General features: G+C 53.5%; 52 protein-coding genes across 52 annotated transcripts; 21 read left to right on the top strand and 31 right to left on the bottom strand.

Moving 5' to 3' along the window:
* Positions 1-3,037: 3,037 nt before the first annotated feature.
* On the bottom strand, positions 3,038-5,539 carry AB675_4824 (Quinate repressor protein; the record flags this gene model as incomplete). The annotated part of the gene is made up of 1 exon (XM_018144988.1): positions 3,038-5,539. The coding sequence occupies one exon, from the start codon at positions 5,537-5,539 to the stop codon at positions 3,038-3,040; it is 2,502 nt and encodes an 833-aa protein (XP_017995562.1).
* A 1,542-nt stretch (positions 5,540-7,081) lies between these two features.
* Positions 7,082-7,738, top strand: AB675_4823 (uncharacterized protein; the record flags this gene model as incomplete). The annotated part of the gene is made up of 1 exon (XM_018144987.1): positions 7,082-7,738. The coding sequence occupies one exon, from the start codon at positions 7,082-7,084 to the stop codon at positions 7,736-7,738; it is 657 nt and encodes a 218-aa protein (XP_017995540.1).
* Positions 7,739-8,744: 1,006 nt separating this feature from the next.
* Positions 8,745-9,998, bottom strand: AB675_4822 (putative oxido YgbJ; the record flags this gene model as incomplete). The annotated part of the gene is made up of 1 exon (XM_018144986.1): positions 8,745-9,998. The coding sequence occupies one exon, from the start codon at positions 9,996-9,998 to the stop codon at positions 8,745-8,747; it is 1,254 nt and encodes a 417-aa protein (XP_017995582.1).
* Positions 9,999-10,350: 352 nt separating this feature from the next.
* AB675_4821 (Retinal dehydrogenase 1) lies at positions 10,351-12,187 on the top strand (the record flags this gene model as incomplete). Its single annotated transcript, XM_018144985.1, has 10 exons — positions 10,351-10,425; positions 10,472-10,654; positions 10,707-10,913; positions 10,962-11,015; positions 11,068-11,091; positions 11,140-11,252; positions 11,302-11,474; positions 11,524-11,735; positions 11,831-11,906; positions 11,961-12,187. The coding sequence occupies 10 exons, from the start codon at positions 10,351-10,353 to the stop codon at positions 12,185-12,187; spliced, it is 1,344 nt and encodes a 447-aa protein (XP_017995585.1).
* Positions 12,188-13,799: 1,612 nt separating this feature from the next.
* On the bottom strand, positions 13,800-14,519 carry AB675_4819 (PEP2-like protein; the record flags this gene model as incomplete). Its single annotated transcript, XM_018144983.1, has 1 exon — positions 13,800-14,519. The coding sequence occupies one exon, from the start codon at positions 14,517-14,519 to the stop codon at positions 13,800-13,802; it is 720 nt and encodes a 239-aa protein (XP_017995563.1).
* Positions 14,520-14,893: 374 nt separating this feature from the next.
* AB675_4818 (3-dehydroshikimate dehydratase) lies at positions 14,894-15,913 on the bottom strand (the record flags this gene model as incomplete). The annotated part of the gene is made up of 1 exon (XM_018144982.1): positions 14,894-15,913. The coding sequence occupies one exon, from the start codon at positions 15,911-15,913 to the stop codon at positions 14,894-14,896; it is 1,020 nt and encodes a 339-aa protein (XP_017995587.1).
* A 370-nt stretch (positions 15,914-16,283) lies between these two features.
* Positions 16,284-17,141, top strand: AB675_4817 (2-dehydro-3-deoxy-D-gluconate 5-dehydrogenase; the record flags this gene model as incomplete). Its single annotated transcript, XM_018144981.1, has 2 exons — positions 16,284-16,661; positions 16,713-17,141. 2 exons carry the CDS (start codon positions 16,284-16,286, stop codon positions 17,139-17,141), a joined length of 807 nt encoding a protein of 268 aa, XP_017995588.1.
* Positions 17,142-20,425: 3,284 nt separating this feature from the next.
* Positions 20,426-22,517, top strand: AB675_4815 (Sugar transporter STL1; the record flags this gene model as incomplete). Its single annotated transcript, XM_018144980.1, has 9 exons — positions 20,426-20,492; positions 20,583-20,738; positions 20,782-20,986; positions 21,040-21,138; positions 21,243-21,360; positions 21,452-21,577; positions 21,604-21,708; positions 21,760-22,172; positions 22,229-22,517. The coding sequence occupies 9 exons, from the start codon at positions 20,426-20,428 to the stop codon at positions 22,515-22,517; spliced, it is 1,578 nt and encodes a 525-aa protein (XP_017995612.1).
* A 115-nt stretch (positions 22,518-22,632) lies between these two features.
* On the bottom strand, positions 22,633-23,613 carry AB675_4814 (3-dehydroshikimate dehydratase; the record flags this gene model as incomplete). Its single annotated transcript, XM_018144979.1, has 1 exon — positions 22,633-23,613. The coding sequence occupies one exon, from the start codon at positions 23,611-23,613 to the stop codon at positions 22,633-22,635; it is 981 nt and encodes a 326-aa protein (XP_017995601.1).
* A 507-nt stretch (positions 23,614-24,120) lies between these two features.
* On the top strand, positions 24,121-25,725 carry AB675_4813 (uncharacterized protein; the record flags this gene model as incomplete). The annotated part of the gene is made up of 1 exon (XM_018144978.1): positions 24,121-25,725. The coding sequence occupies one exon, from the start codon at positions 24,121-24,123 to the stop codon at positions 25,723-25,725; it is 1,605 nt and encodes a 534-aa protein (XP_017995545.1).
* An 8,048-nt stretch (positions 25,726-33,773) lies between these two features.
* On the top strand, positions 33,774-34,562 carry AB675_4812 (putative 6-phosphogluconolactonase; the record flags this gene model as incomplete). Its single annotated transcript, XM_018144977.1, has 1 exon — positions 33,774-34,562. One exon carries the CDS (start codon positions 33,774-33,776, stop codon positions 34,560-34,562), a length of 789 nt encoding a protein of 262 aa, XP_017995627.1.
* A 398-nt stretch (positions 34,563-34,960) lies between these two features.
* On the bottom strand, positions 34,961-36,582 carry AB675_4811 (Vacuolar protein sorting-associated protein atg6; the record flags this gene model as incomplete). Its single annotated transcript, XM_018144976.1, has 2 exons — positions 34,961-36,447; positions 36,498-36,582. The coding sequence occupies 2 exons, from the start codon at positions 36,580-36,582 to the stop codon at positions 34,961-34,963; spliced, it is 1,572 nt and encodes a 523-aa protein (XP_017995565.1).
* A 324-nt stretch (positions 36,583-36,906) lies between these two features.
* On the top strand, positions 36,907-40,623 carry AB675_4810 (uncharacterized protein; the record flags this gene model as incomplete). Its single annotated transcript, XM_018144975.1, has 1 exon — positions 36,907-40,623. The coding sequence occupies one exon, from the start codon at positions 36,907-36,909 to the stop codon at positions 40,621-40,623; it is 3,717 nt and encodes a 1,238-aa protein (XP_017995553.1).
* A 105-nt stretch (positions 40,624-40,728) lies between these two features.
* On the bottom strand, positions 40,729-42,294 carry AB675_4809 (Cysteine synthase 2; the record flags this gene model as incomplete). Its single annotated transcript, XM_018144973.1, has 3 exons — positions 40,729-40,928; positions 41,054-41,720; positions 41,869-42,294. 3 exons carry the CDS (start codon positions 42,292-42,294, stop codon positions 40,729-40,731), a joined length of 1,293 nt encoding a protein of 430 aa, XP_017995599.1.
* A 394-nt stretch (positions 42,295-42,688) lies between these two features.
* AB675_4808 (uncharacterized protein) lies at positions 42,689-43,363 on the bottom strand (the record flags this gene model as incomplete). The annotated part of the gene is made up of 1 exon (XM_018144972.1): positions 42,689-43,363. One exon carries the CDS (start codon positions 43,361-43,363, stop codon positions 42,689-42,691), a length of 675 nt encoding a protein of 224 aa, XP_017995533.1.
* Positions 43,364-43,846: 483 nt separating this feature from the next.
* Positions 43,847-45,700, top strand: AB675_4807 (uncharacterized protein; the record flags this gene model as incomplete). The annotated part of the gene is made up of 2 exons (XM_018144971.1): positions 43,847-44,526; positions 45,100-45,700. 2 exons carry the CDS (start codon positions 43,847-43,849, stop codon positions 45,698-45,700), a joined length of 1,281 nt encoding a protein of 426 aa, XP_017995572.1.
* Positions 45,701-47,316: 1,616 nt separating this feature from the next.
* On the bottom strand, positions 47,317-47,713 carry AB675_4806 (uncharacterized protein; the record flags this gene model as incomplete). The annotated part of the gene is made up of 2 exons (XM_018144970.1): positions 47,317-47,403; positions 47,573-47,713. 2 exons carry the CDS (start codon positions 47,711-47,713, stop codon positions 47,317-47,319), a joined length of 228 nt encoding a protein of 75 aa, XP_017995594.1.
* A 1,485-nt stretch (positions 47,714-49,198) lies between these two features.
* Positions 49,199-51,600, bottom strand: AB675_4805 (uncharacterized protein; the record flags this gene model as incomplete). Its single annotated transcript, XM_018144969.1, has 3 exons — positions 49,199-49,387; positions 49,447-50,102; positions 50,892-51,600. 3 exons carry the CDS (start codon positions 51,598-51,600, stop codon positions 49,199-49,201), a joined length of 1,554 nt encoding a protein of 517 aa, XP_017995623.1.
* Positions 51,601-52,183: 583 nt separating this feature from the next.
* AB675_4804 (uncharacterized protein) lies at positions 52,184-53,080 on the top strand (the record flags this gene model as incomplete). Its single annotated transcript, XM_018144968.1, has 1 exon — positions 52,184-53,080. One exon carries the CDS (start codon positions 52,184-52,186, stop codon positions 53,078-53,080), a length of 897 nt encoding a protein of 298 aa, XP_017995581.1.
* A 461-nt stretch (positions 53,081-53,541) lies between these two features.
* Positions 53,542-56,212, bottom strand: AB675_4803 (Phosphatidylinositol 4,5-bisphosphate-binding protein SLM1; the record flags this gene model as incomplete). Its single annotated transcript, XM_018144967.1, has 4 exons — positions 53,542-54,748; positions 54,794-55,131; positions 55,179-55,666; positions 55,720-56,212. 4 exons carry the CDS (start codon positions 56,210-56,212, stop codon positions 53,542-53,544), a joined length of 2,526 nt encoding a protein of 841 aa, XP_017995574.1.
* A 1,389-nt stretch (positions 56,213-57,601) lies between these two features.
* AB675_4802 (NADH-ubiquinone oxido 21.3 kDa subunit) lies at positions 57,602-58,402 on the bottom strand (the record flags this gene model as incomplete). Its single annotated transcript, XM_018144966.1, has 4 exons — positions 57,602-57,726; positions 57,781-57,972; positions 58,024-58,143; positions 58,198-58,402. 4 exons carry the CDS (start codon positions 58,400-58,402, stop codon positions 57,602-57,604), a joined length of 642 nt encoding a protein of 213 aa, XP_017995622.1.
* A 2,513-nt stretch (positions 58,403-60,915) lies between these two features.
* AB675_4800 (Ubiquitin carboxyl-terminal hydrolase 2) lies at positions 60,916-63,288 on the top strand (the record flags this gene model as incomplete). Its single annotated transcript, XM_018144965.1, has 1 exon — positions 60,916-63,288. The coding sequence occupies one exon, from the start codon at positions 60,916-60,918 to the stop codon at positions 63,286-63,288; it is 2,373 nt and encodes a 790-aa protein (XP_017995610.1).
* A 1,066-nt stretch (positions 63,289-64,354) lies between these two features.
* AB675_4799 (Ureidoglycolate lyase) lies at positions 64,355-65,101 on the top strand (the record flags this gene model as incomplete). Its single annotated transcript, XM_018144963.1, has 1 exon — positions 64,355-65,101. The coding sequence occupies one exon, from the start codon at positions 64,355-64,357 to the stop codon at positions 65,099-65,101; it is 747 nt and encodes a 248-aa protein (XP_017995547.1).
* Positions 65,102-65,418: 317 nt separating this feature from the next.
* AB675_4798 (uncharacterized protein) lies at positions 65,419-68,235 on the bottom strand (the record flags this gene model as incomplete). Its single annotated transcript, XM_018144962.1, has 6 exons — positions 65,419-65,473; positions 65,686-66,029; positions 66,079-66,260; positions 67,515-67,554; positions 67,607-67,934; positions 67,985-68,235. 6 exons carry the CDS (start codon positions 68,233-68,235, stop codon positions 65,419-65,421), a joined length of 1,200 nt encoding a protein of 399 aa, XP_017995603.1.
* Positions 68,236-68,916: 681 nt separating this feature from the next.
* On the bottom strand, positions 68,917-69,651 carry AB675_4797 (uncharacterized protein; the record flags this gene model as incomplete). Its single annotated transcript, XM_018144961.1, has 1 exon — positions 68,917-69,651. The coding sequence occupies one exon, from the start codon at positions 69,649-69,651 to the stop codon at positions 68,917-68,919; it is 735 nt and encodes a 244-aa protein (XP_017995604.1).
* A 792-nt stretch (positions 69,652-70,443) lies between these two features.
* Positions 70,444-71,310, bottom strand: AB675_4796 (uncharacterized protein; the record flags this gene model as incomplete). Its single annotated transcript, XM_018144960.1, has 2 exons — positions 70,444-70,584; positions 70,642-71,310. 2 exons carry the CDS (start codon positions 71,308-71,310, stop codon positions 70,444-70,446), a joined length of 810 nt encoding a protein of 269 aa, XP_017995616.1.
* A 215-nt stretch (positions 71,311-71,525) lies between these two features.
* AB675_4795 (uncharacterized protein) lies at positions 71,526-73,130 on the bottom strand (the record flags this gene model as incomplete). The annotated part of the gene is made up of 1 exon (XM_018144959.1): positions 71,526-73,130. One exon carries the CDS (start codon positions 73,128-73,130, stop codon positions 71,526-71,528), a length of 1,605 nt encoding a protein of 534 aa, XP_017995576.1.
* A 657-nt stretch (positions 73,131-73,787) lies between these two features.
* AB675_4794 (PX domain-containing protein) lies at positions 73,788-76,604 on the bottom strand (the record flags this gene model as incomplete). Its single annotated transcript, XM_018144958.1, has 3 exons — positions 73,788-74,015; positions 74,101-75,673; positions 75,736-76,604. The coding sequence occupies 3 exons, from the start codon at positions 76,602-76,604 to the stop codon at positions 73,788-73,790; spliced, it is 2,670 nt and encodes an 889-aa protein (XP_017995593.1).
* An 847-nt stretch (positions 76,605-77,451) lies between these two features.
* Positions 77,452-78,515, bottom strand: AB675_4793 (uncharacterized protein; the record flags this gene model as incomplete). The annotated part of the gene is made up of 4 exons (XM_018144957.1): positions 77,452-77,702; positions 77,753-77,876; positions 77,921-78,315; positions 78,365-78,515. 4 exons carry the CDS (start codon positions 78,513-78,515, stop codon positions 77,452-77,454), a joined length of 921 nt encoding a protein of 306 aa, XP_017995558.1.
* A 681-nt stretch (positions 78,516-79,196) lies between these two features.
* AB675_4792 (U3 small nucleolar ribonucleoprotein imp3) lies at positions 79,197-79,763 on the top strand (the record flags this gene model as incomplete). Its single annotated transcript, XM_018144956.1, has 1 exon — positions 79,197-79,763. The coding sequence occupies one exon, from the start codon at positions 79,197-79,199 to the stop codon at positions 79,761-79,763; it is 567 nt and encodes a 188-aa protein (XP_017995567.1).
* A 1,450-nt stretch (positions 79,764-81,213) lies between these two features.
* On the top strand, positions 81,214-82,954 carry AB675_4791 (putative MFS-type transporter; the record flags this gene model as incomplete). Its single annotated transcript, XM_018144955.1, has 2 exons — positions 81,214-81,237; positions 81,290-82,954. The coding sequence occupies 2 exons, from the start codon at positions 81,214-81,216 to the stop codon at positions 82,952-82,954; spliced, it is 1,689 nt and encodes a 562-aa protein (XP_017995535.1).
* Positions 82,955-84,059: 1,105 nt separating this feature from the next.
* On the top strand, positions 84,060-85,593 carry AB675_4790 (Metallocarboxypeptidase A-like protein; the record flags this gene model as incomplete). The annotated part of the gene is made up of 3 exons (XM_018144954.1): positions 84,060-84,408; positions 84,539-85,110; positions 85,132-85,593. 3 exons carry the CDS (start codon positions 84,060-84,062, stop codon positions 85,591-85,593), a joined length of 1,383 nt encoding a protein of 460 aa, XP_017995549.1.
* A 1,540-nt stretch (positions 85,594-87,133) lies between these two features.
* AB675_4789 (Bacilysin biosynthesis oxido BacC) lies at positions 87,134-88,012 on the bottom strand (the record flags this gene model as incomplete). Its single annotated transcript, XM_018144952.1, has 2 exons — positions 87,134-87,657; positions 87,709-88,012. 2 exons carry the CDS (start codon positions 88,010-88,012, stop codon positions 87,134-87,136), a joined length of 828 nt encoding a protein of 275 aa, XP_017995595.1.
* A 138-nt stretch (positions 88,013-88,150) lies between these two features.
* AB675_4788 (Phosphatase DCR2) lies at positions 88,151-89,822 on the top strand (the record flags this gene model as incomplete). The annotated part of the gene is made up of 2 exons (XM_018144951.1): positions 88,151-88,964; positions 89,101-89,822. 2 exons carry the CDS (start codon positions 88,151-88,153, stop codon positions 89,820-89,822), a joined length of 1,536 nt encoding a protein of 511 aa, XP_017995577.1.
* A 38-nt stretch (positions 89,823-89,860) lies between these two features.
* On the bottom strand, positions 89,861-91,176 carry AB675_4787 (uncharacterized protein; the record flags this gene model as incomplete). The annotated part of the gene is made up of 2 exons (XM_018144950.1): positions 89,861-90,168; positions 90,333-91,176. The coding sequence occupies 2 exons, from the start codon at positions 91,174-91,176 to the stop codon at positions 89,861-89,863; spliced, it is 1,152 nt and encodes a 383-aa protein (XP_017995606.1).
* Positions 91,177-92,773: 1,597 nt separating this feature from the next.
* Positions 92,774-94,342, bottom strand: AB675_4786 (uncharacterized protein; the record flags this gene model as incomplete). Its single annotated transcript, XM_018144949.1, has 1 exon — positions 92,774-94,342. One exon carries the CDS (start codon positions 94,340-94,342, stop codon positions 92,774-92,776), a length of 1,569 nt encoding a protein of 522 aa, XP_017995551.1.
* Positions 94,343-96,189: 1,847 nt separating this feature from the next.
* AB675_4785 (Phosphorus acquisition-controlling protein) lies at positions 96,190-98,073 on the top strand (the record flags this gene model as incomplete). Its single annotated transcript, XM_018144948.1, has 2 exons — positions 96,190-97,552; positions 97,598-98,073. 2 exons carry the CDS (start codon positions 96,190-96,192, stop codon positions 98,071-98,073), a joined length of 1,839 nt encoding a protein of 612 aa, XP_017995538.1.
* A 1,111-nt stretch (positions 98,074-99,184) lies between these two features.
* Positions 99,185-100,639, top strand: AB675_4784 (uncharacterized protein; the record flags this gene model as incomplete). Its single annotated transcript, XM_018144947.1, has 2 exons — positions 99,185-99,658; positions 99,719-100,639. 2 exons carry the CDS (start codon positions 99,185-99,187, stop codon positions 100,637-100,639), a joined length of 1,395 nt encoding a protein of 464 aa, XP_017995569.1.
* Positions 100,640-100,874: 235 nt separating this feature from the next.
* Positions 100,875-101,672, bottom strand: AB675_4783 (uncharacterized protein; the record flags this gene model as incomplete). Its single annotated transcript, XM_018144946.1, has 3 exons — positions 100,875-101,291; positions 101,351-101,545; positions 101,601-101,672. 3 exons carry the CDS (start codon positions 101,670-101,672, stop codon positions 100,875-100,877), a joined length of 684 nt encoding a protein of 227 aa, XP_017995561.1.
* A 431-nt stretch (positions 101,673-102,103) lies between these two features.
* On the bottom strand, positions 102,104-103,635 carry AB675_4782 (uncharacterized protein; the record flags this gene model as incomplete). Its single annotated transcript, XM_018144945.1, has 2 exons — positions 102,104-102,622; positions 102,646-103,635. 2 exons carry the CDS (start codon positions 103,633-103,635, stop codon positions 102,104-102,106), a joined length of 1,509 nt encoding a protein of 502 aa, XP_017995596.1.
* A 505-nt stretch (positions 103,636-104,140) lies between these two features.
* AB675_4781 (uncharacterized protein) lies at positions 104,141-105,085 on the bottom strand (the record flags this gene model as incomplete). The annotated part of the gene is made up of 1 exon (XM_018144944.1): positions 104,141-105,085. The coding sequence occupies one exon, from the start codon at positions 105,083-105,085 to the stop codon at positions 104,141-104,143; it is 945 nt and encodes a 314-aa protein (XP_017995579.1).
* Positions 105,086-105,481: 396 nt separating this feature from the next.
* Positions 105,482-106,035, bottom strand: AB675_4780 (uncharacterized protein; the record flags this gene model as incomplete). The annotated part of the gene is made up of 2 exons (XM_018144943.1): positions 105,482-105,793; positions 105,952-106,035. The coding sequence occupies 2 exons, from the start codon at positions 106,033-106,035 to the stop codon at positions 105,482-105,484; spliced, it is 396 nt and encodes a 131-aa protein (XP_017995618.1).
* Positions 106,036-106,732: 697 nt separating this feature from the next.
* On the bottom strand, positions 106,733-108,349 carry AB675_4779 (Pisatin demethylase; the record flags this gene model as incomplete). The annotated part of the gene is made up of 5 exons (XM_018144941.1): positions 106,733-106,840; positions 106,891-107,108; positions 107,156-108,005; positions 108,051-108,150; positions 108,189-108,349. 5 exons carry the CDS (start codon positions 108,347-108,349, stop codon positions 106,733-106,735), a joined length of 1,437 nt encoding a protein of 478 aa, XP_017995571.1.
* Positions 108,350-109,531: 1,182 nt separating this feature from the next.
* Positions 109,532-111,510, bottom strand: AB675_4778 (Peroxisomal targeting signal receptor; the record flags this gene model as incomplete). The annotated part of the gene is made up of 2 exons (XM_018144940.1): positions 109,532-111,292; positions 111,340-111,510. 2 exons carry the CDS (start codon positions 111,508-111,510, stop codon positions 109,532-109,534), a joined length of 1,932 nt encoding a protein of 643 aa, XP_017995586.1.
* A 419-nt stretch (positions 111,511-111,929) lies between these two features.
* On the top strand, positions 111,930-113,408 carry AB675_4777 (Sorting nexin-4; the record flags this gene model as incomplete). The annotated part of the gene is made up of 1 exon (XM_018144939.1): positions 111,930-113,408. The coding sequence occupies one exon, from the start codon at positions 111,930-111,932 to the stop codon at positions 113,406-113,408; it is 1,479 nt and encodes a 492-aa protein (XP_017995609.1).
* Positions 113,409-113,605: 197 nt separating this feature from the next.
* Positions 113,606-114,142, bottom strand: AB675_4776 (uncharacterized protein; the record flags this gene model as incomplete). Its single annotated transcript, XM_018144938.1, has 1 exon — positions 113,606-114,142. One exon carries the CDS (start codon positions 114,140-114,142, stop codon positions 113,606-113,608), a length of 537 nt encoding a protein of 178 aa, XP_017995570.1.
* A 307-nt stretch (positions 114,143-114,449) lies between these two features.
* Positions 114,450-118,919, top strand: AB675_4775 (uncharacterized protein; the record flags this gene model as incomplete). The annotated part of the gene is made up of 3 exons (XM_018144937.1): positions 114,450-114,884; positions 116,641-117,673; positions 117,766-118,919. The coding sequence occupies 3 exons, from the start codon at positions 114,450-114,452 to the stop codon at positions 118,917-118,919; spliced, it is 2,622 nt and encodes an 873-aa protein (XP_017995621.1).
* A 758-nt stretch (positions 118,920-119,677) lies between these two features.
* On the bottom strand, positions 119,678-121,591 carry AB675_4774 (Extended synaptotagmin-2; the record flags this gene model as incomplete). Its single annotated transcript, XM_018144936.1, has 5 exons — positions 119,678-120,367; positions 120,459-120,854; positions 120,904-121,112; positions 121,161-121,452; positions 121,535-121,591. 5 exons carry the CDS (start codon positions 121,589-121,591, stop codon positions 119,678-119,680), a joined length of 1,644 nt encoding a protein of 547 aa, XP_017995542.1.
* A 403-nt stretch (positions 121,592-121,994) lies between these two features.
* Positions 121,995-123,216, bottom strand: AB675_4773 (Uracil permease; the record flags this gene model as incomplete). Its single annotated transcript, XM_018144935.1, has 3 exons — positions 121,995-122,324; positions 122,425-122,542; positions 122,639-123,216. 3 exons carry the CDS (start codon positions 123,214-123,216, stop codon positions 121,995-121,997), a joined length of 1,026 nt encoding a protein of 341 aa, XP_017995614.1.
* A 343-nt stretch (positions 123,217-123,559) lies between these two features.
* On the bottom strand, positions 123,560-124,228 carry AB675_4772 (Allantoin permease; the record flags this gene model as incomplete). The annotated part of the gene is made up of 3 exons (XM_018144934.1): positions 123,560-123,741; positions 123,790-124,017; positions 124,087-124,228. 3 exons carry the CDS (start codon positions 124,226-124,228, stop codon positions 123,560-123,562), a joined length of 552 nt encoding a protein of 183 aa, XP_017995620.1.
* Positions 124,229-125,110: 882 nt separating this feature from the next.
* AB675_4771 (Hydantoin utilization protein A) lies at positions 125,111-126,070 on the top strand (the record flags this gene model as incomplete). The annotated part of the gene is made up of 1 exon (XM_018144933.1): positions 125,111-126,070. The coding sequence occupies one exon, from the start codon at positions 125,111-125,113 to the stop codon at positions 126,068-126,070; it is 960 nt and encodes a 319-aa protein (XP_017995584.1).
* Positions 126,071-126,093: 23 nt separating this feature from the next.
* AB675_4770 (uncharacterized protein) lies at positions 126,094-128,076 on the top strand (the record flags this gene model as incomplete). The annotated part of the gene is made up of 1 exon (XM_018144932.1): positions 126,094-128,076. The coding sequence occupies one exon, from the start codon at positions 126,094-126,096 to the stop codon at positions 128,074-128,076; it is 1,983 nt and encodes a 660-aa protein (XP_017995552.1).
* Between the last annotated feature and the right edge of the window lie 3,290 nt (positions 128,077-131,366).

Genomic DNA, 131,366 nt, shown 5'->3' with positions numbered 1-131,366 from the left:
GTGACCCGGGGGGATTCGGGAAGACTATGGGAAACACTCTTTGCTCGGAACATGGCATGAATCTTGTCGAACCTGGACCAAACGCCTGCTGCCATGTGGTGGGGTCTACATCTTCTGGGCACACCAGCAGCTCGGCCGCATTGATGATAAGACACCGTCTCCCAGTGTCAAGAACCAACAGTGTCAGGGACCAAGGATGGAGTCCGCTCAAAATTCTTGACTTACTCGGCGGAGTTGTTCCCATTGGCTCCGAATGGGGAAAAACTTGGCGATGCGGCTATGCTTGGTCTTGGCAAATCCCGATCTGATCTCAAGGAGATGGTCCATGAGCGTGGCTCAGCAAGGCGACGAGCCCGCTAGCCTCATCTTATGCTATCGTGCTAATGTGTACAATTGCTTGGACTGAGAGCGAGGACAACAACAGCTGCGCCTTCATAATAGGTTTCAGACGAGGTCTTGGGTTCAGATGCTCTGAGTACCAGAGTCCTGCCGAACATGACTGACAATGCATCTGCTGTACAAGTATAAACTTGGGGAGTAGCCTCTGCCTCGAAGTGATTGCTGAATCCTCATTATCGCCCTGAGAGCCATGGCAGCTCCATTCGACATGCCCTCTCCTCCGGGAGCCCTTCAACTCAAGAGCAGATCCTCCCTTGGCCGCACCCTGAATCGGTCTCTGAGCCTTATCGGGATAGCCAGCTTCTCAAACTACGAACTGCCGCGACCACAATTTTCACGCCTCAGCACAGATTTTCGCGATTCCAACTTCGACTACTTTGACTCAGCTTCGGACGAACCAGCAGTCTCTGATCTCGACAGTGATCAGGAGAACGAAAAGGAAGGGCTCGATCCGCTTGAACGCGACGTGGATGATGATTGGGTGCCGCCACGACCCATTAGACGCCAAAGCTCAAGACTTCGTTGGCAAGCGGTCCCACCACGGAAGCCCGTTCCAGTTGGTCGCGGTCTAGGCCATCTTCCCTCGCGCAAGAGTCTGAAGAGAGCACAGTCCTCCCTCGACCCCGATCTGGTGACTTGGGACGGCAAGGATGACCCGAGAAACCCCTTGAATTGGTCGAGGAAGAACAAATGGGTGGCCACTGTGTTGGTATCTTCTTTCACGTTCATCTCGCCAGTCGCATCGACAATGATCGCCCCTGCTCTGCCCGATATAGCCAAAGAATTCGAGATCACATCCAAGGTCGAAGACGTCCTCATCATGTCGATATTTTTGCTAGCGTACGCCGTTGGGCCATTTGTCTTAGGCCCCTTGTCGGAGATCTACGGACGCGTTGTGGTTTTACAAGCCGCCAACATGCTCTACCTCATCTTCAACACCGCGTGTGGCTTCGCACAAAACAAGGAGCAGATGCTGACCTTCCGGTTCCTGAGCGGCCTGGGTGGAAGCGCCCCACAAGCCATCGGAGGTGGTGTCTTGAGCGACTGCTGGGCTAAGGACGAACGTGGAAGTGCTATAGCTCTATACTCGCTCGCCCCTTTCCTTGGTCCTGCAATTGGACCTATAGCCGGCGGTTACATCACTTTACACACGACATGGCGGTGGATTTTCTGGTCCACATCTATTGCAGATACCCTCATTCAGATACTGGCCTTCCTATTCCTACGCGAAACCTACCATCCGGCCATCCTCGCCAAAGTCTGCGAAGGCTTATCAAGGGAGACTGGCAACACTAAGCTGCACACCAGATGGCAACAGCCAGACAAGACCTTCGGCCAGATCTTCCGGAAAGCCATGTGTCGGCCTTTTCTCATGCTCACGACCCAGCCAGCTCTGCAAGCCATGGCAGTCTACCGCGCCTATGGCTACGGTATCATGTACTTGATGTTCTCTACCCTGCCACAAGTCTTTCGCGACCAGTATGGTCAAGACATCGGCACCGCCAGCCTGCACTATATCAGTCTTGGGATCGGATTTGTTGTTGGTCTCCAAATCTCAGGACCAATGCAAGACAAGACGTATCGCTACCTCAAGCAGAGGGGCATTGATCCCTGTACGCCATTACGCCATGCCTTTTACGCGGCTCTTGCTCAGTACTCAACGGTCCCCAAAGCCATCGAAGATCCCGAGCAAGCCACCATCGACCGCGAGAACGCAGATGCCCCCAAGCAATTACCGAACGCAGCTTCCAATCCCGCATTTGCCGCTCCCAGACGCGTCTACACCGCCCAGTCCGACCCGACGACCGGCATCCCGGAGCACCGCCTCCCACTATGCCTTCCATTCGGCCTCCTGATCCCCATCGGCCTGCTGATTTACGGTCTCTCCGCCGCAGCACATACCCACTGGACCGTACCCGACATCGGCACCGCAATCTTCTGCGTTGGGCTCATAGTGACGTTCAACTGCGCGCAAGCGTATGTCGTTGATGCATATACGAACGAGAAGGAAGGGGTGAACTATGCTGCGAGTGCGACAGGAGCTGCAGCGTTTGTGAGGACCATGGCCGGCTTCAGTTTTCCGCTGTTTGGACCGGGATTGTTCAAGAAGCTGGGTGTCGGTGGAGGGAATGCGTTGTTGGCTGGCGTTGCGTTAGTCGTGGGATTGGTGGCCCCGTACGTGTTGTGGCGGTATGGTGTCGTGTTGAGGCGGTGGGGACAAGGTAGGTTATAGAGCCTTAAGTGTGTTTGTAAGAGCAGGAGCTCTGTGAACATGCTCGGCAGCAATGTCTTGGCGAGCTGGCCAACCGGTCCTCTCCGTGGCCGTGAACACGTCATCCGGCGTCATTTCTACCCTGGCGACGGTGACAGTCTGGATTGTTGACCGGTCTGTCTACTATCCATCCTGTAAACCGAAGGCTGAGTCTCTGGGCAACGCTCAAGGTAGGTGCTCCGCACTAGGGGCGCGCAGGGCGTCTCCAAGCATGACTGGCCTCCATCATAGGCATCCTACGCGGACAACATCGTCATACAGAGGAGCCGCACACCTGAAAGGTTTACCGGTCTGCCGAAGATAGACTCCTTCCCTAGTCGCCTGCCTATGACCATCCATTGCGCATGCCGGCCACCTTGCTAATGCTCATGTGTTTTCGTACGTGATCTTATATTGCTTAAGAAATGCCTCGAGCATTGCCCTCCTCGGTGCCTTGCACTTCGCGAAGAAAGGAAATTGCTGGGCTCCTTGCTCATACAAGACCTCGATGGGATCGATACACTTCCATCCGCGAGGTTTACCTGAGCTTAATTGTGCTCCGAGCTTCGTCTTGCGACGCTTCCAAGAGAGATCCGCGATCAAGCCTCCTGTGCGGTTCTCAAACCAATCATGTCGTATTTCTGGTGGGTATTCTGTGGAAGCCTCTGTGTCAAAGACAGGTATTGCACAAACGACAATACTGGGATGTGGCACATCGGTCAGCCACGGCGCATCCCATCCGTTGAGCACGTGAAATCGAGGAACGCTTGCTGACGCCTCAGAATCTGCACTCAGCTCTGAGAGGGTATCGTCTAGGTCGCTGCAGACAGTCTCGAAGTGTTCCTTGACCCTGATCGCATTGGCCATCGTTCTATTGAGTATACAGATGTGCCCAACGCCAAGTTTCATGAGCGCGTAGATTGTTGCTCGAGCAATGCCGCCAGCGCCGATGACGATTGCCGATGTATTCTCCGTGATGTGGTTGGCTGGTGTTGTGTGCTTTGCAATACATGTGTGAATACCCATCCAGTCGGTATTTTCCGCCACTAACTCAGGCGCAGCCTCACCAAATGATTCGCCTTCGCGCTGCTGAGGCTTGCCACGCTGCTCTGAGTAGGGTAGCAACGTGTTCGCAGCACCAATCAGTTCGACTGCAGGGCTGTGTCTTGATGCCAGTGGCAGTACGAGTGACTTGAACGGCAAGGAGATACTGGCGCCTCCAAACGACGGCTCATTGACAACTCGCTGCAGAACACTGAGGTCGCCGGTCTCACGCACTTCGTACGTGTAGGGCAGCCCACAAGCTGTGAAAGCGGCATTATGCATCGCAGGAGAAAGACTCTCCCTGACCTCTGCCCCAAACACGTAGAAACGCGATCTGATTTCTGGCACCAGCATCTTCCGAATGATCCTGAGTTGCTGGGCGGTCGTGAGGCCAGCAGAAGCACTATTTGTCAAGGCTAACATTCTCTCCTGAGGATGCGCAACGACTGGGGTCATGGTGCGATTCAATACCTGCGATAGGCGCCCATGACTGCCCTGATCGATCACGACTGCAGGTGTCGAAAGATCTATCTGAGCGATGCTCTTATAGACCTCCTGGCACTTGAAGCTGTCACAATCAGACCGCGAGGAGCCGCGCAGAACGACCAGCTCACAGCCCAGCTCACTGGCGCGACGATATGCCTTCACCAGGTCTTTGGCGCCTACTGTCTCTTCATCATCTTGCCAATGCTGGAGAGATCCAACGACTTTGGTGTAACCTCTGGACCGTACTATATCTCGTACGACATCGTCGCCGAGGCTTAGATCTAAGGCTAAAAATTCTGGAGCAGGTCGCAGAGCATGAAGTAGAAGTTGCCGATAATGACGGAGCTCCGATGCCGAAAGATTCTTTGAAGCAGATGGACAGCAGATACTTATCATCACCGGAACGTCGAACTTCCGTCGGAGAAGAGATACCGTCCAGGCCAAGGTATCGGTGGTCAAGAGTAGCTTCCAGTTCTCTGGGGTTGCTTCCACGTTCAATTGTACGGCATCAATATCGGTATCGACAAGGTCAAGGCTTCCAGGTTCGGCTCGGATGTTATTGAGGTCCAGCAGCAGTACAAATGATCCTTCCTTGAATTCTGGGCTGGTCTCGGATATATGAGAATCACCATGCTGCGTGATCTCGAACGCAGGTCCGTAGATATTGTGCAACAACTTTGCAATGTGGCGTCGTGTCTTGCGAAGGACCCGAGGCCTAGAAGCGCTGAAGTCGTCCAGTGATTTCTCATGAAGAAATCTGGAAAGCACGCTCTGCCATGCCGGCTCTTGCCTCTCGTCAATGTTGAAGAATTCGAAGTTGCTATGTTGCCGGAAGTAACGATGAATTTGCTCCAACGCACTTTCTAACGGGCTGTCCTCAGGTAGGCCAAGACATTGTCGAACGAGCGCTTGTTCTCTGACCACATAAACGACAGGGTGCTGACTAGCGTACGTAGCGAGGAAGTCTTTCTCTTCTCGAGGTGCGACTGTCCCACAGACAAATACACAACGCTCTGGATCCCGCCCGAGAAGGTGTTGGACAAGGTCTAGTTTCTTTGCTCTATACTGTTCTGTCCCGTGCTCGGCGCGATATTGCTGTTTTGTGGCTCCAGTCTGTGTGACGAATTCATGATCGCAGTCCACGACTTTCCACCCGAGGAGGGCTCCAGCGATCACTGCTATACTCGACTTGCCTGTCGCTCTAGGTCCAAAGAACAAGATCGAAGCATTCTGCTGGTACTGCCTCGTCCACGGCGTATGCCGCCCCTTGCGTACCTCACCAACATTTGCATCGGATGACCATCCACTACTTGGTTGATCGATATCAGGTTCGTCCTGGAATATGAGCTTGCGCTTCATCACAAAGAGGACGGCAATAACATCCAGAGTCACAGAATTGTCTCCAAAGGATGATAGGGGCCGCCCAGAGCATGTAGAAATTGACTTTGAGGCTCGGGAATGAGCTTTGCCGACTCTTACCCGCCGAAATTTCTCGCCTCAGGCTCTTCCTGCTCAAGTGGAGGGCAGCATACTTGAGGGGCGGCCCACGGAGGATCACAAAATGTCATGCAATCGGTCGCGACTCAAGGCAAAGCGAACGGCGACAGCGACGGGAAACCCGTGAAACGACAAAGGATCTCGAGGGCATGCGCCAATTGCCGATACGCGAAGCTGCGTTGCGATGGACAGCAGCCTGCGTGTGCTTCATGTCGGCAGCAAGGGAGGCGATGCTCTTATGAGGCGGGCTCCAAACGACGAGGGCTGCGCTCAGGGTATGTCCGTGCTCTCGAGCTGCTCCTAGGCCTCACATTCTGCGAGCTCGAGGGGTCAGAGCCCGCCTTGGATGAATTACTCGGACGGCTCTCAAGGCAGGACTTGATGACGAGTGCTGACAGGGCCGAGCCATCATCGAATGCTGCCATCGTTCTTGAGAAATGGAAGCAAAGTACAGTTTCTCGTCGGCTTGACGAGCTTTTGGACCATTGCGAAGAGCAAAGTCTCGGCAGTGAAGGCGATGAACTTCCACCCGATATCGAGAATCTTCAGTTGTCTGAGACACCATATTGGCGCGTCATCGACCGAAACGATCACGAGCAGGGGCTTCGGTCATTGGCCGTATCTAATGCGCACGCTCGACATAAGGCATCAGGGCCCGCCCTGGAGGATCCACAAGTACACTGCACAAACGATGCAGGCCGGCCACCTTACTATTCAAGCCAGCTTCTCAGCCTTTCATTTGATCACCTCCAACCATGGCTTCCACTCCTAGACCGACATCTACTTTTAAGAACAGCTTATCGGTATGTTGACGAATCTACCACAGCACGAAGTGGGAACAGGGCTGCTCTGTGGGCAGTGTATGCTCACGCCTCTGTGGCATACCAACACATGATCGATGACGGCAATGTACAGGAGCACGTCCGAAGCCGGCAGCAAGTGTTTTACGCACATGCACTTTCGATGCTTCCACTAGATTCAAACGAGGCTGTTGAACTCGGGCACGTCCGCTGCGCGCTTTTGCTGGCTCTTTTGCGGTTCCTGAAATGTGAATATACGGCTGCCGGACGCTTGATCAAAGCAGCAATTAGCTGGATGGATGAGGTGCTGCCAGAGGCAGATGACAACGATGGCTTCAGCCACGTTCGTCTTAGTTGCTTTGTACTTGATACCGTTGTTTCAGCCGCGAGGATGACCACGCCAATGATGACTCTCGATCATATTGAGGAGGACTGCAAGATGAGAGACGGCGCAGAAGAATGGCAGCCGTGGCGTCCGACCTCGTATGCAGTTCCCACGACAAGTCCAGATATTCCGACGCGTTCGCTCAGCTTGCTCAGGCTTCAGGTAGGTTTACTGCAGCATCTGCATCGGAAATTGCAATCTGTTGATGCAATATGGACGATGAACGCGGAGGAGTTGCATCGATGGAATCAGGAGGTCGAGCAACAAGCGTCTGAGGCGGGCCTTGGTCAAACACTTGCAGCAAACCATCTCATGCAACCTCCCGGATTCGTAAGCTTGAGGATCATCTACACCATGCTCTCTGCACCTGGAGGGCATGCGTCATTGAGCGAAGGAGATGCGCACTCCACTCGCCAGCACGGTGTCTACCAACCACGCTTGACCGCTCAAGATCGCAAACATTTGGACGAGGACCCTCACGCATCTCAGCGATATCCTGTGCTCCGGCTCCTTGACGCGTTCGTGTTACGACACATGGATCAAAGCGGCAGCGCTGACCTGCCGATCGAGCAGCCAGTCCAAATACACCACCAGAACACCACAGCGGCCTCCCTGTCATCGATTTGCGACTTTCAACAGCCTGTGCCATCACAAGGACTGCCCTCGAATCCAATTGGCAGCTTCCATTGCATTAGCGATATACAGCAGCATCCAAACGATCTGTTCACATCACTCAACCTGGAAAAAGTCCCCAGTCGCAGCAATAACGCCCCGGCAGGTGGATCTGACTCCATCCCATCCTTCGATGACTACGAACTGGCACTCGATGCACCTTTTCTGGATTACATGGACACCTTGGATGAACAAGCCACGTAAGCATAAGCCGAACTTCAAATGCACTACTGACATACGTGAAAACAGACTTGATACAGAGCTGTTCAACAAATCTCTTGGATATACGTTTTGACATCCTGCTGTGGTCATTTGTCGTGGATCAGCACGTCTCGGTACGATGCCGCTCTTGGCCGATGGCACACAGCATAATAAATGCCTATCTGTCCTTGAACCTCATGTCACAAGTCAGTAGGTCTTCGAAGAGCTTTGGTCGACATTCGCGGATGATCCTGGCTTGCGAGTCAGTCAACCGAGCAGTATGCGCTACGTCATGCCATTTATGTTATATCAAGGGTCACGAACTTCTCATGTGCTGGATGATGCGCATAAACCAAAGCATCCGCGGCTTGGTCAAGCACAGCGACCAAGGAGATGTCGTAGCCCTTCGTGCGATCGGCCGTCTCAGGTAATGGTCTGCTCACGTCGACATATCGGAGTCCTGAGAAGAGTCAGATATATCGTTCCCCAGGCTGCGTCGGCTGGGACTGCTTATCCCAATAGTAGTCGATAGACACAGATACGAACCTGGCACAACTCCGACAAGCTTTGATACCTCTGCTTCCCAGTACTCCAGAACCTTGGTGTCGTACGATTCTAGGAGCTTGAATAAGACTGTCGATGGCTGGTGAGATGTGCTTCTGTGTGTTTCGATGGATGACCTTGCCTATATGATAGACTCCCATTGCGTCGACCGACGCTAGCCTAAGTGTATGGGTGTCAAGATCCGACCAGTGTGATATAGTGTATACTCCGACTAGCACAGAACGAAAGAGAAGATCATGTTTAAGGAAGCATTCGTGTCAGCCTGTCCCTAAGATACACCTACCGGCTAAAGTCTCCCAGGAAACATTCCGGCAACGACCAACACTTACTCGGCCAATTACATGTGCGAACAGACATTTTGAAACACTCTCTGGCACGACCTGAGCTGCCTGGGATGAATGCTGAAACCCACCCCGGAGTACAATCGCATGGGCACTTCATCGATTCAGCAGTGAAGCCCGTCCCCAGCCAGCTGAACTACCTGGCATGCGACCGAGCAAAGTGGCTGCGGAAAGTTGTGCTCAGATACTCTCCCTAAGATGGTGACCATCTGAGCTTGGAGAGCTTGTAGCTGTTCTCCTGCGAAGCGTTGTTCTTTGGCCGCATTAAGCGGAAATCGACGGACAACCGCGTCGAATGCCTTGTTTGCACCGGCAGCTTCCTTGACGACGCTCAGAAGCAGTGCTTCGTCAATCTTGAAATGTTGAGCAAACCGCAACACCTCAATCGAGGCTGCTGTGTGGATGCCCAGGAGGAGGATGCCAATGTCCTCCGGTGAAAGCTGTGCCTTCTCGATCCGCCCATAGTCTGTCGCGGACCCGTACAGATTGATGACAGACGTATCATCGCCGAGGTCCCATGCTCTGAAGGCTGCAGTTTTCAGCAGCTGGTCCGCCATCATGGCGGTGGGCAAACCAATCCTGTGCTCACGACAATATGCCGAGATCATGCCCATGTCTTTGGTGATGATGCGCAAGGACGAAGCTGGCACTGACTTGGCGTCAAGCAGATGCGAAACCCTTTGGTCGAAAAGCCAGCTTGCTGCCTCTCCATGCATTACGGACGCATGTACCTGTCGAATGTTCATTCCAGCGCTTCGTGCTAAGGCACTCATTTCCACTGCTGCTACAATATTCACCCCAACAAATATCTGATGTACGAATTTGACCTGTGAAGCCGCGCCGAGGCCGCCGGGAATTTCATACAGGTTGGTTCCAATCGCCCGTAGAACGCTCTCGGACTTTGACAGAACTGCTTCGTTCTTGCCGCTATACATCAGAGACAAGGTACCAGAGTTCGCACGAGCCTCTCCTCCCGAGACTGGACAATCAATTATTGTTACATCGTCTCGCCCAAATCCCTCGATCTGCTCTTGCAGGCCGCTTACAAAATCGGGACGAGCCGTGATAGCCAGTATGATTGTGCTCCCATGAGGCAAGGTTGAAAGTGCCCCAGAGGTTTTGTCGAAGATTACTCTAAGTGCTTGTTCGGCAGTAGCGACAACACAAATGAAGGTTCCCGCCCCGTCTGCCAAGGCTCGAATGCTAGATGCTGTCCTCCTACCAGTAGCTTTGAACCGTTCCAGGACGGCTTCATTGATGTCGTAGCTAGTCACGTCGAATCCAGCCCTGATGAGACTAATCGCCATGCCATATCCGATGGCGCCAAGGCCTGCTACACTGACTTTCATAGGCGACATTTGTACAGACTATTCGTTTCCAAGGGAGTCCCGTCCTCAGCGCACTGTGATAGCCCATCATTTATAAGCAGTATCGTGCTGGTCGAGAATCCTGACAGTAAGACATGATAATGAGAGCGGACCGCTTGCTGGATCTACATTGACGTTCGCGGATCGCCGGTTATTCGTAAATGTATGCATCGAGAACTCGGGTAAGTTCAGTGCCGACCCTGGTCACCCAAAAGGTCCAGCATATACGTTCGATCATGCACGTCGACAGTGAAATCATGAATATCGCCGCGCTCGAATCGTGTATGGATCGTTGAAGCGTACCAGATCATTGGGTGCAACCGTTGTATCGAGACTTGCCAACATGTCCAAATACGAAACCAGACTTTGGATTGATGGGCAGTACCAGCCCGTGAATGGCAGCACGTATTCATTAAGCGTGAGATTGTTGACACCATTCTCGATCACGGACCTGACACGCACAGAATCCTGCTACCGGAAAGTGGCTGGCCGACATACCAAGCGCTAGTGCAGAAGACGTGGAGAAAGCTGTCAAAGCGGCCCAGAAAGCACAGCCAGCATGGGCAGCGACTCCGGCCTATATGCGAGCCAGGGTTCTGCGGAAGTTCTCTGATCTGATCCATGAGAATCGGCTTCGTCTGCAGGAAGTGTGTCGACCTTTGAATATGTCTCTGAAAACAGCTGACAAGTGCGCGGTAGCTCGATTCGATCTGCATGGGCAAGCCCATGGCACAAGCCGCTGATGACGTCGAAGAGGGACGCAATATTCTCAACTTCTTCTCTGGATTGGTCGAATTGACCCATGGCGAAACTTCTTTGAATACTGCGGATCATCTAAACATGATGGTACGACAACCGTTCGGAGTGGTGGCCGCGATAGTGCCATGGAACTTCCCAACGATGCTGGTAAGCAGACGCCGGTCGTCGATATTCAAAACCGCTGACCGATAGTAGGCATGCCACGAAATAGGTCCCTCGACCGGAGCTGGCAATGCAGTCATATTGAAGGTACGGTGTGACCCAAGTGCCAACGTGATTTCACTTACTGACCACCGTCCAGACCTCAGAGAAGTCGCCTTTGAGCGTAAGTCAAGACGGCCCAATCGCTGTCATGGGCTGATCCGGTATATAGGGTAGCTTTCTCGGGAAACTGTCTGCTGAAGCAGGATTCCCTCCTGGCATCGTGAATATCATCTCTGGAGCAGGAGACACCGGAGCGCTCCTGTCTTCGCATATGCAAATAAGGTACGGTATGGAGCGCTTGTGGACGACTGACTCACTGACTATGCCACAGAAAGATCAGTTTCACCGGATCCACGAATGCCGGACGAGCTGTGATGCAAGCAGCAGCGAAGTCCAATCTGAAGGACGTTGCACTTGAGCTCGGCGGCAAATCGCCCTTACTCGTATTCGCTGATGCGAATCTTGAACAGGCTGCTGCACGCGCTATCGCATCCATCACGACTAGTAAGAGACCGTCTGCGTCCTTACCAAGCTCTACTGACAAGTTCCATAGACGCTGGTCAAATCTGCACAGCTTCTTCGAGAGCGTATGTCGAGAAGTCGATTGCCGAGGACTTCAGAAAGCGACTGTCAGATGGCTTCAAGAGCATCGTTCAGGGCGACCCGAGCGCTGAAGGCACAGGTATTGGGCCCCAGGCCGACTCCAAACAGGCGCAGAACATCCTGCGATACTTTGAGATCGCCAAGCAGGACGGCAAGTTGTTAGTAGGAGCAAATCGGCCACCGAGCATGGGGAGAATTTTATCACACCCACGATCTTGACAGACCTGCCCGATCGAAGCCGAGCTAATGTTGAGGAGATATTTGGTCCAGTCCTGGTCGTCCACGAGTTTGAGACCGAAGAGGATGCCGTGAAAAGAGCCAACGAAACCGAGTGTGAGTATCTGCAACCTTTGTGCTTACCTATCTTTAGAAGCTGACTTGTACCAGACGGGTTATACGCTTCTGTGTTCACGAGGGATATCAACAAGGCGATGAGAGTCGCAAGAGCCCTGGAGGCTGGTAGCGTAGGTGTGAACACAGCGTCGCCGTACGGTGCTTACGAGCTACCTTTTGGCGGCTTCAAGGCATCTGGAATTGGTCGCCAGAAGGGCTCGGCGTCACTGCTTGCTTGGACACAGGAAAAGTCGATCTTCGTCAACCACGGCGACAGTTGAAAAGAAGGCATCATGTCATCGTCATATTTTCAAAGAAGCATCCTAGGTTCTCGTGAGCCACCGTAGTTTATGTGATCGTTCTTTCCCACTCGATTCCTTACAGCTACTGTGGAAGGTGCCCGTTCAGTCTCTCCAGGTGCGGATGTTAGCAGCGGCTGACACGCTTCTAATGCGACGTGATTACCGCCCGTTGGCCATTCCGAAAATGAGATGTTGGCCAAACTCACCCTGAACAATGATGACCGCTCGGCAAAGATCATTCCCAGGTCACTGCGGGTAGCGGGCAGCTGAGCAGCCCTTGCACCGTGGACGTGAGCCAATCGTGACCAGCCTCACATGTCTTGAGGCTCATATATGCTGCATCGTCCGGACCTGTTTGCAGGGGTACCGCACGGGCTTCTGCACAGGCGACGAGTGACTTTGTGCAGCTTCACGATCAGAAATGGCGACCTCCTCAGCTCGATCCGTGCGCTGGGGGCTTATGGCAACAGGCAGTATTGCGCAAACATTCACAAAAGATATTCTAATCGATCCCAAGAAGCGAGGCGTAGAAGACGTGGTCCATGTTGTCACTGCCGTTGCATCGTCTTCGTCTCTGGCTTCTGCTGAGCGCTTTCTACGTGAGACAATTGCCCCACGGCAATCCGACAGCATCAAATGCAAAGCCTACGGCTCTTACGAAGAACTAGTGAAGGATCCCGACGTGGACTTGATCTACATTTCAACACCCCACTCACACCACTATCAGAACTGTATGCTAGCGCTGGAGCACAGCAAAGCCATGGTATGCGAGAAGCCTGTGGCAATGAACGCCAGACAAGCTCGCAAACTCACCGAAACCGCGAGAGAGCGTGGTGTCTTCTTCATGGAGGCGGTGTGGACTCGTTTCTTTCCGTTAAGCATCACTGTACGGCGATTGATCCAAGAGAAGAGGATCGGTGATGTGGTGCGTGTGTACGTCAACAACTCCACGGGCACCGACGTTGAGTCACTGGATCCATCACATCGCTACTTGAACAAGAACCTGGCTGGTGGTGCTCTGCTGGACATTGGCGTCTATGCGCTCACATGGTTGTTCCAGACACTGCACGCAACGCAAGACAGGGCGGAGCGACGGAAGCCATACGATTTGTCGAGCCTCGTCGAGTTTCACGCAGAGTCGCAGACTGATCAGATGACTAGTCTGCTCATGCGGTTTGATATGCCATCGAACTCAAAGTCAAAGGTCGCTCACGGCATTGCAACATCATCCATGATTCTCACAGACGCAACGAATGATGGTGGCCCGACTGTCCACATCTATGGGCTGGAAGGCGAGATTCAAGTCTGGGGGCCCGCTCATCGGGCTCAAAGTATCAAAATCATCCCAAAGCGGGGCAAGGTCGAAGAGCACAACTTTGAGATACCTCTGGCAGGCCACGGAATGTTCTGGGAAGCAGATGAATCAGCTCGTTGCTGGCTTGCAGGCAAGCTCGAGTGTCCGACAATCACTTGGGAGGAGAGCATTCTATTGATGGAAGCGGTCGATGAGATCCGTCGACAGGCCAAAATCACGTTTCCCGATGAGATTGAGTCCACTGAATATCCTATCAAACTAGGCTCGCGAACTTGATCACATGTCGAAGTTCTCACCTTCCAACCACCTCTTACAAGCCCAGTATAATTCATCGTGCTTCTTCGCCGCAGCTTGGCTCCCACCAGGCACGCCAGACTCTCTGTTATGGCCTGGCATATCAAGCAGAACCTTCACACCCATGGTCTTTTCCTGACAGTAGGCCAAATACCGATATCCAGAGGGATACGTCGCTAGCTTCTCCTCGTCCAGCTCCGGCACTTTCGAGGGGTTCACTGGAATCAATTTGTCCTTTTCGTACCAATGCCTCACGAACATTGCTTTCCAATCATTGCCAACCTTGGTCCAGAAGAAGCAAAATCGGCAGTCACTCTCTGCATCGGCCTCAGCGCCGTCGAGGTCGAAACGTTGGGTTATCGTCGCCTTCATTTTCGTCACCGCTCGAGTTGCGGTCGTGTTGATGTCTGTGCTGCTACCGTGACACCGGTGCATGATGAATGCACCAGCATCCATGCCTTTCTTTGAGGCGTTGATGAAGTCGAGATGATGGGTTCGGCCAGTCCATGTAGTGTATATATGAGCATCGGGATGGAATATATTGGTCAGATTTTCCCATTCGCAAGCGTCTCGGTACATAGGCCAACCCTCTGCAAGTTCTCGCAACTTATAACGCTCGAGTACCAGCTCGTTTGGACCATTGTGGCGTACTGCCTCCGTTGGGCGAGACCCAGCGGGGAGTGAGTGCAGATCTGGTGCCATGCTTGATGTTTTGCTGTCCTCGAATAGATCTTCCACGTTGTGCACGGGTGAACCTACTACCGTAAACACGGTCGCCGAAAGCAGAGCATTGGTTTCTATAGTATATCGGTCTGGGCAGGGGATTCGCGAAGTGGCTCCTCTGCGGGAATTGTCTTATCCGGCGCCAGACTGCGCGTGGGCATCTGAAAGGCCTAAAACAGTTGTCTCGTCGCAGCAGCAACTTTTCTTTACTTCCGCTCAAGTGGGTCGCAGCAACCTCGCTGACTGTCTGTTGACAGTATGCAACCGCGGAAAGCGGCAACGTGGGCTCGGGTAGCTACGATCGTGACTCGCAAAGCGCTGAACGACAAATTCCCAATTCTGGTATGTCACAACTAGAAATCTACCCTGCCTTCGAAAGACTTCAGCATCACCGCGAAGGAGGCTTCTGCTCGAGCAGCATACTCCTCGGGTATATCAAATTTGGCATCAAGCAAATGCCGAGAAAACAATTCGGCACTTATGAGCCCACGATAGCCCATTTTCACAACGAGCGTGTCAATGATCTTTGGGATAGGTAGGCAACCACCACGATCCTCCTCATACGCAAACAGTCGTGCGTTTCGCGACCAGCTCATCCGAGCTTTCTGCTCCGGATTGTAGTAAGGATGACCTGGCATCAACGGAGCGCTCAGCTTCTCAGCATCTCCCGGCTGGACGTAGAAGATCTTGCTGACGTCTAGCTCTCGAACCATCCTCGCGAGGGATTCATCAAGCGCCTCGTGAGCATTGCGATTGCGTCCTGATACATGTGTCGGATCGCCGAAGACGCGTGCTGCCACGTGGTACGTGTCCAGACACATGCCGAAGTTCGTCCTGTCAACTCGCTGGATGAGTTCCCAGGCTTGTTCCCACGTATCAAACCATGTTCCCCAAGCAACGGCTTCAAGGGCAAAACGTATGATTGGGGACTGCTGCAAACCAATCTCTGCCATTTCCAGCAGATCTGCCGTCACCACATCAACATCGCCTGTGGTGCCCTCGGTCAGCCAGTTCGTGGGAATCTGGACAATCTCAGCTCCTAGAATAGCAGCCAACTTCATCCAGAGATGCAGCTTCGCGATCTTGGCTGCGTGCTCTCTACGGTCCAGCAAGCCTTCATAGAACCAGAAGGGCTGCAGCACCCGGACAGTGAGGCCGATCTTGTCGCATATTTTTCGTATGGAGTGTGCCGCTGTCATCTGGTCCTCATCGGTTTCACATCCACCTAGCACTTTGGATTGCTCGAGAATGTCGGCCTCGACTATTTCGATACCCTTGAAGCCATGACTGGCAGCTGCAACAAGCCTCTTCTCGATACAATGGACAGCCGGACTTCCTAGGGATACCGACGCTACTGTGGGTTCAAAAGTCATTGTCAACTATTGACTGTACAAAGGGCTTGTCATTGCCGAGGGACTTGTACGCAACTGAAATCTTCTGTGGCGCGATCAACACCCTTCATTGAGTCGCGTCGGCCTATATGCCTCTCACTGCAGCAGCTCGCACGTGAATCAGAGAAAGACGTCGGAACGAGTGGGGTTACACGGGTAAGGTCTTCGGTCGATATTCTTCCCGGTGTACAGCCGCGATTGAAGCAATACATCTTTTTGAATGAGGACGACGGTAGAAAAGTCCAGGCTATGGCTACTCTCAGTCGTCAACGCTCGAGCATCGGCATACGCTATCGGTGAGAACATTTAGACTTTTAATCTACTCCGTTGCCGTTTGGACGAGCCCGCAAAGATGACACACGACAAGCTTAACGGCAGCATCCATGTACCAACCCAACAGCTCTTCAACCTGCATGGCAAGATCGCTATCGTCACTGGAGCCACTGGCGGTATTGGACTTCCGGTGACAGTCGCACTTGCCGAAGCTGGGGCTTCGATTGTGTCGATTCAGGTTCCTAGGGACATCAATGCTGATGCACTTCGAATTGCCGTCGAGGCCACTGGACAAACATTCAGATACTTCGAATGCAATCTTATGGACGCATCGTCGATCAAGACGTGCTTCACGGAGATCTGGGATGCCGGAATTGTGCCGGACATCCTCTTCCACGCAGCAGGCATCACACACAAGTCCACTGTTGTTGAAACCAGCGTCGGAACTCTCGATAGGGTAGGTACTCACATCATTCGCTCGTCGGCATGAAACTGAACATCTGAGCAGGTCATCGATCTCAACATAAAAGCTGCATATCTGGTCTGTCAAGCCTTTGGAGAACGGTTGATCACGCTCGGTCGACCAGGAAAAGTGATTAACATTGCCAGCATGGCTGCAGATCTCGTGCAAGAGGGCGTCAACGTTTACTCTAGCAGCAAGGCCTTTGTCAGAAGCATGACCAGAGGTATGAGTAACGAATGGGCTCGGTACGGCATCCAGGTGAATTCAGTCAGCCCAGGTTGGATTGCGACAGGAATGTGTCGAGATATGTCGCAAGACGCCGACTTTCACCAATATGTCGTTGATCGGACATCTTCTGGGAGATGGGGTCAGCCGGAGGATCTTCGAGGGGTGGTCATTTTCCTTGCAAGTGCTGCGAGCGACTTTATCACCGGTGCAGATATCTTGGTGGACGGAGGCGTGCTGTTCAGATGATCCAATGAAGTAGAATACTCGGGAAAATAAGTACTTTTGATGTGGTCATGTCTTGGGCCCACTTCTCGATCACTAAACGGCCGGTGTCTGCCCATTGAACGCCCCTTTTCACATCCAGGGTCGCCTTCTCGTCTGCTGCAGTACTGTCGAAAGAAGATCTACCTAGATCTGGGCATTGTGAGCAAGTGGACAGTCGAAGACAAAGGCACTTACATATTTGCCACCGTCCACGCGGAGGATTATGCCCCTGATCGCTGTCAGCTGGGTCGCGCCACAATTGCTTTCGACACTTACGTTTGGAAGTCGTTGAAGTAGTCACTCGCAAAGTACAGACAGCCCTTGGCGATGTCAAGCGGCGTACAGAGTCTGCCCAGGGGTGGGTAGAGCGACGAGAAGAGTGTTTCGTCCGGTGAGTCGTTTGCGACGAAGTCGTTGAACAGGGCGGTGTTGCCAATTGATGGCGATACACTGTTGATCCGGACCCCCAAAGGAGAGAATTCAGCGGCCAAATGACGAGTGACCATGTCCACGGCTCCTTTGCTGGCACCGTACCAGGTGAGTCCGGTGGTTGGATCTTCGGTGATGCAGGAACTGATGTTGACGACATTACCGGACTTCTTTTGTAGGAAATGAGGCATGATCGCGTTCGTGGCGTGGTAGATACTTCTCACATTTATGTCGAATACCCCTATAGGCTGTTTTCAGAGTCATGTGCTGCGTCAGGGGTGCTCGACTTACTGTCGTACTCCTCGTCAGTGACAGTGAGAGTATTCTTCCTGCGATAAGTCCACCCAGCGTTGTTGACAAGGATGTCGAGTCCGCCATATTTTGAGATCGCGGCTTCCAGCGCCCTGTCCCAGTCCCCACGCTTTGTGACGTCCATGACTACTAGCTCTGCATAACGACCCTGATCCTTGATCTCATTTACTACGCTGTGAAATCGATGTTGAGCAGGAAATTTCTGGATGCTCACGCTGACAACGCTGAGACTCACCGTTGACCGGACACTCCGTTGATGTCTGCCACGAGCACTTTTGCACCCTCCTCAGCGAAGAGCTTCACGATGCCTTCCCCGTAGCCGCTTCCACCACCAGTGATCAGCGCGACCTTGTCCCGGAGGAGGCCTGCAGGGCCCATCGTGCCTGGACGTGAATGCATGACGCTGTTGCTGAACTCGGGAATCGTCAGAACAGGAGCCTTGTCTTTTACACGTCTAAGAAAGTGTCAAGCTCAAGTTCTGAGACTACAATCTATTCACGGACGGCGAGGACGCGTCTGATGTCCGTTGCTGCAGTCATTGCATTCATAGCTACCTACGCGTTCGATGGACAATCGCCGTTAGGTGCCTGTCTGATCCGTCAGGTCGCTGCAGGGTAAACTCAGGCCTAGTGGGGACCGGCTAAGGACTCGGGTAAAGTCTGATGGCGGCCTTCATCTGTTCACGACTGTTCCATCGCATCCTGAAGCGTCACGAGCCCACTGCATCAGTACGCTTGACAATGCACGGTCAGGTATTGGCAAAGTCGCGAAGTCGCGTAGTGCTGCGGTGGCAAGGGCTCGCTGCGTTGAGCGGATACAGGATCAAAGAGCCAGGTGCTGACATGTCAGGAGCACGTCGGACGCATTGGAACTGGAGCCTGAGAAGTTGCCTAAATGAGGCTGTCTCTCAGCCTCGATGTCGACGCGTGGGGATGCAACACATGATCGTAGAGCGTTTTGTTCTCATTGCCATCATATCTACATACCCGCAGTTCCCAGGGACCTGCTCATTGATGCCCTTCAGAGATACTCTGACTGTCTATACTGCGGCCACAAGCTTTGAAGCATCGCGCTCTTTGACTAGCCGATCGCACAGATTGAACACGCTTGTGTCATCGATCGCTCGGCCGGTCCAAAGGTCCCATTGCTCCGAAAACTGATGGCATACGACCAGAAAGCAGGAATTACTTTCCAGGATGCTGCCAGCGCTGCAGAAAGGTTACGTGTCACAGGCGGGTGGTAGCACATTTCCAAAAGTACACCTCCTTGGTCCCTTCCTCGTTCCAAGAAACGCTGAAGTATCTGCCGACACACAATCTCTTCTGGCGTCTTTTCTGCGAAATCTGGAACTGTCGAAATAATGTATGTCGGACACCGGAGAGCTTCGGCAGCCTCGACACTCTTCAAATGCACAATGTGCGGCTTTTGAGACGCAGACCCATACAGGCCCTCGACATCGGCCAGCAGCTCTTCCACCTCACCATCATCTCTGTTGACAATGTAGACGGTTCGACACCCAAGGCCACGTGACAAGGCATACAGGGCGCCTCTGCTCGCGCCTCCAGCCCCATAAATCATGGCTGCAAACTCATCTGGTGGTCTTTGAGTTGATTCGGCGATAATGGCATTCTTGATTCCTGACCAATCTGTATTCGTACCGTGTAGCTTGCCATCCGACTGACGTACGACGAAATTGCAAGCTCCGATCTCTTGCACATAGGTATCGACCGAGTCGAGGAGCGGGATGATGGTCCGTTTGTGTGGCATCGTTACTATGCCTCCCGCAAAGTCATCACGATGGAAGAGCTCGAGTACATCTTGAACGTCACTCAGTCGGAGGAACTCGCATGTCCAGGAAAGGCTCAAGGACTTCGCGATATGATTGTGTATTGCAGGGCCGATCGAGCTGCCGCCCGGCCCGCCAGCGATGTAAAGCTTGCTCCCCTTGAGAGACCGTGTCATGGTACTCCGAGCTTCTTGACCACAGTGGCAGAAGTCTCCAGGTCTGCTTGAGAGATGAGAAGTAGTTTCGTACCTTTGTGATGTACCTGTACCGGAGCAGGCAGGCTTACCATGCAGACACCTTCAATGAGCCAGCTCGAGGTCTGAAAGATGGCATGTCCATGACTTACCCGAAACTGAACTCGAGGTACCACCTTCGGTACATCGATTTCCCGATTTTCGGCAAAGCTCAACATCATGAGTTCTTCCAGGACTTTCCAAGAACTCGTTTCCGACCGGCTCAGAGTAGCGTATCGCGGATTGACCCCCAGACACTGGAGACGTGGAGAATGGATCTGGGCCGTCGTCGTCAGCAGCTGCGGTAGAGATGTCTGGAGAAATGCTGGAGAACAATGCCATCTATGGTCCGGGGAATCAGAGCTTCTACAGGATGAAGCACCCACGATACCAACTTAATTTTACACGTGTGTGTATATATCCTGGGCTACCCATCGTGATGATGTTCTGGTTTTACTCGACTCAACAGACAGCTAGCCACATCACCAAAATCTCGAACATTCGCCATGGCAAGACAACCCTTCCTCGGCCTGAGAGGCACGAAGCTCAACACAGTGGTCATGATCATCGCAGGTACGTCTTCTTAAGGGATTGTATCTGGCGAGAGGCCATCGTCCTGATTCCGGATTCCTCAATACACGCTGCCTCTGACAGCTGCACTAGGTGTCGAATTCCTGCTATTTGGGTATGATCAAGGTGTGATGGGCGGTCTCATCACTCTACCGTCCTTCACGCAGGTGTTCCCTGAGATCTGTACTACGGCGGAATGCACTGCGCACATGACACCTGGTGAGAAGAGTCATCGTTCGACCATTCAGGGTAAAGAGTCCCTTTCCCACTGATGACGCTGCTGACTCGACAGGTATAACAATCGCCTGCTATAATCTCGGATGCTTTACTGGCGCTCTGCTGGCCATGAGATTCGGCAACTATTTTGGACGCCGACTTGCGATCTTGATCGGCTGCACGATTGTTTCCATCGGTGCAGTGCTTCAATTCTCGGCCTTTGGCCTGACCCAGCTCATCGTCGGCCGTGTTATCTGTGGCATGGGCACAGGCATCAATACGTGCGCACTTCTCTCAGGCGCTGCCAGCGACAACTTACTAATGCCGAGCGTAGTTCGACAGTTCCTGCATGGCAAGCAGAAACCACCAAGCCTCATCAACGAGGACCAGTAATTGCCTTCGAAGCTTCGATGGTCATCGCTGGCGTCGCGTTGTAAGTTGCCTGCTTCCAACAGCCCAGATTCCCATTCGAATAGCGACGATTCACCTATCATTCTCGGGATGATGTGCGAGACAGATTCACTAATGGCCGAACAGGAGCTACTGGATCGATTTCGGCTTTTCCTACGTTGAGCCGAGCTCAGCTGCGTGGCGGGCTCCCGTTGCGCTTCAACTAATTTTTGCCTTCATCGTTCTGGCATTTATTCTCGTCATGGTACGTATAGCCTATGACCCTGGCCCGGGTGAGATGTCAATTCTCCGGTCTGGCCCCTCCTTCATCATATTCAGTCTAACAGGTGCGACAGCCGGAGAGCCCCAGGTGGCTTGTCTGTCAGGATCGCAGCGACGAGGCCGCACAAGTCATCAGTGCATTATACGACCTTCCGGAAGAGGATCCATTGGTCGCGGATCAGCTCAAGGCGATCAGCGCCGTTCGCTCCGTTGACAACGGAAGCAGCCTCAAGGAAATGTTCATCCAGGTCCTCTGAAGACTCGAACACGGACTTTGCTTGCAGTCGGTATCCAGGTCCTCAGCCAATTCACTGGCATCAACATCATCACAGTAAGCTTGACAAGGTCCGCCCGACATCTCAAACGAGGCTAATCATAGCAGTACTACGCAGCAGTCATCTACCAGAACGAGATCGGCCTGTCTCCATTTGTATCCAGACTCCTTGCTGCCGGCAACGGGACCGAGTACTTCATCGCCTCGTTATTCTCGATCCTCATGGTCAAACACTTCAATCGACGATCGGTATTCATGTTCGTTGCAGGCGGCCAAGCTGTGACGATGGCAATCCTCGCCATTCTGATGAGCGAGGGTGGCAAAGGTCGCGGGATTGCAGCAGCGGCCTTTCTCTTCGTCTTCAATACATTCTTTGGCCTCGGCTATGCCCAGCTCTCCTGGCTGGTGCCTGCGGAAATTACGCCGCTCGCCGTTCGTGCGCAGGCCAACGCTTTATCGACGGCATCGAACTGGATAGTCAACTTCTTGGTCGTCATGATCACGCCGATCTGCTTCAATAAGTAAGTGCCACTCTGCTCACGTAATACCCACTTGCCAGAGGACTAACATTCCTCAGCATTGGCTGGCGCACTTATCTCATGTTCGCCATATTCAATGCCGCTGGCGTGCCCTTCATGTACTTTCTTCTCCCCGAGTCGAAGGGTCGCTCGCTCGAAGAGATGGATCTCATCTTTCACGAGTCAAGGAATCTCCGCGACGCCATCAAACTGTCGTTCACGATGGAAAGGCATTTCGACAACAAAGGGAATCTTGTCAAGGAGCTGACGCATGACCTCGAAGTCAAGACTGAGCCGGGCATGTCAAGCGGAAAGACCGGAATCGAGCACTTTGATACGAAGGTGTGAAAGTGAGGCGCGGACACTGTGAAGTGCTTTTGCGACAAGAATGTAAATCAAAGGAGGTCCATGCAGATGGGAACTTTGGCCCGGCCAGTCCACTATCTGGTCAGCATACCACCTGTCACGCCTCAAGCATCTTCTGTACTCTGTCCCAAGACAATACAGCGCGAACAGTCCAGCTTGTGGGTCCAGCAGTTTCCTCTCGCATGCTGTGATGAAACACTTCCATGCTCACCCAGCCCGTCCAGCCGCTTTCGACAAGCCAAGTTCGCAAAATGTCTTCCATGGGTAGGTATGCACCGTATTCCCTTTCCAGGGGAAATATCCGGCCGTATAAACACCACGAAAACAGCAGTTCTGTGTCTCTGTCGTACGCCACATGGCCCGGGAGAATTGGTGGGTTCGCAAACTCGCCGTCGCTGAGCTGTATGTAGAAGATCCTTTCAGGCGGACAAAGGTCCCTGAATCTCTGCAGGGTATCTCTCATCGCTGCATCGCCGCCAGGTCGTTTTCCGGAGTGGGAGCTGGGATCAGCCCACAGACGTCCCAAGACATGGTAAGTGTCCAGACATAGGCCAAAGTTCTTCTGGTCCACGAGTTTGACAATCCTCAATGACTCCTCCCAGTCTGCGACATGGACGCCAAATGCGAGAGCTTCGTATGCAAAGCGTATCGGCGGTTCATGGCATTGTCCCAGCTCGGCGAGCGATCGTAGGTCGGACACGATGACAGCCTCGTCGCCATTTGCTTCAGGATCGGTGTTGCTCGAAACCTGAATCATGTCCATTCCTAGTCGAGCCGCAATGTCGCACCACTCTTGGGCTTTCTCGAGCCGCTCGTTCAGGGGCTTTAGCTGTCCCTCGAACTTTTCGAAGGATGCGTAGGCGACTACAGTCAGCTTGAGGTCTTTGCACAATTCTCCAATTAGCTCGGCCGCTTTCTTGCGATCGAGCCGATGGTGTGATGCATATCGAGTTAGATCGTAGTCGCAGAGCTCGATACCCTGGATGCCCGACTGCTTGATGGCCTCCAGCTTGCTTTCCAAGGTATGACACTCGTGCCATCCTAGTGAGATTGTCGCTACGGCTAATTGGTTATTCATCCTGGGGCCTTTGTTGACCATGGGCAACGGTCGTTTGTTGTCATGATGCGCGCCTCTTGATGCCTGCCTTCCTGGTTATATGGTCCCATGAAATTGTCCTGGCTGAACGCCCGGCAATGTCCATAGCCTGAAATTGCCCGAACCCAGTGGTAGGGCATCGAGCTCGCAAACTCCTGATCGGGCACGCTGACTGCGACCAGCCTCAGCTCTAAGGGTCACGGTCTCGCCCCGGGTAGGCTGCTGATGATAGAAAGGACGCCGACTCACCCAACAAGGTACATGACCAGTACTATCCAGTGGGTGGAGAATGCTCTGCTCACGTGACTAGACTGGGTGATTCCATTCAAGTCCTGCGAGCACTCCGCACCTGATCATTCGTCTTCACGCATCTAGAGCACGTGGATGGTGACGCAGACACTGATTTCGATTCGTGACGATATATGATGAAGGCTCAGTCTGGCAGTATCGACAGATGACGCTGCCGGGCCGGCGCCTGCGGTGCAACTAATGGCAAAAGCAAGCCTTGCACCCAGCATCTACACGCCACTGAAACCCTGGGAGACGCGACTCATCGAGTTGCTGCCTGGCGCATTTGGTGACGACATTGAATGCCACTTACAGGTTGCGGTGGTCACAGCTGCTGAAGGTCTCGGGCTTGTCAACGACAACAAGCAGCAAGTGTACGAGGCGATCAGCTATACATGGGGCTATCCGGAACTCACTGCTCCAGTTATCTGTAACGGTGTTACTACATACGTACCGCCGCCTTTGTCTACTGCGCTGAAGTACTTGAGACTCCAAAGTGAATCAAGGTACCTTTGGTGCGATGCGCTGTGCATTGACCAAGCAAATTTGGCCGAGAAATCCATCCAGGTACAAGCAATCTGGCGCATTTTTGACAAAGCGAAGAGAGTCGTAGGCTGGCTAGGTGAGTTTGACGAACAGACTGCGGCCAGGCTGGACGAGAACGAGATCCTCATCTTCGACCTACCCTATTTCAGCCGTTGTTGGGTACGAGCAGAGATCGTAAACATTGACAAAGTCGTCTTTCAGTACAACCACAAGACAGTAAACCCGCTCAGAGGCTCTCCAGGGTCAAACATTGTGCGTAAATTCTCCGCCTCGTCCCCCATTCCGCCTGGGTTGACGGCAGCGGTCTGGAAGCGCGTGGTCCTGCTGAGTACAGACCATGAGGAGTACTTCACTTCGTCCACACAAGTAGCTAGAGGGGTCCGGTTGACTACAGCAGCCTACGATAGGCTCCGCTTTACTGTCAGCTTTGTCGAGCTCATGCTCTCCAATCAGCTGTTCGAATGCACCGATCGCAGAGATATTGTCTACTCATTCGCGCCGCGGCTACAGAACCAGTGGACTCATGTGTTGGATATCGCCAACTTCATGAAGCTACGAACGGACTACGATATCAGCTTTGAGGAGCTACAGCAAGTTGTGATCAAGTTCGTCATGAATCTGCAAGGCGATTATAGGTTGCTTTATTGGTTCAGATCAGCAGATCAACATCGCACTTGCAGCTGGCAACCCTCTTGGAACGAGCTTGCTGATTCTCGCGGGCAGCCATCAGTGCTATACATCAACTTGCTCGAACCAGACCCCCTGCTTTACGCCGAGAACTTCACCTACCAAGATCTAAAACCCGACGGCCGTCTTCGCCTCTGCGCTCTACCGATTGGTTTCTGTAGCAGTCCGCAAGCATTGAAGATCGAACCGCCGCCATCGCAATGGCTCACCTCAAGTCAGGAGTACCAAGTGAAGTATGGAAGCGATCTTAGGTTCTGGTCTGTCAGTCGCGCGTTCCTACGGGAAGACTTAATCCTCGAATCGCGTCGGGTTGCTGAGCCTGGCAGCGCACAAGCTGGGGACGCAATAGTTGTCCCTTGTGGCAGCGAAAGCCCATGTATTATTCGTCGCCTGACAGAGCATACATGGCAATTCGTCAGTTATGCTCGCTGGGTCAGTGCCTCCGAAGCAAGTGCAGACAAACCAGTTTCCTATTCCTGGACCACACTGTCGAGCTGGCTCTGGGACCAGGATTGGGACATCGGCCAGTGGGAGCAACCGCGAAGGGGCTTCCGGGACTACGTTCTGGTGTGAGAGGCGCTCTTCGGACGCCGCAAATATCGCCGAAGTCGGTCTTGCTTCACTTATGCGTCGAAATGTGTGCAGTCCTCAACCAGCAAGACGCTCTTCGATGGTATCACTACAATGGACCGGTCGATCAATGCCTCCTTGGGCCTCTTCTTTTGCCGGAGTAAAGCCAAAAGAGGTTCGGCCGCCTCGCAGTTCTTTCTCAATGAGTCACTCACGACCGCTTAAGCGACTGCCTTGCCTCAGTGCAGAGGGAGCTGAAGTTTCTTCGTTGCGTACGAAATGGACTGGCTCCCCATTCAGGTTGACGTACAGTGCCGTCGGCAGTCCCTACATCGAACGTATTGCTTGCCAAGGATCAACACGCTCCGCACCAACAGCAAATCCTCTACTGCCACATACCAGACCCAACTCTTCCCAGCTAGCCACGTGTCACACCAGCATCCGATAAAACAACCCAAACCTTCCATCACGCTACTGCGGATACTGAAAAACCAACCCCGACCGTTCCGCCCTTCCGGAACCCAAACGGCCGCTAACGCTTTCTAAAGTCACGCTTGCCACGGCCCGATGCTGAGCTTACGAACCTTATTTCTTCGAACGTCTTTTTGGCTTTTCGGATCATATCTTCAGCTGTCATGTCGTACTGCAACGATCGTCTCGATCGAGGGGTTGGAGCTGCAGGTAGTGCATGCCGAGGATCGTCAGATGAACCTGTGGACCTTTGACAAGCGTGGCTCGCTTGACAATAGTCATGCCCTCCCCGAGGTCAATCCTGGTGCAAAGAAGTAATGTTGGAAGCAAGGCGTTGGGCAGAGGAGGTGTATTTCCGACATGGCTACATTGGCTGAGTAGCATGTTGCGCGAATGCAAGCACGTTATACTTCAGGTGACAAGATGATGTGGTCGGCCCCGCCCAGCGCCACCGAGCGGTAGGAATGGGATGTGCTTTCTTTGGGCGGCTGAGGATCATGCAATTTTGGGTTGGACTTCGTAAACGATGCAGTCTCACCAGGGTCTCTGGTGTGATCATCCAGATCGCCTTGGGCATGAGTGCAGGGTCATCTGCATACGAGAACTCGAAGGCTGTGAAGCATCTGCTGCGAATCTCTCTGTAACAAACATATGTCAGGTGCCGCTGAGTCGCGACGAAATACTCTGGTACAGTATCCGGCCCTGACGACGGTGTCCTCGTGCGCTGTCGACTTTACAGTTCATGTGCTGTCTGCTCCAGCAGGTGCCCAAACGAGCTCGATCGCCGCTGAACGGGAGATTCATCCCTTAGCGCCGGCTGCAGGATCGGGAGTGTCTAGGTGCTCCAAGATGATGATGAGATGATTGATGGATTATGCCCCATATTCACCTGTCAAGTACGGATAGTCGGACATCAAGGCCCTGAGAAATTGCGAAGAGCCTCTGCTGGTTCACCGGTGAAGATGCTCGAGATGACAGCTGAAGCCAGAGCTCTTAGCTCACCGGATGATAGTAGTGCCTAGACAGCCAGGTAGCCTTATAGAAGCGCCAGCGAAGAAAGCATATGCAGCATAAACGTTGAATATGCACGTCAGTGATGTGATAGTGGAGTTAAAGTTTCGCACTAGAGGTCGGGAATACCGAGTTGTCGGGAGAGGTTCTCGTGCGTGGGATCTGGTTACGTGTGTCCTTGCTTTGTGCGGCGAAAGGTGTTCCGAATCCGCCGGTGCGAGTGAGGTCGATGGAGTGGCCTGGATCACTGGGAGAGGAGCAGGGCCGAAAAGGTGATTCAAAGCAAGCAATGAATGTATGGTGACCATGGAACGGTATATAGACACTCATATTGAGGTATGTAAATGTCAAAGGTTGTACCCAAGAACACCTCTTTTGTAGCTCAGCCTCACATGATATCACTCGCAGCGATCCCAACTCTTCTGTAGACCAAATTGGATTTCGTGATGACCACATAAAGATTGAGATCCTGCCCCTGTAGAGCAAGCGCTGACTATCAAATTACCACTCAGCGATGACGATCCCGACCTGCAGTCGTACCAGCTCTGCGAGCAACGCACTCGCTCTCACTGCTCTCGCTTGAACCCGATCCAGAGCTGTCGTCATCGGACTCGTCATCACTCGAGTCCCAACTTCTCCTGGAGTGTCGACGGTAAGTACGTCTGCGAGCAGAGGTGCGGGCACCGTCCACGACCAGCGGACCAGAGCTGGGCCTTGGCGAGGAGGAAGCATTGTGACTTGATGCAGAGTTGTGCCTGCTGTGGGATGGAGCAGCGGCGTGACGGGAGGGTTGTGTTGGCTGCCTTGGACCGCTTGTCAAGGAGGAGAGTGTATGTCGTGATGAAGCGTCTGCAGATGGTGGATGTCTGTTCATATTTGGGGTCGCAGCGTGCCGAGTTGAGACGACCGGCTGCGCAGATCTGCTTAAGGAGTTCGGATGTCCCGAATACCGCATGCTAGCTTGTTGCCGATCAAGACGTCTGCTCGTGGATGACGTATGCGATGAGAAACTCTGTACTGCGGGCAATGGCACAGGGCCGGGAGCATATGTATTGCCTGGTCTCGCATGAAGTAGGGGTAGGTTGAATGCTCCGGGGGCCATTCGTGCACGGTCAGGGCTTGAAGGCGCCATCGCGAACGATCCTTGTGCCGTTCTGTGTGGCGGCGCGAGAGGCATTGTTGGACTCGTCCGTACACTTGATGTTGTCAGCTTCATGCTTGATACAGTGGAATCAGGCACCAACCGTGAGGCCATCGTCGGGTTCAACGACATGGAGTTGTCCACAGGTATGTTTCCAGGCCCTTTTGTCAACCCACAGACCATGGGCAACTTCACAAGCAGATCACTGTCCATATGCTGGTCTGGTTGCGAGAGCAGTGGTCCTTTGACCGTAACAAAGACTTCGTGGACTGACACAACCTGCTCGGTGTTGCCTCGAAGCTTCTGCCAGCCTCGCAGGCAGAATTGTCCTGAGCAGCTCATTAGTAAGAAAATCTATGGATCGAGGAATGATTGCATACTCCAAGCACCAGTCGCGTGTTCGCGACCTACGATCTGTATATAACCCGTTGTCTCTTCCGGTGGACACACCGTTGAGTTGTGCACTCGGCTGGTCTTACTGTAACGCTTGACGATGTCTTTTAGCTCCTGCCAATGACACTGGTCTGGTATCTGCAAAGCATTAATAGCTGGAGTCGACTCTGAAGAGCTTCGTACTGGATGGACCCATAGGTAGTATATTTCATCATCCACACGTCTGCTGGAGGGCCTACCGCCCCTCGATGTGGTGGAGCTATGTCGCCGAGATCTTGCATTCGAAGTCATACTGGAAAGTCAATAGCGGTAATAAGGCACTGCCTGACGCCGAAAAGGTTTGCGGTCTTGCTTATGAACGATCGAGACGTTGCAGCTGCTCTTCCCCGAGAGGCAACCAAAGAGCCTTTCAATTCTGGCTCTGATCGCCCGGCAGGGAACACCGGAGACTCGGGAGTGCGGTCCGCTAAGTGTGTACCACAAAGTAAGTCACCGTGTTGCTGAGTATCGTGTTGGGAAAGCCGGAGAATCGGGCGGCTCTGCGGGTATTAAAGCACGTGGCTGTTTCCTCCGAGAGCGATAAGTGGCGGAATGGTGCGTAGCAGCGTAGGGGACCTGGGTGTTTTGACTCTCGGGGATCGCTTGCAAAGTTCAGTCTAAGACGAACTCTGATGTCTAGCGAGTGGGAACGTGTGGAACGTTTGCTGAGCTGATCAGTGTGAACGTCAGGAAGCTGTTAAAGGCTACTGCGTAGTCCGATGGAAGGGAGCCCTCGAGCATCGAAGACATGCTTATAATCTGCCTGAGTACCTCGGCCATCAGCCGAGCACGAGTGTCTGCTTGCCACTCGCTCAGATTGTTGTGACATTTGATGCCATCATGTTTCGATGTGGCCCCGATCTAAATCCCCACAGAAGTATTCAGGAGACTAGTTCGAGAGAGGCTCGCTACCAGGCAGCCGTAGGAACAAGCCTAAGCACATAGAGACATAGCTCAACGTCCAGGATCTAGCATTTGCCGTTTCCTCGTGCAATGCAGAAAGAGTGTTCGGTAGGATCAACTTGCTGGAAAGAAATCGACAGCTAGCGCGCCACCATGAGCCACTTGCCTATGATAGACACTGTTTGTGGCCCCGCACTTAATGCAGGTCAAACTTGACCGTGGCAGAAGCTGATAGTTGCTGTGCCCACGAGAAGCTCTGCCGTTATAGAAGCATGGACCCGGCGTAGGTTTCGCATCTGACAGCGCTGGGGATCACTGACTAGACCTGCATGGCCGCGCTGCTAGCATGAACAGCTCAGTCTGTGCTGGCTGAGAGCTAGCGCAACGCGGGAGAATATAATGCTGGCTATTGGTGTAAATTTGACAGCAGTACCGCCGCGAGTTAGGATTCATAGCTGCAATCGCAGTGGCTGGTTTGGTATAAGGGTGATGCTGGTCCCGTGGCGACCTAGAAGACGTCAGTAGAGATCTGCTCTATCCGAAAATTGAGAGGGTTTAATCCTTGTAATGATATGCATATAGTGGCTGCATGTGCATGAGGAGCAGCTAGGCAAGTTTTGTTCGCCTCGAGGCTTGGGGCTCGAGGCTCGGCTAGATTCTAGCGCACGCGTGAAGCACAGCTTGTGGTCGAGTCTGGAGAACCTTCCAATACCTGGACCTACAGTCGATGCTGCGACGGACGGCACCCTACACATCAACCCTCATGCACGCCCTGCCCAGCGATCAACCCGTATTGGGTGGTGCTTTACGGAGTAAACCGACGCCGTAATTATAGGTATTTCTGGAAGTCGTCGAATTGCATTTGGAGCTTCCAGTAAGGCAATCATTGTCCCAGAAGTACCACGCAGATCTGCTTCGACCACACCGGGTTGTGGTCATGAAGCGGAGAATGTTGACTGTATGTGACTTAAAGGTCGCCGGGGAGCTTCGTTAACAACGGACAACAACAAGCATTCCTTGTCGATCGCTTTCGCCTGTCAATACTTGGGGCGTAGATGCTCTGGCGACTCGAGCGATGAATCTCGGATCTCGGTGTCGCAGATCCCAGTCCAAAAATGGTGGCAAGGAACCACGGCATGGTATCATGCATCCATCATTGGTTGATTCATCGATCGTCGGCCTGTGAACGCGTTGTGGGAAGGCAGGTAGCAAACCCCTGGGCCATGGTCAATTGTTTCGCGTCTAAGGTCCTTCGCTTGCAGCGCCGTTGGGGCGTTCAGGCAAGCATCGCGATTGCATATTGGACGAAGATCTCCTGAGATACGAGATAAATTGTTGCTGCCGTTCTCCCTTGATCCCTACGAGCTGAAGTCTCGAGTGTACTGCTCTACAGCGGGCTCGACGGGAGACAACAAATAGTACAGCATCCTAAGTTGTGGATTCAGGTTAGTGTACGATCACGAACGCTCATAGCTGCAAAAGATTGGACGCTGTGGGTGCCGCCCGATGTACCAAAAGCGGGGCAAGTATCAAGTCACCCGGTGTTGACAGTAACCGGAGACGCAATTCTTTTAGGATTATGGAAAATAAATAATCTCATCAATCACTTTTGCTTTGACTTGATATTGTGATGTCGTACATTCATGTCGCATATTATACTAAGTTATATCGTTATACAATCGTTCCTCGTGAAGTAACGCAACATCTGCCCGCAACCCCTGGGTGGTAGATCGATGTGTGTTCCTGCGACCACCCCTGGTACCAAGACCCTGTCTTCTCGTCTTTTGTGTTGCACAGCATGCTGCGACTAGATGTACCGTCTCCGGCTTCCCAGGTTTCTTTTCCCCGTAGACTTCTCATGGTTGGGCTTGCGCGCCATCGTCGTCGGGCGACCTAGCTGCCCAATCTCATTCGCGGGTCCATTGTACCGTCGATTATGTTTGTGTCATAGTGGCGTCCACAATGGGTCGCCTGTCAAACTTGGTGCCATAAATTTCTGATCTATCGCAGAGACGACCGTGCGCAAAGTCCTTTCGTTTTCGGTATGGATCACCTCCTCCCAGATGCATCTTCGCGTCGTTGAATCTGCACGTGTCTGGCCAGGCTCTCATTTGACGAACCCTACGTGACTTGCGCATCGGTTGCAATAGTACGCATTTGTCGCGAACCTGATGGCTACGCTTTGGTTTGCTGGACCCGAGGCGTTTATGCTGAGTGATCGTTGACATCTTGAGCACCGGACAATATCGAAGCTGGGTCTTCGTGGGGACGCATTGTCTGGTGATGGCGAGCTGGAGCTTGACGAAGAGGCTGATTTGATGCTCTCCTCACTTGGGCTTTTGCTCTTTCGTATCGGTATTGGATGTGCTCCACGGCCAGCATGTGTTTGTAGCTGCATGAAGGATGGAGAAGAAGCCATTGGGGCTGCTGCCGCCGGTATTCTTCCGGTTTGTGTCGAGATACGTGTTAGCGTCGATGGCTGATATGGCGTACACGTGAGTATAGGTCGTCGATGGCTGATATGGCGTACACGTGAGTATAGGTCGTCGATGAGGTCCGCTTGAAGGGCTTTCGACGTATATGTGTAGTGGCACTCAGAGTAACACAGCGAATTTCGAAAAGCAGGATATGGGCAAGACAATTATGATTGACACCAAGCGCTGCCGACACTGTGTACAAGAATCACGAAACTTGGCCGAGCGGGCAGGCCCAATAACATGAGAAAGCGAAGCACAGTCAGTAGAAACCAAGCGGGCAGGACGCGTAGCGAGTGGATGGGCGAGCATTTCGGTTCTGATGGCACGCCGCGACAGCGGTGCAAACATCAGCAAAGCAGTGACGATGAGATCGATGCACACAGAAAAACCAGATCGTGTGCAGTGAATGATGCGTTTCGGGGCCTGGGCCCTTGGAGGGCACGCTCCTCAAGCGCGATCGGGCTCTGGCACCGTCATCGAATGATCGGCGCTCTCAAGCCACGCTTCTGTGGCGCGGATCGCGAGCGATTGGTTGAGCACTGCCGCCCTTGCCTCTCATCGCTGATGACTTATCCTCGGCCACTGTTTCAGCATTTTTTCAGCATGGAAAGAATGAATCGAGCCTTGATAAACAAGCCGCACAGCCGAATTGTGGCAACATCTAGACCATTGAGAACAAGCCACATTGATGAATTGTCATGGTAAATACTAAATGTCCATAGTGCATGGTGCATCGGTGATTGAGAGAACCCTGGCCTGGCCACGAGGTGATGAGCGGGGACCTCACCTCAGCGTGGAGGGCCGAAGGTCTCTCGTTCAAGTAGGCGACTTCGAGAGTGAGAGAGCGCTGGTCAGGTTCATCGGCCACGCGTTAGAAGTCGCGAGCATCTTCATAGATAGACGGAACCCGCGGGACATGTCTCAAGATCGCTCGAGATCGCACTAATTCACTGTGTCCTTGGTCCACCTACACAGCGTGTTCGACGGCAAGACCGGGCCCGGTATACGCGTAGCTTTCGCTCATCGAGGATATCAATAATGGAGCGATAATTGCGATCGCGATGGAGCCGGACGTGCTTGCCGCGTGCAATATCCCAGTACCTGCCCGAGTAGGTACTTCGGGAGAATTTTCATAACCCTAAGGACGCTCATCGCCTGCTGCGAACCCGACTTTGATCGCGACCCATGCACCGGCACTCGTAACAATGATGCGTAAGAGACAAACGTGCCCCAAACTATACCTCGAGAAACCTCAGTCATCAATGCATCAGCGAGTTACGTGACGTTAGGAGGAAAGACAATGGTCAAGAGCAACATGCAGGGCCCCGCGGCTCGCTCCTGCCTTCGTCAGATCTCGGCGCACGTCAGCTAAGTCCCGAGCCTGTACCTTTTTCTCGGAAGAGATATCCTGCAACAACCTCACCGCACCTCACTTGATAGCGGAGTCCCTACGTCTACTGCAAGTCCCCGCGAGTGGGACACTGATTGGGCACTGTGCGCGTAGAGAGTACATTGTACACACCGCCACCACCGCCGCCTCCAAAGAGAGCACTACCCAGCTTCTTGTACCCCAGGCAATTACCAAACGCCTCCAGCGCGGGCAATTCTCAGCAATCATGGCCGGCCAGCCCAACCTGCACTCCTTCGCGAGCACAGATGCGCTAGCACCCTCGCTGCGCAAGTATATCCTTGCGGTGCAGAACAGCACCCTCCAAAGCCGCGACACCTTCCGCGTCGCGGTATCCGGCGGTTCCCTACCCGCCACACTTTCCAAAGCCCTCCTCGCAGACTCCACCAGCGACGAAGACTCCGTCCAATTCTCGAAATGGGACATTTTCTTCGCGGACGAGCGCGCCGTGCCTCTCGACCACGAGGACAGCAATTACTGCCTGCTAAAGCAGGATCTGCTGGATAAGATCCCCAGTAGTGCGGGCAAGCCGGAAGTGCACCCGATCGATGTCGGGAAGCTGGATGATACGCAGGAGATTGCGGATGATTATCAGGATACGCTGAAGGCGACGTTTGCGTCGAAGGATTCGGTCAAGCTGCCGCTTTTTGATCTGATTCTGCTTGGGTGTGGACCGGACGGGCATACTTGTTCGCTGTTTCCATCGCATCCGCTGCTAAGGGAAACGGATGCGTGGGTGGCGGCTATCGAAGATTCGCCGAAACCGCCGCCGAGGAGGATAACGCTGACGTTGCCTGTGGTGACTCACGCGACGAAAATTGCTTTCGTGGCTACTGGTGGAGGGAAGAAGAAAATTCTAAAGGAGATCTTCGAGACTGAGGAAGGTGGCAATCTACCATGTGGGCTCGTCAACAAGGGAGCCGGGCAGAAGGTCAGCTGGTTCGTGGACGATGCGGCTGTCGAGGGTGTATCTTTCCCTCGAAGAGGCAGTTTGTGAGCCAGCGTTCATGGGCTCTCTTACAGCCACTTCTGCAGCCAGAAGGTAGCTGAGCCTTGCTAGGTAACGAATGATGGACATTCATCTCGGAGACGACAGAGGGCATTATAGATGTAGACAAAACAATCGATCTTCAAATCTTCTAGCATGTCGGCCGCTCCCGCAAGGAGGACTTCGGTGGTTTAAATCTGCTGATTTGCACTCGAGACCGGGGAAAAGAAGTACTTTGATCATGCCGGTGATGGTATGCCGTGCAGTCGTGGCTGTAGCATGGACTCAAGACTCGATCGCTGGAACAAGAACATCAAGTGCGGCGTTTGCTTGATTTCATGACTCATGACTGTGAATTAGTATGGTAAGGTCTTCTATGAAACTCCCTAGAACAATGCAGCCCAATGTCACCTCTTCTGGCTTTCTCTGTTACTACAGTATGCGAGCAAGAATTTGCAGCATGTCAAGACGTATTTACAAGCTCTGGTGAAACTCTCGTCCTGCTGGAATCCGACGCCGAGCTTGATAGATACCATAGGGGCATCTTTGGCCTCATTGCCAATCTTGTCGCCTTCGATGTCATATGGCAGCACTGGCTTCGTCTCGGCAGAGCCAGTAGTGCCTCCCCTAGCAGCGCTGACGGCAGGGCGACCGTCCGCTTCGGCTTGCAGATGCTTGACATAGTCCCCGAGCTGCGCTAAGCAGTCGAGAAATGCCACCATGCCTGTGTCAAATTTGCGGTGGTTGAAGACTCTACCAATGGCGGTCTCACCGCTGCTGAAGAGGTCGAGAGGTGTCACCTTCACGGGAGGTGCTTTAGACCTGTCGTTTGTTGGCGCAGTGGCCTGCGTGCTTGTAGGGGCCTGTTGGGAGTAGTCGAACTTCTCTATCCGCGATGTGCTGCCCAGAGGTCTCAGACGATAGCCTTTGAATGAGAAGCCCAGCCTTTCGGCCACAGTTGCAAGCAGAAGGAGGGTCTGACCCCAGGCTGCGTTGATCTCAGCCCATTCCACGGTCTGATTCGGCAACCGTCCAAGTCTGAGGCCATTGATGGTCGCGAACAAGCCGTCATGGCCTATACAGAATGTGTCATTGAACACATTTGTACGCTGGAGCTTCTCGAGCTGTTGTTGATCGTGGGCATATTTCTGCTGGAGTGACTGCAGTTCGGTGGTCAGATCGTACACTTCTTTCTCATGTGCATTTCGAGATGCCCAGAATGCTTCTTCCTCGTGCTCCAGTTGTCGGCTTTCTTCCTCGAGATCTGCGAGTTCCCCTTCTAGAGCTGCCTTTTCTACTTCCAGTTCCAGTAGTTCAGCATATGTCTTCTCATCCTCGGCCTCGAGGTCCCTGATCTCCTGCTCTACTTTGTCCTTCTCATCAGAGTCATTGGTAGCAGCGGTCTGTTGCAGAGACTTCAGGAACCCTGCATATGCGTCCCTTTCTCGCGTGGCAGTGGCCAAGCGTGCCGAGAATGCCTGAAGGAGGATTGAGGTGCACTCGGTGCAGATTGGGTGGTCTATGTCCGAGTATGAAGACAATATCGAGAACAGTTTCTCGCTCTTAATGGCCTTCGCATTCATGGAATCCCCATCGGCTACTGCACCTAGTCCATCGGCAGCGCTTTGATTGGTGCCGTTGGTCTCTACCAAGGCCTTCTCGTGATCGACGACTTGTGACTGCGTGATCTCAATGAAAGACATGTCTGGAGGGGCTTGCCGCCCAGCAATTTCGACCGAAGGATGGTCATGGACATCTTGAGGCGCTGGGATCGTTCGTTTGTGTAACGGTGAGGATGCTCGATGGGCCACACGATCATAGAGCGCTTTGCGCTCAGATGGATAGTTCAGCTTTGCTGTAGGGGTCGCATTCTGCTGTGACTTTGCTGCCGCCCCTAGACGGTGGTCAGCGAGTGGTCACACTGATAGACAAGAGGAGTCTCACCGACTAAGAGATCGAACGCGGCTGGGTTGAGATCATCTAAGGAACTGTCCACCTTCAGCGGCGTTCGGCATTTTTGGCAGTACATCCTGCCAGCACACCTTTCGTGGCGACAAATCCTCGACTCCACTCGATTCGAGCATCGCTCTTGCTCAATTGGAGTGCTCTGGGTGAAATGCTGGGTTGTGACGGGTGTTTCTCAACTACAATCTGAAGTTGCGATTGAAGTTCGATGTTTCAAATGACGCATGATCTTGTGCCAAGACTTACGTGGGGCAGTGACAACGCGTGCTGATTGAGCGCGTACTTGCCCTTTTCATCGTAGTTGCATGCATGAAACTCCGCCTTCATCAGGCTCGAGATACAAATGGACAACATCGGCCACCAGCCTTATACGACAGCCGGACATGCCATGGAGCCACCTCTGAAGCGGCCTCGACTATCACTTTTTGCAGATGAAACGCCCAATGCTGATCTCGACACTGCTCGCCATCACAATGATCGATTCCTCAAAAGCCGATTCGAGGCCATCTTTCAGAAGTACGAACGCGACTTCTCTGGCATTGGCGACGAGGTAGACTTATCAACCGGAGAGATTCTGGTCAACAATGGCCATCTGGACGGACTCGACGAAGATGCCGACACTAGAAGTGAAGCTGACGAGTCGGTTGGTGAGCAATCTCCGAGATCGGTCAAGGCTGCTGTCACTCCCAGAAGATCTCGACCCATCGCAAGTGGTCGAGCCATGCTTCGTGCCATGACCGTCGCGCCAGACCGGGGAAATGCATACTTCGAGAATGGCAACGCCGGAGAAGTGATAGAAAGCATCGAAACTATTGCCGAGGCCGCCGCGAGTAAGGAAGACGTTGACGAGAATGATGTAACGACTCCCGATCTTGCCGGAGCTGGGGACACGGGTGAAGTCGACAGTGACGAGAATGGCCAAGGGGCAGATGACGACGCTGAGTCGGAAACAGACGACGAGGGCGACATTGACAACGATGATGATCAGGAGAATGTTGATCCGGAACATCTACGCGAAACTTCGGTGGAATTTGCGACTAGGCCTCTCGATCAGAGCATACAGGACCCCATCCCGGCTGCTGAGTCCGACGCGGACTCGTTGTTTGATGCGGACGACGGAAGGGAGTCAACACCAGATTCATTGTTCGAGCATGATGAGGTCGCGAGCTCTGTGACTCCGATGGACGATGGTCGTACGAGGGCAGACCTCCTCAACGATCTAGGGGAGCTCGATCACGATGCTATTATAGCACGCTTTGGTGAAGGGGTAGGGCAAGAGATACTGAGCCTGGTTGAGAAACGTGACAAAGCAGAACTGCATATCGAAAGAGCTTGGCGCATTCCGGTTCACATCGAGCAAGCGATGGACTCCGCGATTCAGCAAGACAAGCAGGAAGCCGAATCAGCACTTCTCGCAACAAGTCCTGCAACTCCAAGGCAAGGCACTTCGATATGGGGCTTAGGTCTGCAGGGCAATCGCAGACTTGAGCTCCACCAGGAGCGAACCATGCGCGTGATTCGAGCGGAATCAGAAGATCCTCTGCAAGACGGTTTTGGTGCAGGTGGCCAAGTGGAGGTACGCGTCGCTGAGATCAGCCTCGATCGCGGCAAACGTCTCCTTAATCGGGGGACCTGTCCATTCTGCAAAGAGCAGTTCTATAGCACTGGCGCGGCAATGGGACATCTACGCAACATGCTGGCTGCTGCTAGTGAGCAAGAGTCTGGTGCAGGTGTGCACACAACAGACAGTGTGAAGGCTCTGCTTGACGTCGTCGAAGACGGGTCCAACGAGCATGAGCCCGAATCCAGTTGTGGAGAAAACGACGAACTAGACGCTAGGGTCGTCTATGACAGCGTCGAGCGGGACATCGACAGCGAGGACGACTTGTTTGCCGATGCTGGCCACGTGCACAGTGACAGCGAAGAAGAGCTCGAACAAGAACAACAGTCACCTGCCGAACCCGGCCGCATCAACATGGACCCAGTGTCCCCCTTGGCAAGTCGAGCAGGAAGTTTGGAGATACCAGACAGCGATGAGCCGGAGCTGGGTCTTAGTCCTTTCGTCCCTAACATCAGTGGGCGAACGACACCTGACAGCGACGGCGCCGATCTCATGCTCCGTTTCCAAGGCTCCTCTGCTCGCCGCCGCCGAGGAAGCTCTTCATTTCGAAGGGCTGAAACGGATGCCGATGAGCTGCCCACCTCAACGCCTGCTGCGACTCCGTATCCAGCCTTCAAGGAGACAGCTGATCCGTTTGATCGTAACGGCGATCGAGATTACCGTGATCGCAATTGGAAGAACAAAAGATATCAGCAGCAGGAGCGATCGCATTTATCTCTGCGCCCTCGGAGATCCCAGAAAAGGACAACAGTAGAGGTCCTGCCACTGAGCCCAGCATCTTCTCAATCGAGGACTGCTCTGGACGTACAAGAGACCGCCACGAAACCTGGAAAGCGCACGACCAGAATAAAGAAGAAGAGCCAGCTATGCGAGTCAGAAGCCGTGCTAGCAGATAATTCCCGCGCTCCTGTACCATTTGATCAAGCTATAAGCGCCGCGACCTCGGCTGTCAGGGCAGTCTCAGAGTCTCTGACTCGTTGGGGCCAGACGCGCCAAACTATTTCCAATGGTGAGGAGACAGAAGAGCAGTACCACACACCAGAAGAGGTGCGGTGTTCGCCAGAGCCTGTCGACGCTGGCGACGACCTCCCACCTTTCCCAGATTTTGATAACACATCAGATTGCGAAGCCGACGATGGGCCGCTGGACCCCAGCGACGGCAGTCACCCCCGCGACGATAGCGAAAGAGCTTCTGTTCACGAACTCGGCGATGACGTCGACCTGAACGACCGTTTCGGCCCCGTCCGCATCTCCAGCACTCCTTCAGAAGCAGACGAGCTTGACATGCTCTTCGCCGAGAACCACGCTGAAGAAACCTCCGGCTCCGACTCAGACGCCTTCGAAGCCGTGTACCACTTCAACGTCGCGGATTTCAAAAGTCTGGTCATTATGCACGAAGTCCACGGGCACGGCCTGGAGGCCGTCGGAGAGCGAATGTCCGATCACTACCGCAGCTACCGTACACGGGTCGGTCCCTCCTGGCGAGGCATACTACCCGAAGTAGTCTGGACCGAGGAGGACGAGATGCTCCTACGGCAGCTGAGCCTGAACGACCACACTCTCATGGAGACCATCAAACGCCGCCTCCCACACTTCCGTCAATTCGACATCGGCAACCGTCTTGCCGAGTGGTGGCTGTACGAATTCTGCCACTCGCAACAATCTCACCCTCACCACCACCAGCAACAACCGAAGACCGTTGCCCCGCTCACCAAGCCTCCACACGCCCGCTCCTTACACCTCCTTCACCTCGACCAATCTCCTGGCAGCCTCGACGTCGCCCTACCTCCTACCACCTTCGCTGAGTTCTACGAGAACTCCAAGCGCAAACACCCTCCTGAACCCATCAGCCAACGCGTATGCCGCCAGCAAAATCCTCAGACCGGCGCATGGCGCGGCTGCGGCAGGATCTTTTCGCAGCGTGATGCAGTCCTGCGGCATTGGAAGGCCACCGAGAGAGCCTGCCTGAAGGAGGGCTTTGATCGGATGAAGAAGCCTGAGAACAGGAGGCGGACACGGGTAGCTGGACCCGAAGCGGAAGGTTTCGAGGAGCTTGAAGGTGGGAGGAAGAAGGGAGGCGAGGTGCAGTGCCGACAAATGAGTCCTGGGCGTCAGACGGTGGTCCGGGGCTGTGGAAAGTGGTTCAGCCAGAAGAGCACGATGTATAGGCACTGGCGGCAACGGCGCGGAAGGTACTGCAGGCCGGAGTGGTATCGGTGGCCTAGTGAGCCGGATGCTGACGAGGGACGTCCGGGAACTGCTGAGACTGGTGCTAGTGATGTCGATGAGAGGCCAGCAATGGCCAGTAGTGCTGCTGAGACCGCCAATTTGTCCGCAAGCATTTTCCTCGACGAAGAAGCCGCAAATGCTGCTCCGAAATCTCGTGGTGGACAGACGGCGGTCGTCTTTGCGGGACTGGACGTGTCGGCCATCGTGAGACCGTCAGCCGCCGCAGCAGACATATCGGGCGCTGGCAGCACTTAGCACTTGCGGCACAGAGCCATGTTTCTGTGATCTCCCCAGCTTGGTAGGCCCGATTCGGTTCGGTCAGAGCCCGCCTCAGTATACACTGAGACATACTCAACAGAATCAATCACCACCAGTTTCAGCAGCCAAGATCTCCTCGAGCTCCGCCATGCTCGCCTCTCCAACGTCACCAATCGCGGAGGAGTCAGCCGGGTCAATCCCAGCCCAGAATTTCGATAGATGTCGCATCCCACTGTCGCAGAAGATGGTTACGATGCGATGGCCGGGACCGAGGGCGAGGGCCGTGCGGAGGGCTGCGACGCCTGTATTTCCAGGATAGTCAGTAGCCATACAATGTCAGGTAGCTACGGACGATACCATCACCGGCACCAACAAAGTCCTCCTCAAACCAGAAAGGCACAGAGAGGCGAGCAAGGCGTTGACTCACAATTAACAGCACTGCTGCCCCCCACAAACCACCCTTCCCTCCAACACAACCACCGTGCCATCCTCCTCGCTTCCTCGTCCGTTACACGCACTGCATCATCGACAACGCCTGCGTCGTCGCCGACCTGCCAATTGAATGTACTCCGCGTAAGACCGATCCCTTCGATTATCGTATCGACTTGGCTGCGTCGGCGCGTCCCCTCGCGCTCGGTGGGCGAAAAGAAGATATTGTGCTTCACCTTGTTGTAAAGCCCGGAGCCAGTGGGGTCGGCGAGGACAACTCTGGGCGGACGGTGGGTCTTCTCCTTGAGGTACAACCCAACGCCAGAAATCGTCCCACCCGTGCCCGCGCCAGCGACGAAGGCGTCGATTTGACCATCCATCTGGGTGTATATCTCGGGACCTGTTGTGTGGTAGTGCGCGCGGTAGTTTGCTGGGGATTCGAATTGGTTCGCGAAATGGGCGCGGCCGGTTATGTTGATTATGATTGAATCTGACTTGGCGTCGGGATCATGTTTCGTAGAGCCGGCGTCGTCATCGTTGCCCTCGCCGCTTTGCCGCTTGAGAAGTGCCGGTATGTCGGCGAAGATTTCGACCTCTCCCCTGACTCCCTCCTCGAAAGCTTTCGTATGCCACACACTCGCCTCCTCGCTAGATTCACGAAGTGCCTCCGATCCACTATCGGTGCTGGGGTCACCCTACTGACCCTCGCACCCAACTTCTCCAACAAATCGTTCTTCTCGCGGCTCTGGTCGCTCGGCATGAAGATATGGCAAGCTACACCCAGGCTCCGTGCGAGTGTAGCGAGCGAAATACCAGTTGAGCCGACGGTGCTTCGTAGATCGTGTCCCCAGGCGCCAGTGGTGGGGTGTTAGTGGACGAAGGATGCTGCAGCGAGTGTAAGATGGAGCGAGCGACGCGGTCTTTCGGGGAGCCGCCGGGGTTGAGGAGCTCGAGTTTGGCGTAGATTGAGCACTGGGTGAGGCGGGAGAGGGTTGGGAGGAGTGTTAGGGGGGTGTTTCCTATTGTGTTGGCAAGGGAAGAGGCGGGCTGTGGTGGTGCTTGGGTTTGAGGACGAGAGCTGGAAGGCGGGGCGTTTCGAGATGGATTTCCTTTGCTGTCTTGGTGGTCATTCTTGCTGAGCAGTGCGGCCAGAGGAGTATAAGTCACGGCGAGTAGTGCCAAGGAGGCGCCAGCGATAAATGCTAGGGTTGTTCGTTGGGAAGTTGAGTCGAGCGCCATTGCCTCCACAAGAATGGACGCTGTAGTGATAGCATGAAGATGTCCTTGTCGAGGGGATTTCAGATAGCGACTCTGGGCGGAAGACGCGGTCTTGAGTGTCTACTGTCCAGGTGGTCTGGAGATCATAATGTCAAGCATTTATATGTGCGGGCTTATTCGGAGCTTAGATCAGACCGGTTGACAACTGCTTGACTGGAGAAGGAACGCGATTCATGGTGGTCGTTCATCGAATCTGACGAGCGGCAGACGAGCATGCAATTCATGAAGCAAAGTGACGTAGAAGTTGCTGAAAGATTGTATTCAAGTTGTAATGTGGCTAATCACATGCCGAAGTTCTTCTTCCTGGCAGAATCAAGTCGTCCTGCCAGGCGCTCCTCCGTCGAACCCTGCGCCCTCAATCTTCCGGCTGTGAGAATATACCGATCCGGACTCTGTGGAACTGTGGCAATTTCGGAATGACGACCGCCATCAATGCCATGAAGTTGACGGTGAAGTAAGTCAAGTCATAATGGGTGTAATGGGTGCTGAGGAGGAATAACACAATGGGCACTGAGAGTAGAAACTTCTTCGCTGGCGTGTATTGATCCCCATTGTCGATCTGCTCCCACATGTTGAGGTTATCATAGGCTCCCGCGTTGAATTCGAAGGGGATGCCACGGACGTAGTGGAACATGAGGTATGAGCCAGCCATGTAGGTGATGTTGGTCAACGTCCAGGATACTTCTTGTGTCATTCCGGGCATCACATCGAACAGGACTTTCAGTAACAGGATCAGGACTGGATGTATTGTCCAGGCACCTGTCTCGTTGTCAGCTTCTGCATGAGAAGGCGAGCCTGGGGAGCCTACCTTTTGCATTGACCATTGTGAGTTCAGATTCGGCAGCGCCGATTGATCTGCCAGTTGTTCCTGCGACTCCGGTGGCTCCTGGTATATTATACTGCTAGAACGACGCCGTCGGCCAGTCTTGGTTGTGCTCATGTTTCCCGGCTCGTACGAGGTGGACTCAGAAGATGGGTCTTTCGTATCGGCTTGGAAAGAGATGGTGCGCTGGAGGGTGACGGAGGACATGGATTCTTGAGATGTCAAAGAGAGGATGCTGGGTGGTTGTCAATGAAACCGAATTGCTGATTATATTCAGGCCGAGACGAACCCACTGTGGCAGCTATTTGCGAGCTGGTCGCGTGGCTGTAGAATGTGGTAGCCTGCAGGCGGCGAAGAAAAGAAGGCGAATGCTGGTTCCGAAGGTGGATGAAGAATATGACGGAGACAATTGTATCACTGGACGGTCGTTAATGTCAATGGTGCAGCCTATCTAATGGGGGTCTATGTTGAGGTCTGCCGAGTGAATGAGTGAGACACTTCTGGCGGGCTGCCACATCCCAGGAACCTGAACCGACATCACGTCAAGCTGCATGACACGAGCTTAGGGTTAGGGCTGGGATCCTCGACTTAAACATGACATGACTTCGAGGGGGACTCGCACTCCAATATTCTGATGCGTCCTCGAAGGTTCTTGACTATGAACTATCTACCTGTCACTTGAGAGTAGCCATGGTGAGCGATAGTGATGGCGGGTCAAATGATGACTCACGCACAGCAAATGTCGCTGCGCAAGCAAGTTCTCATGCCAGTGCCAAATCCTCTGCCTCGAACTCACCTTTGAAACCAAAGCGCAAGAGAGCCCGCAAACGCGAGAAGAAGCGGCTGGCGAAGTTGGCTCTGTCAGCAGGTGCCACTCTCTCCGAGTCTGCTGCTTATCTTGATCCCTCTGCCGCTACTAACGTAGATGATCCTTCCGCAAAAGATACGCCCCAAGACAGCCCACAATCTGCCAACATGGCTTCAAGTTTTGGGAAGAACCGCTTAGCATCAGGTTTTGCGCCGCGTCAGACTGCAGTAGACAACACTGCGACGATTGTAGCGCAAGTACAAGTACCCAACAACAACACCTCCACAGACTCACCGAGTAACAACGAACCCATCGAGATCTCGTCCTCGGACGAATCTTCCTCAGTGTCGGATAACGAGGATGGCGGCATGATTGTCAACATTGACGCCGCCAAACCAAAGATGTTGCAGAGTCGCCAGGCACAAATTCAGGGCGAGCATGTCAACACAGCCATTCCTCCGCCACCTCCACTGTCTCAAGCGCCTCCACCTCCGCCACCACCTCAGTCATCTGGTTTGAGGCTAGAAGATCTCGATAACGACGAGCTGGAGGACCAGATCCGGTATACCCTCTTCCACCTCGAACGCGACCAGATAGACCTCAATCGCCCCGTTACGTGCTTGACATGCCTCGAGCAAGGTCACATGTCCGACCAGTGCCCTGAGAATGATTGCGAGCACTGTAGTCTAGATGGGCACTCTTCCAAAAGATGTCAAAAGGTCGCTCGCTGCTCCAGATGTCGTCAGCCTGGTCACCAATTGGCTGAATGCATATCTGACCTCAGGGTTACGACTGTGCCCTGCGATATATGTAATAATCTGTCTCACGTCGAAGCGGATTGCAATCAACGCTTTTTCCCAAAGTCAGAACTGAGTTCTACAGCAGGAGGACCGGTGCGTCTGTGGGTCTCATGCTGCATCTGCGCCTCGAAGTCACACCTCGTAGGAGATTGTCCAGAGGCAGACCGAGCTGCCGCTGCAAGATGGTCCCTGAAATCCCTCAAGCCGGGTCAGTATGTCAACCGAAGTCTCGAAACAGGTATGCAGACACTAGAGTTCGATGCTGCCAACAGAAATATGAGACCGCCTGGGTTGCAGATACGGGGCCAGTCTGACGTTCGTCATGCTGTGTACAGCGGTGAATCGTCCGAAGATGGAGAGTTCATACGTCCAACGGTGAAGGCACCTGGAGCCACCACAAGACGTGTACCCGATTTTCAGTTCGGGCCGACACGCGAACAGCCACGATTTGGAGACCTACCAAACAATGGCGATGCTCGAGGGCGGTCATCGTGGTACGCCACGGACTCTTTTGGCGCACGCCGTTCTCGATCACCGAAGAATGCTGCCAGCGATCGTTACCGGCCAGGACTTGACAGACAGCGGTCGCCTCGAAGATTCGATTCTGGATATCAGAACAGACCACCATCTCCACCTCGAAGAGGTCCCCCTCCACCTGCTTACGACTCCTACAATTCGTACCGACCCGACGATCGCTCGTACCCTCCCTCTTACCACAACAGCGGCTACAACAGCAGGCCCGCCTCACCAGACCGGGACCAGCCACAGTGGCCGACCATGACCTTGCCAACCAGGAAAGGCTCAAATCCAAACCTCAACCCGCTTGCTAGTAGGGTCTCGGCCCCAAACTCGAATTCGAATGCCTCGTCAGCTGGTCCTTCTAAGAAGAAAAAGAAGACCCGAGCAAAATCACAGAAATTCGATAATGCTGGCTAGCTCGTCTGGACATGGTCTAAACCACCGAGCATGCCGCCGAGCATCTAAAAGGGTGTGCTGTAAACATGAACGCGTCCCAAACACGACAATTAGCAGCAATGTCCCACTATCTCGGGGATAGGTGAGCAGTAGCTGCCAACCGCAGGCGCAAAGCTACAGAGGTGAAGAGGACGCAGATAGAGAAAGACCACCAGTGATGGTGAGGCATGTTCGCGGGACCCGAAATTGAGCACCGACTCGAGAAATGAGGTGTGCATATTGCAGACAAGATCTCGCTGGGAACAACCCACGGTGGTCTAGGAGTTCGCAAATGCGCTCCTGCCGGGAGGAGGGCGACTGACACACGTCCGGAGACGACAGTGGGCCAAACCAACAGGATACATGTAGCGGAAGCAAGACTCCAGCTTTGGAGGCAGGCATTTGCTATGTGGTAGAGTTTCTTGCCAACGTGGAAGGGCTGGCAGGGAAATCGCCTAGCAGTGTCAGGTAGCCTTGTAAGCTCCTACGCCTGTCGCTTGCCTTGCCTTCGTAACCATCGATATGTTGCCAGCACAATTCTCTTGATCTGCGTAGAAGCACGCGAACAGTCCCTGGAGATGGCCAGAGGTCAACTGTGCAGGATTTCTCCTGCACTTTGCCTGTGCCAAGATCTAGGTGGAGCGGAAAGTCTAAACGAACGCATCGCGTTCGCTCTTACCTAGACAGCCACCTGTGATATTGAGTACCTTCGCAACTTGATCTATAATACGACCGGCCGCTCATTTCACTTCATCTCGCAGGCCGCTCCTTACCCACGAGGTTGGCGGTGTTGGTCGACATACTGTGAAGTCACGCTGCTGCCGAAACGTCTCTGACTCGAGGAACGTCTCTGCGAATCTGCTACAGCAGAGCTGTTCGCCACCACCATTGTGACTCCATCGAAACTACATATACATGTGGACCGCAAAATCTGCTCGAACACCATCCGTGAACACAAGCATTTCAGCAGCATGGTGTCAACGGCAAACACATCAATATCGTGGTCAGGGTGTGGCTTCGGCCACCTCTCCTTGGACACTGTCCCCTCGTGCGAAGATCCTAGTTCGATTCTGGGTGCTGCTACGTCTTCTTTCTCTTTTTTCTGCGCTTTTGAGAGTAGGTTGTGTTGACCTGCTACGACGGATTATTCACTATACCTACTGCCGTGGGTGACTGGCTCTCACAAATTTATATATAGTCGCATCTCTCGAGATCTGCTCAGCGAACTGAATCAGAAGAATACCTTCAACAGATAATTTTCAGCAGCATGGCACCAATGGCAAACACATCGAGAGGCAGGGCTGTGGCTACGGGCCACGTCAGGGTAAAATCCTCGTTTGGAGATCCTAGTTCGATTCTGGGTGCTGCTACTCTCATTGCTTTTTGCATTTCTGGGGAGTGTCCCAGTATTCACAGCTTCGACGAACTGACAACGACTCCGAACAACAGTCTACTGAGTACAAAACAGCATTGACCCCAACAAATGCACATCACAGGCCGCAACGTGCCCCCGCAACTACTCGAATCCGCTCACCAACGAACCAAGCCAGCACCAACCACTCGTACCTCACCCCGGAAGCCGGCTCTCCTTTCCGAGCCTAGCATCCAATCGGGTTCCCGTTCCCATCCTTCAGCTCAACCCAAATATACCCGGACTGTGGCGTCCCATAACCGCCACACTCATACTACATCGCCAATAGGCCAAAGCGTCAGCTCGCGGTACAAGCACAGTAACTCGACAGTCATATCCATCATCATGAGTCTGAGACAAGAACCCCACAGAGGCGGACAGAAAGCATCAAACGAAGTAAGGCAGGATAGGAGAAAGGGGCTTTTCCCAACAGAAGCACGTACCTTTTTAAAGGTGCAGCCAGAGTCATTATCACACCTCTGAGCGCCACGGATGGCACCGGCGCAGTAGCCGTCCTTGAGGCAGGAGGCCATGACGGTCGTGCCGGAGAGGAGGGCGACGAGGGCGGTGGCGGAGATTTTCATGATGTTGCTTTAGAGAATGGGGTTGGTGATGTATTTGTGGTGAAGGCCTGTTGTCTGGCTGGCTGAGTTTGATTTTTGAGTCGAATGCTTTTGGCTTTGCTGGTGGAAAGTTGCGGTTCAGAGAAGGAGATGGCTGAGGAGGTATTTATACACCAGCTGCCTACGCCTGCTCACACTGGAGGGTGCTTGCGCGCCGATGACATGCCGTCTCGATTCAGACGTATCCGACAACAAGCTCGATGCCTTGGATTCAGCAGGACAGGGGAGTTTCTCTCTGGTGAGCTTGATGCAAGTTCATGAAGCCGGATAAAATCGCATCCTCGAAGCGGAGGATCGAGAAGGGTAATAGACACACGCAAGAGACACTGCCGACGAGCCTGAGGCGCACAGTCACCTTTTGTGAGGACCGCTCTTGTGCTCCAGGGGAGTGTCCATGACAATCCCCGGACCACAAGAAGACCGGACTCGACATAAGAACAGTTTGACTTCTGCAGCCCCGTGCAACTGACGTCTATCTACGGATGATTGCTTGATGTCAGCACTGTGATCTGACAGCGCGTCGATGATGTCTTGCGGTTGACAGCCACCTCAGCACAGTCCTCCGCGTACATTAGGAGTAGACGGGGAGATCGGAGCATCTCCGGGTTTCGGGACGGGCGAAGACATTCAGCATTAGCCAGCAATCCGTGACACAAGTGCAATGTGGGGAATACCTGGGAAACAAATGGTGGTCCGTGCACCTTATATCCCATGGTTGCGTGCCCGGCTACAGGGATGCTGGGCTCTTGGGAGATCCGGGTCAGAAACCTGTAGAGCGATGCTCAGATTGACCGCTGCTGAAAGGAGTGCTAGAAGGATTACATTGCGCGCTGCGATTTTTGTCTGGGACTGAGCCTGGGAAAGGAGTCAATATGTCGACGATGTGAGGATAGCTACGGTCAGTGTTGGTTAGATCAAGCAGCTCAATCGAAGTATCACATCTTGGGCGATCAAAAACGTCGAGTTGTACGTAAGGAGCAACAAGCATGACTTACCACATCCCTGCAGGCCCCAGCTATGATCTCCAGTAGTGAGTGGAGCCACTATCTGTTGAGCCTCACCCCGCGGGGATCGGGACATCGCCGGGCTATTCAGAATAGTCCCCTGTGCATTCGAGCGCGTCGCCCGGCTAAAAGACGTATCAGCAGCGTAGCGGTTTTGCACCTACGAGCTTTCGCCCCGTCGGAGCCTCGAGATTGATGTAAACTGGTATGGGTGCGGTAGCTTTTCATGGAGAGACGTATCGCACGCACTGCAATTCGTGAATACGGATGCTAGTGTATACAATGACTGTCAGCTCGAACTGAGAACTTGGTACCCAACTGGAAAGGAGCGAGCTCAATGCAAGCATTCCTCCGTGGAGCTCCAAACCCATTGACAACGGGGAGGGCGGACTGTGTGCTGAGACGCCACAGGAGTCCTTGAAAGCCAGACTGCAGGAGAAGCCTATGGATTGCGTGACCGATCCCATTTCAGCTCTTTCAGGGGCACATCCTTATGTTCGCCATCCTTGTTGATAGTGATAACCCCTTCATCGCTGGTGGCGATCAGCCGCCAGTACTGATCGATCGACATTGTAGTTCTCAAATCGACGGGAATGCTGCTCTCGCCACCCCCGAGAGTGGCTCTCATGTACTTGGATATAATTAGCGGGACCATCAACAAGCACGGAAACTTCTATGCTGTGGACGTACCGTGGTATGCTGTTCTGTCGAACAAGTTTCGCATCCAGGGCCAGATGAGAGCGGCTCGTGGATGCACGTCCTAAGCCTGGCGTTGTATGTGACTTTGCGGATGTCATGCGTCTTACGGCTCGCCTCCTTGCGCAATCTGCTGACCAAAGCCTCAAGACAGAGCTTGAAAACGCGCAGCGGATGCTCATGGATCGTCCGGTCATCCATGATCTGCAACAGATCGTCAATATTAAAGCCAGTAGTAAACTTCCATATTCCGTGAACATCCATGACCGGCACTGCATAATCGTCAGAGATGATAAGATGTTGCAAGGCAGGGAAGGCGAGCGGCACAGCTGGGAAGAGCCTTTCGCCGAGCATCCAATAGTTCTCTTTGATGTACGGGTCGATAAAGTCGTCATACACTGGCATGGGGTAGTTGCGGATGTGCAGCGTCCTCAGACGACTCCATAGTGGCGCTGATATATCCGGAAAGCTACCAAACTCATCCACAGCGCAATCGAACGTGACTTTGTCGAAGAAGAGTGGCAATGCCTCTTGACGGATTTCTCGACATAGCTGCAAGATTGACAGCGCGTTCGACTTGGGCGTTATGTGATTGTTCGTGTACCTTGAGATAATCTCGGCAGGGATGCGTCTAACGAGGATCTTTTCGTCTGAGATGATGTTTAAAGCGCAGCGTCCGACACCAAAATTTTGTCTTCGAAGACAAAGGCCCAAATTAGTAGCCGGACTTCGGCAGGAAAGACGTCGACGAAGGCGAGACCTCTGACGGATGGGATTGATTCTGGCATGGTTTCAACGTGCAGCTGATCACGCGGTATTGTGCATCGGATTGACCATTGGATGTTTGGTCAGTCGAAAGGTGCAACGAAGGCAGCCGGAGAATCAATTTTGCGAAGTCAGGAGGTTCCAAAATTGCAGGCAAGCGATGCTGTCACTGCACAAGGCAGTAGCAAGGTAACCGCCAAGACCCATTCCGCAATGCGCTTTCCGTGAACCAGTTTAGATCCAGCAGGCAGTCACTGGACGACTGTCACAGTGGTGGCGATTGCGCACGATCGAGCATCCCTTACAACGCGGCGAGATGGTTGCACTTTAACGTGCTTAGATCGATTAGATGCATGTTTGCCAGGCAGGAGTCAATGGGCTTTCTGAGCTAGTCATTGAGCCAATGCATTGCCATATTGTCGTAATGAATGGTTCCGGCGCACTCAAGAGCTTAGCACCCATCATAGTGCTCCACAAGCTTCGATAGGTCGGAAAGCGTGGACGAATTCCAAGTATGTTGCACGTCAATAAGTGCTTCTGTTCTCTGACTGAGCGTTAAATCACAGGTCAAGCCAGTCTAGGCGCATAGCGAATGCATATCGGACTGCTGTCCATAGCCATCAGATCCGCAAAAGAGCACCTCGTGCTCCTTGCCTCATCCGCAGTCCGATCACGCAAGCCAGCCAGGCGAAACTCCGTCCCGTCATCAGAGGTGATGTTCTTCTCGCCGGTCACCACATTGACACGATAGGTCAAGAACCGGACCTCATCCGGCTGTACAGCGCGTGTGCCACGCAGCAGATTCAAATCAATGTAGCTGTCGCCAAATTCCTGCAAATTAACAGGACCAAATGCGGTCTGGCTTCTGGGCAGATCTATTCGCCCCTGTATATGCACCCCTGGCCGCCAGCAGCCAGCATACTTCTCGATCGTCTCTCTCAGAGCCTCGCCGATAAGGTACGACGACTGGTCAAAGAAAGTATTGATATAAGTCTGATGCTCAATCAGCTGCAACAGCCGCGTCCTCAGCTTCGGGTTCCGCACAAGGTTCTCAAAGGTGCCATAACCGCGTAAACTCGCCGCATGAACGTCGGGAAGAATGACACGCAACGTCGAGAGCTTCGGAAATCGCGCAAGCAAGTGCTCGGTTGACTCAAGCAAGCCATCTTGCCGTGAAGTCTGCCTTATAACAACGTGGCGTCTGCTCACTGTGTCGAAGAAAGGGTGCCCAATGGGAATGTTGATTAGTTCATTGAAGTCGAAGTAGTGCGTGCCGCCTTGCTTGAGTAGTGACAGTGACTCCTCGCGGCAGAGACGGCAGGTACGTGTGATGGCGGTGGCCAGGGCGAAGGTACCAGGTTGCTGGCCGCGACCGTCTGTCATTGTGCATTCACAGGCTCCGTCATCTAGGTGGCAGTGACTCGGGATCAGGCCAAGTGAGCCTTTGGAGCTCAAGTGTGCGACCGGGTAGTGCCATATGACGCGGAAATCATGGAAGACTGTTCTATAGATCGCGGCTCGAATTTCGAAAGGTAGACTGAGTAGGCTAGCGCCAGATCTGACCACGCCAACAGCCTCCGATGGCGCCAGCATAAAGTAATTGGCGTGCTACTGCTACGGTCTGCCTTGACTCTCGTGGCACGTCAGACAAGGTTCGTTGATGACGTGAAGCAGGGCAATATCTACCCAAGTACGTCGAAGGACCTGTCTGACAGGGGGTTCCTTATTCCAGCTAAGGCAAGTCACCTTCCCAAAACAGACTTCCATCTGGTCAGCAACACACCACAACGCCACGGGGGAGATTTTCGCACTTGTAGCTTTTCGCCCGCCGTACAACCTTCGAGTCGCGTCTTCGGGCGTGCCTATGATCGCGTCAAAACACCGGCACTCACACTTTGGCAGCAATGAACACGCTACGACGGTACTGACACCACCCAACCCGCCCGAGCACACAATCTTCGAAACCATGCCAGCTCAGCGGAACGACTATCCCCGCCTCTCCCCCAGAACCCTCTCCATCCCCGCCTCGCGCGTCCGCAAATCCTGGAAACCCCTCCCCACCAACACGCAAGACCGCATCAAGACCCTCCTCCTCGCCATACAGTCCGAGCCACTCGCCTCGCTACAAGACGAAGGACCGGCTCACAAGAGGCGCCGCGGAAATGCTACCTGGAAACTACCCTCTACGGTGGAAGACGATGACTACACCACCGCGACCACCAAACTTATCACGAATTTGACCAAGGCGGTTCCGAAAATGACGTTCCCTCCACCACGATCCTCCTCGGCCCGCAACAGCCGCAAAACCTCGTCAATAGCCCAACAGCAACCCTCAGACATCGACTTCTCCCTAGAAGCAACCCTCAACCGCACTCAAACCCTCCAGCACCAACTTACACAAGCAACACAATCCGCAAAGCTGCTGCGCATGCAGATCCGGCGTGAGGAGGCTGACCTCAGACGCGATCGGGCGGAGCTGAGCACGTTGGAGACGAACTCGCGTGCAGCGGAGACGGAGGGGCGGAGGCAGGAGCGTGAGGGACGTGTTCACCCACTCGCTCGCGATGTCGACGACGAGGAGAGCAAGGCAGAAAATACGGATGACGACAACGATGAAGGGATTCACGCACAAGCGAACACAGCGCGGTCACGCACGAAAGATGCGATCGATGGGTCGGAACTATTGTTGGGGAGCGAGGAGGTCGAAGCGGACGCAGACCTACAAGCTCTGACGAAAGGACTCCGCACCCACCTAGCGAGCATGCGCACCAACACGCAGAGTCTGGGCCGTGTGCGCAAAGAGCTGCGACGGGCGAAGCGCGAGGTCGTTTTGTGGGGCTTGAGAGAGGGTGTCGCCGTCTGACAAGGCAAGGCAAGGCAAGGGGAGCTAAAGTGAAGAGGAAATGGGAGAGTCGTAATTGGTGTGGCCAAAGGAAGACTTGTTCAAAGGGCTTGACAAGCGAGTCTCGACAAGTGGTCACGAGAAACTACTGTCCATAGGGGCTGACGATGATGCCGTTGCGCGTGGTCAAGACAGCAGAACTAAGTACAATTTCTGATCAGCATCAAGCTCCGCCGCTGTACACTAAGACGACTGTGGTATCTTGCTCCCCAAAAGCCGTGTCCAGATGCAAGACAAAAGCAAACATTATCCAGTCGAGGCGTGCCCTGTGCCATCACGGCGCTCAAAAGCAGATTGGCCCGTGCCTCTATCAATCGTGTGGCAACTGTGGACGTTTGCCGGGACGTTCTCTTTACCACTTGACATCAAATTCTCAAACCATTACCAACGATAATGTTCACATGCACGCAAATGTTCCTTGATCACGACGCCCGTCGTGGGAACTCACCCGGCATGTGCAGGTCGCTGATTGTGCTCACGCTCTTAGCTGTAGGCTGCTTCCCGAATGCTGGCCTGCTGCTGCTGTACTCCGTGGGCGCCGTGTCCTGAGTGCTGACAGTCGACAGATCGTTGTTCGAGCTCGCAGTCGGGGCAAAGCTAGATGCGCCTGCATTACCAGACGATCTTGCAGTGTTAATGCCACTGGTTTCGGTGACGACGGGGATCGGGGCAGACGAGGTGCCGTACTCTGGGACAGCACTTGCGCCATCCATCTGGCGCTCGACGTTATCGATGTTTTCGACAATGGGGCGGTCATTCTTTTCGGCATAGTGGTGTGCAACACCAGCACCGACGGCGGCACCACCTGCACCTGCCGCAATAGGAGCCATCCAGTCGCCGTATTGCGATTGATTGCCTGGGATGGCGCCGACTGAAGTTGGGACCACATTAGGATGAACACCTGGAGTGTAGTGCTGTCCAGCTGGAGCACCTGAGATCGGACCTGGCTGAGGAAGCTCAGGGTGCCTCTCCTCAGTATTGCTGAATGGAATGGCACTGCCTGGCAGGGTAGCTGCATTGGCTATTGCGTCTCGATCGCGGTCCGAGAGATTGCCCTCACTACTCGGCGAAACCGGTGCTTGTAAGCCTCGCTGCACGTTGAGATCAGATGGGAAGCGCCCACCTGGTGACGGTCGCTGTGCCGGAGGTCGCCAGCCTGCCTCAGATCGTGCATCCTCTGCGAGGAGTCCCGCACCCAAGCCCTCTGCTACTGAATTGCCTCGAATCGATTGTTCTCCAGCGAATGCCTGTCGGTCAGCTTCATCATCTTCCATGGCGTCGGCCGAGCTTGTGATGCTGGGCGCCTTCATGCTGCTGCCTGAGAAAGTGCGTGCATGAGAGCGGCGGACAAAGTCGTTGCGTGCCTCTCCAGTCTTTTCTGTCAGCTCCTTCAGGTCGGAAAACCACGCCTGCATGGTGTCGTATGTCTCAGCCCGGAAGACCCAAGAATGACCGCGATGCATAGAACCGCTCTGGCGTCCCTTGAGCATGAACTTGTGAGATGATGAACCCGGCTCTGATTGGGAACCCAGCTTCTGTTCGGGCAAGTATAGCGACATGACAGGCGACTGGGTCGACAAGCGATCCGCAGATTTGAATTCATGTAGGTGGGTTGGAGACAGGATGTACCTAGACTCGTTAGAGCAGGAATAGGAGACAAGGAAATAGACTTACCATCCAGGAGTATAGTTCTTGAGATACTTGCTCTTCCGCTCCAGCATGCCACTTCTGACCTCTAGAGCAGCAGGGTGATCTTTGCCGGGATAGGTGATGTGCTCGATGTTGCGAACAGGGTTCCTAGGATCAACCATTTGGTTGTTGTTGGTAACGAAGGTGTCCCACTCCATGTCCTTAGCGATGGTCAACGGACCCTCACGAAGCTTCTCAGCTGTGTCGTACGAAGCATCAGCCTCTCGTCGCATAATTCCTGCTAGAACGGTGTATGCTTTCTGGATCTCGCCAACGACAATCGACTCTAGTTCACGACCAGAGGCTTCCAGGTTCAGGTACGCCTGTGATCTGTCAGTATGATCCAGCCGTGAGGATGTTCCAGACTTACGCGGTGCAGATAGTTCTCCTCTTCGATCTGCTTGTTCAGCTGACGCTCGACACCCAATTTGATGATATACGGATCGCCTTTCCCAGATGTCGCACCAGCATCGTGATCGACCTGGCCCAGTGCCTCCTGATAGGCCTTCACAGCTCGTTTGGTCACATCCTGCTCCTTGTCGACAGAGTTCTTGAAGTCGCCAGAGAGGCCTTTGATCTCCTTGATCTTCTGCTGTAGATCGCTTCGCAGACCAGTCAACTGGATGATGACTTCGTTCTCGAGGTCTCTAGCTTTGTTCGACTCAGCGGCGGCCTGCTTGTGGAAATCGCCTAGTATTATGTTGGCATCGCCGAGTCCGCCACTTGTCAAGAAGTTGGAGGGTATCGTGGTGTTGTTGATGACGTTGGACGCTGACAGCAACGTCTTCGCTCTGACTTCGTAGGACTTGTGCAGGTCGCGGAAGTAGTTGATTAAATCCTTGAGCACTTTTCGCCAGGCTATGAACTGTTAGCTGAGAACGATTTATAATGATATTTGGAGCGTATCATACCTTGAAATCTGGTCGCAAGAAGCTCTGTGGGGTTACCGGACGTGGGAATAGGACAATAGAAAGCGCTATTGCTCTCTTCCGTTTCGTACTTCTCCTTCTCGCCCAGCTTCATGCTGCGCACGGAGCCAGCGTAACTGCTCTTGCGGCTTCCACTCCTGTTCAATGCACTGCCACGAAGCGAGGCCTTCTTCTTCAGCGTACCACTGCGAGACGGTGTGGTCTTGGACAATTGTGAGGCACTCCGCTGCAAGCCGGACCGTTCGGTACCAGGCACAGACGCCAGGTCGTCGTGGAAGCCCTCATTTTGTGAGAGGGCGGAGACTGGACGAGGAGCGCCTGCTGCGCCGTTCTCGAGACCGGTCGCTCCGGGCGCAGCGGAGCCAGTGTACGATACAGGTCGAGAGCCCGATTGCAGGTAGGGTGGTTGTGAAGTTCGGTCGAGTTCAGTGACTGGAGCGTAGATGCCCGATGCAGGAGTTTGCGGCCGGGACATATTGGAAGTTGCTATTTGGTGCCGGGCCGCTATGTGGCAGGTACGGGTGTGAGGATAAGATATTGGTGATTTTGCGGGACACTATCGCACTACGCACATGCTCGCTCAGCTGTGATATCCGACACCAAAGTAGCTAGTGCGTCTGATGCTCTGGATAGAGATACAGACAAAGAAAAGCAGCCTGGTGACTGTGTGAGGAGCCTACTGCAAGCTCCAACAACAGGTGAGCAAGGTAGCTGAGCCGAGCAGCAGCAGGTGTCGTGTGAAGAGAGTTGTGAAGAGGTTGTCAAGGTGGTTCAGGCGGTGCGCTGTCCCGATGAAGCAGGGGAATAACAAGATCTACGGAGCACAAGAGTGCATGACGTCGGCCCTATTGATTTTCCCCATCATCTCATCTTATTTCTCCTCCTAATCTGCCACAGACAACTCGACTCCTCGAATCCAGTCGGCATTGTCGGCAGTGAGCTTGAGAGTTTCTGCTTTTTACTTTCAGCTAGTTGCCGTTGCCAAATGCTCTGCCAGGAATCTGTTCTGCAGTAGTAGTCAGCTGTAGCAGGCAGGACCGGGCTGGACCTCGATAGGTGGGATGCAACCCCAGGATTCGAGGCGCGCCTCTGCCGGCCACGGCGGATCTGCCTCGAGTCTTCGTGTTCATCATGACTGCTACTGCTACGGAAATGCTAACACTGGCAATAATTCTGGGCGGCACACCGTTCCTTAGCGATCATCGCGGTCCAATCTTGCGTTGGTCATACCTGAGCCATGTTGCATAAGCCCAGACCTAGAGCTCGTTAAGTTATCGGTCACCTGCACACTATGCATGCGCGGCGGTATACTACGGTGAGGCACCTTCATAGCTCGAGCTTTGACGTCGTTGCACAACTTTGACATGTGCTTCAACAGCAGCTCTCAAGGTGAAATATAACAGCAATGGCAGGCTGGGTGCAATTTTCAGATTATCGTGCGAGGGTCTCTCATCTCCCACACGTGTAGTTCAGCCGATGGCTTATGAAGACACACCGCATGCACTCGAGTCGAGCTAAGCTAGTCAGAGCTCTGCTGACTACGACGCCGTGATAAGGCATCGAGTCGATTCAAGCGTGCCCACCGGCTCCTGAGGCGCCATCCGTGCTCCCGAGGACTGCCTTGGCATCGCCCTGCTGACTACATACCTTGTACTTGCCATACCATATGTGGGTGCCCGATGCACGTATTGATATATGAGTCGAGCATTTTGGCCTCTCTATTCGCAACAAAGTCAAAAGGAAATCGACGAGCGCGACATCATCCTGTGCAAGTTCGTTGAAGTCATGCAGATGCCTCGAATTTGTGAGTGCTACGTGTACATGTTCTGCGAAACCATGCAGTATTGAGGGCCCTCTCGTCACCTCATAGTGCGCTCGTCTCGATACCTGCAGCCTTCTTACGCTCGTAGTAAGGTGGCTGGACCTCGATACCGTAGTTATCCTTCAATCTCTGAGCTCTCCGCTCCTCATAGCCCTCTCCGTAGAAGCCTAGGAACATCAGTCAGTAACCACAGCCCAGCAGGTCGATCAGGCAATTCGTACCTCGACCTTCTCCAATCTCATTGATCAATTCCTGGTATGGTCGCCTATACCGCCGTCTATGCACCTCCTTGTACTCAATCCGCTCCTCCGCCGACATGCCTATCGAAAAGACCCGACCCTGTGCTACGGTCAAGACCCCAAAGACGGCCGCTCCGAACAATCCCCTGCCAAGGACGGCGGGAAAGGTGCGTTCTGCCTTGCGTCAGATTACAAATCCTCCATGACAATGAATGAAGGACATACTCTTCAGCCCAAGCAGAGCACCTGCAGAGAAACCACCCGCAACTGCACTCCAGTGGTCGTCTTTCTGCCGCAGGTTCGCCGTCGCTGTTCGTGTGAACGCATATACTGCTCCAGCACCAGCTAGAAAGCAGTCAGTATGTGTGTCGATCCAAGCCAGTGGTGCTGGTGTCTCACCTGCCCACGCCGTTGTGCTGCCGAATGTTGTAAACACCCCAAACGCGCCCAACTGCCTCCTCGCCAGGGTGGTCTGGACAGTCGCAATAAAAAGCCCTGCAGTACCCGTCCTGAGAGATGTGCTCCATGTCTTCGCAATAGCGTCCTTTGGCTCGTAGGTGGGCTCGTCGTCGGGCGGCTCGCCCATCTCTACAGGGTCGGCCATAGCGTCTCCGAAGCCGCTAACGGAGTGACGATGGGCTTAGGTCATGAGATGTGAGGTTAACAACCCGCTATGGGCAGTAGCAGAATGCCGTGGGCGCCGCTCAGAACGTGTAGATGGGTCGATTGATCTCAACGGTAAATGATGAAGCTCCGAGTTCAATGCTGCGGGATTGGTTCTCCGAGCTTGGCTGACCTGGAGATAGAGGACTTAGGGTCGGCTGAGTGACGAAGCATGAGCAGTGGCGGCGCTTGAATCACCGGCGCAGTCCATCAGTGCAAGGCAAATGCTGCCCAGGCATTCACCTCGACGACAACATGTCTACAGCATAGCTCTTTTGCTTGTGCACACCGGAGTGGCGACCGGCAGCGTTGTGTTTTGTACATTACATTCTTCGAACCATTCTCACACTCGGGTCCCTAGCTAGACTTCGCCTTCCAAGAACGTCGTAATTTCGCTGCCTGTACCTCACTTGTGGTCTTATTCTAGCCTGCTGTCGCTTCTATTTAGGAAGCGACCATTGATCAGTCTTCATTCGGCCCTGTAGCTAGACATAGCTCTTTCCCGTCCGAGTCCACGAGGATCTGTTGTCAACAGAGCCTACGCTCATCCGATCAATTGCTTAGATCTGCATATGGCTGGAGTTCAGGCGCATATGAAGTCGTTCTATCCGTTGCATGGTTCAGGTATGCTCATAGGATCAACGGGAAGCCTTCAGCTCTAATGATGGTCACAGGACGATGCTCACCTGCACTACTCGAAGACCTCACCCTCCATAGCCCTGCCTTTGTCCGTCGAATACAGCCAGGATACGACATCCTGCGTGACACTCCGATCAACTTTACTCAGGGTCCCGGACCTCTCAGCGCTTTCCTGCATCCACAAACCTGCCGTCATGAGTTCCTACTGAAACCGCGGCAGAGCCTATTACCAGCAGTGGATGAGCGACCCAACGCGGAAACCACTTGGAGTTTGGCAGCAATTTGTGGGAGATGCCGGATACATCTGCATCTGAAGCTAGACTATTCCCACGACTGGCAACAGGGCCCGTGTCCGAATGCCGAATATCCTTTGCACCACTTCATTCGAGCAGCATGGCGGGAAGGCGCAGAGACGAGGCTTTGGGAGCAGACCATGCTTGGGAGTGCGGCAGACATAGTCGTCTATCAGTGCTCCGCTCCATCCTGTTCAGCCATTCTGACAGCTCGGTACACGCCTCAGCAGCTGAGTGATGACATGATGAGAACACTCACCGACCAAGAATTGCTGAAGCAGCGAACCGACGCGGCTTTCGCGGCCAACCCCGGGAATACACAAGGTCTAAGGGCACCCAGCGTCATTGATGTTCTGAGTGATCTGAGCATATACCTCTCCGACTCATCCAATACCAGTCAACAAAAGAAAAGACAGATTGGGATGACTAATCGCCGTTTCATCGTTCGCTTCGGTCCAGGTGGCGACGCCTGTAAGGATCTGCTGGAATTCCTACGGTTCAGACGTGATGAGGTGAACGGGTGCTGGCACGTACCTGACCCTATAACTGATGCGGTCCCTGTACAGAGTCCTGTGGGCATGTTCCTGGACGATGTCCAGCACGAACTCCTGGCTCTAATGATGGGCCGTCCAGCAGAGGAGATAGCAGCGTGGAAACAAGTGAACACAAGCGGAGTTGTTGTCACAACTGCTGCTAAGGAGATGCAACGACTGTTGTCTGCGCAGGACTACGACACCGTCTTGTTCCACCGAGGCAAGCAACACGACCCAGCAGCAAGACCGAAGGCTTTCATTGGCTTGGGTATCGTGCCCGATGCAGCCGACCATCTCATCCGATATGCTTACCAGCGTCAAATTGCCCACGATCCGCCCAACATACCTATATACTTCGAAGCTTTGCGCGATGTTGCACTTGAGCGGCGGAGCGAAATACTACAGACTGAGGTCGGAGTCGAAGAATCTGTTGGTCGCTTTACTGCCTCTGCGCTAGAACAAGCACATACAGCCTTCGGCATCGGGCGACAAGATACTGTTGAAGATGAGACTCTGATCGGCATGTTCCATTCCAGACTGATGGACATGCCATCTCAGGAGACCGAATTGCGGCATCATCTACGAATTATTGGATCGTTTCGCGATAGCCACAAGATATCGGCAGTTGCGAACAACAGTAAGTTCAATCCCTTATTCTTCGCACTTGCACTGACCTCGAATCCAGCCATGGACACGCATGAGCAGGCGCTTCAATTTCTCGGCGCAGATGCAAGTGTGTCTGACGATCATATTCCTGCATTGTACGCGGTCAAAGTAAGCACAAACTCTCTTGTCTAGGAGCATTTTGTCGCTGTTGCTACAGAAACATACCTTTGTTGCACTGAATTTCTGCTGATGCAGAAGCCTTAGATTGCCGAAAGCAGTATTTTCACCGAGCAAGCCAGAAGGCAGTGCGTTTGATTGCAAACAACAGAAATAGCAGACTTTTAAGACGTTGGATGGATGCTGGCTACGTTGGAGACCTCAGCATGGATGCAGCAGAGGGTTACAAGGCGCTGAGCATCGACGACCGCCAGATTGACGACGAGTCCGTGCTTGCCGCGTTCATCGCAGCCACCGCCGATGCGTCCGAACAAGATGAATTCTGGCGGAAATGCCTCGAAGCGATTGCCCTGGAACGAGATAGCGCAACCCTCAAAGAGTACCTTCAAGGAATCACGTCCAGTACGAATGACGACCTTGGCTCCTCCACGCAACCTGTCGGCCTCGAGAACATCGGTAACACTTGCTACTTGAACAGCTTGCTGCAATTTCTCTTCACTTTGGTCGAGCTAAGACAGATTGTCCTAGATTTTGACCAATACAAAATGGAGGTGACGGAGGAGAATGTCAACAAGAAACAAGTCGGACAGCGGAAGATCAGCAAACGCGAGGTGCAAGCAGCCCAAGAGTTCGTCATAACTCTTGGTAAACTGTTCCAAGGCATGATACAGACGCCTAAGTCGACAATAAGGCCAGAGAAGGAGCTTGCACGGTTGACACTCGAGACCGAGAAGGCGAAGGAAGCACTGCGGCGACGGTCAACAATTAAGACTGATCGTCCAGACCTCAGCAACTTGGTCACGCCACCTGTACCAGCTTTGAATGCGTCGGAAGAGTCTTCAGCCGTCCCTCGCGAAGAGAGAGAAGGTGCTCCGCCGCCTAAGATGCCGGAAGCATCAGATGTCAGTATGGGCGACAGCACTCTGTCCGATATTGTTCAGACTCCTCCCAGCAGCAATTCTAGTGAGGCCACGCTCGTATCTCGCCCAACAACGCCTGACAGCTTCGTCGTTGAGCCTGAGTCTATTGAGAAACAGAGCGAGCTTCTGAATAACAAGGAAAACTTCTCACCCACAAAAACAGATATTTCGCCGAAACATGGCGATGTCGAGATGGTACACCCGGAGCCGTTACGCCCACAGTCTCCATCCAAAGTCAATGCCCAGGCAGGTGATCTTGCACAACACGAAGAGAATGTACAAGAGCCCATGCAATTCGCGCCGCCACCTGGAAAGCCTCCGCCAGTCCCGCCTCGCAGACCACTCGAGCCAAAAACCGACACACTGGAAGAGTATGCACGGCAACAAGATGTCAACGAAGTACTGGGACATTGCTTGTTCCAATTCTCATACGCTATTCAAGGGACTGGCACAGAGGCGTCCGGGGAACAGAAGGACAAGGTCCATGATATGTTCTTCGGCCAGTACGCGCGCCACACTGTTCGCGAAAACGAGCAGAAAGAATCTGTTGTGGTGGAGCCCTTCAATGCCGCCTTGGCCAGAATATCGCACAAGCCAAAGGATGTCTACGAAGCCCTTGAGTATGAATACGATCTAGCGGAACGCGAAGGCGCTTCGAAAGAGTACACATCAATAACGCGACTGCCACCAGTATTCAGTATTCTTCTGAGTCGACTGGTCTGGGACAAAGATGCGCAGCGAGCTGTGAAGCTTGACGACCATGTTGAACTGCCAGAAACCATCTTTCTGGACCGATTTCTCGAGGCAGAGCCCGATTCAGACCTCATGCAGCGCAGACGGCGAGCATGGTCAATGAAAGAAGAGCTGATACTCCTGAAGCAACGTCGAAGTCATCTGGAAGAGAAAGTGGCTAACGGCCGCGACATACCAACTGTGTTCACCGAAGCCAGAGCTGCTATCGAGTGCTTGCAAAGCAATTTGGATTTCGTCGGTCCGGAGGACAATCTGGAGGAGTTTGCAAGCAATCTGGGCACTACCGCGACTCTCCTTGGTGCTATTGGCGAAGACCTCGCTGCAGAGTCCTCCGCAGTCAACGATCGAATACAGCATCTCGAGCAGCAGCTGAAGGAGTTGTACGTCGATATGCGAAAGCACCCCTACCGGCTACATGCGGTCTTCTTCCACCGGGGCCTCGCCACAAGTGGCCACTACTGGGTTTACATCTACGACCACAAGCAGGAGCGCTGGCTCAAGTATAACGACGAGCGCGTGGACGTTGTGGGCAATCTGCAAGAGATCTTCGCTAAGACTGCAGGAGGAAGTCCCACGGCGCCTTACTTTCTGGTGTACATCGATGCCACCAAGCTCGATCTTGTCGAGACCGTCAAACGAGATATCGTTCACGACGAAGTGGACACAGCTGGCGCCGCTCTCACGGAAATTGAAGGCTGGCGGATGGAAGACGTTCAGCAGCATGGGCAGCCTCAAAGTCAAATACAGGCCCTGCCGCCGCCCGCGATCGGTCAGGAAATGGTTCAGATCAATGGCGCGGGCTCCAGCACCAATTGGAGGAATGCCGATCCCCGTGATCTCCCGGAATCGGCTACCTGGGATGACAGCCAACTTACTAGAAACAAGCCGGTTAACTGGAGCCAATAGGGAGGGCTTGATACATCGACTGGAGCTGACGAGAATCAATGTGGACAGGTTGTAGATGTGACGATGGAGGACTTGGAGAAGGCTGGGTGGTTGAAACGAGGCGAGTGAGCTGGGCAGGGCTCGGAGTACATATCGCTGAAGCGGAGCAAAGACCATGTTAGGCTCGAATGAGAGTCAGCACGTTCGATCGCAGCTATTCTCGTGGACTTTGTACGTGATTGCTCCCATACGGCGTGCGAGTAATTGCTATGGAAGCCCGTTGCACTGCGGGGAAGTAGCGGTGGGTGAGGATCGTCGAGAGTACAACGAAATCTTGGCGGTGATGTGGTGCGTTGCGGAACAGATGAAAGCCTATCTCAGGAAGGTCACCTACCGTATCTGGACACCATACAAATTTTCGCTCCTCCTCCCCAAGCTCAGACTTGACTGCACCAAGTTTCCCCCATGTCAAAAGCGAGGGAGTAGCACAACAATCGGGCGCCGAATATCTTCGAGGTCGGGGAGGGAGACAGAAGTGCAGCGTAAAGATCGTTTTACAACATCCTGGCACTCTCGCGTGACCGATAGAAGTCTTATAAGAGAAGCCAGCCTGCCGGGTCAAGCCCCCTCGCACTGCCTAGGGTCTCCCCCTCGCGACTGATAGAACTTGCGTTGGGGCAGGTGGGTTGCCTCTTTGGGATATCCCAGTAACGACGTGTCTACGAGCTGTGAGTCTCTACTTGTTCGTTCGAAAACATGGATACCGACCATGATCACTCTTGACATTGTTCCTCGAGCTTTCTGTATCTTAGAGTGGGCGCGCAAATAGGGGTCTTGATATTGCGTTACGTCGGCCACCCCCGCTGCCCTTGTGCCAAGATCTCGACATCGTTCTTCCTTTGTCTTCTGATGTCCTCGACAGCTGTCCTTGCTCACCCAACACAAATTCACCTCTCCAGTCCTGCTTCGAAATTGCTCAAGAGCCATCCTATTCGCACCAGTTGCCAGCCTGCGCCCAATTCTCTGCTCCAGTGAAGAGAAACAACTGTCTATCTAGCTACTTCATCTTCTACCGACGGCCAGCACAATGGACCTCCCCCAAATCCCGCTCCCAAACCCGCCACCCCTGATTCATCCAAAACCGTTTACACCCACAGGCTACGCCGCCTACGGCACCTGCATCACCTCTCCTCTCCCTCCCACGCTCCAATCCTACCCCTCCACCAGCAGCAATGGCACCGTTCCCCAACCCCGCTACCCAATCCACCAACCACAACCTGAACCCGCAAACTTCAACACCGCCCTCAAAACACCATCAATCTCCCCATTGATCAACAACTACGCCCACTCCTCCTCCCCCGGTACTGTCGTGCCGCAAATGTCAATGTTCAGCACGTTTCCCCGACGCCCTCCACCTGGTAAATCCACGAACGACTGGACGATCAGGATAACCCACCTCGAACGCCACCCCTACACCTCCCAAACATTCACCCCCCTCGGCCTTTCTCCCAATGACCCATCGACATACTACCTGGTCGTCTCCGCCCCAACCCTTCCCAACGCCACAATCTCAGGCGTGCGCAACCCGCCGGACCTCTCGCGGCTTGAGGCATTTGTAGCACGCGGCGACCAGGCAGTGACGTACGCGCCGGGGACGTGGCATGCGCCGATGATCGTGGTGGGCGAGAGGAGGGTGGATTTCGTGGTGGTGCAGTTTGCGAATGGGGTGGGTGGGGATGATTGTGAGATTGTTGAGTTGGGTGGTGGGGGTATGGAGGTCAATATTGAGGGAGCGAGTGGTTTGGGAAATAACGGAAGAAAGTCGAAGTTGTGAGCTTGGTACACGGAGATCAGTGTACCAAGCGATAGGGTGATAGTGCTGGCAGCTTCGTTCCCGCGAGAACGTCTACGATGGGGATTATCTCATATGGGCAGCCAGGTGATCTGATTGTCTACGAAGCACTGTCATTCAGCGTCGAACGGTCGCCTGTTCTGTCATTCGATGCCTTATTCGACCGAAGCTCTGCGAGAGACTCGTCTGCAGTATGACCAGCCAACATTGCTGGATTCAAGGCTCAACCATCGACGCCGCGCGCTGCTCGTTGCCATCTACCGACTGCCTCGGCCATGTTACTGAGGTTTGAGTTCTGGCTAGATCAACGGTTTGGATGCCCTGCTTACAGGTGACGCCTCATGGCGCTCAATTCTGCCCGACGATCAGATCGTATGTCGCCCTCATAATCTTCACTGTCCGAATCGTCGTCGTCCGATTCCTCGTCGTCCACATCCTCGCCGTCCGAATCGTCGTACGGATCTTTGTTGTTCGAGTCCTCGTCATCCGAGTCCTCAATGTTCGAGTCCTCGTCATCCGAGTCCTCATTGTTCGAGTCCTCCTCGTTCGAGTCCTCCTCGTCCGACTCCTCATCGTCCGAGTCCTCATCGTCCGAGTCCTCATCGTCGACGTCCTCACTTTCCGTGTTCTCATCGTCCGAGTCTCCGTCGTCCGCACCAGCATCCAAATTCTCATCGTCCGAGTCTTCGTCCTCCGGATCCTGGTTGTCTAGGTCCTGAGCATCGCGATTCGGGATGTTCGAATCATCAACCTCCAATCCCTCACCGCCTAAGTCACCACCCTCCGGTCCCTGGTCGTCCGGGGTATCTTTGACTGGACTGACTTCGTCGGGAGTCTCTCCGTCTGCAGTCTTCTTGTCTGCAGGACGACCGCTGATGATTGTACCGGTACGCCAGTCGACTTTCAAGACCTGCGACAACGTCAGTGCTGTAGGTTATACCGGAACAAAGGGTGCTCACAAATTGGGAAGCTGTACCCGCGGAGACGTTGAGATGAAGAATGATGTCCAGATCTGGCCTGGTGTTCGCGACGGGTCTGATGTCGTCCCACCATTTGTAGGGGGTATGTCGGAGCTCGAAGACGGCGCGAGCAAGCTCATCATCTTGGGTGAATTGGGTGGAGCTCAAGACTAGAGTGTACTCTGGCTCTGTCGTACAAGGTGGAGTTCTTGTAGGCTCGGGAAGTGATGAGGCCTAATCAGTGGAGAGAATCTGTGGACTACCACGCTGCCGAAATCCTGCATATATGATGGGGTGCCTTTCCAAGATTGGATGCATCCGAGATCGAGCATTACGAGCCGAAGAAAGACAGGCATGGCTTCACTGCGCGTAAGCTTGCTCGTCGTCAGAATTCCTGGAAGATTCTCCAGGCTGTACGCAGTGTCGCATGGCCAGGAGTGACCGTGTTTTGGCAGCAGGACCTCGCAATGGTCACAGTACGCCAGCAGCAGGCCGGAGCCATCAAAGAGCTGCTCGTACACCACAAGGCGGACCTCCTTTGGCAGGTCGAGGAATCGAAAAGGCTGCATTTCGACCGACATCCTGTGATCTGTCGGGGCAGAGAACCAGGTACTCGAGTTGATTGATGTAATAGGGTTTTTGGCTGCGAAGAAGGAAGTGGACGATGATTGGAAGAGATCTAGGTGCTGACTGCAGATTTCGAAGTCACAAAAGAAAGGTAAATATTCACAGTCGTGGCGCAACTTCACTTGGTCATAGATGACGCCTGTGAGATTTCGTCAACTGACGGTGCAAAGACACTGGCCTTGAAACGACGCCGGAGACAGGTGAGGTTGAGAGGGAGGCGAAGCTGTGAGATCGGAACATACAGGTGAGGGTAGGCCATGGAGGGATTCTGGGGTAATGGAATTCGTGTTTGTGTGAGTACCTACTAGTGTGTTTGTTTGAGACGGGCAGGAGCAAGACCTGACGGAGTCCAATGCGCTGCTCCTTGAGGCCTGACAATTCTGGTTCTACCTACGTGCGAGAATTGCAGCCCGATCGTGGGCATTCGGCCATCATTCCGCAGATACGGATAGGACCTGTCACGACTTACTCGCAGTACCAGATGTGATGCTTGACACTGCTTGCTCGCAACCTCACAGATCGACGAACCACTGGACCACTGGCCTGTGTCTATGGATTGCTCGAGACAGCGACAAAAAACCTCTCTTCTCAAGTTTATTGCCTGCGATGCTGTGGTAGGGAGTCGGCGCTAGGTGTAGCGAAGCGTCTACCTAGGACGCCATTGCCGACGGTCGTTCAGCATGCATCAGCTACGTCCATACTGTTTCGAACCTCGGTCGTCTGGATCCTCTACGCCCCAATGTGCGGCCTTTGGGCTGCCTCGTTGTCTCAGTCATTACTGATTGACCTCTATTCGGATACGAGAATACGGTCGATGATGGAGCCGGTACGCCAGTCAATCTTGACGATCTGCCGTGGTCATCAGAACGCAATTACGTCGATATTTTCGTGGGAGACTTACAACATTCGACCGTGGGTCCTCTTTTGGGATGAAAGCCGTATAGGCAGCGATCTGGAGGTCTGATTTAGTACCTGGAATGGCCGAGCCACAGTGCCAAGGTAGTAGATCACGCATGAATTCGACGATCTTGTCTGCGAGCTTGTCATCGGTGGTGGACAGGAAACCCGCATACATCGGTACGATGAGGTGGAGCGTCTGTAATTGCGCCAGGGAGGACAAAAGCTCGTGCAATTTCTCCCTGATCTGAGGCCGAGTGAAACCATCGACGGGATCTTGGAGGACCACGGTCTTAACATGCTTCATGACACGCTGAAGATACGTTGGCGGACTGAAGAAGGATTGGCATCCAAAATGGAGAGTCACAAGCGCTGAGAAGACAGGATCAGCTCGGTGCGCGTGAGCTTGCTAGCCATCAGAATTCCTGGAAGACTCTCCGTGCCGTACACGATACTGGTATCTAATGCTTGATTTGTGGCATCGTCTTGAATGCGGAACTTTCTCAGTTGATCGCGGCATTCTGAACAGTCGTCATCCATCAACACGGAGCCAGCGAAGAGATGTTCGTACACGACGAGGCGAACTTCTTTTGGAAGGTCGAGGAACCGAAAAGGCTGTATGTCGGTCGGCATTCTGAACTCAGTGATGGACCAGCTGCCGTGTGGGACCTAATGGGTATGAATGGATTGACGACAGCGAACGAGGAAGTGGGTGGTGGCTTATGAGAGGGGTCCTATCGTGAGTGCAGATGTTGATGTCAAAAGTAAAAATAGAGGGAAGCAAACGTTCACGGCGCGACTTCACTTTGTCCCCTGGCGCCCACAAATGATGGTCACCTGACGCTCCTACGGCACTGGTATGAGGTTTTGATCTCGGTACACGGCATGGAAAGCACATGTCATTGAGACAAAGCGGATGAGGTTTTTGCCATCATGAGAGTGTCCATCAGTGCAGAAGGATCAGAAGCAGAAGCCGATATCCCTTATGAAGCCCATCCGAAGCCTCGCGATGGACCGTCCTCAGTGCTCGATCTGTGCTTCAGGTGTTGACCTGCTGAAGCTTTTGGTCGCGGCACGACCTGCGACTGCCGATCACCCTTTCTCGTCCTTGATAATGCTTGCTGCTCCGTGCATACAATCTCCCTCAACTGCTCTGCCAGCTCAGCATACAGTCTACAGCTTGCTGAGAGGCCACCTATGACGATGTGTTCACGATAAGAAATCCGGTAGGACCCTCACTTCAGAGTCGATTTGGTACGGAGGTGGAAGTCGCTTATTGTTCGCCGCCAGTTCAGTAGGTTCAAGCAGCCTTACTCATAGATCGCTCGCCCGAGGCGGTTCGGGATGGCGGCTGATAATGGCCTGCGTACGGAAGTCGGCCTTTGCGATCTGAAGATGCTTGTCAATGATTGCCTTGCGCGAGAAGGGGAAACAGCAAGATCTTACATGTCCTGGGTGTCCGAGGAAGTGGCAATAGAGGAGTATCTCGATTTCTGGTCTGGAACTCGCTATAGCGAAAAGGTCCGGGCTGTCGTCCATTGCCCATTCGATGACGTCCCTTACTGCCTCCTCGTTGCTGATGTACGGCGGCCGCAAGATTGGGTTAATTACGGTGATCATCAGTGTGTGTAGGTCCGGATAACTCGCATGATCGAATCGATCAAGGTACCAATCCTCTATGTGAACAATCTTGACATGCTTCAGATCTGATGGGATGCGGTCCAGAGTTTCCTCGAAACAGCAAGAACCGATATCGAGAGACACCCATTGCTGCAAAGCAGACATCGCTTCGGCGTGTATGAGCTTGTTCGTCGCGAGAATCCCAAGAAGAGCTGGAGTGCTCTTAGACCTTCCCCATCCTCGAGCCTCGAGGTACTCGTGGGAACGACGAGCATCCTGACGTGGACCAGTATCTTCATCGATTATTTTGCAGATATCTTCACAAAATCCAACCTGCAGCACATAGCCTGCGAAAAGGTGTTCGTAGACCACAAGGCGAACCTCCTTTGGAAGGTCGAGAAACCGGAAGGGCTTCACGTCTGCCGACATCTCGAGGTGGGCGATTGAGTTGGTGTGCGAATTAATACGACGTCCGAGCAGATGGCTGCAAGAGAGGTTTGAACGACGGTCGAAGGACGTTTCATGAAGATGAACATTTTGAAGCGGGGAGAAGTTGTAAGACTACCTCTGATTATTTATGCCGCAACTTCACCTGTCAAGGTCGTCACGAGAAGTGACGTAAGGAGTCGCCGTCACCTAAGGCTGTGGTTGCACAGGCAACAAAGGGAGCTCAAGTGAAGTCAGGGTGGACCTCACCAAATGTCGATTGAGGTAGAGGTGGAGGCACGAAGATCTTCAATTGCAGATGCGTCAGAGGTAGAGTGAAGTGAGGGTGTCGTTTGCAAAGGCGAGAACGCATTTGTCCACAGCGCTGCTTGCCTACCGAAACACGAAAATGTCGGGGGGGGGGGGGGGGGGCGTCCGATGGTGCTATCATAAACCTGGGTTTGGGTTGCAGTCACTGCTGGTCGCTATAGAGGGTTGTCAAGCCAAGTCGCCGACGCAGATACAACAGCGTGTTCCCCCTGAAAACCGCAAATCTGGGTCATGGCAGGTGAGAAAAGTGTGGTCATTTGTGTCTGCCATGATTGCCATACCAGGGGGCGCGGATGACGTCCTGGCGAGGCAGAAACGTCCTCGCAGACGCCTGATAAGGCGACTGACTCCTTAGATCTTCATTCACCAGTGGGTTGGTCTGCGCAAAGACAGGCATCTGCTTCTTCCCCTGATAGATCGTCCGTACTTAATTCGTCCGGGCACGGCCAGGAGTAATCCTGAGTACTAGTGGCCATCTGGTATCAATTGGTCCCATTCAAAATGTTCTGGTCCAGCTTCTCGACCTTCCTTCTGCACCTTCTTTTTCCTTTCAGGTAGCGAGTGTCGGCTTATATTCGCTCTCCTCCCATAATCAACCTCGAAGAACTAGTCCGCAGGGTCAGCACGTCAGTGAAAGAAGTAGGAACCTTTGTGATAGCTCACCTTGCACCCCCTCCGCCGCAGCAGGTCCGGCTCGTAGTCGAAAAGGTCATCGACCAGGACTATGAGCATGTGCACGACGACTCGCAACTCGGGCCGTCGCTGTGTGAGGTCGTCAAGACACCACCTCAGCTCTGGACGCCAGACTTTGATGACAACCATTGCTTCTGATGCCAAAGTGCGATCAGTCCACGCATGTCTCTTCAATTGGATTGCCGGGCCCATAATGTGTGCCGTGCGAAACCCCTGCAAGAGCACAGCAACGTCGCCTTCGTACCTGGGTAGATAAAAACTGATGAGGACGCTGCGAATATGGCTCCGATATTCCGCTGGGATCCTCGGGATCAGACATTTTCCTTCTTTGAGACCTACAGATAGCAGAACACTCCGCCCGTATACAGGAAGCGCCTCGTCTCGAACAGTCTTGCTGACCAACAGCACGCCTGGGAATCTGTCTCGAAAGCCCTTCTCTCGATCGTTGTCGATTTGCAAAGACTCATACAGGTCGCGGCCGTACTCGTCACTGGCGGGCGCGGCTTCGTCCGAGGCTGCGGTTTTGTCGTCGATGGAAAGCTCTCTGTCGAACAGTATTGAACCGCGGAATGAATGGTCGTAGATGATCAAGCGCAGTTCTGCCGGCAAACCAAGCAGGCCCATCGTAGTTGTGTTCATCTTGGGTGTCCGTGGAGCCATTCGCTAAGGAGGTGATGCCTGATATCGTTTTGGACGGCGCATGTGAACGACAGCACGTACGGGAACGAACACCGAAATGCGTTTTGATAGAGGACAGTGTCCTCGAGCAAAGTCCACGCAGCGGCTGAAGTCGTGATCATACGCTTGGTCTCAGCTTTGGACCGGAGTCGTACCGAAATCGTGCAAAGTTCTCCCTACGCAGTCTGAAAACCTGACTTTATAGCAGCGAAACCTTCTGCGACGTCAATCGTCTCATCATGGAGATGCGAATACAGCACAAGGCTCAACACCATCGTCGACGGCCGATCCCTTCGAAAACGACCTTTCTCTCGGTGCCCCAAAACTGAAGGATGAGCTTTCGAGAGGAACGAGCGCCTGAGCCGCTGTGCTGACCGATCTGCGTTTCTCAGGATCTGGTATCGTCGTGGCGGATGATATTCTGTCAAGAGCATCTTGCGCTGCCATTGCCTTCTTGAGAACTGCCACCACCCTATCAAAACAACAGCGGTGATTGTGGTGGTCAGAACAGCGTACAGCCATATCCACTTCGACACAACCGTGTCTGTCGAGGTGCTTGGTATGAACTGGAAGAGGTTACTCCCAAAACAGGTGGCGATGAATGTACCGGGCAGAAAGACCAAAGTCACCCAGGCGATGATTCTCATATCTGCACTATCCCTCCGAGTGAGCTTTGCGATTTGCTTCGAGTCCTCTGCAATTTTGTTCATTGCTTGGTTGTGCTGCAAGCTAGTTGTTGCGATGTTCATCGTGATAGAGTTATCGCGTTGTCCTATCAAGCTGTACACAGTTTGCACTTGCGCCTTGGTGCGGGCGTCGAGGACACCAGATAGCGCATTCGCGCCGGCAATCAGTTGCTCGAGATAGTCGATTCTGCCTTGAACTGTATCCATAAATTGTGGATCCTGCTCGCTTCCCGGGGCCTCGACCGTAGCCCGCATTGCTTTGATGAGATCGAGGGCCTTCTGGCTCGTTTCAAAGGCCATGTCGCAGAATGACAATGTCCCGGTCACGCCAGTCAACTTTCTTGTGATGGAGTGGAAATCGAGCGTCCTCAGTCTATTCTGAACATCCCTGTCGAGTCGTCTCTGGCGTTGTGGATCTTGGCTGAAGCCATGCCTCATCCCGGTTTCGTACTCAATGTCTTCTATGCCAGCTGCTCGATTCTCCAGAAGCACGGCAAAGAAGTGCACACGGAGCTCAAGCAGAAATAGTGGAACAAGCATTGGATCCCCGATTAGCTGCTTGGACTGTTGCAAGCAGGTCACCAGCTTCTGCACCTCGCGCTCCTGCATCCCATTGATCAGGCCCAGCGTACTTCTACTCTCCGGATCATAGGTGAGAGCGATGCAGAAGTTCCAATCACGGGATCGTGCGCCTCGCATCAAGACACCAGCTGGGCCAGTCGTTGACTTGAAGGGAACACTCAAAGGTAGACTGCTCAACATCATCCGAAGGAGCTCTGCTGGCATGTTCCATTGCGTTCGAATTGCTTCAAACGTGTTCTTGGAAAAAGGAAGCGGGAGGATCTTCGCATCAGATTCGTGCTCTTCCGGAGACCCGATAATGAGTCTCAATGACGACCTTGCCTCAGCTTGCTGGGAAGTATGACTGCCTGCTGAGTCCTGAAGCAAACTGACAATTTGGTGCTCGTCAACATCCCGCTCCGTGTACGTGACTGAACCGTCAGGATGCTCGACGAGTTCGATGTACCTGTTGCCATCGCGGGGTTGGAACTTTGTAGGATCGCTAAGTAGCTGACTGTAGTAAAAGTCGAACATCTTACACCGCAAGGTAGATTTGCTTGTTTGCGAGGCGCATTTCGCAAGGCAGGATGATGGCAACGAGGTAGACGCGGAGGCTACTCGGGTTTTGAGAAGTTTCTGTCTTCCGTAGCGTGGTTCTGAACGCTGGTCTGAGCCATTGTGATGCCCAAGCCGGTAAGGCTGCAGGTTCTATCGGTTGCAGGAGGGGCGCCCAGTCGGTATCTAGAGAACTTTGGTGCCATATGCAGGAACTTTGGATTGCATGCAGCCGAGCAGCACCTAAGAGGATGCTGGAGGCTAATGCACATCGGCCACATGGCGGATTCAGCAACGTGCCTCTTCACTATGATGACATTCGCAGAAGTCTTAAAATTGGGAGAGAAAGTAGAGAACGCGTCGCCATCGATGATCGTGGGGGAGGATGGAGATGTCGAAAGAATTCTTTTGGGTGAGCTACCGCGGCTTCCAAAGCAACCAATCCCATACCCTGATCATCCCGGAAGGAGCGATCCGCTAAAAGATCAAGCCAGGATATGTTCGCAGTTGTTCTGCAGTTCTCAGGCTGGATGCGTTGCATGCTTGAGCAGGAGTTCGGGCACTCCCAACATCGCTCGGTGTGCGCTGATTTATGACGATAATTGTGACAGGCGGATGCTGCACGTTCGAGCGGCCTCACTCACTCAGAACCATCCGCAGCATAGCCAAGAAGCCTTCTCGCATCTTTAGCACCTCTTCAACATCAGGCTTTACAGGTTCGCCGGCTCTTGCGCGAAGTCTGTCTTGTGTCTTCTGCCGCCGCCGCCTTTCCGCCTGAATGGGATCGAGGTCGTCATCCGCCTCTTCATCACTGCTGTCTTCTGCGTCATCTTCGTCTGAGATGCGCATGTCTGCCAGGTCGGACTGGTAACATTTTGTTAGTTGGGTTCTCGAAAGGAGAGTCGCGAAAAGAGAACATAGGGCAGCCACAGGGCCGGGATCAACATACCTCATGCAGGCCAAAGTCGCTACTCTTAAAAGCACCTCCTGGCAGACCCTGATCGCCTCCTGATGTACCCTCAGCAGCCATCTTCTGTCTCGTCTTATCAGAATGCCACTTTTTCCTGTCCTCTTGCCATTTGATGAGCGAGTCGATCTCGACTATGCATTTCTCTTTGTCCACTTGGCCCATATCCAATGCGCCTTGGAAGATTGCGTTCATGTCCAATTTTCCGCCCGTAGGTCCTGTACGTAGAAAGTCGAGAATTCCTTCAATCCAGCCCATTAATGCACCGAATAGGCCGTTATCGTGTGTGTGAACTTCGTGGATGAATTTGTACAGGTTGTGCTCATGACGGGCGCAGACGTCGATGAACATCTGGACTGTCTGGTTGGGGTCGGCAGCGACGTCCTGTCGCTGCGCAGATTCGATGGTTTTGATGACATCGTCGGCAAATACCGCAAAGTCTGTGATACTACTGTAGACGTTCGCTGACTTGTACACCCGTACAAGCGGCTCGTAGAAGATGGTGAAAAGATCTCTGAAAAGCTTGAGTGTGGTGGGTTCTTCTATCATATTGGCCATCATTGCCTTGTCGCGCTGTCTGGTCATCAGCTTCAGCAGCTGCTTCAGACGAGAGAACAGTTCAGCGCCTTCCCGGAGCTCCTGGTCGGTGTTCTCGACGGCACTATTCCATGCCACATAAGCATTGAATACGGTGCCAATCTGCTGGTGGTTTAGCTCAGGTGTGAGCAGTTCGGATCGCAGTATTGCCACGACGATGTCCACCTGGTCCGCTTCCGACTCTTGTCGAATGACAGCCTTGACGTCTTCATCGCTGTCAACAAATTGCTTGATTTTGCCTACCAGGACCGGATCACTAATTTTCGCGGAGAGGTCGTCGACTGACTTTTGAAGTTGCTTGATACCATCATGAATGGCCTGAGAGAAGATTCGCTGGAGTAGTGACCTCGTTCCGAACGGCTGCGCCAGGAACAGATCCAGCACGCCGGCCATGACCGCCGCTGGGTTGGCTATCCGAATTACATTCTTCAACATGCCGTAAGGCACGAGCGAGTGTATTCGCTTGAACTGTGCGAATAGTTCCGGAGAGTTGTCTTCGGCCAGGAAGAGATGGTACAGCGTCGCTGCCACTTCGATACGTAGCCACTCTGCAAATTTCTGATACTCTGGGCTCAGCTCTTGAATCGTATTCTTCGCCTTGATCTCGGCAAACAATTTCGTCAGGCCATTTCTTTCGACAATGTCGCGACGGAAACGTTCCATATAGATGTCCAGCTCGGCTGCACGCTTCCGTGCAATTTCGTAGAATTGTTTCTGCTCCTCGATGCGACGCTCGTCCATGACTTTCCGGCGATCGATGTCTTCCAGCTCTTCCTCGTTCAGCTTGACAGGGTCAGCCGTCAGAAACTCCTCGATTGATTTCGACTCCGCTATCTGCTCGTTTTGTAGAATTGTGCGTAGAAATGCACGTAATGACACTCGTTGGTCTTCTCGGTGTAGCTTCACAGGATTGGGACTGCCGCTTCGCTCGTCCAGACTAGGGCGCGGCGACGACCGCCTGATGAGCCACCAAGAGAGCTTTTTAGTCGGCGATGCGCACTCGGCATGAGATTCCTGGACGAAGAGTCCTCTGCTGCGGCAACATCTCGACCTGTGTCCATGGTGGAGACTGACGAGACTGACGATGCATCGTCATCGTTGCCACCGGAGAAACCCAGACTAGACATGGTGGACGACTTGTTCTTCCTCGGCAGTGGTTGCAACACCTTGCCCGGCATCTCTGTCCTCAAACGCTTGTGTAGTCGCTGGAAATCTCCAAACCTCCGTCCGATGTAGAAAGGATCTTTCTCTGGCCTTTTCACGCGGATCAAGAATTCGGCGTGCTGATGATACCGCACATGTCGCTTGACGGATGTGGTCCTTACGCCAGCAACATTAACGTCCCAGTTGTGGATATAGTTGCCTTCTGGCACATTGTTAACCAACCCCTGTTCATTCGCAGATCGGTCCACGATTTCCATCTCTTCGAAACGGATCCGCTCCTCGTAGCCAGAGGCAGTAGGAACGCCGGAGACCATCATCAGCTCGACCAACTTCTCGCATTTCTTTGCCAGTTTCCTCCTCTTGGTCTCCTCCAGCCGATCCTCTGAGGAAGAAATGTACTTGCTGGCGAATGACTGCAGGAAGACCTGCAGCTTGTCCTGCCAGAACTCCTTCTCCTTCGCTTGGTCAAGAAAAGGGAAGTTGCGTACATGGTTGACGAAGATGTAACGTAAGATGGGGAGCTCCGAGTCCACGGGAGCCACCTCTCCGAGGGGTGATTGGAATGGTGCACCGAATCGCTGTAGTGCGGTCGGACTGTTGAGCTCGTTGATCTCGTCATGGACTTCTCTGGATATGAGCTCCCGCTTCAGGTAGTGCTCTTGCTTGCCAGTCAACAAAGCGCCGTCTGGCGGGATCGACTTCTCAGACTGGTCGCGGTGCAGCATAACTGGCGGGGCTGGCGCAACAGCGGAGCCGTTGGTTGGCAACGCGCCTGTGAAACTTTTGCTGAGGCCATCGTCGTTGTGGACGAGTATGTGCGTTTCTACGGGACTGCGACTTCGGGCACGCAAACAAGGAAGTCCAGAAGGGGATATTCAACGATGGGTTTCCGGTGGGGGAGATTTCCCAGTTTCAGAGAGATGACATGACGAATGTTGGGCAATGGAAAGGGTCTGAAGGAGCGTATGGGGACTCAGAGACTAATAAAGATGATGATGGTGCAGCAAGCAAAGTCAACATCACCTGCACGCGTCCTGTGCCAGGTTGCCTGGTCTCGACGACATGTCTATACCTCGTGCACTTCAGCGCAGACGTAATTGCAGGCGCAGATTTAGCGAGTGCGTCATGCCGAAAATACTCGATTTAAGCATGGCGGGTCCCTTGGCCGGGTGAGATACAGCCAATCCAAGCCGTGGATGATGCCCATAAAACATGCTTCAATGGGCCTCCGCTCAGCTAAATCGTTCAGGCGGCCTCCAAGCAGGAGTCGACTGGAGCTTGAAGCTGACGCAACACTCTCTCGGCGTGTAAGAGACTTTTTGTGTGCTATTCAAGGAATAACTCTCACGACGGCTTCAAAGAGCAAATCCACACGGCAATGGGATTGCGAGCCACTTCACGATTACAGCATGCATGCAGCGCTGTCTACCGCCGAAAGGCAACCGAATGCGACTTCAAGCAGAGAGCATGAACTCACATCGCTGGCGCGACACCGATGTGTCCAGTTGCCTCGCAATATGCTGCCCTTTTCAGGCGGACAAGGCATCTGTGATTAAATCTGCATTGGATATCCTACACTAAGTGCCATCCGGCAAGAAAGACTATCGCACAGAGCAACCACTCTGTGAGCGGCTGGACGACTGCAGCGCCGTCTGCTGGCCCAGGCCCATCTGGCCCCAAATTGCCCGAACCCGGGTTACCGGGATTGAGTATATTATTGCCATCGCCATCCTGAGGCGGATCCTGATCGTCGTTGCCTGCCGGTGGAGGAACAACAGTCACCGTGTCGTCCGTGATCACTTGGCCAGCTGGCAGACGGATGGCTGCGTTTCTCACATCATAGGGCAGCAGAGGGTTGTTTCGTAAGTCGCACCGCGGCCTGACTTGGCTTTCGGCAAGGTCGGTGCTGCCTGGTATCGAGTTCGTGATCCGATTGGTAGATCAGTGATGGTATAGAAGTCTGAGCCATTGACCCGGAGTGCTTCATGAAATGAGACCTGGCCTGTCAATCACAGCGCTTCAGAAGTCGAGCTCTACTCACATTATACGCTCCTCGAGCGACGCCGTTGAGACAATCGGTTAGGTCGCCACCGGCAGCACAATCACCATTGTCCGCACCACCATTGCCCACGAGACATTCGGGCCACACCCAGTTCACGTGCTTGACAGTGCTTCCACTCTCCTGCAACATGATCTGCTGACAACCAGCATCCTGCTCGCCATTGCTCATGGTACCGTTGCAAAGGAATTCCGGCGTGTCGAAGACATCTCGGTCCCAGCCTTGGAATGTGCCATTAGAGATAGTCAGATTCAGACCAGTGGTAGTGCTCGTCAGGAAGATGTTGATGCCTGCGATGCCCGCCCGGAAATTGTCTGGGAATGGAGGTATCGGGACTCTGCCATTACTCGAGACCTCAATTGATAAATGCAGGGTATCTGTCGCATGTTCAGCATGAGTCCCAGCTAGTGGTCAACTTCCACCTACCGCCACCCATTGGTGTACCAGGCTGCGGTGAATTGATTATGGCCAGCCCGCTGGTAAAAATCTGACCATTGACCAGCTGGATCCCTTGCGCGCTGGTTCTTGATGCATAACATGCCACCAGAAGCGCCCAGCGCGATCTGAAGACATGCATGACTGTCGCGTGTGACCAGATTGACGACCGAAGCTAACGGCCAGGAAAGCAGGGATACTTAACATGGTGGGAGAACGTCGGCACGGCCGCTGTGGGAGTAGCTCGAGGTAGCATACCCTAGTAGTCAGGCAATCTACATCTTCGTGGATAGTCGGCATATGAAATCCCGCATGAACCACTTGTTACATGGGAGCTCAAGCGAAGGCTTCAACGGGCAGTTCGTTAGCTCGCCCAATGACCGCAAATGCTCGAGCTGAAACTGGCGAGGAAAGCCCTCCCTGATGCATCACTTGCGACTCACCATGCGTCAGCACTCTAGCGAGCAGAACAGACGCTCTGACAGTAGTCCTGAGCATTAAAGTGATGCTGAGCATCATCGGATGCTTGCACGTGCTCGTGGCTCGTGATGGCAGGTCTGCTGATGGAGGGTAAGAACAAGCTGTCGGGCGGAGAGAACCTTGGAACCTTAGAACGTCAAGACAGCTTTACGTGCCCAGCGTTTCGGGGGCGGATAAGAAATCCGGGCTCCAGCCCCACCATTGATGATCTGCAACAACATTTTTGCTCGTTCAAAGATCATGCCTCGAGCCTAGCACTGACCGCAATGGAGGACTCGAGAACCCAATTTTGACCGTCGACCTACGATCCCTCTTTACACTCGGCCTCTACTGGACCGCCAGCATGGTTCGAAAACTCAAGCATCACGAGCAGCGACTCCTTCGCAAAGTCGACCTACTCACCTACAAATCCGATTCATCGAACCATCGCGAGGCCGCAGTGCGACGGCGCTATCATCTTACTCAACCTCTGGACTACTCGAAGTACAACGCCCTTTGCGGCAGACTGCGACAGCTCGCACACCTACTCTCGAACCTCGAGCCAGACGATGCATACCGCAAGCAGACCGAAACTGTCATGCTAGAAAAGCTCTTCCAGATCGGCATCCTGAAGCAGTCCAGGGAGCAGGGCGCCGGACTGTCCTCAGTAGAGAACGATGTCACGGTCTCGGCGATCTGTCGACGGCGGCTAGGCGTGCTCATGGTTCGAAGTGGAATGGTTGAAAATATCCAGACTGCACACAAATTCATCGAGCAGGGCCATGTCCGAGTCGGCACAGATGTTGTCACAGATCCGGCGTATCTCATCTCGAGAGGGCAGGAAGATTTCATCACGTGGAGTGAGGGAAGCAAGATTCAGCGACAGGTCGCCAACTATCGGAACAAGCTGGATGATTTCGACCTCTTATAGGGCCAACGAGTCGAGAGATCTCCTGATTATCGTTCGCGAAACAAAGGGTGGCCGGTCCTTCACATCCAGAAGTGCTGGTGTGGCGAGTTTGTCACAGGCCAGGGCCCCCTGCGTCCCAGTTGTGCTGCGGCTGGATCATGCGCAGGACGGTCTTGAAGGCAGCATCACCATGTGTCTGCGCGAACCTCCAAAATTTACCCCAAAGTCTACCACTCTGGGCTCAGACCAAGCTCACGAACTTGTCGACCAGGTCTTCGATCTGGTCCAAAATCTCAACAATCTGAATGGAAAATATTCAGCCGGACCTCAGAGCAGGCCAATGAATCTGCGATCATGCGGAAGTCGCCAGGATACAGCATTTGCGCCTTAGCCGAGATATATGAGCGAAGCGACAACGAATCTAATAAGATAAGGCAATGACGAGCTTCATCGAAAGATCTGGTCAACCTAGATTTGGAGCACGTAGGTCTATTCATTACCTCCGCCTCTCTGACCTTCAGCTACTTCTGCCGACGATATGGCAAGAGCATGCTCGGCAACTTTCGCTCTGATATAGGAACAGAGTGATCCTAAAGGAACCCCCTCAAGGCACGATCGATATGGCATCCGCAACATTGCCGAAAGTGTCTGCCAGACGTGCCCGCCACAGCGCGAAGAATACCTGCACAGTGAAATAGTGTGGGGCAATTCCGCGATGGCACGATGCCACGACTACCAAGCTTTAGCTTATCTCTGAGCTATGCAAGCTTCGAGCAGTCGTATGGCTATGCTTTTGCATACCGGGGTGGTACAAAGATCTAGAGATCAGAACAAAATCAAGTTGAGAATGCTGTGTCCGACCGGGTGTACAACACCGCCTCGAACAGGTCTTCATCGCAAATTCCAGTCACGCGGAAGTCGTGCAAGTAGCAACCCCGAGAAGGCACCACAATTACTCCTTGCCTGACACCACAATCAAGTGTCGAATGTCTGACACATGACACTCGTGTCGGGCGCTGTCGCAGAAATCTCAACAGCCGCAACGTCGCGTTCAGAGGGCACGAAGAGCAGCGTGACGATGCAGATGTTGACTCTGCTCTACTTGCCGTGTCTTTTGCCGAGGACGAGGAAAAGGGTCTTCAGCTAATTCCACGTTTTTCTAACGCTTCGCTTCCAATTGGCATGGGAAAATTCCTTTCTGGGCGATCGGCGGGCCAAACGGCATGTCAAACTTCCCCACACCAATCGACTGGGGCCCCGGGCTGTCTAGTCCTTTGACACTTGCAAGGGTAGCACGAGATGCCGCGCAATACCTCCTCAAGCGCCGGCCAGTACGGAACCAAGCTAGTGGTGCAGCTTCCGATCATTGACATGCTTGATAATCTACACAGGTCTTCACTTCGCAAGTCTTCGCATCAGCGTGCGCATCATTAGTTTCGACCTGCGGTGTTCATCATCAAAGCTGCCCAGCATGGAGATGAACTATAGCTCGAGAGTACGCTGCCATCCCAATCGATTAGGTGCACACTTGCTGACATGCTATACAGGAGCTGCGTGAGCTCGAAAATGAGCTCGGCACGGAAATCCTTCCTGGCACAGAAATCATGCGAGACACAGGCACGCACCACTTCGTCAAGACAGGTGATAAGAACCATCGAGTCCTTGTCCCACAGCCTAGCACGGATAAAAACGATCCACTCAACTGGAGCCTGAAATGGAAATTGATTACTATCATCTCGGCCTCCATAGTCACTTTCACGCAAGGATTTGGCCCGCTTGCTTTGGCGCCCATGTTTGAGGACTATGTCAAAGAGTTCGACTGCACGCTGGCGCAGGCTGTACAATTTACTGGTGTCCCGATCTTGATACTCGGCTTCAGCAACTTTCTTTGGGTGCCCATTAGTACCTCTTTCGGCCGCCGTCCGGTCTACCTCGCCTCCCAATTGATCTGTCTCGCATCATGTATCTGGCGCGCGAAAGCGACAACATACAACTCTTTCATGGGTGCTTGCGCACTGAATGGAGTGGGAGCGGGCCCTGCTGAGACGATTCAGCCTGCTGTCATCGCGGATATTTTCTTCCTCCATGATCGTGGAAAGTGGAACACTTTGTACTGGGTGGTGTACATGGGGTCTCTCATGGTCGGCCCTATTGTGTCTGGTCCGATGGCCCTTACTGTCGGCTGGCGCAACTTTTGGTGGCTGAATGTGGCAATACTTGCATTCAGCTTCCTCCTGGTTGTGTTTGGCTTTCCGGAGACTCGCTGGCATCGTGTTCACCCAGGCGAAAAAACCGCCAGTCCAAGCTCCGTCAGCCCGCCAAACGAGAAGGTGGCTCCTAGTACACAGCCAGCAGTCGAGAATAACGCTGACAAGTCGGCCGTCAGCGCTCAGGAGGACGTCTCTCAAGTCGAGCGCACTGCCTCGCTGACTCAAGTCCTCACCGTCGACGATCCATGGCTTGGTCGAGGTGGCCCGAAGAAACTACAATGGGCACTCTTTCAGCCGAACGCTCATCCTTTCAAGTCCATCTTAATGGATCTGTGGATCCCGTGGAAGCTGATGTGCTTTCCGATCGTACAATTCGCATCCTTCGTTGTCTCCTGGAGCTGTTCGTCATTTTTGACTCTCAACCTCACGCAAACCCAGGCGTTTGCTCCACGAGGCTTCACTTCGCTTCAAATAGGATTCATGAACTTTGCCATCCTAATCGGAGCAATGATCGGCCTCGCGACTGCAGGGCCGCTGAGTGATTGGGTCAGCGACTACTTCACTCGACGCAACAATGGCATCCGTGAGCCGGAGATGCGCCTCGCCGCCATGATCCCTTACGTGGTCATTATGTACCTCGGGAACATCATTGTCTCTGTTGGGTACGACAACAAGTGGCCTTGGGAGGCAATCGTTGTCATCGGCTTCACCTGTGCAGGCATTCAGGTAGCGGCGCTGCCCAGCATTGCGAGCACCTACGCTGTCGACAGTTATAAGCCTGTGGCTGGGAGTTTGTTCGTCAGCATCACGGTCAACAAGAATGTATGGGGATATGGCTTCAGCAAGTTCATCACCAATTGGGCTGAAGAGGACGGTTTCGTACCGCCGATCATGACCAACGCGAGCCTGATCTTGTTGTGGTGCTTGTTTGGGATTTTGTTCTGGTACAAGGGAAAGACCTTCAGGAGGTGGTCTAAGAACTCGAGCATGCATCTGCTTTGAGCCAGAGTCATGTGTTGTTCCTAGCCCGGGAGGAACTGTTGAACCTCGTCAGTGCCTCTGGGCAGCCAGAGGCTGGCTCGTCCGCTGTGCATCGAATGCGATCAATTCTAGGGGTGGCAAAATGGCCTCGCAAAGCATTTTCCATGGCCCAGGTTTATACTCACTTAGGCTCAAGCTTGAGCGCGAAAGAGAGCTCTCAAAAATTTGTTGAAGAGGCATTTCGCACAATGCAGTAGGGAACGTTGTCCTGTCCACAGTGAAACGCATCATTGTAGACCGTCAAGAGGGAGAAGACGAAGAAGCCCATTGCCAAATATACTCGCATGCAAAGTAGTCTCTGTCCGAAATGAATCATGCATACGGAGCAGTAGAGCCGGAGTCTGCCTGGACCAGACCATGGATACTGGACCGTGGTCTACCTCCGGATTGACAAACAGAAGTCCCAATTAGGCAGGAGGCCTGCTGTTTCCAGTGGCCTATATGACCTACTGTTACAATAGTGGCTGCTCTGCTGCACAACATCATAGACCCAATGGTCCATCACTGTTGCAAATCTCGAATCTCAGTTCCACGCTCCCGCGATGCCTGTACCTGCATCAGTTCTTCTCTGATTGATCTCCTCGCAAGCAACTTCGTGATGCTGTCAAATGCCCCACCTCCGCCCCCTCACACCAAGACTCAACCAAGCCGCTTACTTCCACGCCATTGCACATCACCCGTGCTTTCACACCTGCCCTTGCGCAGCACAAGAAATGCCATGGCCTGACTTAGCATGCTAAAGGAAGGAGCGCATCATCTCATCCCTGTCGAATCTGTCAAATGCCGTCACTTTCGATATCGGTTCCTGGATTTCAACTCGGCATGCTTGTTATCGCTATGCTGAGGCCAACTCGATGTCTCGATGCGAGCCATGCAAGACACCAATTCTCACATCGGCCAAGACAGCTGATGCTACCTGCCTTGTTCGTCCGCGATAGAACAAGCTGGCGGGCCCTCCGCGACGCAAGGTAAGAGCTGAGTGATATAAGGTAGGCTAGGTTCCTTCAGCTTAAACGAGATGGAAAGACCTCCATCCCACCAATATTCCTAGATATTCATTTTCAAGATGAGGGCAGCAACCATCGCCGGCTTCTTCCTGCCGCTCGCCGCCAGCATAGCTCTCCCTCGTCCAGACAAAGTAGACTATGAAGGTTACAAAGTCTTCCGCCTCAACACCGAGCACGGCTTGGCACAAGTACAGGAAAAGCTCTCGACGATCAACTTCGATCAATGGAATATCGATAGTTCTCGCCACATCGACATCTCTGTCTCGCCAGAGCAGCTGGCAGCGTTTGAGGCTTTAGGTCTTGATTTCCATGTCATGCATGAGAACTTGGGACGGTCACTTGCGGAGGAGTCAGCTGTCAAGTCCAAGTATAAGCGCCAGATCAACGATGACGCATGGTTCGATCAGTGTAAGTCCATACACCAGGCCCGGAGATGCTTCGAGATATTGCGACGCTGGCCGAGGCATGAGCCACGTTGCGTCACGTGGGAGAGGAAGCGCCGTCATTTTTGCTGATAACAAATGCTGATACCACACAGACCATCCTTACGCCGACCACGAGCAGTACTTCAAGGACCTACAGGCAGCCTTGCCAGACAATTCCGAATTTATCACATATGGCAAATCATACGAGGGACGCGACATGTTCGGCTTGCATTTGTACGGAGTAGATGGACCAGGAAAGCCCGCTGTACTTTATCACGGCACAGTACATGCTCGAGAATGGATCACTGCCATGGTCATCGAGTACATCACCCTCCAGCTTGTGACAGGCTATGGCGTCGACAACGTGACTACGTCTTTTCTCGACCGGTACGATTTCTACATTCTGCCGTTCGTCAACCCTGATGGCTTCGTATACACTCAAGAAGTTCAGCGTTTGTGGCGAAAGAACCGCATGCCGCCGCCCCCACCACCTGCCAATCAGAGCTGCTTCGGTCTCGATGTGAACAGGAATTGGGACCAGGAATGGGATGGCAACCCATTGGGCGCATCTCCAAACCCGTGCAGTCAGACTTATCGAGGCGAATATCCGTCAAGCAGCCCCGAAAACCAAGCCTTGACAGCTCTGGCCGACAAGCTCGGCGCCGGCGCAGGCATCAAGCTCTTCGTAAGCAATCCTCTCTCCTAGATCTGCACAACCTCCGCCCCATGCATCCAAAATCCGCCGTCCCCACGCGCACCTCCCCCAACTAACTCCATACCACACAGATTCGACTGGCACTCCTACGGCCAATACATCCTCTACCCCTGGGGCCACAATTGCACCCTCTGGCACTCCTCCTCCGGCGCCCACCAACAACTCGCCGCCCTCACCGGTGACGCCATCCGCACCGGCGCAAACGGCACTACCTTCACTTTCGGCCCCTCCTGCTCCACCCTCTACGCCACAACGGGCAGCTCGATCGACTACGTGTTTGCCAAAGCCGGCGCGAAGTATAGCTATACGATCGAGTTGAGGGATACGGGTGATTACGGGTTTGTGCTGCCGCCGGCGCAGATTAGGGGCGCGGCGGAGGAGCAGTGGGTTGGGCAGCAGGTTATGCTGAGTTTGCTGGATGAGGTGTTGTTTGATGGGGAGGGGCCTGCTTGATTAAGAACTCGAATGTGAATGTGGAAGGGGTTTCTTTCTGTGCGGTAGGGGGCTGAAGACAGTGCTCTAGCAGACAGGCGGTGAGAATGGAATGGCCAGACCTGCCCAGGTACTGAGCAAGGTGATATCTCTGGCAAACGGATGCGCGTGGGTACGAAGAGACTCAATGAGAGAGGCAGTAGAGGATCTGCCAAGTACACGGTAAAGTACATAATCTAATGACATTGCCACGTCGGTAAGGTACAAACATACATATATCACACCGCAGAGGCTCGGGCCTTTAGGCTTGTTTGTCTGAACTTCTGCTAATGTCAAGCATACCGATAGCAGTACAGGCCCGCCTCATTGACGTGCGAGAACACAAGCCGACGCCCGAACGGATCCGTCATGAACGCTGGCGGTGGGCGCACGAGCTGTGGCTGGCCCGCTCCCCCTGCTTGTTGCCCAGTATAGGCTGTCTGGCTCACTACTGGTAGACTCTGGGCCAGTGCAGGCAGAGTATGGCTCACTGCCGGTGGCGTCGTCCCCAGAGCGGGCATCTGTCTGATGATTGTGGGCTGGTGGATCTGGGAGTATGCTGGCGGAGGATCTACCGGGACCGAGACCGGGGTTGCAGGGTCGTGATGATCGGATTGGTGAGTCCCAGTATATTGACTTGATGACTGACGGGCCTGCTCCTCAGCAGAGGCAAGAGATTAATTATGGGCTAGATGTCGGGCAGCCTCCGTAAAGTACGTTGGGTCGGATGGCTTAAAGGGTGATGGAGACATTCCGTATCTTGTCCTGGGCTTGGCTCGTGGTCTTTGGCGTTCGGTAAGGTGATTGGAGGCGGTGTTAGTTCGCGGCACATCTTACAGAGGTCTTCATTTGTACTGTTCTCTGGCTGCGTGTAGGTATATGTACTGCTGGGTGGCTCGTTTCCATGGGCGAAGTTGTGGCTGAACAAGAACAACAAAGCTGACGGACAGATGGATGACTCGCATGAGGCGTAGCATAAGCAATCAGAGGGACAGCCATAGTCGAACAGTGCGAACAGTTCGTGGGCTGTTTAACACAATACGCTGAGGTCGACAGCGATCGCATTTATTTCCCAATATTCTCTATCCCTAGGGCGCAACTTCGTCCTGGTCAGAATGTGTGTCTCTGAGCACCTGCCGTACGCTTAACACCTCGAGGAAGGAGCGAGGGATTGAGCTTCTGACGTGATGTACTTACCTGTCATGGGCGATGATGTGTCCGTGACAGATCTCCAGGGAAGGAGGACTTCGCAGGAAGGTGCGTTGTGCATCCGACACTCATCTGCGGCTGGGGATACATCCAGAGTAAGGGTGCTCACACCCGTTTCTTGAAACTTACTCTGGATGTATCTCCAGCCGCAGATGAGTGTCGGATGCACAACGCATGTGACCGAATTGATGTTGGAGGACCTGTAATTGCTCTTGAGCAGTAGATGTGATGCTGTGCGAGTGCTGTGACAGCTCTGTCGTTCCGTTACTCACACGTGCTAGCTCGTGAAGAAAGCACTGTGTGCTTAAATCTTCTATACTATACTAGCCCTGTCAGGGTAGAAAAGTCGACCACTTCTCCCACCATCTACCCTGATGGTCTGCGCAGTGATCGAGCCTGAGAAGTTGTCGCTCGCAAGAAACAGACAAGTCCTCGCCACTGCCTGTATTGGCACTGCTTCTGCTTGAATTACTGTCGAAAGTTGTTTCCATTTGTCGTCAGGGTCTTCTTCCACTTCCTTCCGGAACTGAGGTGTATCGACCACTCCAGGCGCGATGAGGTTGACACGGGCTCCCTGTTTGATAGTCATAGGGTCGGCTGCAAAGGATTGTACCAATCCGTGAAGAGCGGCTTTGGAGGTGGCATAGTCGACATTGTTCACGCCCCATATCCCTGCCTCGCTACCAAAGACGATCAGAGATCTGTTTCGCATGCTTTTGTGACAATCTGGGAGTCCTCTGAGCCATTCTCGGCAAACTAGGAAGGCGCCTTCAACGTTGACTCTCAAGGTTTCGCGGAACTGGGTAGCCGGCATTTCAGCATTCGAAGCATGTTGCTCTTGGGATGTTGTCAGATAAGTGCGATGACAATCATCTCAACATGACTGACCGAGAAAGGAGAGATCCTTGCCCGCCGCATGTACCAAGCAGTCAATCCCTCCGAAAACTACCCGCGCTTTCTCGAAAGCAGCAGCGACGTCTTGCTCATCGGAGATGTCTACTTGCACTGGCATAAATTTGTCCTTCCGTCTCGACCGACTCTCTTTGATATCGACCGCAGTGACACTCGCTCCCGCGGCAAGAAAAGCCTCAGTAATGACTTGCCCTATCTGTCCAGCAGCACCTGTGACCATCACATGAGTCCGCTCGAGGCCTAAGCCCAAATCGAAGGCCGGCTTCTCTTCCCGTGCCATCTCGACCTTGCGCAGACACTTCGTACAGAAGCAGAGAACAGAAGATCGTCAGGCAAAATACGAGACAAAGTCGACTGGAATGACGTCATACCATGATTCGTATCTGATGTTTTCACAATAGCAACACCATTCCAAAGTATGGCTACTGGCGGCCCCACTGTGCTCACAGATCTTACTGTTCGAGTAGTTGGCACAGTCACGCCTCCGTCGACAGCAGAGCCAAGCCATTCATGGCGTCGTATAGAGAAAGCACTCTATCTAGACTCCTCTCACCAGCGTGGGTGGCTGTATGTGGCGGTCGCGAAGTGGAAACAACTCGCGGACTCCGACCTGGTGATCACTGACATAAGGATCGGTGAGCGACCGGGCGATGTCGATGCAGGTCCCGAATGGGAAAGCCGTCCAGCCGGTATATGGTTGCAGCGCAACCCAATCGAAGACGATGTTTGTAGGGCTGTGACAGATATCGACGTCTTATTCGGCAGCGATGCAGTCGATCCACGGCCGAGGTGGACGCTGACCCAGTCGCCGCTTCGTCTCGATGCTGACCCGACGGTCCCCAGCGCAAGGCTCACTTTCTTACGGGGCAAGGCGATTGGCAGGCCTGTCGGGCCCGATGTGCTCAGATTCGATGGAAACGGCCGCTTCAAGATTCTACAGATTTCTGACACCCACATGGTCACTGGTGTCGGTGTGTGCGATGACGCTATCGACCCTGACGGAAACGACCTCCCAGATTGCGATGCTGATCCATTGACTGTGCAGTTCATGAAGCAGGTATTATACTTGGAGCGGCCCGATCTCGTTGTTCTTGCCGGAGACCAGTTGCACCATGACATTCTCGACTCTCAATCCGCTCTTTTCAAAGCTGTTGCTCCTATGATCGAGCGATCAATACCATTTGCGGCCGTGTTTGGCAACCATGACAGTGAAGGAAGCCGAGCACTCTCACGTAAGTGTATTTGACCTGGAGCCCACCCTGACCACGGGTCAGACAGCGTTCAGTCTTCAATCTTCGCGACGGAATGATGTAGCTTTGCCTCGCAGCATGATTCCTCAACGGCGAAAATCCTACTGACCATGATCAGGCACCGCTCAAATGTCGATACTACAGAGTCTTCCTCACAGCCTCTGCAAGCCGGGACCAGAGCACGTTGATGGCGTCGGCAACTTTCACATTGAGATATTCGAGCCAGAGCCATCAGAGAAATCACTCGCAACATTGTATTTCCTCGACTCACATGGTCAGATTCCGAGTAAAGTGCACAACCCTGACTATGCGGCTATCCAAAAGAGCCAGATCGACTGGTTCACAAGTAATTCGCAAAGGATACGAAATACACGTGGCTCAGACAAAGGGAGCAGTGGGCATGACTTGTCCCTAGTCTTCCAACACATTCCTCTGCCAGAGTTCGGCGATCCAAATCTCATCATCCGCAGTGGCCACCGCAGGGAACCCACCGAGGGCCCGCGTGTCAACTCCCACTTCTACGATGCCCTACTTAGCGAAGGTGTCTCCACGCTGGCATGCGCACACGATCATTTGAACGACTTCTGCGCACTTCTCCCACAGCAGCCAGCTGAGGACCATGGGAAAGCTCGACTGAGGGGTCCTTGGCTGTGCTACGGGGGAGGCTCGGGCTTTCAGGGATATTGCTCATATGGAAGTAACCGTTATCACCGACGCATGCGCGTCTGGGAATTGGATTCACGCACCCAGAGCTTGCGAACCTGGATGCGAGTCGAATATGCAGCTGAGAGAACCGAAGAGCTATTGCTTGTGAGGCACGGTGAGATCGTACAGGAATGAGACGGTGCTGATCAGACCAAGAGAAGAGGTCTCCTTCCCTACCGCGTAATCTCCTCAACCCACTCCTCGATCTTCGGCTCGAAAATCCACCTCCCCTGCCCAACGCCGCCATCTCCGCTCCAGATCTCCTCCTTGGGCAATTTATCTCTCACCTCCTTCGGTGCTCTGGCATTGTTCATCCTCATCGTCTCCTTCAACAATCTTCCCACCCTCTCCTTCCTCTTTCCCTCCCACTTCTCCATCACTTTTAGCCATTCCTCTCCGCCGTTCTTCCAAACTTGCGTGACTTTCTCGCTAGCCATTACAAGCGCTAGACTCCACCCATCCTCAAAGGCCTGGTTCGCGCCTACTGATATAAGTCAGCCGTTCAAGCTCACGGAAACGAAGAACATACCTTGGCCCATAGTAGGCGGCACCGCATGCGCAGCATCACCAATAACGACAACCCTCCCCACCTCAGAATGCCACTTCGGCAACGGCGGAACCACATAAAACGGCCATGTCGAATACTCTCATCCTCAATTCCGCGCGCAGCACTCTGCATCAGCGCCGAGCGGCCCTCGACCCCTTCGAGCAGGAAATTGCGCTGAAAGGCACGATCGGAGTTGATGCGCGCCCACTCCTCGCGTGATTGTTCTGGATAGCGGCGCTGGGTGCCGGCGAGGAAGTCCGTGGCGGTGGGGTTTTGCGGGGCGAGGAGGAAGGGTGGTTGAGTGTTGGCAGGAGTTTCGCCGATTGGTTGATTCAGAGTCAGGTCCTTGGGGAGAGAGGATGTGTCCAGAGCCGAGAGCGGCACGGCGCCGGCGACAACGAGGATGCCGGTGTAGGTTGGCGTGGATTGGGGGAAGAGGGAGGTGCGAATCCGAGAGTGGATGCCGTCGGTCGCGAGGATGAGAGGATGGGTTCCTTGGGCGCCGTCTGCGAACTCGATGGTTGCTGATGAGGCGGTCTCGGATGCGATTGAGATTACCTTCTTATTGTACTGGATGGCAATGCCTCGTTCGGCACAGGCATCCTTGAGTGCTTTGAGGATGGTGTTGCGGTAGATGCGCAGGGCCTTGTAGCCAAACACGTCCTTCGACCCCAGATACTGCTGGTCGGTGACCTTGCCGTCGACCTCGACGAATTTGACGGTCTCAAACTCCCAGCCTGAGCTGACGACTTTCTTATACACGTCGAGCTTGTCGAGGATGGAGAGTGCATTGGGTGAGAGCATGATGGCGCCGGCGAAGCGTTCCGATGCGGTAGCGGCTTCGTAGATGGTCGAAGAGATGCCTTGGGCGTGCAAGGAGAGAGCAGCACCCAGACCGGCCAGGCCGGCGCCGACTATTGCAACGGTGCTCTCGGTCGACATGGCTTTTGGTTGTGTGACGGAGTCGGCAGAGGACGTTTTTGGTAGGCGCGGTTTTGTGAAAGGAATACGTGCGTCTAAAATTTTCATACGCCAGATCTTGTCTCCGGACGTCGTTATCACCGTGGACGTGCAAGTCGTCAGAATTTCCGGAGCGTTGTGAATGCCCGTCTCTGGTCAGTAGACGGTTGCTACTTTCCACGTCTCGAGGGACGTGGACGCCATTTTATAGCTTTACACTGCCGAGCTCATTTGAGCTTCGGCAGGCTTACACCGCCGGCTCGCAGAATACTCCATACGTGGCACTTGGTGCCTCGCTGTCGGCCTCACGCTGTTGGTGATGCACGAGCGACGGCCGAATGTCGATAATTTTGGGGGCATCTCCGACTAGCAAGTCGGAGCCGGTCAACCTCGCTGCAGACTGAAGCAGGACGATGCCGAAGGCGACAGCAATGTCATTCTAAATCATGAAGCAGACGTAGTTTCGGCGTTACGATGCATTTACGGAGTGCTGCGATTCTTATAACGGCAGCCCGTGCAGGTTGTGTTTGATCCAGGATGCTGTGAAAGAATGTCGTATGACCAAGGTTCGAAGAGCACTTCATACCGGAGATGGATCCAAACTTTGATTCGGATCCGGGCGAAAATTGCTAGGCGCCCAACGCAGGGGTGAGCTACCACATCGGCGCCGGGCTTCGGTCTGGCTCGTATGTCCAGGTCACCACGACTGCCTATTGTAGTCGGGAAATCGTTGCGAAGGCAGAGCGATTGTATATAGGTATATGTGACCGTATCTGTCGACATTTGTGCAAAGCATTCAACATTCAACACGAAATTGCCAGAGCGTCACTTCCACTGCACACCTTTCGCAACAAACTTAAGCGTACACGTAAAGCATCACAGGCAGAAGATCATGTCAAATACGCAACGCAATATCCTGATTTTAGGAGCGTCCGGGAGAACAGGACGAATAGTTGTCTCGCAGGCTCTAGAACGAGGATTCACAGTCACCGTCCTTGTGCGCAGGGCATCGGTCTTCGAAATAAGCCAGGGTCTGAGAATTGTCGAGGGCAGCCCACTTCAGCTCGATGACCTCAAACGAGCAGCGGCAGCCTCAGGGCCTCTTTCAGCGATCGTCTCGACGCTGGGCCAGACGCGAGCCAGCGGGAATCCGTGGAGCAAAGTCACGTCTCCGCAGACGCTCATGACCGATGCTACCAGAAACGCCATCGAGGTTGCGAGAGCTCACAGCATTCCGAAGATCGTGATCATGTCGTTATTTGGTGTTGGTGGGTCTTGGAAGAATATGAACCTCATGATCAAGGGAGTGTTTCGCCATTCGAATATGTGGCAGACAGTAGAAGACGGCAATGGCGTGGACGAAGTTGTCAAGGCGAGTGGTCTCAACTTCGTCCTTGTAAGATCCACAGCTTTAATGGGTACCGAGATAAAGCCTGTTCAGCAGCTCGGCGAGAATGGAGAGAAAGCGGGCTTCATGCCCTCGATATCGCCGCCTTCCGTCGCCGGCTTCCTGCTCGACGCGGTGGAACGCAGCATCTGGGATGGCCAGACACCTGTGGTATCGAATTGAGGTGCATGCTCAGGAGAAGGCGATACCCAACTCGTTGCCATAGTCGAATTCGAAGGGGAAGTCCGCCAAGTTGGTCCACGAAACATCGTTGCCAGGTCCTGGCGTCCATCCGGATGCAGAGTCGGTTGGAGCTTCTTTCTGTGAAGCCACAATGGGAATGTCGTTCCGCTGCAGCTGCAATCGACAAGCTGCAACGAGTTCCTCCAGCGCATCGATGACGTTTTCCTCGCTGTACTGAACCGTATTGACGGAGTTGAAAACGATGGTAAAATAGCTGAGTTGCTTGACATCGCTACCGAGCCGACTCACGCGTCGGACCATGGGTTCGAGTGACTCTTTCACTGCACGAGTTAGACTGACGCGGTTGTGTGACGGCTTTTTGAATGGACCAGTATTTGGTCCTTGCGTATCTGGTAAAGACGAGTTCGAGATGCGCTTGAGCTCCAAACAGATGCCGGAGATTGACTGATGGAGTTCGCTTCTGTAGAGATTGTAGAAGAAATCCCAGTAGCCTTCCGGTCGCTCCACGCCTAATTCAGAGTACTTTGGATCAAACAAATCCTGGTATATATCCAGCATCAGGCACGACTGTAGGTAGCCGGCCCGCGCCTCCGCAAATTCGCCGCTCTTGTCACTCGCATGCGCGAATGGAGCGTAAAGATGCATGAGGGGACGCCGTACTGAAATGTCAAGCTCCATTCTTGCCATAAGTCGCGACGGCACCTTGTGGGCCGCATCATTTTGATGACTGAATCGCAGTGGTGGTGGAAGGGTGTCGAGTATCTTTTCGAATGACCGTGTGTGGCTGAGAACATGAGCATAGTCAAGACTATTCGTTGAGTGAAGATCTCGGCAAGCGTGTAAGCGGTCTTTGGCGGACTCCGCCAGGACACATTGGCAGAGGGAATCGGTCCACTCATCGAGAGATCTAGGGGTTGGAGTTGGGCCGTGACTGTGCAGTTCGGCGTCATTGATGTTAAGAGGCGGCTTGGTGCTGAAGCTAGGAACCATACAGGGCATGTTGCGTAGTATAGACAGCATCATATCTTCCTCGACGATCGTGTACCATAGTCGACGACGCAATTCTGCTTCAAGAGGTGTGTATGCTTCGGCCAGTTCGTCAGGATCTTTGTCCATCTTCAGGATCAAGCAATGGCGGAGAACGTCGCCAGACGCTCGCCACAGATCGTTATGCTTATCCAAGCGCATCCAGCGCAGTAGAAGGAACAACAACTTCGTCTGTAAGGTGGAGACAGTGTAGTACTTCTTCGAGCCCATGCTCTCGAGAAACTGTTCCATATACAATACCGTCATGTCTACAATGGTGCCATTCTGAGCTCGCAAGACATCTTGACACTCATTATTGATTCCCATCATTGCACCCATACAAACTACCGCCAGCATCTGTACCACAAAAGTTGAGTCTTGTTGAGGGGCCGCAGCCGGCGAGAAGAACTCGTTCAGCTGCTCGAAGAACGTGTTCCGATGAAGGATACGGAAGCAATGCTCCAGATTATCGAAGTACAGCTCACTCAATCGAATGCAGACATCTAGCCAAGAGTTAGTCGTGGCTTGCATGGCCGACGCTTGTCACTTCATCGTCTTCCGATAAGAGCGACCTACCTTGTGGCGGGAGGATAGCAATGAGACTCATCAGACTGAAACACTGCGCCCAAGATTTGGTCGACGATGATATTGTTTGATAGAGTTGTGGAGAAGTCGTAAATCATGAGCCACGTTGACGATTCTCTGACTTGCGTGCTCGGACCCTAGAGACCGCATGAACGCTGCCGCATCTGGAAAGACGACGGCATTGAATCGATGGCGGCTGATGGATGGCGAACGAGGGCCATTCTCTTGTCCTCTAGCGCTGGTCTGCGCTTTCTGTCCTTGGATGATGCTTTCGAGCTGAGTCACACGCTGTTCAAGTCTTTCGATGACGCCAATGCCGGGAGGGGTGACTGCATCGATGGGAATTGCCTGGACAGGAAGCGCGTCTCGGTTCTGGTCCTGCTGAATTAATGCATACCGAGGACGCTTGGTGACGGGCTCGCCATCGGACGACGGCCTGCGAGGCTCAGGGATTTGCCCATCTTGATACGCACATGCCGCCTCGTTACCTGACCGCTTACATTGACCACACGGCAAGGTGCGATCGCAGCGCAACTTTTTCTTCCGACATTCTAAGCAAGATATTACAGGTCGTGGTCTCTGCTTCTTGGCAGAGTTCTGCACAGGTGATGCATCGTCCATAGAATTGACAGCTGAGTTTGACACAGGTGGCTGACCACACAACTTCAGGACCCCCACACTTTGGGGCAAGCGAAATGATTTGCTACTTCAACTTTGAATGGCAGAAAACCGAGTGGGATACGATGCTGTAGCGTCCAACTCCGAGAGAAGGTCCTGCGCTCGAAGGAGCCACAGATTCTCACCTTCCCGATGGCGTTCTGGCGGAAAGGAAATTTTCCAAGGTGTTCCTGACCGATAGGCACAACCCGGCTGAATTGCTTCGAGAAGCGCTTGTATCGAAATTGGGCGGGACCCGAGACGGGAGTGAAAACCTTCAGGCCGAAACCGAATCGAGGTCGTCTGTGGATGCTGTGGTGTCTGTAATACTGACGTCGCAGTGGTGTGGGAGCAAAAGATATCCCGCGGGAGTCATTCAGATCGAGTAGGTCAGACCGTCCACGGGTAACTTCGAGGTCTGGCGCTTCTGGCTCTACTTGGTGGGATTAGAGTCCGAAGAGCCTTGGAATTTATTCGTTGTATCAGAAAGGGCAGACACTACAGCCCTGCTCATAGCCATGCAGTCAAAGTACCGTAGCAGATCGTTCGAAAGCTTTAAGCGATCGAACAGGATTGAGGTTTCTTGCATCAGGCACCACATTGATGCCGAACGCCTTGCCAGGGTGTGCGTTATTAGGGTTAAATAGTGGTGGCAGCTTCCAAGTTCGGGGCATGCCATAGGCGGTAAGAGCGACGGGGCTAGGCTGTGGCTTGCATCGAGCCATGTCCGAGCTTCGAGATTTCTGCGAGTCAATCCCAACCCCACCGTCGCCTCCACCAAGACCTCGAAGTCAACCTGCTCTCATCCATCCACGTCTTTTTCTCGGCGCAGATCAAAGTTGACGACAACAGAGTCTCACTGTCGATTACTGACACTTCAACGTCGACTCACGCAAGTGATCGCACGACCTCACTGTTAGTGGTCAGCTACCACTCGTGTTCGCGCCAGGACAATCGAGTTTCCATCACCTCCGAGGCTCCTCGGCCCCCATACAGCCAGACAGCCCCTCCTACGAAGTCTTCGACACCACCAGTCTCTGACACAATGAACCTGTGAACGATACTGTCGCACCCCTCTCGACGCCCGCAGCCCACCTGCGGGCGGACCGTTCACCACATCATCTCCGAATCTGAACATGCCGCAGGAGCAAGATTCACACTCGGCGATATGGCCAGAACACATGCAAGACCAGCAGATGGGCGCTGGTGTGGGCGCGGAAGATGATTTTTCCAAGTTCCTCGACCTCGACACCGACTTCCCTTTCAGCCTGGAAAATGGCAATAGCGGCATCGACACGCCCATGGGCCGGCTGGCCTTCAGCACGCCTGTGTCGCAACAGCCACAACCACAGACCATGCACTTCGAAGGCCAGCCCATGTCGCTGGATCTGTCTTCAGCGGCGGACCACATGCAATTTGGTACTCCACAGCACTATCAGCCATATCAGCAACAATACCATCAAGTTCAGATGCCACCGGGCTACAGTGTTCCGCCCACACCAGTCAGCTCTGAGATGCATGCCGCAAAGTATGGCCAGCATATGGACGGAGCCGCTCAGTTGATGTTCGAACGACAGCAGGTCTCATTCACGCCACTAGTCTCACCAGCTCAGACACCCCTGACACATGCATACGGCGTACCGCAATATGGTACGGCAGATGACTTCTTCAGTCCGCTCACATCTCCCGCCATCGAAGCACAACAGCAGGCTTTCAGCTCAGCGAGGACAACGGCTTCACCGGCTGATTTGACTGCCGAGACCTCGACCAAGCCCACGTCTGCGCCTCGGACAAGCAGACGACGAAAGAACAGCACTTCGACCCGCGCTGCGACCAGGAGTGTCAAACAGTCACCAGTGGTCAAGGCCCAGGGTCGCCGTAGGAAAGCTTCGTTGACCAACATCCCACCTGAGCAGATCAATCAGCTCCTCAGTCAGAACGGACAACAGCAAGGTCTCCCGCCGCATATGCTGCCAGGCACGGCTGATACGAGTGGCGACTCCGTTTCTCCTGAACCTTTGTCAGAGTCGCTAATGCGGCCACCTCCGGTACCTCATGCCGACAGGTCCCCGTCTGGTCTCGGGTTGAAGGATCAGTCAGGGAATGGTGTTACTCCCTTAACCCTGATGTCAATGCCAAGCAAGCAGGTGCCAGGCAAAGGTCTAGAAACTTTGACCATACCCGAAGATAGCATGGAGGACATGATGCTACCCGACGCCGCTTCACCAGTCCCTCCTGATGCGCTGGATCAGATGGAGGACAACTCATCGACACCGACGGTGCCCGCAAAGTCGGCAAAGACCAGTGCTCAAAGTACTCCACGAGGGATGTTGCCCAAAAGTAGCACGTCTGACGGTTTCAATAAGCCCAGCAAGGTTGAAAGCAGGCCTGGCACGGCGCGTGGATCAAAGAAGCGGGCTGGCACCACCAACGGCATTGTATCCCCAGCTCTTCGGCCGAAGATCTCACCCAACATCAGTCCCCTGGTTCCTTCCTCAGGTCAGTCGCTTCCAGCGTCTGTGACTTTTGCTAACAACACTGCAGGCGCCGGCATGCCCCATCTGTCGGCCGAGACAAGCGCACTTTATCTCGCATCGAAGTCCAACTACCAGAACATCATCGACGGTACGCATCTGCCTGGGGTATCGTATCCTGAAGCTCTTGCCGAAAATCTAAGCTCCAAACGAACATCCCACAAGATCGCCGAGCAAGGCCGCAGAAATCGCATCAACCTCGCCCTGAAAGAGATCGAGACTCTGCTCCCGGCATCTATCACTGCGCCAGCAATCAAGAAGGAGAAGGAGGCCGAAGGCGCGGCAGGTAAGTCAGCGTCGGCAGCGGCAGCACAAGGCGCGAGCAAAGCTTCTACGGTGGAGATGGCGATTGTGTATATCAAGAGCCTGCAGGCGGAGCGCGATGAGGCGAAGGCGGAGAGGGACAGCGCGATGGCCAAGCTGGCGGAAGTCGAGAAGGAGTTGAGGGAACGGGGAAGCAGCGGCGGCAGTACGACTTCTGATTGAAGTTGAATTGTCACTGCAGGGAGGTGTTTAGAGATTCAGTCGAAATGAGACAACGCGGCCTAATGATCTGGTAATGGAGACGACTGGGAGGCGGTGAGCATTATTGCATCAGCAGGAGTTCCGTGAAGTAAAAATTGGCGCGATGATCAGGTACATAAATCGAACTGGTTTGGACAGGGTCAATTGGCCATGTCTCGCCTCTATCCGGCACTGAATATATTGAACCTGCAAAAAGAATGGAACACCAATGTTTTGTGATGTGATTAATCTGTCTGCAGAAGGTCTATTGCAGCTTGCTACCGTAGACGCGCCAGAGAATCTGGTCTCGTAGAACGGGATTTGAATCAAGAATTGTCGAAAGCTGAGGATTGGTGAGGAGAACTTTGAGGAAGGTGAGGAGAGATGCGACCTTATAAATGAAGAGGTGTACCTTGTGAAACTTTTCCCGATAGAAGTCCCGATTAGGAAGGAGAGCTGCAGTTTTCGGGATTTGGGAAGTTCATCGGATTTATCTGTGCCTTCACCGGCTCGAGCGACCTACGAGCGAATCATTTTCACGGCTGGCATGAGATATTCTCACTGTCACGATAGTAAGTTCTAGACGTCGCGATTTGCATGTCGCGAACTTAAGTGCTGGCACTGGTGGTACGCGTCCTAACAAGGATCGATTCGCGAGATCTCCACACCAAAAGGACAGGTCGCTGACGTATACTGACCTTCAATATGCTTTCAGATTTGCCATTCTAGCAGAGCTATCCCTCCTATCATCAGTGTTGGGCACTGTCGGAGCTCCAGTGAAGCGCAGGCTCTGATCCCGCTAGTCCTCTTCTCTGCAGCACAATCTCATGAAAGCCCGGCATAGGTGAAGGTTCTGGATCTGCTAGCCCCAAAATCAACACGGTAAGGCGGCTCGTGGTACCTGCACGAATATGGCTACAAAGACGAATCAAGCATCATCGATGCTCCGGCTACTGTTGCTTGGTTGTGCTTGGATGGTAAAGTACATATAGCCTGACCATGACCTGACATCGAAAAGAGCTTCAAGACTATTATTTTGTAGTGCGTGCGGATTTCAACCTCACAAAGAATACAGACTCAACAGCTAGCAGCTATGGCAGACCATATCATTGGCCTCGTCACAGGCGGCGTCAGCAAAGCCATCGCCATCACATCAGAAGTTGTTGCCGGAGACAAAGGAAAGGCTTCGGCCGCACAGAGGAGAGCGTCCCAAGCGCAGAATCAGCAAGTGGATGGGACCGGGAGACGAGGCTCTTCCTCCGACAACGAGGATCAGCAGAACCTGACCGAGTTCGAGTGGGCGCTCGAGGAGCTTGAGGAGGAGCTAGGTGACCCACCTGCGTATACTCCAGCTGGGGAACAAGCTATGGTCAACACGCCACAAGGACTGGACAGGCTGCAACGCCTGCCGCAGCCCGTGGTCATACCTCAACGGCGGCCAGGATCGCGGGGACGCGGCTTCATGCGAGCCTACGCACCAGTTCTGGGCACGCACGCGAACCTGGACCAGTCTACCTTCCTCAAATTTCTCGGTGACCTAGACAACGCAACCAGTGCATCGCCGATCGTAGGTCACACCACCAGGACACCAAATATGTACCGCCCATACTGACAATACCGCTCACAGTTGAATGTGATCAACCTAGCATGCTTCATCGTTGGCTGCATTCCCGAACCCATCACCACAGCAGTCAGCGTAGCAGTCGGCACAGCCAGCATGGTAGCCACCGAGCTACAGACCCGGTACAAAGCCAACGCGTTTCTGGACCGCGCCAACGAAGAGATCTTCAAGCCCCGAGGCCTGTTCGTCATGGTCATGACCTACAAGCCCGAAAGTCCCGATGACATGATCATGACCGCGGAAGCCACCACCGATACGGCTTCCGTCGCACTCGTGAAACAGTCAACTGCAACCCACACGCAACAATTCATGCGACGTCTGCGCGACTCAAGCGGCAAGACGACAGACGCCCAAATGCCGGATTTCGCGCCCCTGATCCATCCAGCGCTGGACATGGTCCTCTCTTCTTCATCCCTCGCCACGTCCACCACTAGTGATTCCGAGAACACCAAAGCCCTCAGCCTGATGAAGCGCAAGTCCTCCCTCGTCCAAGAATACCTTGACCGCCGAACCCAAGCAGAATTCGCGATCAAGAACCCCAAATCAAAGTACACCGCAGCCCTGGGGCCTACGGCGCAAGAGAAAGCATACGTCAACCGCTACGCCAATCCGGATCACCCAGTGAACAACGGCTCAATCTTCGCGCTCCTCACCGGCGGCACGTTCGACCCCATCGGCATGGGCCGCGTGCAGCGTGCAGAGGCAAAAGCACGGAGGAGCGGCGAGCCACCGTTGAGTGAGCAGGAAAGGCACGATGCGCTGATGGGGAGGAAAGTGAGGGGACGTGTCACGGGAACGCCGAGTAAGAGCATTCCTATTGTTGGCAAGATCTTGAAGAACGATGCGCTGTATTTACTGGTGGCTAATCTGCCCACGGACGAAGAGGTAAGGGCGGTGAGGCAGCAAATGGATGTTGGGAGGAGATGATGCTGTTGGCTTGACATCCACCAGAGGATGTGTAAGGTCGCGTCAAACATGCCGCCGAAGGAAATTCAGTCGAGCCTATAATTGTCAATAGCTTTCTGACACGAGGCCATTTTGACGTTACACTGCTTGTTACATTCGGAGACTTCCATGCCGATCTTAGATCTATCTTCACCGTCCCACCTCGAACCATGCGACTCCTCGCTTCAGACCCTGCTATCGTCCCTTCACAAAGGCTTCAGACGGATTTTCGGGGAGGCGGCGTCCGATCGCGAACCTCCAGCGCAGTATTGGACAACTGAACGTCAAATCTGACTTGCTCGATGGTGCCTTCCTCCATGTCATAGAAGTACACCGCCCTCAGGTCCACCAGTTCCCCATTCAAATAAATAGAGGGCCCATTTTTCGTGAGAAGAGGTGGCGCAAGCACCATGTTCGTAGCCGGTTGTTCGTGCTCCTCTTCATCGGTGTACGAGTTTCGAAGGACGTAGTGATCTGACTTCGTTGTAGACGGTCCAAGGACGGTCCAAACATCGAAATCATGACACCATTCATCTCGGTCGTCGAACCCTGTCCCCTTTCGCTCGGGTTTGCGCCAGAGTATGACCTCGTCGTCGACATTGAACTCGCGCGCGACTTTTGACTCCCAATACTCCTTAGGCATGGTCAGCGCATTTCACGCAGGAACATCGCGGGCAAAAGAGACGTTCATACCTGCTCGGCGATGTCCTTCCCCTTCAACACCCGGATGTCCTGATAATATTGGCGAGTAATGCGCTCCAGATCCTTGACCCTCCTCCCCAGTCTGCCGTTCTCCTTGGATAGGATGATGTTGGTCCACTTCAGCCCTCCTGGTCTCAGATCATCGACATCGACAGACTGTGCGCTGCTTTCGATCTCCTTTCCTCCCTAGTCCAGCGTCAGATAGAACCTCGCGCGACCATGAGAAGGGGCAATGACCTACCTCGAACCCAGGCGCACCGACAGTCTGCTCTCCGGTGTCGCCTGTCTTGGACTGCTTCTTGGGCCTCTCCATGAGTGCGTCGACGGTGTCGACGGTACGCTTTTCCGCCAGCTCTGCAGGTCAGGTGCTTGCTTTGCTGGACTTCGTGTGGATTTGAGGAGTTGAGATATGGAAGGAGAATGTAAGCCCTAGGGAGGCCTCTGGCATACAAATGTATGTCTGTCATGCAAGTCTGTTTGTGCGCTTACGTCCTTGTTGTGGACGATAAAGACAATGTTTTGCGCCAGAGGTTACTGGCGTGCATCTCAAGTTAAAGAAGATGCTTGCATGATGTGGCCTTGACGGTTGAGGACTCACCTGGAACACCCTCTCATCACCGCGAAGGGTGGCCTGAGAGACTTGGTGCGTGAACAAAGCAGTTACAAATCGCATATAATACCCGATGTCTTTATTTAAATTCATACATTACCATTTACTTCATTCCTCCAAAGAGAAGCAGCCGTCTAGGGTGCAATGGGCACACCCAGCGCCTTCCTGGCCAAGTCATACCCAGCCAGCCTCTCTGGCGCGGCATCCACACCAACACAGTCCTTCAAGTACGACGTATAGCCAGCCGTCGTGCCAAGCTTGACACCCTTCTTGTCAGCATCAGTGCACTTCTTCGTGTAGAACCAACTGGCACTCCCGAAAGAGTACTTGTTGTCCACGACCAGATCCAGGATCTTCGACACATCACCAGCTGCCTTGGCAAGTCCGTCACTGAGCTCGGGGAAGCTGGCGGCATACTCCTTAACATAGGTGGGTGACATCATGTTGGTAGTCCCCTGTCCTGGCGTTCCAGGGAAATGGTTGCGTTTGTACATGAACTTTCCGGATTCGAAGATCATGATGGACAGGAGAGCTGCCTGTTCCTCTGGGGTCGTGATGGTGTAATCTGCGAAAGCCTTCACGATGAAAGGGGCAGCGTCTTTGGCGGTCGTGCATTCGTCAGCGAATTTGGCACCAGCGCAATCTGTTGTCGCCTGCATGTAGTGAGTGCGGACACAGGCTCGACGCCTGAGGGTGGGGCACCGAGTGTGTGCTCGCCGGTAGGTGCCGAAGCGGTACCGCTCGGTGACGATGCCACTGGCACGACGTTTTGGCCTGCTGATCCTGTTGATTTGGGTGCCGAGGTCTGAGATCCAGAGGCTGCGGGTGATGAAGGAGGAGGAGCGCCTCCAGAAGAAGCAGGCGAGGAGGCAGATGGGGCACCGCCCGAAGAAGCAGAACCTCCTGCGGCAGCTGCACCTCCGGCAGGAGCTTTGCAATCAGGCGCGCTTCCGAGATCAGATCCTGTGGCAGTGGGAGGGAGGACGAGGACCTTGCCGACTGGAATCTTTTCATATATGATGCCTGGGTTCAGGGCAGTGATTTGGGAAACGTCCGAGAGACCGTGTGCTTTCGCAATAGCGTAGCCAGTGTCGCCTACCTTCATGGTGTAGGTCTTGCATCCGGAAGTGGCAGCAGTGGCAGCGCCCGTCGCTGCAGAGGCTGGAGGAGCGCCTCCACTAGAGGCCGATGGTGCGGGCTGGGAAACGCCAGAGCTGCCGGATGACGGTGCACCTCCGCTAGCCGCGGGTTGAGTGTTCTGCCCAGTGGCTACGGGAGATGTAACAGCTGTCTGGGTATTCTGTCCAGTGGCGACAGGAGATGTAACAGCTGTCTGGGTGTTCTGTCCCGTAGCGCCGAGGGAAGAAGCTGATCCTGCAGCAGGACTCTGCGTACTCTGGCCCGTGGTGGCAGGGATCGAACTCAGAGAGACCGAGCTGACCGAGACAGCTGCCTGTTGAGCGATGGAATGAATCTTGAGTAATGCGCTGGCGATGGCCGTAAGATCCAGTGAACTTGGTGCAGGAGAGCTCCCGGGGTCTGAGACGACCGAAGTGACGGTCATTGTTCCAGTGTTTGTAACAGTGCTGGCATAGTCGTCGTCATGGCAGGCCACGAGGTGGGCTGCCAAGAGCGGCAGCCCGAGTGTCAGGTATTTCTTGAGCATTTTCGTGAGTAAGTCAATATCTTAGTAGGTTGAGAAAAGGTTTTGATCAAGTGCGGTGTACGACAAATTGTCGGAATATTGCATCAGGCAGGTACCCGTGCTTTGTGACAGGTTGGGATAATATAGCTTGCAGCGATATCGACTCTTTGAGTGGGTCAGCACTCAATGCGCTTTGTGAGAACAAGTGGTGACCGACTCCGACAAAGATGTGGCTTGGGCCTTTGAGCTAGGGACAAGTATCGAAGCCGTGGGGTTTTGCATGGGGTTGGTGGGGAGTGGTCTTTGTTGAGACATCGGAAACAAAGAACAACATAGTCGGCAAACCGCGACAGAGCGCGGTTGTAGTGATCAGAGCAGCCGAGGCCTCACCATGATCGCCGGAAGCTAAGTCATACGTTGGGTGGGCTCCGCGATGGTATGTGGCGGAGTGCGGGCACGCTGGCAAAGTGCGGGCTGGAAGTAGACTGTATCGAACTATCGAGGTGTCACCTCGCTGCGCTGCATGTCAAGCGCCGGTCCGCACGAAAGCAGGACCTTCGGTACCATCGACCCCCTTCTCAGTCCAAGTATTGACGATTTCCGCGAACTGCTCCGGAATGTCGATGGAGTGATTATGCCAAGCCCCAGGCAGCTGTGATCCTTCGCTGTTCTGATTTAGATCCTTAACCACATGAACGAGCTCAGCGAAGTCTCTCGTGGCCATGGCAACGTCATGCTCACCGACGCAGACCAGCATGGGTGGGTATGCTTGTTGACGAGGCCGTTCATCAATACTGAAAGCGAAGCTCTCCTGCTGAATAGCACCGGCCGCATCCATCCCCACGATGCCGATATCTTTGGCCATAGCATCAATCCATTCCTGATCAGATGGCATATGCGGCATCTCCCAAGCCGCCCGATCATCCGGCGGATGGATTGAAACTCCACTGATGATGGCGGTGTCGACCAGCTCGGGCTGCTCCAACACCAGATCTAGAACTGCTTGGCCGCCCAGTGAGATTCCAACAAGTGCGATTTTGTGGCCTCTGTACTCGTCAGACAGACGCAGGTCCTTGAGAAAATTGGAGAGGAGTTCAGTCGATCTAGCGAACGTGAACGGACCAAGATCGACTGATTTGCCATGGCCAGGAAGGTCGACGGCGATCCATGGCGTCTTCAGGAATGGTGTAGATGTTCGATACATGCTTGAAGAGAGCGCTCCGCCGTGGATCAGAATCGTGACAACACCTCGCAGTTGCGCTGCCGTAGATGGCGTGCCGGAGATGTACTGTAGTGACATTGCTCGCGGATTTGATGTGATTGCGCAGTACTGTTGATCAGCAGCGAATAGACAGAAATACGCAAAGCGAACAGGAGAATTGATGGACGAAGTACTGTACGGGAAGATCCTGCAGATGTCTTGCAGCCTACCTTGAGTGATTCTTGCATCGGTGGTCGCTTTCCGCGACATGCTGTCCAGGACTGGCGAAGAAGCAAAGAGGTGAGTCACTCAGAGGGTTGACAAGCTCGTATTGCCAATGCGGGCGGCCTTGGCGCCACGGATGCACCTTCCCCAAGTCCATCCACAGAAAGCATTTAAGGGTTTTTTCATCCTCATTACCATGATCCGATAAATTCAGGTGCTGGCTGGACAGCAAGTATCGCGCGGCAATTCGACGAGTTGGTCTCGCTGCACCCGATAAAAGTTCCTGAACGAAGAGAAATGTCCATTCCATTAAGTACGTCTACTGACAAAGAAATATGCATCCCTGTCCTTGCACAGAACCCCCAAATCCTCGTCCTAAATGCACACCAAGCCCTCCCAGCATCGTTGAACACCGTTTTCCACAGATGATGTTGTCCGACTTTACAACAACATCGCCAATCCAGCAACAGCAACAGCACCAACACCCATCGCACCCTTGGCAGCATCGCCCTTGTACATGGCCGGAGTTGGCGTCGGCGCCGCAGGCGTGCTAACCCAAGCGGAGGTCTTTCCGCTGACGGCTTCCCAGCTGCCGGTGCCAGTGGAGGCAGGAGCCCCCCAGGAGGTGGAGGTGGATGTGGCGGGCGCGCCGGTGATCATCTTAGTGTAGCCAGGGCCGACAGAGTAGGAGACGGTGGTGTGGATGATCCAGGTGCTGCCGGCGGCGGAGTGTGGGGAGTCGTACATTGTGACCTGTTTGAGGGAAGGTGATTAGTGAGTGCTAGAGGGAGAGTGGGCAGGCGACTCGTTGCGAGGATCATGTTGGCCGGCGGATGTGGTCGAGCCAGCCAGCCAATGGTCCGTCACGAGTTGTGTGATCCTTGCTGGAGTCTCGGGAACATGGTACGTACGGAGATGTGAGGCTGCTCATCGCGCTCGACGACTTCCTGCGCGAACGCGAGGGGAAGGAGAGTGAGGAGGTATGCTGCCTTCATTGTAGCGGTGGTATATGAATCGGTCGAAAGACTGAAGTGTAGTTGGTAACGAGTGACTGCGGTGGGCTAAACGAGTGTGTGTGGCGCGGGTTGTAGAAAGCGAAGCGAAGACGAAGAGAATGCCAAGTAGCAGGTTCACGCGATAAGTAATAAAGGAAGGAAACAAGCACACCAAGCGGAAGCGCTGGTCATGTTTGTATTTTGCTTCATACCAATTCACGAAACGGTTGATAGGGAGATTGGTGGCACATGGGATGCGTGGCTATTTCGATGGGGCATGTCAACTCCTGACCTATCCTGAGACCGAAGTTCGGGCTTTGAGTTCTGCAAGGCATGCTGTCAGGGGTACTTCGCCAAGAAACAAGCTATTCCTTGTAATTAGCTTGGTCCAAACCGTTTCACTTTCGTCGTAGGTCGCGTGGATGGCGCACTGGTTCTGGAGTCGGACTGAGGACTTGCATCATACATTCGAGGCCTGGCCGGTTGTAGCGTACATCGAAGCAGCCGCCTGATGAATCCAAGGAATTTCTTTTATAGTTCGTACAAGCATTCAGCCACAAGCTTAAAATAATTGCTTGGGATTCGAGCTTCCGTCATTTCCGAACATTGTCCTCGTCACCTTGCCCGTCATAAATTTACATATCATTCATTAATAGCAACGCTGGCATACCTGCTTGTTGCTTGGTCGACCAGAAAATCAACCAGTCTTGCCGTCCAGAGGTGACAATTTGACGTGCAAATCTCTGGTGTAATTCATGACCCAGGTGTCCTCCTCTCGAACAGCATACGGATTCGCAAGCTCGATCTGTGTCATGCTGTCAGTTTCACAATCTGTACAACCTGCCAAGCACTCACATCGAACTCCTTAACGATAGCTGGGATCAGCTTCAGCATCTCCATCCAGGCAATGTTCATCCCAATGCAGTTCCGCTTGCCCTGTGAGAAGTGGAAGTTGGTCCGCTCCATAGTCGCAAGCTGCGTCGGTGAAGCATTGAGGAATCGTTCTGGATTGAACTGATGCGCATCGGCGCCAAAGATTGATGTATTGAACGACAAGGCACGAGTATTGGCAGCTGACATGATTAGCATGGTGGTTCGCTTAGGCAAGATTCGCACTTACCAATGATAGTGCCGCCTGGGAGAAAGGTGTCACCAATCTGCAGCCCAGAAGCAGGAACAACGCGCTCAAGCGGATCAGCGAAGAGATTGTGCATTCGACCCGCCTCTTTGACGCAAGCTTCGATGAACGGGAATCTCCTGGCTTCGGCCAGTGTGGGCGGCGACGACCAGCTCGCTCCTCGCACCTCGCTCACCAATCTTTGGTAGTGCTGTGGGTTCTTCAGAAGTTCCCAAAACACATTGGCAAGTGTGTGTCCTGTGGTCTCAGACCCCGCATGAATCATCGAGATCGAGATTCCGATCATTAACGCTGGATTGAAAGTCGAAGGGTCCGCTTTCTGTGCCTGGAACAGACGATCCAGCAGATCGTGATGTACGCCAGCGCCGCCCTTTTCGAGTCGGTCTGCAAATCTGCCTTGTGCCAGCTGACCAAGGGCGTTAGGTGTCCCGACTCCCTTGATGAAGCGATTCTTGAAGAGCAGTTCCTCAGTCTCCGGAAGCGCGCCCCATCTGAACCAGTACTTGAACCTTTCCTTGGCACCTTTCATAACGGCCTCAGCTTCTGATTGCTTACCGAGAGCGTCAGAGAACGCCAGTCGGCATATTGAATCAAAGGCGTAAAAGGCGAACATCGGAACCAGGTCGACGACACCTTCCTTCCTCCTCAGCTTGCTCATGAAGTTCTCAACGGTCAAGTCGACATGGGACTCGAAGTCTCTCATAGACGTAGTACTGAAGGCGAAAGCGATCTGGCGTTTGATGGCTGTCATGAGCTTCTCGTCTCGTATGGTGGCAAAAGATCTCGTCAGCTTGCCATTGATCTTGACCACAGGTACGTTGTAGTATGGAGCCTGGTTGAGTTAGTCAACGGTGGGAAACAGTGCTCACAAACTGACCTTATCGTACACCTTGGTCGTACCATACACCGTAGTGATGTAAGTGGGGTCGCTGAAGAGCACTCGCTTGGGTCCGTAGCGAACGAGAGGGCCATACTGGCTAGATAATCCGTCAATTCGTTGGCATTTCTTCCATACCATCGTTGCTTGAACAGCCAGAGATCTGACCAGGCTGCGAGTCGTGGTCCTGGGATGTGCCTGAGCGCTAGGTAGCGTTGGACAAGTCTCAGAAGCAGGGCTATAATCGCTACTGATGTCGACACCAACGCCCAGATCAGGGAGTCTCCAGGTAGAGCCATGTTGAACTGTGCTCGGAAGAGGCAGGTCAGCAAAAGTGATTCACATCTGTCAGTAGGAATATGATCGTGGTGGCAGGACCGGCCTCTGTTATAACGTTGCGAAGGTGCATGATCCTGCGAGACACTGTCGTAGGGCCTGACTCAAAGGGAGATCGTCCGAGGGCAAACTGTAACCAAAAAGGCGTCCCAAGTGGCTTGATCGGTGCCATCGACCGCACATCGATCCACTCGCCTCTTCGCAGCAGCATGTAAGCGGGGGGCAACGCGCATCATCCTCTCGACGACATGCGAGTCTCGCTGGACTGGGCCAGCTTGTACAGTGGATCGTACTCGATTCGAAACGCTTTGTTTCGGCATCGGCGCAAAAGTGCGGTAATGGCGGCAGAGCGAAGCCTGGTTCCGTTCGGACGAAAGCTTCGAGGGCTTGATGGAATCCATACCTAAAATGGGCCTCAACTTTGCGAGTCCGCCTGATTGGACACGAGACGTGCTGTAGTGGTTGGATGTTCTGCTAGTAGATGTTGACCTGCGTCGCTAGGCTACCTGCCTACCTGCTTCAGCTTCCTGAAAATCAGATGGCAAAAGCGTTGTTACCAGTAATCGACGTCGCAACCATCGCCATGCTCGGTAGGCAGTAGCCAGCCTGCACAAGCAGCTTGGAGGTGCTTAAGGGACGAGTCAGCCCAACCAGAATTTTTCCCCAGAATGTCGTAGTGGCTGTAGTAGTCGCGCAAGGCATCGACACTGGCAAGTATACGAGTCGAGATGGAGTAAGCGTACCCGGTTGATTTCCATCATCCACGCTTAGGTAAAAGCCGTGGCAAAAGCAACCCCAGCAGGCCCGAGAAATGGTTACTGGGATGGCGAATCAAATCTCGGGCTGCCCGACATGCGCATTTTGTCGCTCAATATAGATTACACCAGAGCGCGGGAAATCCTTCGGGTCGTCTAACATGTATGGATTGTGGTGATTGCCCACTTAACAGAGGTGGCAATGAGCATCAAGTCCAGAGTTTTTCCCCAGCATTTAGCAAAAGTACGCGGCGCAAGCCGCGAAGAGGCACATCGCCTGTAGTAAGACCTGCGGCCCAGTAAAAGCAGTATCGAATGATGTCGACTAATCCGATCAAGTGCTTTCTCAGGACGTTGAAATTGAATCTATTCTCAGTATGTACAACTGATCTAGAAATCAAACTCGCCTCTGAACTGATCCAAATTCATGCCCGTGCCAACTCTTTCCATCAGATCTCGCCGTCCCATGCCGCTCAACGCTCGCTTCAAGGTATCATAGAGATTTGTGCTCTCGTTTTGCTGAATCATTCTCTCTAGCTCTGCATCGGGCACATCGTTACCGTTCCCATCTCGAAGGATCTCCCTCGCCTTGTCCAGGCCCTCGTCTGTGACTACCCTGTGTAAGTTGAGAGCACCTAACAAGTGGCTGGCTGCTTCTGGGTAACATCCTATGTTGATGCAGGAGACACCTAGGTTATAACGTGCCCGGACGAAATTGGGGTTGTGTTCCAATGCTTTGCAGTATGCAGCGATCGCATCTTCTGATTTTCCGGAATTCGCTAGAGTGGCTCCTAACCGATTCCAGAGGAGATGGACTTGGCTCTCGCTGTTGGTCAGTCCGGTTTCGTGTGATGCTAGGGCTGCATTGAAGCAATCCACCGCCTTTTCAAAATCGTCGTCTCCGTAAAACAGCACGCCCAGTCCAACCTGCACGTCTGGATCCATCTGTGCACCGGACGGCGAGAGTTGTGCAGCCTTGATGAACAAGTTCGTCACCTTTTCGTGAATTATAGCCTGTTCCGTGAAACCAATATCCGACGCTTCCGAGACCTGCTCTGGAGGATGTATTTGAGGATATTTCACGCTCAGCCATCGTTCCAGTGTCCGATATGCGGTAGTCTCGTAGCCCTCGTTGGTGTAAGATACAGCCAGGCCCATTAATGCGTCCAGATTGTTTGGATCCAAGGTGATCGCTCTTTCCAAGGCACGTATTGCCGGCGATTCTTTTTCGTTTTGTGCTTGTGCGGAACCAAGGTATACCCAAGCTTCTACGTGATTAGGATCTTGCTGTACAGCGGCCTCGAATGCCAGTGCGGCTAGTGAGAGATTGCCGTGTGATCGTAGTATCTCGATGCCTTGATCGAAGGCCGATCGTGTAGCGTTTTCGTTCTCTAGGAAAGGATTATTTTGTTCGAACATGTAGTCGCCAAGCATCGGTTCCCTGGCCCACGCACCGTTGCCCATGCCTAACGAGGAATCGAAGTTCTCCCATGCGTTCAGATCTTCGTGGGAGAATGCATTATCGAAGTCCACGTCTTCGGTCATTTTCCTGATGATCATCAGTTCAGACTCTGTCATTGTTCGATCCACGTCGCCGAAAAGAGCATTCTCAAGAGCAACTAACCTGTCAACCTCTTCCAATTCTCTCTCCATCGCCAAGTTTGCTTCCTCGGACAGCGTATCTTGGTCGAGTTGTGCAAATTGCTCTTCCCAATTCTTGTCGTCTAGCTCAACCATCCTTTCCTTTCCCTTGCCTGGTGCCATGGCTGGTTGCTGGTGCATCTGCATACCGCTGTAGCCCATGCCCATGCCCATACCACTATTCATGTAACCCATATTCATTGGGCTCTGGAAGCTGGGCGCATACGCTGGGGTCTGCTGAACCGGCGTCGAGCTCTGCTGGGCGCTGGAAGTACCTGAGTGCTGAAACCGTTGGAATTCTGCGGGGTTGAAATTGTTGTGCCGCTGCGGTGCTGTTTGCGAGTTTGTGAAGGCCGCCTCCATCCTCGCTTGCTGTCCAGGATCGTACTCCGCCTGCCAGCCAGGCGAAGGCGTCCGCCGCACGAGGGGTTGTGCGTGTGGTAAGTCCTGTCGCATCTGGTCCATGGCGAAGGCCTGAGGAGTCTGTGACTGCATGAAGTTGTTCATCATCTGCGACACGTCAGCACAGTGTCAGTATATCGTGCCAAATTACGTACCTGGTCAGATCCATTGGGCGCGGTCCGCGAGCGCATGCTCTCCTCGACGCCGCCCGGCCCACGCCCGACCAACCGGTCTCGTTGAAGTGTGTTGTCATTCTGGGTGTGCTTTGCGAATTGGGTGAGGGGATTGCCGGCTGTCGAGCACTCTGGACCTCCAAGAAACGACATGTCTGCTGCTCAAATGGAGGCCGCCGTGCAAACGAAAGAAATGCAGTAAAGACTGTTGGAGGATTGAAAGTGACAAATGTCTGGGGATGAGGCGGCAATATTGACATGCCTCGGCTGGATGTGGCTGAGGTGGGAGATCTCTACGGTGGCCCAAGTTCTACGGTGATGCCTTGTATCTTGCTGTGCAGCTTCCAATTTGGGGGAGCGCCCACCAATGACATAATCCTGAGCTGCGTGAGAGTCGCGGCCGCCTTGTTGGTTGAACAGCACGCAGGTTCCCCATCACATGCATGACCTATGATGGTGACCGTAATGATCAGCTGAGAATCTGAAACCGGGCCAGTTGTCGTGTGAGCCAGCGCTTCTGCTCCTGTGCCAGTCTATCGCCTTACTGAACTGCGTTGCGTTATCCGTCAGCCATGGACGACAACGGCGGCTTCGACTCAGTTCAGTGGGAGAGAGATCGCGATGGACAACCCGCCGAAGAGAGCTCGAGTAGCCCCTTCCCTACAGCCTCGCAATTGCCAGACCGGTCAATAAGTCATCGCAGAAGCGACAGCACCTCGAGTCAACCACAAGCCGGTGAGAATGCGGATGCGGTCGATCTGGCTGGAATCGGAGCAGAAGGCTTCTTGGAGTGCACGGTAGACACGCCGCTGAAGGAGAATGATGGAACCAAAGATGCCTACGTCTCATATCTGATCACAACAAAAACCGACTTCAAAACCTTCCAGAAGGGCGACTTCTCGGTCCGAAGACGCTTCACAGACTTTGTCTACCTGCGCAATTCCCTACATCGCGATTTCCCAGCTTGTGCAACGCCTCCACTACCGGAGAAGAACAACATGGCCTATGTGAGAGGTGACCGCTTCAGTACAGACTTCACTCAACGACGAGCCTGGTCATTGCATCGCTTCATCCGGCGATGTACGCTACACCCGGTCCTACGAAGAGCACCGATCTTTCTGCTATTCCTAGAGACCTCGGACTGGAACGCTCAGATGAGGCTGCGGCCTGGACGGAGCAATACTAACACAAGCGAAGGCTCCCCTAACTCGGCTCCTGCTGGTTTCCTTGACAGTGTTGCGGACACGATGTTGAATGCCTTCTCCAAAGTACATAAGCCGGACAAACGCTTCATCGAGGTGACGGAGCGAGCAAACAAGCTCGACGAAGACCTTGGAAACGTTGAGAAGATAGTCTCCCGCGTTACTCGGCGACAGGCAGATCTGGAAGCGGACTATGCTGATCTGGCTGTTAACATGCGAAAACTGACACCACTCGAGCCCGCAATAGAGGCACCTGTACAGACCTTCGCAGCCAGCATGGAGGAGAACTCACGAGGCTGGAAGGGTCTGCATGATCACACTGCTCAGAACTATCTCACAAGCCTGAAGGATATGGAGGCCTATATTATGTCGGTCAAGTCACTCTTGAAGACTCGCGAGCAGAAGCAGCTCGACTTCGAGGGGTTGACGGACTATCTCCAGAAGGCTACCTCGGAGCGCGACGTTCTGGCATCGAGCAATCCATATGCCCACGGCTCGCCACTCAACCCAGCCAACTTCATCCGCAACAAAGTTGAAGACATCCGAGGGGTTGATCATGAAGCATCCCGCCGTGAGCGAGCCAGGAAGCTTGAGCTGAAAATTGAGGAGCTCAACAGAGAAGTCGACTCATCCAAAAGTACTAGTGAGATGTTCGACGAGCAGGTGGTGCGAGAAGTTGCTGATTTTGAGCGAATCAAGGCGGTGGAGTTCTCGGACAGCCTTGGTCAACTGGCTACACAGCATATGGCGTTCTACCAGGGCGTTGAGGATACGTGGATCAGGTTCCTCAGAGACATGGATGCGGATCTCTCGAGCGTCAAGGATAAGGGCAGGGCTGTGTCTGCGTGAGTGCAGTGATGGACAGCAGGCAGACAGTAATTGGGAGGACTAGCCTCGTAGTAATGGCAGAAGATAGGATAGCATCATGCCACGGCTTCCTTGAAGCAGTAGACATCATTACAGAAGCAGATCCTCAAGTGACAGATTCTGCTCGCAGGCTAATGTACAAAGATTCATTCAAGACCGGATGACAGACATATTCATCACTATCTGCAGTCCTCACACTCCTCCTGCCGCTCGCCAACACTTACATTCCCAGCATTACCTTCCGCATCCTTTCCGCCACCATTCGAAGTCTCTCTGTGATCCTGCTCCGCTTTTTGTTCCTTTCCTTTCTTCAGCGCTCGATCCGTATGACCCAGCCCTCGGCCAGGCTCAACCACATTGCGAACCCGATTCTTCAACTCCTTTGTTTCAGGAAAGCCACCATCTACCTTTCGATCCCATATTGTCGTTTCCTGAACTTTCACCTCCGCCTCATTGCCATTCGTTGTGTCATGTGATGAATTGTCATTGGATGCTTGATGGTAGAGTTTGATGACAAAAGTCCCAGACGTAGATGGCAGTAAAGCTACTTCTCCTATCGAGGTTGAGAACGTGCGCACGAGCTCGCCTGCGTAGTATGTAGCCCTTAAATCCCATTTGCATTGTGTGCAGAATTGGATGGTGATCCGGGGGACTGTGATGTGGCCTGTGGCGGATTTGGTTGTGGTTGTTTGCGGTTGGGTCTTTTCTGTTGCCATATTGCGGTCACTTATCGGTCGGCGAGATACTATAGGGTGGCCGTACGGGTGACGACTGGTCAGTAGAAAAGAAGCATCTGAGTCTGAGCTTGAGGAGAAGTACTTAAATGCATACCCGTACAGGCGCGGCGAGAAGGAATGCCAAGACTCATTCGTGTAAATGACTTCGTGCCTCATCTTGTCCTTCTCGTCCGCGAAAGCAGCTATATCTATCGGAATCTATCACTGGGGTGCCACTCATCCCATTACGCAAGTACAGCAACCTTGGACGCCCCTCGTTGATCCTTCTACAACATCAGGCACCACAATGCCAATTGGCGAGACATCCCTGGTAAAGCTCCTAGCAACACTGAAGCCCACCCTCACCACACATACGTTCGTCTTCGTCACACTCGCCCCGTCTAGTCCTAAGCTATCTTCGCTTCTTCAATCCTCAATCATGACCTTTCGCGAAAATGAAGGCGTCACTCTTATCCTTCCGGAGGACGTCGCGGCGGAGCATCAGCTGCATTACATCTACCGAAGTCGACAGATCATTCTGGATGTGCACTCGAGTCTCGATGCTGTAGGCTTCATGGCACACATTGCTACGAAGCTGGCTGGCGAGGGCTTTAGTGTGAACCCGGTCAGCGCGTACTATCACGATCATCTGTTTGTCAAAGCCGATGATGCTGAGGCTGTCATGAAGGTTCTGCGAAGGATCAGGCGGACGCTCGCGGCGACTCTGAAGCTGATGGGTGAGGTCCGCCAGCATACAGGGTGGCCCAGTAGCACCTTCCTCGTCGTGGTCTTCCAAGTCTTGGCTCAGAAGAAGTCGCGACCATCAGAGCGAACCTGTTCGACCACGTCGACGAGCCTGTCGCGTTTGAACTCAATTCCTGTCTGGAGCAGTCGACGGTGAGGCTTCGGGTACCCGCTGATCCTGACACTAAAGCCGCCATAACTAGCCTATTGAAACTTGAAATTCGTAAACTACGTCGAGAGCATCTCCCGACACGCAAATGCTTGAAGTCGTTCACAATTCCACGATGTGAGGCCGCCGGACCGCGGGAAGTACGGCGCGCATCCGCAGGCTCTCGGTCTCCCTATATTATCCATCGCAGCCGTTCTGCACAAGGCTACCGACACGATGTATACGTCGTTGATCGGGTTCGCGGACTCGGTCTGCCTCAAGGCGGCCCCTGGCGCGCCGCGCCGCCATTGACGATTTTTATGGGCTGCAATCACTGATTGAGCGGTGTCAATTGGCCCTGAAAGCTCTAGTACACCGCTGATGCGTAGCCTAGACCCGATATGCTTAGGCGCATTGCCCAATGGGCAGGCCTGAAGACGCGCCACGGCCGAATCAATACGAGCAGCATTCAGCTCTACACGAGTTTCACTCCCCCAAAGAGGACTCTGGCGCTCAGCCTGATCAACCCATATCTCACGACCAGATCTTGGAACTCTCGATACTTGTGAATATCGGAGCTCACCACGACCACCACGATGCGCCAATGTCGCTCAGAATAGTGGTGCGCTTGAAAAGCACGAGGCACGGACAACCTTCACAGGATGACAGAATCTTCGAGGAGCGAGTCGATACCAAGGCCGCTTCGAAAGCAACGGATCAAACATGTTGATCAACAAGACATTGAAAATGCCATTCGGCTACTGAATGAGCATGCGGACGACAGCCTTAGTATCTATTTCATCTCGGCCTTGCTTTTTCTCCTGAACCGTCGGCCCAAACCACTGGATCCATACGCCGAAGACAAGAAAGTCATCGCCACGGCTTTAGATTTCTCCTCAACTGGTGTGTTGTCGAAGCACTACTGCTACACAACGCCATCCTTTGGGGACAGTCCTGTGTTTCCTTGCCCTTCAGAATCAGGTTCGATCAGGATCATCTTATACATGACCGCAGAGCTCGAGTTCGCCAGTGGCCCGGTCATGGACAGCAATCGCACGTGTACAAGGTGCAACTACTGTCACAGAGCCCCCCAAGTCGGTCCCGGCAGTGGTGCTTCACGATTCTCCAGCACCTCTCAGGTCAGCCCTGGTACCGGCTTTCCACCACCCAGTTCGCAATTAGATACCTCCGATTTAGCACCCCCCTGGACGACCTATACGACAAATCGATCAACTTCGTGTAGCACGTGCGGGTCCGAGGGATCACGTTGCCTTGACGGACGCAGAAGATCAGCTAGCTCCGATCGAGTCCGGCGGCATTCTGTACGCTCAGCGCCAGCAGCCGGTAGACATACCACCCGCCGGAGAAGCACTGATTCAATGGTGTATGTGAGGCACACGAGCACTCTTTTGCGAGAAAATTGGCCTGTAGGTCCCACCCACTTTCATTGCAGAGGTCTAGCATTGTCGACAGTGCATGCACAATTATTTAACGTGTGCCTGCTGCAGCATCTGATGATGTCCACACTGCGCTTGCGCCCATCAGAACAGCTGCCTGGGAGCCTAGACAGCGGGTGTTTCCTCCGAGTTGACTAACCGCTCAACAGGAATATAGAGGAGGTAGCAGCGTGGATCCGCTTCATGTAATGGGAATGTGCGCTGAGACTCAAGAAGCCCTCCTCGCAATTGGCGTCAATCTGATGTTCGATCCCAACGTCGCCAACGGTTCAGGGGAAGCAGACGACATCATTTGGCGCAAGCGCGCCAAAGACTACAGGCAAACATTGACACTCAACGGACGGCTGTATCCCTTCTACACCGTGCCTAACACTATCCGTATGGATCGAAGTGGAGACGACTCGCTTGAAGTCGAGGCACGTTTCTTCTCCACTTCTACTGGACAATTCTTCCAAGCATACCAGTACTTCAGCCCTTTAGCTGATGACTTCTGGGACCGTTTGACAAGTCCCCATTGCGCAGCCGGGCTTCATCGTGGGGACTTGGGCCTGGGGCGGAGGCTCGTGACGTTTGATCTACTGGATGCAACAATAATGTCTCATATACGCTTCATTCAGTGGACGCGTGATCTTGGAGCGTGGAAGCCACCGGAATATTCTAACGGAGTGCCTGAGAAAGAGACACCATTAGTCGGGGACCTCGAGCTGATCTCTGACTTCTCGAAGGCGGTTCGAGATCTCGTGCAGTCTAGTGAGCTGTGCGTCGAGTCTATCGAGCTTGCAGCAAAGTTTGACGATCAATGTCGCCGTAGCTTCGACGAGCTGAAGCTCCGAAGCAAGAATCGAAGAGCTGTACTTAAGAATACCATGGAAGACCTGAAGTCCGACATGGACGCGTTCATCCTTCGCGGCAACAATCTGCTGGATAAGAGGCAGGCTACGTCACTCAAGTTGCTGACGCTCGTAGCATCTATCTTCCTCCCGTTGACGATGGCCTGCTCCCTTTTGAGTATGTCGACACGTTTCAACGTACTTGGACCCCTGTTGTGGGATTGGGCTGGTATAGTGATCACACTGGGCACCATCGTCTTGATTGCATTTCGAATGAGCCTGTACATGCAAAAGCTGAAGCATGAGCCAGCCTCGTTGCGTATGAGACGAACCGTCGAGGAGGAATTCAGGCGTAAGTCCGTGCTTTCCTACTGGCACTCCATCGTCGACACTCTCACTTCAGGCCCCATCAAACTCGCAGTCTGCTGATATGTATGTCTCCAGGAGCAAAGGCAAAGGCGCTATCGACGGATAAAAAGACTAGGGCTTTCCGCCAGACTCACTTGATTCCCTGGACGTCGCGGTTTCTATTCCGACTGACATCTTACCTGTTTATTGCCGCTGCCATAGGATCGTTCCTCGTGGGAATGTTTGCTGATCACGGCAATGTTGGCCTCGGCGCGAGGTCTCTCGGGTTCTCTGCAGCAGGAGCTGTTGGCTTCTTGCTCCTTGGCTTCCTGGTCTATAGGTTGACCAGATGGCTGGTGGTGGATAAGCTGTGGGAAGCACACGTACGCAAAGCCAGAGAACGCAAAAACAACAACAAGAGACCCCACGAGTCCGACTCAAATTTAGGGTCGGGCGAGGCTTCTATGGCTGATGTTAACTCCTCACTCCGCAATTCGACGGACGAAGAAGCTGCGACCGGTTCGGCGCCTTTTCCAGATCAGGCAACCAACAACAGCGCAACAGACAAGCACGATAAGAAGGAATCCTTTCGGCGACGGTTCGCCAAATTCTTCATCAAGAGTCTGATCATCGCCATCACGAGGCCCTTGACCTTGGTCGTCCTACCGGGAATTTCCATGGTGATCAGCTTCTTCTTCGGACCGCTCATCTTGAAGGTGCTTATCCATGTGGCCCTGAAGCTCATCCAACTAGCTATTCCGGACGACCGAAACAGTTCGTTGTGGAACATAGGAATTGATCTAGTACTCAGGGGCATCAGAAGGGAATATGGAAATCCAGACGAACCATTGTTCGATGAAACGGATGACGAGGGCGGGAGCAATGGCGGAGAGGAAAGGAGAGGGAGGTCCAGCGCAGACCGTGGACCTGAAAGTACAAGTCGCTCGAGATCAGGCGGCCGGCAGCAAGACACAGCGGTCGCCCAGAACGGGCCTGAGACGGTGCAGGCAGAGAAGACTACTGCCAGACCGGCCAGTACATGGAGTCCTGCGCAGGTTTACTACTCCAACGCTGCACAATCGAGCACTGATATCAGGCGGACGATTACGAACGCTTCTCTCCAGCCGAGACCGCCGGCACGTGCACAGACCGGTCCGCTGACTGGTGCCACGATAGATAGCAGAGAGCTCGGGAAGGTCAACACATCGCTGAATGCGCTGCTTATGCAGAGGGGAAGGCACCCGTTATGAGTCCGGCCATAGCATTGTATGGTCGGGAATGCCGATGAAATAGGGTTATGTCGTGTAGCCCAGCTGCCCGGCCAAGACAGGAGATTTTCTCTGTTCTAATGAAGGCTCTGTGTATCCCGCACAGCGCCCTCCCTAGCAGGATAAATATTCATGAGTCGGTCTTGCGACTCAACGCTCAGGTGAGGCTCATCTGAAACTTGTCGGCTCGATCTGCAAGAATATTTGAGCCTGCAGAGCCCGCCCTGGCTGCGAGTCACAGAAAGTCTACGAGAAGTGCTGCAAACGCTCGGTGTATGCCCGAACGGCCTGGTAGCTTGTTCAGCTTTCTATCAGGTCTGGCTGGGACCAAAGCGTCGCAAATTCCCGGCGTGCGTTCAGTCGGAGCCGTGACGTTGGAAGACCTTGTCATCCGGTCTTGGTTATGGTCCTTTGTCATCCAATGCCAGGTAAATTCGAAGTGGTCCTATCATCCGGCCTCGTGTAGTGTCGGCCATCTACGTTGAACCGGAGCCCAACCTCGAGTGGATCGACATCTGAGTAAATCAAGGTCCTAGCCCTGCTTGAGCGGCAGACCGAGCATATGTCTGCCGTACGCGAGCATCAAATCAGAATTGCTGGTCTGTGTCAAAACCGGTAGCTATCAGGTGGGCGAATATATTCTTCGACTGCCATATCATCAGACATCGTAAGCTATCAGCGAGATTCCCCAACGCTCTTCCCTGTCCATGAGTCTATAACCTCTGGTCCAACACTTCTTCTTACTTCGACCTACTTGGTAACGTCTGCTGGCTCTGCGCGGGTGGACCCTCGCCCGGAACCACGCCTCTCACCCGGATGCTTGCCCTCACAGTCGCACCATTGCCCACATCAAACTTCTGCGCCAGTACCCTGTCATTGGCCTCCGCCACTTGCTTGAACGGGATGTCTGCAGCACCGAGTTCCCGCTCTCCGTCCAAAAGTGCAATCCTGAAGCTATCGGGATTGCTGCCCACCAGGTCCGTCGTGATGGGGATGCGGAATGACTGGTCAAAGGAGGGATTGTTGATGTCCGTCCCTGGCGCGTCGGCCTTTATGGCAGTTTGGAAGCGCTGGTCCTTGCCCCATGTGACTACCACAGAGGGCTTCAATTTCTCGCGCTCGCCTTTGATCCCGTAGGCGCTGGCGATCAGGATGGAGGCAATCCCCGAGAGGCGGCCATCACCCTTGTGGTCAGAGGCCGTCAGGGAGCCGGCGTCGGGGACGTATTTGAAGAACTGCCCGGATATGTTCACCCTTCCAGATGTCTCCTTCTCCTTGAGCAGGAGTGGCAGTTCTTGTTTGCCGCCTTTCAAGAGGAGCTCGCGGACTGTGGTTACGCCCAAGCCAACTTGATCGTCGGAATTGACGTCGGAATCGTATACGTCAACCTTGACCATTTGATCGAAGTCGCTGACTACGAAGTCGTGGGTCTATTGCACCTGTCAGACTGAACAAGTATGAAGAAGAACCAGAGCCGGGAGACCAGTGCCTCGCCCGATCCAGAATCACAGGTATACGTACCTCGTTCCAGGCAGGATTGTGCGTATTGCTTTTTGTTTGTGTGTTCCACGCCGGTTCTCCACCAAGTTCGACTTTAGCGTAGCAGTCGGGCGCGGCAGCGGTAAGCTTATTGAAAAGCCGGCGAGCTGAACCTTTGCTTTCCTCGGAAAACCCATGTGCTTTCTCGACCGTCAAGCGGAGCATGCCGACGGGGTAGTGGTAGGTCTTGAAGTAGTCGGCATTGGCGTCGAGTTTTAGGAGAAAGCGGTTGGGCAGGGTGAACATGCTGTTGATGATGCCCAGAATAATACCCCGGACAGTGTCATCAATCAGGCTGAAGTCAGCCACATTGGCAGCACCTGTGAAATCCAGTTTGAGGACTGGTGGATTCACAAAGGAGATCTGCGCCGCTCCGATCTGACAGGTTCTGTTAGTGGTCCAAACGATAGGGAGAAGGAATCCATACCAGTGGAATGACGTTGGTCAGCGGACAAAGTAGTATACTGAGACGGCCATGCAATTCGATCGACTCGACACCAAGGGCTGGGATATAGTCCGCGTCCATCTCGATGTCAGCTTTACCAACCCAGTCGACGTTGAGATCAAGCTTGATGCCATCGACGTCGCTTTTTGTGGTCTTTGCGTTTGACACTCGCAGAGGAACAGGCCCAAGATCTATCTTAGTAAAGCTATTATCGAATGAGCACGATTCCAGTCATGAACAAAGAAGAGGGCTGAAGAGCTGTTCTCCGTCGCTGACCAGCAATTGTGGCCAGCCATCCGTGACACGAGCGCCACGGTCGAGAATATAGCCACCGTCTCTCACGGATGATCTGAGCATCGGCAGTGGCCGCGCCTCAACACCAGATGATTTAAAAGGAAAATAGTCATACTGGAGAGTTGAGAGTGGTCCCGGGAGCATGGTCTTGAACATTGGCTCCACGATCTCCTTGACCATCTTGGAGCCGGCTGCGTTTATGTTCGGCCATAGCAGCTTCACTATATCGTTCAAGAACTGTGTCGTGGGCAAATAAAGTCAGCCAACGCAAACGAGGCAACAAGTGTGGGGTCTACTAGGGATCTCAGTGGTAGCGTACCTCCGCAGACTCTCCTCCGCCCTCCTGTGTAAGTTTCGTCATCAAATCCGCCGCCATGTTGTATTGCAGTTATACGTTTCAGTATACTTTCGACAAAAGATCGTGAGTATACTTCAAGTGGTGAATGGGTAGGGCGAAGCAACGATAAAGGTCAGGGTGTGACGCAATACATCTCGTTCATGCATGCCACTGGAACCTTGGAAATTCGGGCGGGACGAGAAGCAGGATTTCGCTTTGGATCCCGTGCCACCACCGGTACCCGTTTTGTGGCTGCATATGCCCAGACTTTTGCGGCGCGACCTGCATTTGGATTGTTCTGCAGAGGGGATTCTACAGCACTGTAGCTGAATACTCGGGTTGGTGGGAAGGACGTTACTCAAGTACTTTAGTGCACATCGGAGAGTATGCTGCTCTGAGCGATTCACCTCGTTACAGGTGGGTGCAGTGTCTCTTCCGACCACTAGACTTCCTTCACGGTCTCATCGAGGCCCTTGGTGTCAGCGTCGCGCACCATGGAACCCTGCTCAATGGCGAGTGCATCCCACTTCTCCCTGTAGTACACCATATTCTCTCTCCACTTCCCTCCATCAACCTCTTTCTGCCCCTCCACCCACGCTCGGTGTGCCTTCGCTGGAACAAAGTGATGCAGACCAACGAATACCAGAGCCGAAATAAGGGATCCCACGAGAAAGCACATGTAATACAGCCGAGTCGCGCCGGTACTGACAGTGATTCCGGGGCTGACTGCACTGAGAAAGCCGGGGAACGTAGGCATGACACCACAGACCCACTGTGCAGAGAAGTCAGTCAATGCCAAATATCAATGCATCGTTTTCCGACGCGTGTGAAACGCAATGTCTATTTCGAGCAGGTGACATCGGGCAACTTACAGCAACGATGGCCCTCCAATTGATGCCCATGGTATACCAGTATATTGACTCTTTGTCACCCAGGAAAAGATCGTCCACATTGATCCTTTGCTTCTGTACCAGATAATACGACGATATCCTGTGTTCTTGTCAGCATTCTATGAAATTGCAAACAGATACGCGCGGCCTGAAATTGGACGGGCATGCCCTGAGATGGCTTTGCTTGGCTACTCACATCAGTCCAACCATAGGTCCAAGGAAGACGCTGTAGCTGGACAACACAGCGAGGAAAGTCGACGCAGTTGCGAGTAGCTGCCAGGGATTTACCACCATAGACAGTAGCGCGGTAATGTAGGCGCCTCTGCGGATGTTGATATAGCGCGGGAACAGCGCCGCGAAGTCGAATCCTCCAGAAAGAGCATTTCCGGGGATGTTGATACCAAATTGTGAGATGACGAGCGCTGCCGCAGCAAAGAACACGGCAGCGCGAGATCGCGCGCCACCAGTCGTCTGCACAGCAGACAGCAGAGATGGCAGGTTCCAAAGGGCCTCGCTATATCGTTCTTGTGTTGCTGCTGTGACAAGAATTCCAACGATCGGTGTGATGACGCCGTAAATGGGAGGGCAGATAGCCTGTGCCATGATTGCGGCTTTTGGCGTGCGACTAAACCTCGCGTAGTCATTCTGATTGAGGATGCCAGCCGAGATACCTCCGATGGTACTGATGATGCCATAGACCACAGCCCAGCCTTTAGAAGAGTCCTCTACTGCGGGTTTTGAGCTGATAGTATCGCCGAATCCAGCCGAGCCCATGGTGCTAAGGCCCAGATCAAGAGAACGACTTCGAACACCAGCACGGTCGAGGAGGATACATAGAAGAATTTCGTGAGCTTGTGAGGGCGGATCCAGATAATAGGCAGTGATATGACACTGAAGACGATATACGCAACGAATTGGGCCCTGTTCGACGGTATCGGTCAGCCTGGACTTAGGAGGTCGGAGATCGCAAGAGATAAAGCAGAGGCATCAGAGCCAAGCTCAGCCAATCGTGAAGAAGCCATGGGGTTGTGGAATGGCTGGGTACGTAGACATCTTGCGCGGAAGATGAAGAGGTGGTCTGGGCGGCCTCTGAAGCGATTGTCTCCGACGCCCGAGACTATGTCTCTACCCGACAATGATTCGGATCAGAAAAAGGAATGACATACGTTGTCATGCCTGTTGATGCTGGCATGTGGTTCGGTATGCGTTCTTCCAGATTCGGGGCCATAGATTGAAGGAGAACATAGACGCAGGAGCCGCCGATCCATGCTTGAACGGCATACCAGACGAGTGATAGCACTGCAGTCCTCAGCACCCGGGGAACTCATTAAGACGCTTCGGACTTACGGATGCGGTTCACAATCACAAACTGAGATCCATATAGACCCCATGTGTACCTATTGGCGACTGGGAAGCCAAGGTTGTAGAAGGCACCCGGCGTAGAATTGAGGACGATATAGATCATGGAGATCAGTGCCCCAAACACGATCGCAATGATTGCTTCCCACCAGGTGAGGCCGAGGGCAATCAACGAGCTTCCTACCATGTAACTCGATATGTTGGTGTTCGTGAGTACTGTCGCACGGTCAGTCATGAGAATAGGGCCCAAGGGCACCGGTTTCAATCCAGTAGGGTGATACTAACTCCAGAGGTTGTTGTACGTCCAAAACGTCCAAGTCCTTCTTCCATTCTCGATGGGTTTGATGTCGTTGTTTATCCAGCGAGAAGGCGCTGTGCCCCCTTCATGAGCGACCTCCAAGCGCTTGAATACAGCCTTCAAGCCCATAGTTGCTTGCCTTGGGTGTCAGGATCCGTCGTAGTAGGACTTTTGAAGACAACAGAGGGAACTATTAGCAGGTCTTGTGAGTTCGCCACTTCATAAATACAAAGGGTCTTCGAGGCTCGCGGCAGCAGTTTAACCTTCGCAGGACAGGGTCCAGACCATAATGTGGTTATATAGGAATCCGCCAGTCCGCGACAAGATACATCGTAGAGGACGTCTTATCTCGGTTGAACCCAACGTGCAGATGCCGAGGGCATATTAACTTATCTTTCCTCTCGCCCATCTCCGCAATGATATGCTACGCAAACCAGCAAATGTTGAAGTATGCAGGGATCTCCAGGCGGGTTTTCCACTTGCACTCGTGAAGCCAAGCTGCTTTCAGCATAGATGCGTGGGCAAAATGATCGCCTTGATGCAGCCATTTAGCACGCTGAAGCTTAGTATTCGACCACCAGCGCTGTTCTGGCGTTGTGCAACGGTTCGAGAACATCCAAAGTGGTCTGATACTGCAGACCAACAACGTTGTCTCGACGCGCTTGTCGCTTGAGGGTCACTCTAATCTGTACCCACGCGCGTGACCTTTTTCGTGGTGTCGGCAACTGTATCGAAGGTCGCCGAAGCAGGAGTGGGCACCTCCATAGACTAGCGGTGCAAAGTTATGCGTGGCCGGTCCATCGACCTTTGTTCCTGGACATCGCGCGGCCTCTGGAGTGCTTGTCGCAGTACTCACAACGACGATAGACTGAATTGCGCAGGTACAGAAAACAGGCTCTGCTGCATCTGAGAATAAGTCGAAGTCTGAGCGTAGGTTAGGTGTTCTGCCTTTATCTGATTACCTAATCTGGGCTCCGATACCGCTGGGCAGGTGCGCGGCCAGTCGACGACATGTTCAGGGTAGGGGTAGATGTGGGCGGGAGCAACACCGATTCGGCATTGCTGGATGTTAGTCGCCTCGATCAGTCCCCTTCACGAGGGGTTGTGAGTACTTACAAAACTCCGACAACTCCTAACGTGACAGACGGCATCTTCACCGCGATAGAAAATGTCTTGGACGCCTCAAAGGTGGACCGAAACAAGATTCTCAATGTTTGTATTGGGACGACGCACTTTGTCAACGCTGTCGTCGAGCGTGATGGGAGACGTCTCAGCCCAGTCGCAGTCGTTCGACTCTGTGGCCCCTACACACGGAGTCTTCAACCATTCATAGACTTTCCTTACGCCCTAAAAGATGTGATTCAGGGACCTCACTACTACTTGCCTGGTGGTCTGGAAATCGATGGGCGAGAAATTGATCACTTAGACGAGGAGAAGCTCAAGGCTACAGCGCTCGAGATCAGAACTGCTGGCATCACCGCAGTAGCATTGGTCGGAGTCTTCTCTGCGCTGGATTCGGAAGGCATCCACGAGGAAAGAGCCAAGGCGATCATGCATGAAGTAGCTCCAGAGCTCGACATCGTCTGCTCTCATACTATTGGTGGCCCAGGTCTCCTTGAGCGGGAGAACGCAACGATATTGAATGCCTCGATCCTCAAATTCGCCAGAAAGACGATCGCAGGCTTCCGGCGAGCAATCAAGAAATTGCAGCTCAATTGTCCACTGTATATCACTCAGAATGATGGCACGTTAGCAGATGCTGCGTCCGCTGCGGAGACTCCCATCAAGACCTTCGCTAGTGGTCCAACCAATTCACTGATGGGGGCAGCATTCCTGCAAGGCTTTGGCCAGGCTCAGAGATCGCCAGCAACAAGCAATTCGTCATTGCCGACGTCGGCGGGACCACAACCGACGTGTGTGCTCTTCTGCCGTCAGGATTTCCCCGGCAAGCTCCCAACTTTGTTGAAGTAGGTGGGGTCCGGACTGCTTTCTCAATGCCCGAGGTATTCAGCATAGCTCTGGGTGGCGGCAGCCGTGTGCGCTATGACAACGGGAAGACAACGATCGGGCCGGACTCAGTCGCGCTCCGTCTACAGCAAGATGCTCTTGTATTTGGTGGGGATGTACTCACAACCACTGATATTATTGTTGCTGCTGGTCAGGCCGAAATTGGGGACTCCTCGAAAGTCAGTCACATAACCCCTGACCAGATCAAAGCTGCCAAGCAGGAAATCAAGCGGCACATCGAACGAGCAATCGACACCATGAAGGTCAGCTCTGACCCAGTGATCTGCCTGCTGGTTGGAGGCGGCGCCGCTCTTGTCACTGAGGACTTGGAAGAAGTCGAGCAGTGCCTACGTCCACCTCATTTCGACGCTGCCAACGCCGTTGGCGCTGCCATAGCCAAAGTCTCCGGAGACGTTGATGAAATCGTGATCCCCGCCGGGAGAAGCGAGGCAGAGCTCCTTGAAGGTGTGAGGCAGAAAGCGATCCAACAAGCGATTGTCAAAGGCGCTGATCCGAAAGACGTTGAGATCGTGAAGGTAGAGAAGTTGCCACTGCAATACGTGACCAATAAGGCCACACGCTTTGTTGTGAAGGCAGTGGGAAGTCTGAAGGCTACCCAATCAGAGAACTCTACTGCGGAGGTAAAAGGCTATGATGTTGAGGAAGCCTCCGGCCCTGATGACGAAGCCAGCAAACGGGAGGTGCTCACAGAGCGTGAAGGGAGTCTCGCGAGACCCTCTCTCAATGTGGACCTCAACACGTATAGGCCCGAGGTCAAAGGCGATACCTGGATCATCTCACCTGTCGATGTCGAACTCATCGCATGTGGTGCTGGCATACTCGGAACTGGAGGAGGCGGCTCTTCCTACAATGTGGCCTTGCAGACTTTGGCACAGCTACAAAAGCATGGCATGGGCAGAATACGTGTCGTGTCACCAGAGTCACTCCCTGATGATGCTGTCGTCGTTGAAGGAGCGGGTTACGGTGCACCGAGTGTGAGTAATGAGAGACTTTCGTCAGGGACTGAAATATTCGATGCGGTTGACACGGTCAACAAGATCATGGGCTACTCAGACTTTACTGGCATTATTGCCGTCGAGATAGGGGGAGGCAACGGGTGCATAACTTTGCCATCATCTGCGCACTATGATCGCCCTGTTGTTGATGCCGATCTCATGGGCAGAGCATATCCAACCATCGAACACACATCGCCATATCTGTTCGGATGTGCCGCATGTCCATGTGCTACAGCTGACGGGAAGGGCAATACTGTGGTGGCAATGAAAACTGAGTCATACAGCAAGCTTGAGGGTCTCATCAGGACTGCTTGTGTGGAACTGGGAACAGCCACCGGCTGTGCGGCCGCACCGTTCTCAGGCAGGATCATCAAGGACTATGCCATCCCCAACACCGTATCACAAGCATGGTATCTTGGGAAAGCGGTTCATCTGGCTCGTCAGACGAAGGTGGACTTCATTGATGCAATTGCCGGGATCACACCAGTTACGCTACTGTACACGGGAAAGGTGGTCGATGTGACAAGAGACGTCTCCCGAGGATATACCATTGGTCGCTGCGTCATTGAACCACTATCTGCGGATGAGCAGGAAGAGGAGACATCTGCAGCTGAGACCCGCAATCTGGTGGTGCCCTTCCAGAATGAGTATCTCGCAGCACGGCTCGTCTCGCCAGGCCAGACCGACGAACAGGGAGAGATTCTCTGCACAGTCCCGGATCTGATCAGCATGGTTGGCTCGGATGGTGAGGCTATCGGTTCGCCAGAGCTTCGCTACGGTTTGCGAGTCAAAGTAATTGGGATGCCGGCGTCGCCAATCTGGACAGAAACGGAGCGAGGCCTGCAAGTCGGAGGCCCAGAGTTCTTCCAGTTGGGTTGTGCGTACAAGAGCATTGGCAAATACCAAAAGCCGCGCAGTGTTATAGAGGAGTACGGGAAGCAGGCATCCGATTGAGCGGGTCGAGCGAGATAGATAGCGGCAACGAGAAGATATACTGAACCATGACAATCCTCGCAACGAGCATCTAGCTCAGACCTTCAGCGCGCATCGACTGTATTCACATGGGCGTGGTCCCCGACAACCAGCTCTCAAGTTCAAACACTCGCACTGGCGTCTCGAGGCGTGTCTAGAGGCCTCCCGATGACGGGACAGGCGGACTGATCTGAAATGAGGGTAAGACTAGTGCCATGAGACGGGGAGACTGGTCTGAGAGTATGGGAGAGCCTGGCTTGACACGACGAGGACACTACAGCACAGGGACAACAAGGCCGATCTGGCGCGATACAAAGACCGATCTGACTGAAGAGGAAGAGAAAGAAAAGAAGGAGCATGATTGCCCGCTTATTGAGTTGGACTCAGATGACCTGGCGCAGTATAGTAACGCCTTCAATTTCAGCTCGATTCTCCACGGGCTCGGGCTCGCCCTCGATTTTCATCCCTGTGAGCATCATGCCGTTGGCCGGAACCTCTTCGACCAAGTACTGCGTCCAGATCTGCAAGATGTGTCTCGCCTGTTCCTGGAAGCCTTCGTACAAGGAAAAGTCCGCATCGGGCTTGAGCCGCAATGCTGATGGCTGCCTTCTGTCGATGTTCAAGTTCCATAAAATCTTCGCGACGACGGGCCAGGTGCTGCCCAACGCCTTCGAGAATGTCTTCGTACCCCAGCTGTTCCAGGCATCTACCAACCGCGGCCACCAGTAGGCTGCTACTTCCCGAAGCTCTTGAACTTGACTTTGACGGCCTGACCAGCATTCTCTCAACCATTACACTTCGCATCGACAGGAGTCTCGTCGGCTGTGTCGACGAGGTCGAGCCCGTGCTCGTGTCTGTATTCACGCATCGCGTTGTCGATGAGTGGCTGAGCCAAAGGCGAAGAGTCTGGAACGCTGGACGGTTTCGACTCAGTAACTTCGGCGGCTCGCGGAGTGCGCGCGCTGCCCTGATCAATATTGTCCGCTCTAACGTACGTGATACCTCCGGGAGTGACCTGTTGAATGGCGGATGCCGTTCGAATGCGCTCGTCTGATGTTCTGTAGTATTGTTCAAGGTAGGTTGTGGAACTTTGTCTATGCTGCTGGATGGCAAGGTAGTAAAGACAACCGCTGTACTGTGAGAGCGACTGCCACGACTGATTTAAATCTGCTGCTAATCGAGTTAACACTGATGAAGGCCGCCTGGCCGCGGTATTGATCGCGAAATTCGTCAGCAGACTGCGATGAGTTGTCTCATGGGCTGCGACTATCGTCTAATCCTACAGTTTCAGGTTCAACGGCGCCTAGCATCGAATCAATAGTTTCTTTCCGCCGCTATCACGCAGCGTACTCTTCAACGAAATGAGGGTCGCATCTAAAACTCCGACGAGCTCCACCACAGACGATAGCACTCAGCTGCGTCTAAGTGCAGCGTCCTTGCACTGAAATCAACGCGGCGAACACACCCGACGTATACGAGTAACATCGCCAACAAATAGAACAAAGGCATCATATAATTTTACCATGAGGAAGACCCCATGGGAAGGTGGCGGAGAAAACATGCAGGAAGACGAGATCAAGAACCGACGCACATGCAGCAAGCAAAGCAAGCCACGTCTGCAACAGGCCTGTTTAGCTAGGAAGCTAAGACGACAATACTGAGAAGAGGGTGCTCACATGGCAGAAACGAGAAAGCGCTGACGAGGAGGTGGTGACGATGACAAGATGTGGGCAACAGCACGGCGGAGCTAAGGGCAGTTGGTGGCGGTGATAGGCCTCACAAAGATGCGGAACGGGAGACGGCACTTCTTGGAGAATGCGACATCAGAGACTACAAGCAGTGGAAGCGGTAGCACCCGTAGACGACAAAGCTGATAACCGAAGAAAGCTTTGGCAGGTACTACAGGCGGCGGTGAGGCGAAGGGCTACAAGCGAGCAAGTACAGTGGAGAGCATGTCAGCAAATACAGGCAGCGAAGGGAACTTGAAGCACAGCGAGGGGAAGGAAGCACACTGGCAGCGAACAAAAGCAAGCACAGGGAAACATTCACAGCGGAGGGAAGGAGTGTTCACGAACTACGGAGGGAAGGAGCATTCACGAACTACGGAGGGCAAAGCGACGATCACGAAACGACTACAGCCTACGATCAAAGTAGAGACTACACCTACGAGATTACTTCCAAGCATGAGAGCCTTTCTGGATGTCGTCTTGCTCAGGACGGGTTGGTTTGGACTCCTCTCAGCGAGAGGTCGTGATACTCCTTTCACTGGTAGTTTAGCCACATATCCTTGGTGGGACCTGGTTGGACCTTCGTGGTTCTCACACGGAGGAGTGGGTTCGTGTGCTCAGACGAGAAATATTTTACGACCATTTGCTAGGGTCGGAGCGAGCTTTTAGATGAGTTCTCGGCATCAGAAAAAGAAAGAAAAAAGCACTGCTTCCCACCTCTCCAAGTCGATGCAGAGACCTGGACTGTACCTTTTCGCATGTGGTCCACTGCTGTGAGTGGCCACCACGTCCGCATCTCTTCGTGTGAAGTCTGCTGACAGAATCATCCCATGACACTGACATCTCATGACATGGCTTCTACCTCCGGGCTCATAACCAAACAGTAGAAGCGAGTCAATCATCGATGGCAATGTGATGGTCATCCATCAACAGACCACACACGAAGAGATGAGGATGTGATGACTACCCAGAGCAGCAAACCACATACGAAAAGATACAATCGAGGAATCTGCATCGACTTGGAAAGGCAGGAAGGAGTGTGAAGGAAGGAAAGAAAAATTCTCAGAGTCGGGGGTAGAGAGGCACCTATATAGAGTCCGAAGCTGCCCTCGGATCAACCCCGGAGGCGGCAATTGGCAGTGTAGATCATGATTGTGAGTCACTGGGTGGGGGCGGAGGACTTCAGATCAACCTGCTGCGGAAGGTTGATGGGTGCTACACCCTCAGATCACGGCGGGGTGGAGTCGGAGGAAACCGAAAACGAGCTTCATTGGCTTCAGATTACCGCAGTGGACTCGCGCGGGGTCGGCAAAGCCTCGGTTGAGCAATTTTGGAGGAGTCAGACGCGTTGAAGCTCTCAGTTGAAGAGAATCAGAAGTTTGTCCGTATTTGTGGTATGATTATTCTGGTCGTCCGTATGATTAGCGTAATTTTCAGACCGCGTTGTTCGATCTGTGCGAGCAAAGCACTTGCAGCACAACTGAAGGCCTCCGGTATGCACTCGAAAGCGCTTGAACACATCCATACGACGACCAAGGTACATCT

Source organism: Cyphellophora attinorum, assembly GCF_001299255.1.
Source record: "Cyphellophora attinorum strain CBS 131958 chromosome Unknown Contig38, whole genome shotgun sequence".
Classification (NCBI taxonomy): Eukaryota; Fungi; Ascomycota; class Eurotiomycetes; order Chaetothyriales; family Cyphellophoraceae; genus Cyphellophora; species Cyphellophora attinorum.
Note: the sequence above shows the minus strand (reverse complement) of the source record. Positions and strands in the feature narration are given on the sequence as shown.